A 144,179-nucleotide genomic window follows, 5' to 3' on the forward strand; every position below is an offset into this window, starting at 1 on the left:
CTCCAGAAATGTTTCTAAAATAGAACTTTGGCCTCGGCTCCACCTTTCATTACATTCACCTTGCTTCCCTCCTAGACTCATGCGTGGAGAAAGAAAGAGCAGCCACACAACCGGTAAGAGCCAGGACATCCATCTCCTCAGGCTCAGAATTAGTAGAGGCAAAGATAATTAACAGATAATGTCAATGCAATGAAGTGTTGTCACAGATAATGGTCTCCTGCTGCTGTACAAATGTGAAGTGGAGCTCATTCTTCAGAAACAAATTTCAAAGTTGAGAAAGGGTTTCCTCCCCGTAAAATAATAACCTTTACACAATGCTCTATTGCAGTAATGTATTTCTAGCACATTATACTTCGCTCTAAGAAAATGTTAGAAAAAAAATAATCTTCTTTGAATAGGGATGCTGTAATTGTATCACTTGTTATTTTTACAATAGTCAATGTTATGGTTATTCAACTTGGTCTGAATCTGGCTGGTTTTATTCTTGATGATCACAAAGCCTCCTGTGAAGGCGAAGACAGCTAGTTCTCTATGTGTGTGGGTTCCTTGTAGAAGCTCCCCTTGATAGTACTATTAGAATGTAAGAGCCTGACTGGCAGATTTATGCCCCATTATCAATAAGAATGCCTTGCTATTAATGGCACATTATAAAATTCATTATTACATTTAATCAGATATCATCAATTAGCATTATATTATAATATGCGTATTTAGGAAAAATAACTTAGTTTTTCCTTTTAATAAATGCATCTTTCTAACTTCCTGATAATTGAAAGTAATATCATAGCCCAAGAAAACAAGAACGCAATCAAATGAACACAGAGGATATTTTTTACAGAGATAAAATTATCTAAACTCATTTTAGTGGGATAATTTTGTGCCGGTTATCCATTTACTGTCTCCCAGATGAAACCTCTCCTTAACTCCCTGCCATGCACAGTGCAAGTAAATCCAGAACACACCCTCCTTCACTAGCCGACATGGTAGTACGCATTGCAGTATTCAGTGATGGTGGCCAATGTCGAGACAGAAAGAAAAACAGGCCTTCTTTCCTTGGCTTCCTTGTGCTCCTTTTGGTGAACCTCAGAGTGCAGCAGGCAAGGGCACTTCCCCATGCATAGCTTCTCCCTCGAGGCATGCTTACCATATTTCTGATCTTAGATTTCAGTGTTTCATCACTAAGTATGCTGTTACAGGGCTTCCTTAAGTTCCTTAATACTGTGTGGAAGTTCTTCTCCGTCTTAGGGTTTTTATTGCTGTGACCAAACACCAAGACCAAAAGGCAAGTTGGGGAGGAAAGGGTTTATCTGGCTTACACTTCCACATTGCTGTTCATCACTGAAGAAAGTCAGGACAGGAACTCAAAACAGGGCAGGATCCCAGAGGCAGGAGCTGAGGCAGAGGCCATGGAGGGGTGCTGCTTACTGGCTTGCTTCCCATGACTTGCTCAGCCTGCCTTCTTATAGAACCCGTGACCAGCAGCCCAGGGATGGCACTACCCACCATGGGCTGGGTCCTCCCCCATTGATCACTAAATGAGAAAATGCCTTACAGCTGGATCTCCTGGGGGCATTTCCTTGTCTGAGGCTCCTTCCTCTCTGATGACTCTAGCTTGTGTCAAGTTGACACAAAACCAGCCAGTACAACTGAGCCCCTGTCAACTTGACACACAAGCACTTCACTATCAAGCCACATCCCTTCCTTCTTATTCATCCCCAAGATCTCACATTAAAATCATAAATAATTTTTAAAGTTCCACAGTCTTTACAAAGCCAATCTTTAAAATTTCAGTCTCTTTAAAACATCCAATCTCTTTTAAAAGTTCAAGTCTTTCATCTGTGTGATCCTTTAAAAATCAAAATTAAATACTTTCTTCAAGAGAGAAGAACCAAGGCACCATTACAATCTGAACCAAGCAAAACCAAACTCCAACAGTGTGAATAACTCAGTGTCCAATATATGGGATTTACTCACGATCTTCTGGACTCCTGCAAAGGGGCTGGGTCACTTCTCAGGCTCTGCCCCCTGCAACACACACAGCTTGTCTTCTAGGCTCTGGCTGGCTGGACTCCACTGCTGCCTCTGTTCTTGGTGGTCATCCATGGTACTGGCATCTCCAAATTGCTGGGGTCCTCTGCTGCAACTGGACTGCACTTTCACCGATGGCCTCTTATAGGCTCTCTTTATGGTGTCAAGCCTCAGCTGCTTTGCATGACCCCTTCAGGCCTAGACCTTCAACTGCCACTGAGGCTGCACCTTCACCAATGGCCTTTCCTGGCCTCTCACAGTGCCATGCCTTAGCTGTTCTCCATGACCCCTTCATGCCTTCAAAACCAGTACCACCTGGGTGACTCTTACACATTAACAAGTCTGGCTGCCAGCATGAGGTATAACCTCAAGCCACCTCTGGAAAATAGACTTTCTGTGCTTTCAGGAAACAAATCCCAGAAGATTTCACCTCAGTGAAATCTCCTCTTAATCACCGCTAATTTCTTAGCTCCAGCTGACCAGCATCAAGTATCCCAGCAAAGCAAAGTTTTACTTTAGTAGTTCTGATATCTTGTTAATCACAGCTGATTCTTCAGCCCCAGCTAACCAGAACCACGTAACCTTAATTCAAAATAACAAATGGCCCAATAGTCTTTATACTTCCCTCTGAAACTTTGTAAGCCATGCCTCAATCCTCTGCACTTCTCTCAATGTTCTTATCTTCCAAGTTCCCACAGAACATTCCACTGAGGTCTCAACACTCAGTGACTTTCTGGCCCAAAGTTCCAAAGTCCTTCCAGAATCCTCCCAAACACATGGTCATGTCTGTCACAGCAATACCCCACTATGCTGGTTCCAACTTGTCTTAGTCAGGGTTTCTATTGCTGCAATGAAACACCATGACCAAAAAGCAAGTTGGGGAGGAAAGAGTTTATTTTGTTTACACTTCCACATTGCTGTTCATCACTGAAGGAAGTCAGAACAGAAATTCAAACAGGGCAGGGTCCCAGAGGTAGGAGCTGATACAGAGGCCATGGAGGGGTGCTACTTACTGGCTTGCTTCTCATGACTTGCTCAGCCTACCTTGTTACAGAATCCAGGACCAAAAGCCCAGGGATAGCACCACCCACCATGGGCTGGGCCCTTCCCCATTGATCACTAAATGAGAAACTTTGCCCAACAGCAATATCTCATGGAGGCATTTCATCATCTGAGGCTCCTTCCTCTCTGATGACTCTAGCTTGTGTCAAGTTGACACACAAAACTAGACAGTATATTCTCTTAGTTTACCCTGAATTTTTATTGTGAAAACATGTCAAATTTCATTAAATGACCTATCTAGATGGTTCACACTGATTATGAGAGTTCTTTGCATATGTCTCATTACCGTGATTTTTTTTTTCAAGTTGAAATACCCTGTCATTGCTGAAACAAATCCCCCAGGTCACAATGTGCAATCCTTTCCCTACTAATTAGACTTGGTTTGCTTGAACTATATAGATTATATTTTCATATTTATTCAAAAAGAACTAATTTTGTCTTATTGCGGTGTCTTAGCATAGCTCTACTAATAAGGTAATATTGACCCAAACAATGTAGCGTGACATATTCCTCCACTATACTCTTTGGGAAAGTTTCAAGAGGAGTAGTTTTAATTCTTTAAATGTTTGCTAGGGATGACCTGCAGGCATCAGACCCTGGATTTATTTTGCTGTTGTTGTTTTATTGTATATGTATTGGAGTTTTATCTGCATGTATGTCTTCCACCACATGTGTGACTTGTACATGTGGAGGCCAGAAGAAGGCATCGGATTTCCCGGAACTGAGGTTGCAAGGGACTATAATAAAACCCAGATCCTCTGGAGTAGCAGCCATTATTCTTAGCTATTGAGCCATTGCTCTAGCTCCAGGGCGATCTCTTTGGAAGGTTTCTGATGATGTAAACTTTCATCAGTTTACTTGTAATGAGTCTATTTTGCTTAAGTCAGTTTCAATTCCTTAAGTACTCCTAAGAATCTGTTCACCTCATTCACACCATCTAAATTGCTACCAGTATATTTTTATGGCTCTTAACTTCTGTAAGATCAGTATTAATATAATTCTTTTTCCATCTCAGTTATGTTCACTTTCTTTTTTTTTTTTTTTTTTTGGTTTTTCGAGACAGGGTTTCTCTTGTGTAGCTTTGCACCTTTCCTGGAACTCACTTGGTAGCCCAGGCTGGCCTCGAACTCACAGAGATTCGCCTGCCTCTGCCTCCCGAGTGCTGGGATTAAAGGCGTGCGCCACCACCGCCCGGCCATGTTCACTTTCTTTTGTTTAATACGTCTAGATAAGCATTATCAAATTTCTTGCTATTTTCTAAAATTGATTTTTTACTTTTTTGACTCTATTGTTTTTCTATTTTCTATTTATCACCATTATAATATTTCTGTTTATTTCTGGCTTATTATTTTTATCTAATTCCTTAGAACATGAAGATAGGTTATTTTCGCCGGACAGTGATGGCGCATGCCTTTAATCCAAGCACTCGGGAGGCAGAGCCAGGCGGATCTTTGTGAGTTCGAGGCCAGCCTGGTCTACAGAGTGAGATCCAGGAAAGGCGCAAAGCTACACAGAGAAACCCTGTCTCGAAAAACAAACAAACAAACAAACAAAAAAAGATAGGTTATTTTCCAGGTTAGTTTTAAATGTTGACAGAGTCTCAGCTAGAAGAGAATCTCAATGGGGAATGATCTGGATGGGTTTGCCTATAAGAATATCTGTAAGCAATGGTCTTGATCATTAATTGAGGTATAAAGATTCACCCTGAATATGGGTGCACCATTTCTTGGGATTGGCCTTACACTGTATAATAGTTGCTGCACAAACAAGCAAGCAAGGATCCCTACCTTTATTTCCTCTCTGCCTTGAAGCGTGAATCTGATGCCTTAATTTCCTCCCTTGATTTACTCATAACAATGGACTATAACCTGAAATTATTACCTTAAATAATCTGTTTTCCCTCCTAAATGGTCTGTTAGGATATTTTATTGCAGAAACTGAAACAGTACTAGGACAGTTATTGGTTTGACATCTTTTTTCTCACTTAATCTATTCCTCTCCTACTGACCATAACAAAGATTTTCTTATCGTGTGAGTTTGTTTTTCTACAAATAAATTTTGTTCTTAAACAATTTCATACATATATATAAAACATTCTGATTATTCTCCCCTTACCCTCTCGTGTCTATCCAACCCTTGCCAACCCCTTTTCTTTCTTACAATTTTGTCCCCATATTCATGACTTTATTTTAGTGTCCTACTGAGTTAAACCTGTGAACATTTAAGTGTTTATCAGCCATTTGTGTTTCCTCTTTGAGAATTCTCTATTTAGATATATAATCCATTTTAATTGAGTTGTTTTCTTGATATCCAGTTTTTTGAGTTCTTTGCATATTTTGGAACATTAACCCTATGTCAGATGTGTAGTTGGCAAAAAAAAAATCCCCACTCTGTAGGCTGCTGCTTAGTCCAAATAATGGTGTTTGCTGCCATGCAGAAGCATCTCAGATTCATGAGGTCCAATTTTTAATTATTGATCTTATTGCCTGTGCTAATGGTGTTCATTTAGAAAGTATTTTCCTGTGCCAATGAATTCAAGGCTATTTCTCACTTTCTCTTCTATTAGGTTCAGTGTATCTTGTTTTATGCTGAGGTCTTTGATCCACTTGGACTTGAGTTTTGTTCAGGGTGATAAGTATGGGTTATATGAATTATTCTATGTGAAGTCATCTACTTTGACCAGCACCATTTGTTGAAGATGCTGTCTTTTTGCCAGTGTGTATTTCTGGCTTTTTTTTTAAATCAAAAATCAGGTGTCCATATATGTGTGAATTTATGTCTGGTTCTTCAACTCAATTCTCTGAATAATGTATCTGTTTCTGTGTGAATACCATGCTGCTTGTATTACTATAGCTTTATATCACAACTTGAAATCATGAATGTTAATACCTCCAGCAGTTTTTTATTGATCAGAATTTGGGGGGGACTATTGTGTGTGTGTGTGTGTGTGTGTGTGTGTGTGTGTGTGTGTGTTTCCATATAAAACTGAAAGTTATCCTTTCAAGACCTTTGAAGAATTGTGTTGGAATTTTGATGAGATTGCATTGAATCTGTAGATTGCTTTTGGTAAGATGGCCATTTTTACTGTGTTAATACTACCAGTCTATGAACATGGGAAATCTTTCCATCTTCTGAGGACTCCTTCAATTTCTTTCTCCACTGACTTACATTTTTTATTATACAAGTCTTTCACTCACTTGATAAAAGATACCCCTAGATATTTATATTATTTGAGGCCACTGTGAAATGTTTCCTTTCCCTGATTTCTTTCTTAGAACATTTGTCATTTGTAAATAGGAGGGCTACTATTTCTTGTAAATTAATTTTGTGTCCTACTTTACTGAAGGTGTTTATCAGTTGTAGGAGTTTCCCAGTGGAATTTTTAGGGTCACTCATGTATACTATCATATCATCTGCAAATAAAGATACTTTGATTTCTTCCTTTACAATTTGTATCCCTTTGATCTCCTTTTGTTGTCTATTGCTGTAGCTAATACTGAATAGGTATTATATATGCTATACTGAATAGGTATGGAAAGAGTGAACAACCTTGTCTTGTTCCTGTTTTCAGTGGAATTGCTTTGAGTTTTTTCTCCATTTAAGTTGATGTTGGTTATGGGTTTGCTGTAAAGTGCCTTTATTATGTTGAGTATGATGTCCCTTGTATCTCTAATCTCTCATACTTTTATTATAAAGAGGTGTTGGATTTTGTCAAAGGTCTTTTCTGCATCTAATGAAATGATCATGTTTTTTTTTTCTTTCAGTTTTTTTACATGATGGATTACATTTGCTGACTCTCATATATGGAACCATCTATCTCTTCATCTCTGGGATGAAGCCTACTTGGTCATGGTGGATGATTTTTTTTAATGTGTTCTTTGATTCATAAACTACTCTTAAGGGTAGTCTGCATGCCCAGAGTAGATAATAATGTCTATCCTTGATATTGAAATATGTTTCTTGGATGCAACAGAAGGATGGATCATGTTTCCACAGTCATTCTGTTAGCTTTTTTTAAAAAAAAATCAGGGAGTGGAGACCATTGACATTGAGAGATAACAATGACAAATTATTGTTGATTCTTGTTACTTTGGTGGTGGTGGTGGTGGTGGTGGTGGTGGTGGTAGTGGTAGTGTGTCTGTGTGCTAGTAAGTGTGTGTGTGTGTGTGTGTGTGAGAGAGAGAGAGAGAGAGAGAGAGAGAGAGAGAGAGAGAGAGAGAGATTATGTGTGTGTACTTCCCTTCTTTTGGTTTTGCTAGTATGAGATTATTTCCTATATTTTCATGATCGTAGTTAACCTTTTTAGGTCGGAGTTTTCCTTCTAGTACCTTCTGTAGGATTGGATTTGTAGATATTGTTTAAATTTGGCTTTATCATGAAATATCTTATTTTCTCCATCTATGCTGTGGAAGTTTTTCTGGATATAGTAATCTGGGCTGGCATCTGTGGTCTTTAAGAGTCTGTAATACATCTATCTGTACAGGCCCTACTGACTTTTAGAGTATCCATTGAGAGGTCAGATGTTATTCTACTAGGTCTGCCTTTATACATTACATAGTCTTTTTACCTTGCAGCTTTTAATATTCTTTCTTTGTTTAGTACTTTCAGTGTTTTGATTATTATGTGCCAAGAAGAATTTCTTTCCTGGCACAGATTATTGGTGTCCTGTATGCTTTATGTGCCTTGATAGGCATTTTCTCCCATGATTACTGTTGAAAATATTTTCTGTGCCTTTGACTTAAGTTCCTTTTTCTTTCTCTATTTCTATTATTCTTAAATTTGATCTTTTCATAGAGTCCCATGTTCTTGAAAGTTTTGTGCCAGGAGTTTTTTAGATTTAACATTTTCTTTGACCCAGGTGTCCATTCTATTGTTCTTCAATGTCTGAGACTCTCTCTTCTATCTCTTGCACTATGGTGATGCAGTTTGCCTCTGCAGTTCCTATTCAAATTTCTAAATGGTTCATTTCCAGAATTCCCAGTGTTAGGTTTTCTCTATTGATTTTATTTCCATTGTCAGCTCTTAAATAGTTTTATTAATTTCCTTCCCTGTTTGTTTGTGTTTCATAATTACTTTAAGGGATTCATTCATTTCTTCTTTAAAGACCTCTATCATATTTTAAGGACCTTGTCTTGTGCTATGTTTCAATTCTTTAGTAGGATTGCTGGATAATAAACTTTCCTGGCTGTTATTGTGTTTTTTTCACCAGCCTCTAGGCATCTTGATTTGGGATGATTATAGTAATTCTTGGTGTTGATATTTGGTTTTGTCTTTATTGGGTGGGTGTTTTCTTCCTTGGTTTCTGTTGCCCTCTCTGGTTCTTAGGAGGGTGTTGTGACTCTGTGTTGCCTGGTAGGAAATTCTTCTGGGATCCTAATAGGTGAGGCCAGTGGGAGTTCTGGGTAAAATGGATTTACAGGTATTAGGAGCTGACATTTAGGAATGTGAATGGGCTGGATAGAAAATGAGGGGTTTACTGGAGGGAAGAAAGGATAATTCTACCAGGATCTGCTTAATCTCCTGCAAATGTGAACAGAGAGTGAGGAGAAGCCACAACAAGTAGTCTGCTATAGAGCAAGGGATGAGACTGGGGGACTGATTTTGGTGGAAAGAAGAGAGAGTTAAGCTCTGAATCTCACCTACCCACTTAGCTGGATAGGGTGGCCTGTGAGTTCCTAAGAAATGCCTGATAGTGTTGGGGGATGGGATAAGGTGATGAATGAGGGAAAGATAGTTGGAGGAGAAAGCCTACATGCATTTCTTTATCATTTTTGAGACAGAATCTCACTCTATAGACCAGGGTTGCCTTGAACTCATGGAGATGCTCCAACCTCTACCTCCTGAGTGTTAGGTGTGTGCTACCACTCCCAGATTTAGTGACAGTGCTTTAGTGTAGATTTTCAGAAACCATAACATTCTTCCTCTGGAGACATGAGAATTGTCTCCCTTGTATTTTAGGACCCTTTTCATTAGCAGCAGTTTTCATTAAAACTTCTGATGCACAAAGAAGAGGAATTAGAGGACTTTTCAAAGATGCTCAAATTGTTCTCACAAATAATTTCTCATAGTTATGGAACTGGGGAAGCTCAATAAGAACAAGAAATTGGTCCAAAAGATGGCCAAGAAATATGGTGTCTTTGTTGCTTCTGGTCTCTGATGAAGCAAATCCCATAAATTCTGGGCCTAGGCCTGAACAGAGCTGGTAACTTCCCTTTCCTGGATTCATACAATGAAAACACAGTGGCCAAAGTCAAAAGCATAAAGTCCATAATCAAGTTCTTTTGATTTGTGATTGGTTATGTGAAGATGGCAGGTGATTAGCTAGTCTACAACATCCATTTCAGTTTCTTGGTGTTATGGCTCAAGAACTGGAAGAATCAAAAGGCTTTATATATCACCAGAACTATGGTCAAGCCACAGCACCCACGTCAGGATACATCTTAATAAATCCTAGTCCCACCAACAACAAGCAAATAAGAACAGAGAACATTGAACTCAGAGATAGAATTGCCCAGTTCTGGGTACACATAAATAACCTAAAGCCTTGGTGTGTGTTCTGTGAAAAATCTCTCGGGGAGCCTTAGGGCTGAGAAACTAACCTCCAAATTCAAGCCCTTATCAAAATAAATGACTTACAACACAAGTTAGAGTCTCAGACTCAAGAGTCTTGGCAATTAAAGTGAGGGCACTTATTGGGAAAGATTCAATAGTGTAACTTGGGATGGAGGACCCTGGTGAGGCTCAGGATATTGAACTCTCAGATTACCATGGGTTTATTTTGACTGAGGAACTAATCTCCCTAACATTAGTGATGGATGCATTCATATTTTCCCCTTCTGCAGTATTGCCCTCTCCAACCTTACCTTGGGGAAATTAATCTTGCATTGCTATTGAAATCAGCAATGACTTGCCTGAAGGAGATATCCAGGAAGACGGTGCTGAAGCTCCTCATGACCTCTGCATCTGCACCTCTAGACATAGAACCATATTCAAGGCTCAACATGCTACTTAGAGAGGAAGAACTTGGTGCTACCCTAAAGAACTTCTTGAGTTTTCTAATTCATACCAGTGTAAGTCTGGAAGTAATGTGTGGGAGTAGATTTTTAACAGTGTGGGATAGTGGTAAAAGGAACCTAAAAGTTCATCAGACATATTTTATCAGTATGAATATAATAAGGAGGTTAGATAAATATATATTTCATTATCTTCTGTATACACCTAACAAAATCAAATCACTACTCTACTATGATAGCTTAATAGAAATCTATGCCCAGAATTATAGGGTTATGTGGGAGTTAAATGAGCTTAAATTTGACTTAGGTAAGCTGAGTTTTGCCAGCTTGTGAAAACCCTTATCCCTTATCTTGGAAAAGCAAACACTTGCCAGAAATTGCCTGAAGGAGAGCTTGTCAGAGCTACTAAGACAAAGGTCCAGATGCAGATCCTATTTCTGTTTGCTAAGAAAAGAATCCTTTTACCTTCCAAAGTTTACATGCTTTTATTGTCATTTACAAATTGCTTTATTTAGGGTTACTACTGTTGTGAAGAGACACCATGATTAAGGCAACTTATAACAGAAAGCATTTAAGTTGGGGCTTGCTTACAATTTCAAAGGGTTAGTCCACATTATCATGGTAGGGGAGCATGGCAGCAGGCAGGCAGGGATGGTGCTGTAGCAGTAGATGAGATCCTACATGCTATAGGCAGGAGGCAGAGAGAGAGAGAGAGAGAGAGAGAGAGAGAGAGAGAGAGAGAGAGAGAGAGAGAGAGAGACTAGTCCTAGTGGGGCTTTTGAAACCTCAAAACCCAACACCATTACATCATCCTCCAATAAGACCATACCTCCCAATACTTTCTAAACAGTTCCACCAACTCAGAACCAAACATTCAAGTATATGAGCCTATAGGGGCCATTCTCATTCAAACCACCATGTTACATATTCACAGAAACATAATACAACAGCCCACCATGATATTTCCACAAGGTTATAACATCTCAACACCAGAAATGAAAGACAATCAAAGCTAAAATGCCAGAAAATGATTTCAGAGTATTAATTTTTAATATACTCAATGATCAGATAAAGGACTTAAATATCAGGTGAATTGAAACAAAGAAATAAATTCAGAAACTCGAAAAGAAAATTGCCAAAGTGAAATCAAGTGTTCAGTAACCTTGACAAAAATTTTAAAATATGGAAGAAAGGTCTAACAAGGAAATTATGCTATGAAAATAATAAAATAAAAATTCTGGAAATGAAATAATTAATAAAATAGCCAAAACCCAACAAGAAACCTAAATCACTTGGGTTTCTTAATCCCAGTTCTTCAGAAGTGAATGCAGGAGGATTAAGAGTTTGAAGTCATTTCTGACTACATATAGAATTCAAAACAAGCCTAAACTGCATGAGATCCAAAACAACAACAAATCTTAGCCAACAATCTAATCCCAGATGAGCAGATTCCAGGGCAAAAACACATGGAATGTAAAAAAACCAAAACATTGTGTTCTCTCCAAAAGTTAAAACCCATACTAATGACCCAAATGAGAATGACTTAGAAAAAAATTCCAGATGAAAAATTCTAAAAGAATGATTATAAATATGGTAAACCAACTAAAAAAGAACTCAAATATTTTCAAAGAGTACATAAACAGACACCGGAATAAAATAAGGATGTCAATTGATGACATGAAAGTAGAATTTAGCCAGGTGGTGGTGACATAGGCCTTGAATCCCAGCACTCAGGAGGCAGAGGCAGGCAGATCAAGGCCAGCCTGGTCTACAGAGTGAGTTCCAGGACATCCAGAGCTACATAGGGAACAGAAGAAGAAGAAGAAGAAGAAGAAGAGGAGGAGGAGGAGGAGGAGGAGGAGGAGGAGGAGGAGGAGGAAGAGGAGGAGGAGGAAGAGGAAGAGCAACAGCAATAGCAACAGGAACAGGAAGAGAAGAAAAGAAAGAAAGGAAGGAAGGAAGGAAGGAAGAAAAAGAAAGAAAGAAAGAGAGAGAGAGAAAAAGAGAGAAAGAATAATAGAATTTGATAAGGGAGATAAATACTGTAGAAGAAAAAGAAAGAAAGAAAAGCAGAATTTAGTAAGGGAGAGAAATACAGTAAAAACCCAAATCAAAATAATAATGAAAATAAAAAACACAGTAGGACAAATAAAAAGTTCAGTGAAAAGCCTGACCAATTAGAATGGATCATGTGGAAGGTAGAATATCAAGGATTTAAAGATTAAAATGGAGAAATAGAAACATTTAATTAAGGTCACTGATAATTTTTTAATGTAGAAACTGAATATGTAAAAATTGCTGGGATTCCATGAAAGGAAAAACCTACACATTATAGGCATATAGGAAGGAGAAGAATTTCATGTAAAAGGTACAGAAAATGTTTTTAATTACATTATAGAAGAAAATTCCCCAAATCTAAGGAAAGAAAAACCAATCAGGATGCAAGAGGCACAAAGAACACCAAACCAGTCAACAATAGAAATGAAAGTTCATTCATCAAATTACAGTTAAAACACTGAATGTATAGAACAAAGAAAAGACATTGAAAGATACAAAAGAGAAGAGTCAACTCACATACAAAGAAGGACCATAAAAATAATTGCTGACATTTCAGTCCAAACCATGAAAACAAGATGTACTTGGTCTATTGACTTTCAAATTTCCAAAGATCCAAATTGCCAACTCAGTCTAATAGATCCAGCATAATTTTCTGTAATAACTGATGGTTGTGATGATTTTGAACAAGAGTGAGCCCCATAGGGGCTCTGAATGTTTGGTTCCCAGTTAGTGGAACTGTTTGGAAAGGATTAGGAGGTGTGGCCTTGTTGGAGGAGATAGGTTGTTGAATATTATTTTGAGGTGTGTTACTTTTGTTTATGTTACATTTGCTTAACTCTGTGAAGCTGTGTTAGTGTGCCTTTTTATTAAAAGCTAAACAGCCAATAGTGAAACAGGAGAAAGGATAGGCAGGGCTGGCAGGCAGAGATAGGATAAATAGAAGGAAAAATCTGGAGGAAGAAAGATCAAGGAACGAGAGAGGAAGGAAGAAGTAGCCAGAGAAGGAGAAGGACTCTAGGGGCCAGCCACACAGCCACACAGCAAGCCACAGAGTAAGAGTAAGATTTACAGAAGTAAGAGAATGAGAAAAGCCCAGAGGCAAAAGATAGATGGGATAATTTAAAGTTAAGGAAAGCTGGCAAGAAATAAGACAAGCTAAGGCCGAGCAGTCATTATTAAGAATAAGCCTCTGTGTGTGATTTATTTGGGAGCTGGGTGGCAGCCTCCCCCCCCCAAAAGGAGAAAAAGCAAACAGAGATGTGTCACTGGGGATGGGTTTTGAGGTTTTAAAATCCTAGGCAAGCCTAGTCAGTCATGTTCCCCACCCTCCCTGCTTGCTTCTTACAGATTAGGATATAAAGCTCTCAGCTACTGCTCCAGTGCCATGCCTGTCTGCTCCCCACCATGATGATCATGGACAAACCCTCTAAAACTGTAAGCAAGCTCCAATTAAATCTTTTTTAAATAAAAGTTGCCTTGACCATGCTACCTCTTCACAGCAATAGAACACTGACTAAGATAATGGTGAGAGAAACATAGACTAAAGGAATTCATGACCGCCCTACAGAGGATGCTAGAAGGAATACTTCAGTCTAAGGAGAAAGATAAATATACTCAAAGGACTCTAGGAATTAAAAATAAGCAATGTCCTGTGACTCTCTAATCAAAAGAAGACTAAGAAAATTCCAAATAATACAAAAATCAAGAAAATGACAGGAAGTAATGTACATCTTCCAATAACAACTCTAAATATCAGTGACTTAAATTCACCCATCAAAGGACACAGACCAACAGATTGGATCAGAAAACAAAACCCTTTGCTCTGATGCCTCCAAGAAACACAAGAAAATCTTACTGCCAAAGATAAATACTATCTTAGGGTGAAAGGATGGAAAAAAAAATTTTCCAAGCAAATAAACCAGGAAACAAGTGAGTATTGTTATTCTAATACCTGACAAAATAGACTTCAAAACTTTTTTATTCCAATGAGATAAACAGATTTACTTCATGTTGATCAAGAGTTCAATACATCAAGAGAAAATTACAATTCTAAATATATATGTACTGAATATAAGCTCATCAAAATTTGTAAAGCAAACAATACAATATTTAAAGTCACAGATTAACACCAAAACAATACAGTGGGTGAGTTCCTTACCCCACTCTCACCATCAGACAAAACAACTCTTTAAAATGAATAAAGAAACACTGGAATTAAATAACATCATAAATTGTGGGGTGTTTACCCACCAACCCCACAGCTCCCCAGAGTTTTCTTGAGTGTGAGCAGCAGGAAATATTAGATAGAAGGATTTAAATTGCAGAGATAAACAGATAGAAAATAAAGGATAGCCTCGAGAACCTATTCCAATGGGCCCTGACTGTCTCTGCCCCAGGGTTTTTATAGAGATGCTAAGGGGGTGGAGCAAAAGACCTCCTCCCCCAGCACAGCCAAGTGCAGACCATTTCAGACACCTGCACTCAGGCCCATGGCCCTAATCATCCTCTATGTGGATCTGCTGGGTAAAGCCATGAGGAACCCAAAAACGGGCTCCCACAATAAATCAAATGGACTTAATGGAAATCTATAGAACATTCCATCTAAATACCAAAGCATACATATTTTCTTCAGCATCATATAGACCTTTCTCTAAAGTATATCAAATATCAGGACACAAAGCAGGTCCTAACAAATATAGGAAAATTGAAACCGTATCCTGTATTCTATTTTAAAACAATGGAATAAAACTATAAATCAATAGGAGGAGAAACTACTGATGGAGATTAAATAACACACTACTGAGTGATGACTTGGGTCATTGCAGAAATCAATAAATTTAAAAATTCATAAAAATTAAGTGAAAACAAGATATCCAAATCTACAGGATACAATGAAGACAGATCTAAGATGGAAGCTTGTAAATTTAAGTGTTTACATTTTTAAAAATCAGAGAAATAGAAAAAAAAGACCAAAAAAAAAATCTGATGATACATCTAACTGCATTGGTAGAGCAAAAAACAAACCAATCCCAAAAACAGTAGATGGAGAGAAATCCTGAAGAAAATCAGGGAAGAAATTAGTGATAGAAAGGGGGGGAAAATAGAACCAATGAAACAGAGTTGTTTCTTTGAAAAGATAAAACTGACAAGCCCTTAGCCAAATTAGCCAGAATAAAGAGAGAAAAGGCTCAAGTTAATACAACTAGAAAGGGAAAAGGGGACGTTAGGACAGATACTGGGGAAATTCAGAGGCTCACAAGGATAGTCTTTAAAATGGGGTCAAGGGTACTAATAGGTTTTCTGTATCCTGATAATAGGTTTCTCTGCTGACACAGTAAGCCAGATCAAGCTGAATTGAAAAAGCAAAAGAACAGGTTTCTTTGGGCAAAGCAACTCCTGGGTGATCTTCCATCCCCAGGGATAGAGGTGGGTGAAGAGGAAATCATATGGCCTATCTAAGGCAGGGTGCTTAATACCCTGTGTGTGGGGGGCGGCGGGGAGTAATGATGCGTTGCCACAAGCTGGGTTTGTGCCCAATTATGTTACACTTTTAGGTGGGGTCTTGGGCTGCTGGCAACTTCTGGGGAGGAGCCATCAAGAATGAGGAATTGGGCTTTTTGGTGATCACCCTTGAAGATTCTCTGAGAGGGCGGGTTTGGAGAGAGAGAAAAAAAATGGGGGCTATCCCAGGAGTGATCTGGAAGTCCCAGCCAAACAGGCACCACAAGAAAACCCACAGAACCAAGCAACCTAGGGGGCTCGTAGAGACTGCACCAACAACTAGGAGCCTGTGTGGTGTTAGAGTCCTGGAGAAGTCCCACAAAAAGACCACCATCCATGTATGCAACCAACAAGAGTGTTTATCATCTTGAAAATGAAGGTACCAGCATGCTGGGGCCACACATCCAAAATAAAGGCAAAATGGTGACCCGGAGAGAAGCTCATAGGCTCCTTTTAAACACAGCTAAGGGGAGTTTCAGGGTCAACTACATAAATGGTTTATGTGAGCAGCAGTTACATTAGTATATTTTTAATTGGCTGAGGTTTAGTCTTCATCATTTTTTGGACACATCTGCACAAGCTTGGACGTGACTCAGAAGGTGGGTGCTGGGTTTGTCCTTGAGACTGTGAGGGTGACCTAGGCCCTCTGTGTTTGTTCTCTCCCTCCACCCTGAATGTAAGGGCCTCGTAGATAAACAGCCCTTTGTTGGAAAAGACACTGGTTTGTCCTTCTCAGATAACTGGAACTTAAATTCAGTTGTGAATGTGGAAGAGTTTAACCCCTTCATGTGGTACTGACCTGGGCCTTCTACATATGTTATAGATGTGTAGCTTGGTCTTCTTGTGGGACTCTTGACAGTGGGAGTCTGACTGTGTTGCCTGCTTTGGGGATCTTATCATCCTGCCAGATTGCCTCGACCAGCCTTAATAGAAGAGGAGGGGCCTAGTCTTAGTGCAGCTTGATATACAGTGGCTGGCTGGTGTCCATGGGAGGAAGCCTGCTCTTTTCTAGGGAGAAATAGAGGGAGAGGAGGGGGTGTGAGGGGGGGCAGGAGGAGAGGAGGAAGGAAAAATTTTGGTCGGGATGTAAAAACAAAGTAATAAATTTTAAAAAACTAAATTAAAAAATTTATATTCCACTTAATTGGAAAGTCTAAAAGAAATGTATGAATTTATAGATGCATATGACCCACCAAAATTAAACAAGACATAAAGTCAGTAATTTATACAGGTTTATAACAGCCAATGTGATAGAAGCACTAATTAAAACTTTTCTAACTAAAAAAATAAAAATAAAAATAAAAAAATAATAAAAACCAATAACCCAGGGCTCAACTGATTCAGGGCATAATTCTACAAGACCTTCAAAGAACTAACACCTCAAATAATTCCATAGTACAGAAAAGAAAGGAACACTTCCAAGCTCTTTTAACAGTGCCATTATTATTCTAATACCCAAACCAGGAAAAGATGAAACAAAAAAATAAAAAAATCATAGGCCAGTCTCCCTGATGGAATATTCTAAATAAAATTCTTGCATTTTATCATTCTTAAGAACACATAAAAAAATCATCCTCATCTAGCTGGCTTCATTCCAATCAGTAAACATAATTCTTCACACTCAAGGACAAAATCACATCGACATTCAATTAATGGAGAAAACAATAGATTCACAATAAGGCAGATTCAGATGGAACAAGATTTTAAATGCTTTACAGTATATGTAAAAATGTACGTAGGCTTGGAAGAGAGAGAAAAGGAATATATACAGTTATATAAAAAATAGTTTTTAAAAATAAAGTATTTAAAGAGACAGTAAAGGTAGTATAAAAATAAGCCACATAAAGATGGATATTACACAGAGAATCTGGATTGTGTTGTCTTTGGGATTCTTAACTGCAGAAAAATATTTGATTTTAAAAGCTGTTGAATTAAACCATGAATTAAAATATGTATATTTTAAAGATACCTTGACTTCAAAATTTGGATCTAAGGATATGTTGCTTTGGAAAGAAGGCTTTGCTTTTGTTTCCACAGAAAGCCAGAGGCTATGGATTTGTTCAAGATTAAGATACATCAAGTTTGACCAGCCAAGACCCGCTGAAAGGTCTCCAATGACACCGTGGCCCAGATAATCCAATGTCCAGAATGGTTTCAAGGCAACTGGCTCACATGATACACCCTCACGGACTACTCCATAATCCTAAAATTTTCTTTGTGTCCCCATAAGATACAGCGCCCCGCTCCAGCAGGAATTAGTAAGAGAAGCTATGCCAAAATAAACCAAGCTGGCTTTGGAGATGGAATTGGCTCACTCCTTCTCTAAACCCAAGCAAATTACTAAAAGAAAAGGTTAAGAGATTCTTGTGTCCCATATCAGAAGAGCCCTCTGGTGTGGGACAGAGAAAAACCAATATTTTTATTTAAAACAGGTTGATTATAAATGCAATCTCTTTCTAAAGAAGAAAAGGGGATAGTTTAATTTTGATAGGATGAAAAAGATTAATGAACCTACTTTTAAAGAGTAACAACTTGTTTAAAATGTTTCACATTGCTATGGATTTTAGTTTATTGATACAAGTTTAAACTTAATTTTGTTATACTGTATATATATATTTCTATTCTCGTTTGAGGTATTATGTTTATGTAACTCATTTAGATTGTAATGGATAATTAAGAAATACAGATTAATAAGTAGTCTTCTATAATAGTCAAATTTGTAGCATGTTAGTTAAGTTTTCTAGGTATACATAGATATATTTCAGATAGATAAGTAATCTTCAAACACTTCAAAGACCTACAGAATATGGCATTTAAAATATTTTTTAAAATTTAAACTTTCTGAACAGTGAGACATGTCTGCTCCTGGCAGCAATGATTTACTTGAAAGGAGGTTGGGCATCGAAGACACTCCATATGGAGTTTATCTTCACCTTGGCAAAAATAGCCATTTGGGCAAGAAACTGTTCTTGCCTGGACTGCTTGATCGACTGGACATGCAGGACCCATAGGAAGGTGACCACGGAACTTTGCTTGGTGAAATGGTCCTTTAGGTTCCTGCTTCACAGAGGAAACTGTCAGACATTCTACAGGACACAGAGAGAAGTGACTAAGAGACTCTAGGCCTGTGGACTGAAGACAGATGCTCTAACTTTACAGAAAAACATTAGGTGACTGTCCAGGCTGTCAGCTGTTTCTGTCCACTCTCGCAAGACTCTCAAAAGTTGCTTGCATTCTTCTCCCATTTCTCAGGTAATATTATATCCTTCTGAGGCCTTTGATGTAGTTAAAGACTAGATAGTTATAATTTTCCTTAGTTATGATAAAAGATGAGTTAGATATGAAATCTTAGACTCACAAATATAGGATAGATAGGATATCTTCTTTAATTTTGCCAAATACTAATAGACTAGATATTATAGACTAGATATTGTAACTGTAATTCTTGCTTGATAATTGTTTTGTTATATGTAATTTTACTATGTGAAAGTTAAAACCTTCCTTTTTTAAAAAAAAAAAAAGGAAATGGGAAGTGTGGATATTGCTCTGTATAAATAAAATACTGATTGGCTGGTAGCCAGGCAGGAAGTATAGGTGGGGCAAGCGTGGAAGAGAATTCTGGGAACAGGAAGGCTGAGTCAGGAGACACTGCCAGCTGCCGCCATGAGTACCAACATGTAAGATACTGGTAAGCCATGAGCCATGTGGCAAGGTATAGATTTATAGAAATGGGTTAATTTAAGAATAAGAACTAGATAGCTAGAAGCCTGAGCCATTAGGTCAAACAGTTTAAATAAAGTAAGAGTCTGTGTGTTTATTTTATAAGTGGGCTGCGGGACTGCCGGGGCTTGGCGGGAGCTGAAGAGAAGCCCTCCAGCTACAAATCCACTCAATTGATGGAGAAAAAGGCCTTTGACAAAATCAAACAACCTCTCATAATAAAAAAACATGTAGAAACATAATAAAGCAATTGTTGGCAAACTGAAAGCCACCAACCATTATAATGATAAATGGAGATAAATTTGAAGCAACTGAAATCAGGAACAAGATAAAGGTGTCCACTATGGCCACTCCTATTCAATATAAAACTTGGAGTTCTGGCTCGAGAAATCAGAAAAGACAAGGAAATAAAAGGGACACAAATAGGGAAGGAAGGGCAAAAGGGTGACAGTGGAGTTCTAGGCACAAATGAGACATCTACTACTCCCAAAATAAATAAATCTCTCTCTCTTTCTCTCACCCTCTCTCTCTCTCATGCGCGCGCGCGCACGCACGCATGCACGCTGCACACATGCACCAAAAATAATGGTAAGAGCTAGAGGTCAGAGACAACTAATCAAAACATGTCTTCTAGATGTGACTAAACTGCTATCTATACTCATGAACTCACAGTAGCTGTGGTTGCCTAAACAAGACCTGCAAGAGATCCAGCTAGTTAACATTCTAACAATGGAGAAAGGGTTTGTTATCCTTTTCCTTCAGCTGAGAAGCTAGTGACAGTTAATAGTTTCTGGGAGAGAAAGAGACATTTTAAGGGAAAGGCCCTTGATAAATCAACCAAGCTCTATTGTATGGCTTCAAACATCAGAAGTATATGGTCAGCACAAATAGGACTTGGTGGGTTATTTTCTTAAAAATGTTCAAAAGAGAACATGAAATTGAGAGTGGGTAGTGAGGGAAGGGTGTATCTGGGAGGAGCTACAGGGAGGAGTAGGGTGTGAATATGGTCAGAACACACTGTATGACATCCTCAAAGAACAAAAGGATATATTAAACAAAGTAATAAGAAAGTTAGGATTCTGAGTTGGGTGTAGCACAAAGAAAAGGAAAATATTAAGACAAAATTAAACACTTGACTCTGATCTTCGTTCAGGCTGAGATTTCTTCTAATCATCCTCTTAGTGTCCATCTGGGTGCTGAGATCAAGTAATAGCCGAAAATCTAGTCTTGACAATGATTTCTACATATCCCTTATCTTATGACTCTTTCTCCTTGAGGATTGGAAGAGGGCTTGAAAATGGGAAAAGAAGGAAATGGGAGAGGCTTGAGCAAAGAGAGGGTGGGGAATCAGTATTCAATGTTCAAAATTACCACTAGGGTTTCTCTCAGAATCTTCATTTCCAAACCAGTTTCTCTTATACGTCGTACAAAAGCCACTGAAAGGTAGTGACAGAGGTCACTGAAAGGAATGGTTTTGTAGTGTGCTATTGTTGCTGTTGTTGTTGTTGTTTGTGTTGTTGTTGCTGTTGCTGCTGTTGTTGTTGCTGTTGTTTGACGGGATCTCATTCTGTAGACCTGGCTGGCTTGCGATTCACAGATATGAGTGCCACCATGTTAGGCATAAGCAGCATTTTTTTTTAAGCAGCATTTTTAAACTAATGGTGTTGAGTAATGTGCTTGTAGCAAACAGTGCTCAATGGCTGTCACTCTAAACAGTTCACTACTTCAGGATTTCCTTCATTACGTGTGTCGATCAGGACATGAGGTCATGTCTGTACTGCTGCATTTACTTTTTAAGCTGAATAATTGGCAAGAAATAATAGTAATAAAGACTACTACAAATCTAAGTTCTTGTCATCTTACTCATTTGTTTGTTTCTCCACAAAGCATTTTGCTCACCAGTGCTTTCAAAAGCACAATGCACTGCACACTGTTCTGCCTTCAAGGGGTGGGGATGGAGTGGGGGACCTTGAATGTAGTGTGTTCACCAAACTCCTACTACTCTGTATACTCACAACAGGTAATAATGTTTTGACTCATTTGTTAATGATTTGTGGAAAGGGCCAAACAACTAAGAGAAAAGACAGAACCTTAGGGCATTCATTTTAGACGGAAAAAAAATAGCTTCAAACAAATGAATAGCCATTTGAATCAGCTGTTCCCAATCTGTGCTTCAAGACCCCTTGAGGATGGAGTGACCCTTTCACAGGAGTTTGCCTGAGACCAGGGGAAAACACAGATATTTACATTAGGATTCATAACAGTAGCAAAATGACAGTTACAAAGTAGCAAAGATCTTACGGTTGGGGAGGGGTCACCAAAACACGAGGAACTACATTAAGTCTCAGCATTAGGAAGGATGAGAACCACTGAGAAGTTTACCCAGGTTACAAAAACACCAATGAGAGTAGAAGTGGGCTCAGGATATGGTAAACAAGTTGCTTTCAGAATGTGTTTGCTTAATACTGAAGCAGAGATCCAACAGAAGAGGGTTATTAGAGGGATCTGCATCACTCTGCTCAAGCAAGTGGAGTCTGGAAGTGGTATAAAAGATGAATTACTCATTTGTTGGTTCCTCCACATAGCATTTTGCTCACCAGTGCTTTCAAAAGCACAATGCACTGCACACTGTTCTGTACATAAATGGAGGGCAAGGGCGATTAGGAAAGGCTCTACTAGCCATTAAATTATTTTTTATTTTTATCTGGAAACCACCACTCATTATGCAATAAAGAAAAAAAATCACATGAAGCCTGCAGATTTGGGTGTCTCTTAGTCTGGTAAAAATAGTCTCAGACCACCCAATTTTCCTATGAATCAGGTAAAAATGATTCAACTAATGAATACTTGCTCACAGCACAGCCGTGCCTTGTAGTTACTGTGAGCTTTACCATATTGTCCATCCAACAGACACGAACCATGGATTGACTAATAGTTTAAAACAAAATTATACATTTTGCCAGAATGGACAAACAAACTTGTTCAGGATTTTCATTTTCAGAAATTATGTCTCTCCTACCTAATAATAGATAATCAAATCCTCAGGTTACAATATGGGAATAAACCATGAGAAAATGGTTTTATTTCCTTCTATCTCCTTTTATTGAAATGGATTTCTTATTCATATAATATATTTTGATTATGGTTTTACCTCTCGCAGCTCCTCCCAGATCCCCCCACCTCCTCTCCCAGACAAATCTACTCCCTTTCTTTTTCTCTCTTGTCAGAAAATGAACAGGCATCTAAAAACTAATAATAATATAAAGATAAAGAAGGGGGCTATGACAAGCAGAAGAAAAAAAAAGCCAGTGAAAAACACACATAGATGCAAAGACACACATAAATCCCACAAAACACAAAACCATAAGCCGTAATATATACACAAAGAACTGTAAGGTTAAAACAAAAAACCCTGAGACAGCTTCCCTTCTGGACCAGAGGTGAGTATCCAGGCCCAACCCGGACCCCATCCCTGGGCACCAGCCACTCCAGGAAGACCTGCCCAACTTGGCCACAGGTTCTGGCCACCGGGCAGGTCCCCTTCTAGCCCCACCGGGAGGGATCCCCTTTTCCAAACCCCCCCTCAGCCCCCGCAATCTCCACGCCCTGCCCCCACGCCCATCTGCCCGAGACCCCAGCCACTTCCTGAGAATTAGAGACCGGACCCCAGCTCCCATCCTGCCCCTGACTTCCCTTCGGGACCAGAGAGGGCTCCCATCTTGCCCTGGACTTCCCTCCTGGACAAGAGTTCACATCCTGACCTGGACTTCCCTTCTGGACAAGAGTGCACATCCTACCCCAGACTTCCTGTCTGGACAAAAACTCCCATCCTGCCCCAGACTTCCGGTCCAGATAAGAGCTTCCATCCTGCCCCGGAGTTCCCATTTGGACAAGAGAACTCCCATCTGGACAAGAGAGACTTCCTGAATCTGTCAGCTCTTTCTGAACCAAGTACACTGATAAGACCAAGAAGGAACCACAAGGAGATGGGCAGACGTCAAGGCAGAAGTACATACAACAAAATGAAGAGCAATACAGCATCACCAGAACCTAGCCCGCCTCCAACATCTAGACCTGAACATCAAAAATTGGAAGAAGAAGAAAATAGCCTTATGAGTAACATCATGAAGAAGGTAGAGGCTTGTGTACAGGAAAAGACAAAAAAATGGGAAGAATGCTGTAAACAACTAGAGGAAAGGGCAAACAAATTAGAAGAAAACAATAAAGTCCTGGAAGAAAACAATAAAGTACTGAAAGAAAATCATGAAAAAGCAATGAAACAAATAAAGGAAACAGTCCAAGACCTGAAAAGGGAAATTGAAAAAATAAAGAAGACACAAACAGAGGGAATGCTGGAAATAGAAAATCTGAGTAAAAGATTGGGAACTTCAGATGCAAGTATAACCAACACAATGCAAGAGATGGAAGAGAGGATGTCTGGCATTGAAGATACAGTAGAAGAAATAGTTTCATCAGTCGAAGGAAACACTAAAGCCAACAAAGTCATGAACCAAAATGTCCAAGAAATTTGGGACACCATGAAAAGATCAAACCTATGAATTATAGGGATAGAAGAAGGTGAAGAATACCGACTCAAAGGCACAGAAAATATATTCAACAAAATCATAGAAGAAAACTTTCCCAACTTAAAGAAGGAAATGCCTATGAAGATACAAGAAGCCTATAGAACACCAAACAGACTAGACCCCCCAAAAGAGTCCCCTCGACACATAATTAAACAACTAAATGTACAGAATAAAGAAAGAATATTAAGAGCAGCAAAGGAAAAAGGCCAAGTGACCTATAAAGGTAAACCCATCAGAATAACACTCAATTTCTCAATGGAGACTTTGAAAGCCAGAAGGACATAGACAGATGTAATGCAGACACTAAGAGACCATGGATGTCAGCCCAAACTAATATACCCAGCAAAACTTTCAATTTTCATAGACAGAAGGAACAAGACATTCCAAGACAAAGCCAGATTTAAACAATACCTATCCATAAACCCAGCCCTACATAAAGCACTAGAAGGAAAATTCCAACTGAAGGAAGTCAGATACACACTCGAAAACACAGGCAATAGATAAAGCCACAGCAGTAAACCCCAAAGAAGAGAAGTACACACACACTACCACCAAAAATAACAGGGATGAACAATCACTGGTCATTAATATCCCTTAATATCAAAGGACTTAATTCACCTATAAAAAGACATAGGCTTGCTGGGCGGTGGTGGCGCATGCCTTTAATCCCAGCACTCGGTAGGCAGAGCCAGGCGGATCTCTGTGAGTTTGAGGCCAGCCTGGACTACCAAGTGAGCTCCAGGAAAGGCGCAAAGCTACGCAGAGAAACCCTGTCTCGGAAAAAAAAAAAAAAAAAAGACATAGGCTTATAGAATGGATAAAAAAGCAGGACCCATATTTCTGCTGCATACAAGAAACACATCTCAAATTCAAAGACAGACACTACCTAAGAATAAAAGGCTGGAAAAAGACTTTCCAATCAAATGGTCTTAAGAAACGAGGAGGTGTAGCCATCCTGATATCCAACAAAATAGACTTCAAACTAAAATCAATCAAAAGAGATCAAGAAGGGCATTACATACTCATCACAGGAAAGATCCACCAAGATGAAGTTTCAATTCTGAATATTTATGCCCCAAACACAAGGGCACCCACATATGTAAAAGAAACATTACTAAAGCTTAAACCACATATAAAACACCACACATTAATAGTGGGAGATCTCAACACCCCACTTTCACCACTGGACAGATCTCCCAAATCGAAACTTAACAGAGAAATAAAGGACTTAACTGATGTCATGACCCAATTGGACCTAATAGATATCTACAGAACATTCCATCCTAACAAGAAAGAATATACCTTCTTCTCAGCACCCCATGGAACTTTCTCTAAAATCGACCACATACTTGGCCACAAAGCAAATCTCAACAGATACAAAACAATTGGAATAACCTCCTGTGTTCTATCAGACCACCATGGTTTAAAGTTAGATTTCAACAGCAACAAAAACTACAGAAAACCTACAATCTCATGGAAACTGAATAATGCTCAACTGAATCACCAATGGGTTAAGGAAGAAATAAAGAAAGAAATTAAAGACTTCCTAGAGATCAACGAAAATGAAGACACCACATACCCAAACTTATGGGACACTATGAAAGCAGTGCTAAGAGGGAAATTCATAGCACTAAATGCCCACATAAAGAAGTTGGAGAAATCCCACACTAGTGAATTAACAGCACACCTGAAAGCTCTAGAACAAGAAGAAGCAAAGTCTCCCAGGAAGAATAGATGCCAGGAAATTATCAAAGTGAGAGGCGAAATTAATAAATTAGAAACTAAGAGAATAATACAAAAAATTAATGAAACAAAGAGTTGGTTCTTTGAGAAAATCAACAAGATAGACAAGCCCTTATCCAAACTAACCAAAAGACAGAGAGAGAGAATCCAAATCAACAAAATCAGAAATGAAAAGGAGACATAACAATAGACATTGAGGAAATCCAGAGAATTATAAGGTCATATTTCAAAAACCTCTACTCCACAAAACTGGAAAACCTAAAAAGAAATGGACATTTTTCTGGATAGGGACCGCATACCTAAGTTAAATCATGACCAGATAAACTATTTAAATAGTCCAATAACCCCTAAGGAAATAGAAACAGTCATTAAAAGTCTCCCAACCAAAAAAAGCCCAGGACCAGATGGTTTCAGCGCAGAATTCTACCAGATCTTCAAAGAAGAGTTAATACCAATACTCTCTAAATTGTTCCACATAATAGAAACAGAAGGAACATTACCAAACTCCTTCTATGAGGCTACAATTACCCTGATTCCTAAACCAAATAAGGATGCAACAAAGAAAGAGAACTACGGACCGATCTCCCTCATAAACATTGATGCAAGAATACTCAATAAAATACTGGCAAACAGACTCCAAGAACACATCAGAACAATTATCCACCATGATCAAGTAGGCTTCATCTCAGGGATGCAATGGTGGTTCAACATACGAAAGTCCATCAATGTAATACACCATATAAACAAACTCAAAGATAAAAACACATGATCATCTCACTAGATGCAGAAAAGGCATTTGACAAAATCCACACCCCTTCATGATAAAAGTCTTGGAGCGATCAGGAATACAGGGAACATACCTAAACATAATAAAGGCAATTTACAGCAAGCAAACAGTCAACATCAAATTAAATGGAGAAAAACTCAAAGCAATTCCACTAAAATCAGGAATGAGGCAAGGATGTCCACTCTCCCCATACTTATTCAATATAGTACTTGAAGTTCTAGCCAGAGCAATAAGACAACATAAGGAGATTAAGGGGATACAAATTGGAAAGGAAGAAGTCAAGCTCTCCCTATTTGCAGATCACATGATAGTATACTTGAGTGACCCCAAAGATTCCACCTAGGAACTGATAAAGCTTATAAACAGCTTCAGCAACATAGCAGGATACAAGATCAACTCAAAAAAATCAGTAGCCCTCCTATATACAATGGACAAAGAAGCTGAGAAGGCAATTAGAGATACATCACCCTTTACAATAGCCACAAATGACATAAAATACCTTGGGGTAACACTAACCAAGCAAGTGAAGAACCTAAATGACAAGAACTTTAAGTCCCTGAAAAAAAGAAATTGAAGATGTCAGAAAATGGAAAGATCTCCCATGCTCATGGATAGGCAGGGTTAATATAGTAAAAATGGCAATCTTACCAAAAGCAATCTACAGATTCAATGCAATCCCCATCAAAATACCAACACAATTCTTCACAGACCTGGAAAGAATAATACTCAACTTCATATGGAAAAACAAAAAACCCAGGATAGCCAAAAGAATCCTGTACAATAAAACAACCTCTGGAGGCATCACAATCCCTGACTTCAAGCTCTACTATAGAGCTACAGTAATAAAAAACAGCTTGGTATTGGCATAAAAACTGACATGTGGACCAATGGAATTGAATTGAAGACCCTGACATTAACCCACACACCTATGAATATATAATTTTTGACAAAGAAGCCAAAACTGTACAGTGGAAAAAAGAAAGCGTCTTCAACAAATGGTGCTGGCATAACTTGATATCAACGTGTAGAAGGCTGCAAATAGATCCATATCTGTCACCGTGCACAAAACTTAAGTCCAAGTGGATCAAGGACCTCAACATAAATCCAGCTACTCTGAACCTGCTAGAAGAGAAAGTAGGAAGTAATCTTGAACGCATTGGCATAGGAGATCACTTTCTAAATATAACACCAGTAGCACAGACACTGAGAGAAACAATCAATCAATGGGACCTCTTGAAACTGAGAAGCTTTTGTAGAGCAAAGGATACGGTCAACAAGGCAAAGCGACAGCCTACAGAATGGGAAAAGATCTTCACCAACCCCACATGTGACAGAGGACTGATATCCAGAATATATAAGGAACTCAAGAAATTAGACATCAAAACGACCAACAGTCGAATTGAGAAATGGGCTTTAGAACTAAACAGAGAATTCTCAACAGAGGAAACTCAAATGGCTGAAAGACATTTAAGGAATTGTTCAACATCCCTAATCATCAGGGAAATGCAAATCAAAACAACTCTGAGATACCACCTTATGCCTGTCAGAATGGCTAAGATCAAAAACACTGAAGACACTTTATGCTGGAGAGGATGTGGAACTAGGGGAACTCTCCTCCACTGCTGGTGGGAATGCAAGCTTGTACAACCACTTTGAAAATCAATATGGTGCTTTCTTAGAAAATTGGGAATCAATCTCCCCCAAGATCCAGCTATACCACTCTTGGGCATATACCCAAGAAATGCTCAATCATACCACAAGAGCACTTGCTCAGCTATGTTCATATCAGCATTGTTTGTAATAGCCAAAATCTGGAAACAACCTAGATGCCCTTCAACTGAAGAATGGATAAATAAATTGTGGCACATATACACAATGGAATACTACTCAGCAGAGAAAAACAATGACATCATGAGGTTTGCAGGCAAATGGATGGATCTAGAAAAAATCATCCTGAGTCAGGTAACCCAGACTCAGAAAGACAAATATGGTATGTACTCACTCATAGGAGGATAATAGATATGGAACAAGGATGACTGGACTGCTACTCACATCACCAGTGAGGCTACCTGGAAAATAGGACCCCAAGAAAGACACAGAGAAATGGATGAGATCTACATGAACAGCCTGGACATGAGTGGGAGCAATGAAGGGCGAGAGTCGAGGGAAAAAGAGTGGGAGATCCTAGCTGGATCAAGAAAAGAGAGGGAGAACAAGGAATAGGAGACCATGGTAAATGAAGACCACATGAGAAAAGAAAGAAACAAAGAGCTAAAGAGGCCCACAGAAATCCACAAAGATACCCCCAAAAAAGACTGCTGGCAATGGCCGAGAGACAGCCCGAACTGACCTACTCTGGTGATGGGATGGCCAAACACCCTAATAGTTGGGCCAGAAACCCCATCCAAGGACTGAGGAGTCTGGATGCAGACATCCACGGCTAGGCCCCGGGTGGAGCGCTGGGAGTCTAATTAGTGAGAAAGAGGAGGGTTTATATGAGTGAGAATTGTTGAAACCAAGGTTGGATAAAGCACAGGGACAAATAACCAAACAAATGGAAACACATGAACTATGAACCAAAGGCTGAGGGGCCCCCAACTGGATCAGGCCCTCTGAATAGGTGAGACAGTCGATTGGCTTGATCTGTTTGGGAGGCATCTAGGCAGTGGTACCAGGTCCTGGGCTCGTTGCATGAGTTAGCTGTTTGAAACCTGGGACTTATGCAGGGACACTTGGCTCAATCTGGGAGGAGGGGACTGGACCTGCCTGGACTGATTCTATCAGGTTGATCCCAGTCCTAGGGGGAGACCTTGATCTGGAGGAGGTGAGAATGAGGGGTGGGCTGGGGGGAAGGGGAGGGGGGCAGGAAGGGAGAGAACAAGGGAATCTGTGGCTATTATGTAGAACTGAATAGTATTGTAAAATAAAAATAAAATAAAATAAAATAATATGATTAATTTGAAAAAAAAAAAAAGAAAGTAAACATCAACTATGTGAGCTAACAGTGCAGATCAGTAGTAGAGCACTTGCCTGGTATATAGAAGGCCCTGTATTCAATCCCCAGCCCTGAGAAAAATAATAAAATAAAATTAAAAAAAAAAAACCCTGAGACAAAGAACCTCCAAAAATTTCATTTTGTGTTGACCATCTACTGCAGGGCATGTGACCCAGCCTTAAGTGTGGTTTGTACACCCAGTGAGACCTTGTTAGAGAAAACTACATTTTCCTTTGCAAGCAGTTACCAATCGGAGAGAGCTTCTGGGTAATGAAGGGGGCAGTGTGTGTGTACTTCTCTTCTCAGCGCTAGGACCCCCAATGTGCCCCAGACCTGTGCAGCCATCTCTGTGCTACCATCCTCTCTGTGAATTCAAATGTGTGTTGGTCCTATTGTGTTCAGAGGTCCTTGTTTCCTTGGTGTCCTTCATCCACTCTGGCTCTTACAATCTTTTTGCCTTCTCTTCTGCAAGTTTCTCTGCACCCTGAGAGGAAGGTGTTGATGGAAACATCCTATTAAAGACTGAATATTTCAAAGTCTCTCACTTTGTGCCCATTGTCTGGCTGTGAATCGTATTTATTCTCATCTACTGCAGGAGGAAGCTTCTCTGGTGGTGGCTGAGCAAGGAGACACTGATAGATGAGTATAGCAGAATGTCATTAGGAACCCTGGTCCTTCTAGTCTTAGGTTCTTGGCCACCCAAGCACCATTGTATATGAGTTCCACCTCTTGGAGTAGGACATACATCCAATCAGATATTGGTTAGTTATTCCCACAACTTTTGTACCACTACCACCCCAGTGTCTCTTGCAGGCAGGTCACAATTGTAGATGGAAGGGTTTGTAGCTGGGTTGGAGTTTACCTTTCTCTGGGAGCATGCAAAGTACCTTCTGATACCATGAACACTAGTTCATAGGGGTGAAGGCACTATGTAGGCCATAGCTCCACTTCTCCATGTTCAATGAGTTGTATGGGTGTTGTCTGTATCAATGGGGCTCTACTCAATGAAGAACCACCAATAAATAACCTTGGCAATAGCTTGGGTTGTTTGGGAGTTTCCATGGCACCCTTTTGGACAACAACTCTATTAGCTGTAACTTATTGCTGGAACTGGAGGCTTCATTTGGTGGTAAGGGATGTCCAGGTGGCGCTCTGTTTCCTCCATTGTTTGGCGATTTCAGTTAGCTGACCTTCATATGTGTGTGTATTTTAGAAGCTTCTACTGCATTAAGTTTCTGTGTGACCCCTTGAGTAGCTCCTAGTTTTAAGTGTTTCTCCCCGTATTCCCTCTTTCCTCCCTCTTCCTTCCTCCTCCCTGTTTGATAGTCTATTATTCCAGTACCGCCTCCCCTGTGGTGGTCTGAATGAGAATGGCCCCTATGCCACCAGGAAGTGGCACTATTGAACAGATTAGAAGATGTGCCTAGTAGGGAGTGTTTGTGAGACCCTGTCGGGTATGCCCACTGGGGTTCCTGGGGTAGAAAGTGTTTCTAGGTATTGGGACCTGACCCAAGAAATGGGAATGGGCTAGGAGCAGTCGGGCTGAGAGGGTTCATTGGAGGGAGGAAAGCTGGGTCTGTTGGCAGGCTCTAAATAGTCCCCTGGAGATAAGAGGCAGAGAGGTAAGTGAGGCCTTAGCAGGTGGCCCGCTTCAGGTCTGGGGGTGAATCTGGGTAATTAGGTTTGGAGCATAGGAAGAAAGTGAAGATTGCCTATCTAATTCCTAGGCTGGTATAGCCAGAGGGGTCCCGGGAGCGCCTCTGGAGTTTGGAGGCTCAGACAAACGGGTGGGGTGAGGGTCTAAGGCTGTGGGAGAAGCTCTGCCTAATCCCCTCAGAAGGAGGCCCAGAGGGAGGTGAGGTAGCCGCGGGTGGTCTTGCTACACAGCTGGGTAAAGACTGGGGAATTGGAAGACGGGAGGAAGAGCGAAGATCTACCCGATTCACTGGCCGGTGTGAAAAATGGTTTTTAAACTAGGTAGTTGCATTTATCATAGACTGTGGCAACTGTTCCCTAATTTTATTTTGTATCTTCAGCTTCGTTTGTCTCTTACACCCATTTGAATTAGAGAAATCCTGACGGGGAGATTCATGATGCCCCAATTAAGGCCTTTTGTTCTAAACAGGCTGAGAAAAGGACTTCGAAGCAATTACTTTACAATTAAGCGCGTGCTTGTAGTAGATTGCACTTAACCTGACTCCCTTCTCTCCTCCTTTTAACACGGAAGTCTTGTCTTTGCACCCTTTAAGCCGGTAGCAGAAGAGAAAGGGGGAATCAAGCCGCGCTTCTCAGTCACCAGTTATGATTTTAATAAATAAAACCCTGACGGGTGGCATGCTTCGTTCTGTTATCTACCTGAGAGGGTTAAATGCAATGAATTAAAAATGTCATGTTCACAGCGCCGGGTAAACCAGCTTTGGAGGAACCAAACTGCTGCTGATTAAGTGCTCTCACCTAGAAAGCTCCCTATCCCTAAATCATCATTGTCCCAAGTCCTTTGAAAACAAATTTTAAACAGGTGTCATTCTGCTTTGCGCGGTGCGTGGACCTGTCCTTTGATTACTCTTTTATTAAAAGGGAAAAAATATTTTCATCAAGTCTAGAATGGGGAAGAGCTTTTTTTTTCTTTTTTCTTTTATTATTTTTCTTTCTTTTTTTCTTTTTAAGAGATGCATAATCTGGGAGAGAGCAGGGAAAGTCGGATTGAAAGGGGGAGATGAGAAGAGGGTAACCGGCTTCAGGTAGGTGTGTGGGACCCGCGGGAGGGCCGGGTCGCCGCTGCCACCGCTGCCCGCGCGAGCCTGCTATTGGCCCAGCCGCCTAGCAGCCGGGAGGTGCCGCTCCGCGCGCCGCCGCCCCTCGCTCCCCGCCGGCTGGGCTCCGCGCGTCTCCGAGCGCTCGGAGGAGAAGCGCAGACCTGGCAGCAGCGTCCGTCGGCGCTCGCCGCCCTCCTGCGCCCTCGCCCGCCCGCCATGGGGCCAACTCGCAACTCCTAGGGCTCAGCCTCGGGCCAAGGGAAATCAAAGAAGCAGCAAACAGAAGCCAAGATGAGTTTCCGCAAGGAGGATGGCGTGAGCAGCCTGTGCCAAAAGGCACTGCACATCATCACTGAGCTGTGCTTCGCGGGCCAGGTGGAGTGGGACAAGTGCTCGGGCATCTTTCCCGCCGACAGGGCCAGCCAGGGAGGAGGTGGCACAGGTAAGGGGATCGACCTGCGCTGCCGGGACAAGGGGTATCTTTGGGGAAACCTTTCTGGCTTGGAAACCCCCCCACTCCCCCACTCCCCCACCCCTCGTCTCGCCCGGGCGCGGCGACTTGCTCGCTTGGTTTGTCGCCAGCACCTGCTGGGTCTCTGCTCCCAGGATCCCAGAAGGCTCTTGCGCTCTCCCACCTGCTGCTCTGGCGCCCCAGGGACTCAGTGCCCTGGCATGTGCTGCAGGTCGCGGCTGGACCACCCAGCCTGGGGGAAGAATCTGCGCTTGGCCTCAAGGAACCTGCTCATAGAGGTCGGGCTGGGTTGGCCCTAAAGACAGAAAGGATCCCTCAGCTGTAACTTTCAGATGCAACCTGTCGAGCTCTCCGAAGCTCCCAAGGCATTTCGTAATGCATATGTCATTTTTCTAGGGCTTCTTGGCAACAGTGATTGAAGGGTAGGGATTATGGATAACTGACGCTCGGGCCACTTGTCAAGGAAACGGAAAAGAGATGCTAAATCTTTTCCACACTACTTCCTGGCGTCCAGAACCGTGGAAGCAAATGGCGAGGGGGGAGGGGAGCGGAGTTGGGGGGGGGGGGCGGGAGATGTGATCAAATGACCCCAGGGTCACTTGGAGTCATTAGGAGATGCCCTGTTTCCTTATGTAGGGTCTTGTCGCATTCACTTTGTTTTCTCCGGTCATTTTGGTCTCTGGGCAAGGATTTCTGGCTTGAGCGGGAGGATAACCAGGGCAACAGGTAAACGCAACCGCAAAGTCAGGCTCAGAAGAGAGGCGCGAAGATAGAAGGAGAACACAGTTCCTTCTCCACCATTCACCCTGATCGCTAGACAAAGGAAGAGAAAGTGTTGTGGGGTGGGAATGGGTTCTGTTTAGCTAGCACTTAGGGTTGTTTACATGGACTGTCTCTGAGGTTTTCAAACGCTCTGCCGATGGCAATAGAAGCAGGGGGGGGGGGCTGTCTGGACCTGTCAGAACGAGGGATTCACGAAGCAGAATGATACATTATTGCTGCTGTCAGTGTGATGGAAGCAGTCTTTTTTTTTCTTTTGAATGTGTAAACACAACCCAATGTCATTTCTGTTGTTTAGTGGGTGTCAGATGCTTAAATGAAACTGAACAGTGGAAGGGGCCGTTTAAGCAGTGTGCATGTGTGTGTGTGTGTGTGTGTGTGTGTGTGTGTGTGTGTGATATGCGTGATGTGCTAAGGGTGTAATAAAAACCGAAGTGCTGAGACTGTAGAGACCTCTGTAAAGAAAGTGAGCACGCTCTTCTGCAATGTCTTTAAGCCACCATTGAGCCAAGGCTCAGAGTGCAGGAAGCGAGAATACTCAATTCCAAGGACATGCGTTTTGGTCACTAACATTTGATGCTGAGGCTGTATCTCCTAGTTCTTATTCTTTCTTGGCCCTTGTGACCACACACCAAGAAGTGGTGTCCCAGCTCTCATTGTCCAGCAATGTAGAAATTGCTTGACGATTGGAAACTGAAACAGGACTCGGTTCTAAACTATCCAAATGTGCAATTGTGTAAATTCAGGATAAAACACGGTATATAAATTGGAGAAAGGGTTCTGAGGTTTTCCTAATCACTACAGTGCATCACTGTAGTCCTAAGTCTGCAAGACATTCACTTGGAAACGAAAATGAAGAAAAATGACTCTAAAACAATTGTGTGAATATTTTTCTCTCTTTAAGGAAAATATGAGAGTGGGATATTCTAATATGTGAACACACAAAATAGCTCTCAGTAGAGAGGAGTAGTCCCCAAATTGCATAGGACATATGAAGATAAGATTCCTCTGCTCTTTCCTTTTGTAAACTGCAAAACAATTAAAAACAAACTGCTCTAATTTTAAAGTGGCATTCTGCTATTAATGGATCACTGAAGCAGAGTCAATGATTATTTGCTAAATGTTTAATTACATCAGTTAGGCACTCATATGCACGTTGTTCTGTAGATTTTCTTACAGTGTGTTCCCTTTGTTAAGGTTCCTGCACGAAAGCACTTCCAATAGTTGATGTTGACTGCATCATAGGTAGGCGAGCATCAATGACTTTTATTGATAAAGTAGCAGTTCACTTTTAAAGGGACCAGTTCATGGTGTTGATTTTACGTTACAGTAACAGTCTTGAGATTTGAAATCGCATTCCTGTTCATTCTTTCATGTAGTAATAGCAAGAGAAAGGATAATGTAATCTCATATAAAAGGCATTACCACAGTAAGGGAGTTAGAATTTGAGTATATCACTAAGACAGAGATGTGGCCCCTGAGGGCCCACAGTCCAGCCAACCAAGCCTAGGTAGCAGCTAATGCTAATTAAATTGCCCTTTTAAAATGCTTTGTAAAAGTCACTATATGAATCAACATTACTAGTACTACAAAGTCCATCGTGTGTAAGTTTTAGAGAATTAGATGTGGAAGAAGTTTAAAAACAACAAAAAACACTGATCGATTGATTGTCTTCCCCAAAATGGATATGTTACCCTACAAATTCACTTAGTGCACAACATGATATAATTAAGAAAGCTTATGGGAAATGTAAAAAAAATAATAGCTTGGTCTTGGGTATTATTTCTAAAATATACTATAATAATATACATAATCATTTTAAAGTGGTTTTAGGCTCATTTCTGGACAGTTTTGATTGCTGCTTAAACGGTTATTGAGTTTAAGAAACTTGTATTGCTTGAAAGTCAGAGCTCCCAATCCACAGCTAATCAAGACCATTGAAGTTCACAGCCACATTCACATCACAGCTGTGGTTGGCTAACCTTAATATAAATATTTTAATGAGCATTTAACCCATCAGTGTTTCAGATTTGGTTTTGTGCAATTTCAATATGGGAATATAGATTCTAAAAAAAAAAAATGGACAAATTATTCCAAGTTCGTTCTGTTCTCTCTCTAGAAATGTATTATTGAGCAGATATTTAACAAAAATTTTCTTTCTAATTGACATTGATGCAATTAATGTGCACATTGAGTCCATAATTCTATGCCTAGAAAAATCTGGGTACATTCTAAAGACTCAATAAATATTTGCTGAGTGAGTAAAGTATCATAAAGTAAGTGTACTGAGTTTATTGAAATTCTAGCTAAGTAGGAATATCTGTATAAAAGAGCTACTCTTTGAGTTATAACGAGGTTGTGTCCCAATTAGAAGCTGATAATAAAAGTCTAAAGTGCACTTAGTAAATGCAGCCTACTGAGCAGAAACTGTGATCATTTTATCTTAACCTATACTAAATAAGCACAAATCATTACTTCAGCCTACAGCCAAACCTCTCAAGAAGGTTAAACCAATATTGCTAAATTCAGAAAAGGCCAGCATTCCAAATTCAAAATAGGGTCTCTACCTTATCTCTTGTACCGTTATAAAATAAAAAAAGTCATGAATTGGAGCCACTTGGTGGCATTTGTCTGTATTTTGAAAGCACAATAAGACTCTCTAGATTTACATTGATAAGATTAATGTGCACTTTAAATCACTAGAATATTATGTCTTTGAAGACAGAGGTTTGTTTACTGTAACATCCCCAGTGCAGGAAACATCCGGGGCGCAAACTAGAGACTTGACTGATAATTTGTTGAATGAACAAAATGGCTTCCTTAATGATCGCGATAGCAAAGGAAAGCATGCGGCTTTGCCTAAGTAGAAAGTACTTGATGCAATAAAAACCCACCATTAAAACTTTTGTTAGTTATTACAGCATTAACCAGGAGTCATTGTTTTGTAGATATGAAAACAGAAGCAAAAAAAAAAAAAGAGTTTACACTTTAATAACACTAGATACTGATAAATGTATTTAAGAGCCTCGGCCTTAAATTCCAGCCTTTTTTTTTTTTTTTTTGGTTTTTAAAGACAGAGTTTCTCTGTGTAGCTTTGTGCCTTTCCTGGAACTCACTCTGTAGCCCAGGCTGGCCTCAAATTCATGGAGATCCGCCTGCCTCTGTCTCCCGAGTGATGGGATTAAAGGTGCACGTCACCACCGCCCAGCTAAATTCCAGCCTTCTTAAATCCTAGTTGTTACAGCAAATACCGGTAAACGTGGAATTTTAACTATTTATGTACTGTTCGCTATAACTATGAGAAGATACCAACAAAATTTTCCCACTTACAATTAACTCAAAGGCAGAATCTTTTTTTATGTTAGATTTCCTACTACCCAAATAGAACATGGGTTATTCATTTGTCATACTTGAACATATGCATTCATGTGCGCCTAAGTATATGCAACTATTTGTTTGCCCATATTCTGGCCTAAATAGAATTGATTCATATTAACAATGAGACCATGTGAAACATTATTATTAATTTTATTGTGTGTATATGGATGTTTTTCCTGCATATAAGTCTGTGAACCATGTGTGGGCAGCACCCACAAAGGCCAGAATGTTAGATCCTCTGGAACTGGCATTATAAATAGTGGTCAGCTGCCATGTGGGTGCTAGAAACCAAAGCTGGATCCTCTGCTGAGCAATCTCCCCAGCCCAAGATAAAACATTATTAAATGTATGTAATTTTGAACTCATGCAATTTCACATATGGCTCTTTTTAAGTGCTCATAGATAAATATATAATGGAGAAAGATGTTAAAACAAAATTAATTCTTTTTCTAATTTGTAATTTTAAAAAATCAGTAAAAATCCTGATTAGTATATTTTCCTGCCAAATTTAGGAACTAACGATCTATATTATTACTAAAATTTATTCTTGTGAAACAATGAAAACTGTATGACAATGCAAAGGAGCTAAATTCCTCTTCTCAAAGATTCTGAAACATAATTAGTTCATGCACCGAAGAGACTGGATTTCCTGATAACGAGTATTTTAATAAAGGTCAGTAAATTATACTTTCTCATTTCTCATTGTACAGTGCCAATTGTACTGACCAAGTTTAGAAATTTAACCCCTGTATGAAGGTATAGTTTTTTTTATTACTACCAATAGATTTTCTTTGCTTTATAGGATATATCATAAGGACCCCCTGAGCTGTGAGAACTGAGAGGAATATGGGTCCAGTAGTTGATCATGAAAAACTGCTTGCACACATTCTATTACTTGGGTGCTTAGTACAAAGTCAGCCCCATAAGTCCATGGGCTCCGCACCAGCAAATCGATAACACTCAGAGACACAACTGCACCTAGGCTGTGCAGGTTCCCTTCCTGGCCGTTACTCTTTGAACCATGTAGCGGCTATCTACATAGACAGCATTCACATGACGTTAGGTACTGCAGGAAATCTAAGGGTGATTCAACGTGCCCTGGAGGATGCATGCTGGTCTGGCAATACTACCCCATTTTATGTAGAGAATGGAGCATCTGGAGAACCCTTTCCTCTCAGTTCTGTGGGGTAGTTAATTCCCACCCTTTCTGAAGCCCTCCTTCTTCTCCTCTGCGAAGCTGTGCTATGATGGTGCTGTAGTCAGAAGGAGTCACCTGGGATAGAAGGGAGAACGGAACCATTTATAAATTATGTTATTGTTGAATAAGAAACATGACTGCCAGTGTTTAACCATCATCCCCTCCTTGGTCTTCCCTTAGTCCTGTTTCAGAACTCAGAATTATAGGAGCAATAAGCTAAATATTCCAATTTTATTGTCATTTCTAGTCTATTGCAGTGGAAGTTGTGAATACATCTGAAAGACAGTTTTAGCCTTGTGCTTTCACTCAGGTGTGTAGGGAGTTCTTACTGTGAGAAATGCTTTATACGGCACCAAAAAAACCTAAGAGAATGTTGTCAAAAAAGTAAGATTCAATGCTTTCTTTTATATTTAATTTATTTAAAAAGTTATATCTTTAACTTTTTGAACTCATAATATAATTGCATCATTTCCCCCTTCCCTCTCTTCCCTCTAAACCAGTGCTTCTCAACCTTCCTAAGGCTGCGACCCTTGAACCCAGTACCTCATGTTGTGATGACTCCCAATCATGAAATTATTTCTATTGCTACTTCATAACTGTAATTTTGCTACTGTTATGAATTATAAAGTACATCTCTGTTTTCTGACGGTCTTAGGCGACCCCTGTGAAAAGGTCATTTAGCTTCAATGGGGTCGCGACCCACAGGTTGAGAACCACTGCTTTAAACACTCTCTTTGTGTTCTTTAAAATTCATGGCCTCTTTTTTCATTTTTTATTACATGCACATATGTATAGGTATATATACACATGTATATTCCTAAACAGAACCTGTTCAGTCTATATGTTACTCGTATGTGTGTTTTTAGGCTAACCATTTGGTATTAGATAATCAATTGGTATGCTATTCCCTGGAGAAGGCTGTTTCTCCCACCCCTGGCATTCTTCAGTTGACTGTAGTTTTTCGTTTGTTTGTTTGTTTGGTTGGTTGGTTGGTTGGTTGGTTAGTTGGTTGGTTGGTTTTTATAGGGATGAGGCCTCCTGGGCTCCACTTTGACATATCCATTGTGTTGACCTTGCTTAGCTTGTGTTTAAGAAGTCATGTTGATAAGATTTTACGGCTGTAACTTCTGACATTCTGAGAAGACACAGTCTCACGCAAACTCCCTAATGTTCTGGCTCTTCTGCTCCATCTTCTGAATTGTTTCCTGAGCCTTAGGTGTGGTAATTCAGTGTTTTCTTATCACATGAAATTTTAATATCATACATGTAGAAAGGTGTCCTTTAAACTCAGATTTTTTTTAAATCACATATCACTTTCCTAGACATGTTAAGAAGAAAAAATCCAAAAGAAATAAGTAGATTGGAGTAATTTTAAAACTTAACTTCTTTATATTTTCCTTTACAGTGTGGGAATTGAACCCAGGGTCCTGTGTAGACTCTTACCACTAAGCTTCAGGCTTCAAAGCTAAAACTGAGTCCAATTCTTATTGTTGGGAATCTCTGCTCCAGCCCCACTCCTCCCATCCAGACCCCACCCCTCAGAAAGCCCGCTAAAGGTCGGATCCTCTCCAAGAGATGCACAGGACTATGCCTACAAGGTATTTAAGACGTGCTCTCCAGACCTGCCAGGTGACTTCTCCTGCTTCCTTTCTCCAGGAGTTGCTTTGCTCAGATTAAACCTGGTTTTATTATTTCGGCCTGATATGATTTATTGCATTGGCAGAGAAACCAAATTTTGGGGTATGGAAACCCTTCACTTATGAGTAGGTTTTTAATTCAGAATCAATATTGTAATTGTTCTTTAGCCATTTTCAGACTGTGTCACGGAGAGAATTGGAGCTTCATTTCTTTCTAAAAAGAATTCAAATTAACATAAAAATCCATTAGTTATTGTTCTATATAGCTTTCTGTACAAAATGTTGAGTGTTAGTAATATTGCCAAATAGATGTTATTCATCACATATATTACCAATTTACACTAAGAACTTAGTGTATAAGGATGATGTACTATATTACCTGAAGTACATTTTTCCACATTGAAATTCTTACATGGATTTGTACGTAGACACTTTTGCTTTGGGGCAGTCATGACTACACCACAGTAGTTTCCTGGCTATTAGAAACTTTAAAAAAGCCATAGCTAGTAATAAATATTGCAGTGTTTCTCAACCTTTCTAATGCTGGGACCCTTTAATACAGTTCTTTACACTGTGGTGACCCACAAACATAAAATTATTTTATTGCCACTTCATAAATTTGCTACTGTTATGAATCATAATGTAAATATCTGATATGCAGGATATTTGATATGTGACCTCCCCAAGGGGTTGTGACCCATAGGTTGAGAATCACTGATATATTGTGACCTCAGCAATGGGAGGTATTTTAAAATACACATTTTATCATCATGAATATGATATATGATATTAATACAAACTTTTTTTCATTTACTGTAACTCAGAGGAAGGGCAAGGGGAAATGAAATTAAAATGGAACTCCTCAGAGGCACTGTGCAAGGGCATGCTGATTGTATTACATGTCTAATGTAGAAATGAAGAACAGTAATTGCTTGCCAGTGGTCAGATCCCCTTTTCCCTCATAGTTATAGAACTCCTTGTGCTTAGTTGAGGTTGTGATGAGAACGTCTGACTAAATTGTGAAGATGGGAAGATCAGAATGTAAGCAACAGTATGATGTTCCAAATATCAAGGCTATATTCTTCAACACCATGATGAGGTCTCCCCTCACCCTCCTTTCCCCTGGATATTTTCATTCAGACACCTGGGATGTGGGCATGGTAGCTTTTCGTGTAAAACTGGGAAAGAAAAACTGACCAGTGGAACAAAAAACTCCTTAACATTGCTGAATCCGCCCTTGGCTGCTTAAGTTTGCAGTCTCTCTCCCTTAATGAGAGAAAAATCTTTCTGTGTAAGCCACTATTAACTTGGTCCTTTGTTACAGAAACCAGAACTGTGGCTTAACTATTACAATGAGAACACCAAATGAATATTATAAATAAATTAACTTCATCAGTAATCCCAAAGTGTCTTTTCATTTAATAAAACACATTGATCTGAGTTTTATTCTCTTCTCCATCACTCTCTGGTATGGTGCCATAAACAAAGGTGTGGTCTGTGATCTAGAGTCTGTGAGTTGCTCATTAACTTTAAAAATCACATTTTGACACATTTTGAAAAACTAAACTGGGTATAATTTTTTTTTTCTTTTTTTTGGATTTTTGAGACAGGGTTTCTCTGCATAGCTTTGCGCCTTTCCTGGAGCTCACTTGGTAGCCCAGGTTGGCCTCGAACTCACAGAGATCCGCCTGGCTCTGCCTCCCGAGTGCTGGGATTAAAGGCGTGCGCCACCACCGCCCGGCATAATTTTTAAAATTAAAAGCTAAAATAAGAAGTCATGAATTTGAGAGGGAGAGGAGACATAGTAGGAGATGGGGAGGGAGGGAGGGACAGGGATGATGTAGATGCATTCATTGCTCATAAATGACGTTCTCACCAAAACGTTAAAAAACTAAAATAATCCAGAAAGGCACATATAGAAATAGTATAAACCAAGCAGAGGCTGTTGAGTTGAGGGCGTGACATTCATTGTATGCTTTTCTAAGTGACTGACACCAGCTGTGTAGGTTGAAGGTAGTCAGATCTGACATATTCACAAGCCATAGTGAATCCCGAACTTTGAAATGTGAAGACCGAATCACTTGGTCTTCATCTAAGATTCCATTCATCTGGAAGTTTCTGAAGACCCATGCCTTCTTAGATGGTCTTTCATCTCTTTTCAGAACTCTGATGCTTTATTTTGCTGTATTAAAACACAATAAAGAGGAAGAGAATGTGTACAGTCACACAGACATACCTATGTGCATAGCGATAGGACAATACTTATGCAAATGTATATACTCAAACCACAGTTTGAATAGTTCTACTCCAATTGTCTGGCAGCCTAACCTAATTTCTGTAAACGTTATTTACCGCCAATCCTATCAAGATATAATGCAATGACAGTTGTATAATGAAATCTTTTAAATTGTCTGGAGACTTGGAAAATTTCAGCTCCGGAGAGCCTACCCCTCAAGCTTGCCCATTGTGGTGGGTAACTTGATTCAAAGGCAAGGTGCTCAGACTGTCACCTGGGCACAGATGCTGGCCATCTTTGCTTAACGGTCTCCCCATCTCCTCCTTACCTCTCTTCTTTAACGATCTTGCCCAAACTCACACCACTGGGGTGAACAACACTGACACAGACCACAAATTCAAATATTCCAATTCTCCAACCACATGTCAGGCTTCTCACTTGGAAACCTCTACCCATTAGCCTGTCTCCTCGCATGAATCCCCTTACTGAGGACAGACCCACCCTTAGGCTGTGTCATTTCATAAATATAAGCACTTATGCCCTTGGGGTTTATCACATTCTTCTAGGGAGCCAAAGAGCAAACAAGCAAAAGCCAGAGACATGAACAGCTCCAGCTGACTCTTGTACCAATGCAATCATGGCTTCCAGGTTTCTGAAGCAAGCAGGTGTATGCACAACCACTCTGTACTTTTCTATATTGTTTTCTCCATCCTTTCTTTATAGACTCTTGCTGTTTTTTTCACTCTCTTGAATTCCCATAGGCTATCCTAAATTGATTGACAATTGACTGGAAAAAACAATAGTTCTAAATAAGAACTTTTTACTTTTCCTGTCCTAAGACTATTATCACACCAGCTTTCAGGACCATCATGTCTTTCTTGAAAAGCAAAGTGGACCATAGCCAGAGGCAAAATCACACAGGTGCTGACAGAAGTCCTAAGAAGTTTGGCTCTATCTGGAGGGACACAGACTGAGAGAGGCAGAGTACCTAAACATCTCAGCTGCAAGAACAAGACTTGTTGCTTTCTGCTATCCTGTTTGTGCTGATAGCGTAGCCTATCATTATCAGAAATGTTCTGGTGGTTTGCAGAAATATTTGATGGCTTCCAAAATGATGTGATATTTTAGAAAGAAAAATAGAAAATATACTCAGGTTTACACAGGGCTCTGAACTAAAATGAATACTTTGAATGGCAAAGTCATCTCTTTGGGACAGTGCTATTATAGGATTTTTCACTCAAACCTCTAGCCATTAGGAAAAAGAGAGATATTTCCAATGACCACTGAAAACTATGTCCATCCCACACAATCCTACGGGTCTACATCTTGGTTCTTGGCCCCAACTTTGTTAGAATAACTTGTTGAAAACTTTTAAATATACAGAATAATATAAGGTAAATGGTACGGAAAACGCATTAAGACCACAGAGTTGGACCTGTTTTCAATGTTACTCCCATAAAAACACAGGTTACACAGTTGGTAAATACTTTCTTCATAGTTCTAAAGCTAAGAAGTCTGATATCAAGGGCCTTTGTGCTGGGCCGGAATTCGTGAGCCTAGCAATTACCCTTCAGTTACTAACCCACTGTTGGAATGACGTCAGCCTGCCACTGAACCAGGGCCCTCATGACTACAGCACCTCTTATGCCCTGCTGCTTTTGTGATAATGCTTCCAAAAGAAGAACTTTAGGAAATATTTTAGAAGCATAGCAGACATGTCATTATCTTTATTCATCTTGTAAAATATAGTTAATAGGCAGAAAGCACATTATCCTCACAGGTTTTTCTCTTTTCCTCAAGTTATGGTGATAATATGTAATACAATAGTAAAAAAAAAAAAAAACTAAAATGTTAAATAAAGCCTTCCTTATCAATAGGCTACAAATAGGAAGCATTCAGTAGTTGCTCTAATAAGCATAAAGAAATTTAAGAGAAATATTAATGCCTATCACAGCATGTTAGAGACATTCTATTTTCATAATTAAGTAGTAGAAAAAAATTGGAAAATTATTCATTTCAAAATGGCTTCCCATTTCAGTCAGGAAAAAACAAAGCTTTGGAAGATTAGTGAAAAATTAAGAGACAATATTTTTCTAAAATTGTAGAAGCTTTTGTAAACCCATATGGTATCTCCTTTACAAGTGTGGAACTCATTTTGGAACTATGAAAATATCTAGTAAAACTAAATATGTATATAATCTATGACCAAGCAATTCTATTTTGAGACCTTTGCTTTAGAAAATCAGTCACAAATATTCATACAAGGAGAAAGATACAAAGATGCTTAATGTAGCTCTGTTACACTCCCAAATTGGACTTAAGCTATAGACCTTAATGAATTATTATAAAATATTACATCAACATGAAATTATAACCCATTTCTTGGGAAAAAGAAAATTAAAGGAAGAATTATACAGTAAACAATTTATATTAAAATATTATATAATTGTAAATATTTAAGATTTTATAAGATATATTTTTGTATGTAAGTGCTAAGCTTAGACACATGTATCCAGTTAGTATCAGTGGTTAATTCCAAAGAATGTGGCATACTGTATCCACAACAGTGTTTAAAGGAATTTGGAATTACTCAGCATTGGTGTACTGGGACTGCCATAAAAATGTACTCCAGAATGAACGTCATAAATAGGAACTTACTTCCCCATCCAGGAAGCTAGAGTTGAGTCAAGGTACTGCAGGATTGAGTTCTTCTGAGACTACTGACCTTGTCCGGTGTGCTGGCTAGATTTATGTCAACTTGACACAAACTATAGTCATCTGAGAGGAGGAAACCTCAACTGAGGAAATACCTCTATAAGATTGGGCTGTGGGTCAGCCTGTAGAGCATTTTCTTAACTAGTGATTGATGGGGGACCCAGCCCATTTTGGGTGGGTGGAACACCCCTGGGCAGGTAGTCCTGGCCTCTATAAGAAAGCAGGCCGAGCAAGCCATGATGAGCAAGCTAGTAAGCTGCACCTCTCCATGGTCTCTGTATCAGAGCCTGCCTCCAGGTTTCTCCTTGCTTGAGTTCCTAGCCTGACTTCCTTTGATGATGAACAGTGATACAGAATAGCTGCATAAACCTTTTCCTGCCCAGCTTGATTTTTAGTCATGGTGTTTTGTTGCAGCAATAGAAACCCTAAGACAGTCAGCAATGACTGTCCCTATGTCTTTTTGTGATCTTCTATCTGTATGCATTTGTGTCCTCAACTCTTCTCCTCTTTAAATGTGTCAATGAAGTAAGACTGGTTCATATTTCTTGATTTTACCATAATTGCTAAAAGTTGTTTTTCTCAAATATAGTCATATTTTGAAGTATTGACTGTGATTACATCAAGAGATAAATTTAGAAAAGGATAAAAGACAGACAGGATCAGTTTGTGATATATTCCTAACAATTTTACTTAAAACAAACAAAGGAAATTGGATTTATATTTGATATTGAGGGCAAACAAATTTGGTAATAGAAAAGTATAAGGTTAATCAAATCTAGAAAAATTGTCCTTTATTGAGAATCTATTTGACATTCAAAATTTTAATAATCCTATAATGCCATATGGCTAATTTGGGTCACTTAAGAAAGATAGAAATGGGGAAGGTTTATTTGTATTTGTTTAGATTTCATGTTTTCTAACAGTTTGAGACTTATAGAAAAACAACATAGTAGAGACTCCTATCATATCCATGTCCAGTTTCTCCTAATACTTATACTTTACATTGAAATGACACATTTGTTATTATTCATATGTTGGTATTGGGAGATTAACTAAAGCCCACACCTTTTTCTTTGAACTTTCCTTCATCTTTGGCTAATGGCCTTTTTCTATTCTAGAACCCTATCCAAGATGATTTACATTTGGTGGTTAAGCCTGCTTAGGCTTCTTGACTGAGACATTTCACAGAACTTTTGTTGATGACTTGATAATCTATAGGAGTATTGTCTGGGTGTTTTTAGAATGTCTGTTTTTTTGGAATTTGCCTAGTGTTTTTTAATCATGATTAGACTTGGTATGAGGCATGATGACTACAGATGTAAAGGACTGCTTACATTATTCCATGTCAAGATTGCATGCTGTGGCCACAGGTCATTACTGTGGACTTCCATCACTTTCGTTGCCAATAGTATTCTTGGAGGGAATGTCACCATGAAGGTGTGCAGTCCACACCAAAGAAGTGAGGAGTTCTGCTTTCTCCTGTATATGTAGACTATATACAAAAATTGCTTAGAATTCTTCTAAAGGGAACTTTGTTGCTTTTCTTCATTTATCTGTTTATTCAGCCTCAACCTATAACTGTATTTCTTTCTACCATTTTACATAATAAAGCATATACTCATACTATAATTATTTTAATGGGAATATTTTTTAACTCCTGAATAACAATATTTTAGCCTATTCAGATTGCTATTGCAAAATAGTATTAATTGAGCAGCATATAAAGAACAGGAATTTGCTTCTCAGAATCTGCAGGCTGGGAAGTTCAAGATTAAGTTACTGGCAGAGTCAGTAGCTCATGAGGGCCTGTCTTTGTTTTCTTTTACCACTGGAGAATACCTAAGAGTGGATAATTTGTGGAGGGAAGAGATTCACTTTGGCTCACCATTCTGGAGGCTGGTAAGTCTACCTCCACCTACTGAGGGCCTCTTCCCACTTTGGCTCATAATAGACATTTAAAGTCGCAAAGCAAGGAGCAGCCTCGCGATTTTAACGATCCACTGTCACACCTGCTAGTCTAGTCCCCAAAGAGGTAAAACTCTGGTATTATAGTAGAGCCATTCCTGAAAACTCCATCCTTGTCACCTGCACACCTCCCACGGGGTCCTGTCTCCCAGCACCTGGCATTGAAGAACTAGAGTTCTAGTCCATGCATTTCGGAGGAAACACGTTGTAGTTGAGCCTTAATCTTGATTCACAGGTGGCAACTACTATCTGTCACCTCCTGTGGTAGCAGGACAAAAGAGCTCCCTTGGACCTATGTTAAAGAGCACTTATAATCCTGTTCACGAAGGCTCTCCCTCCATGACCTAGTCCCCTCCCCGGAAGCTGTATCTTCTATGTGTTAGCACTTTGCATTGTCATGTGTGTAATATCCGAGAGAACAACTTGAGGAAATCAATGCTTTACTTTGTGTTTCAGCTCATCACGATGCGCAAGAGACAGAGAAGAAGAATGTCAAATCTCACCTGACTTTCTCTTTCTTTCCTGTTTGTTCATTTATGTCTCTAGACAACGGGATGATGTCATTCATTCACATTCTAGGTAGTTTATCCCCACCGCCACTTAACCCTGTCTGGAAATGCCCATAAACATACCCAGGGGTGTGCCTTATAATCTCTGAGGTGGTTCCCAATTCAGGCAAGGTAACTGAAGTTAACCATCACATCCTGATGGCATTGTCTTGGGATTTAGGATTTAAACATAAGAGTTTTAGGAGGGCCCAGACATTCAGATGGTAGCCCAGTTCATTTATTAATTCAGGACTTAGAATTATATGTGTACTAGCTTAAAGTGGCATATATACAAAGTTATTAGGAAACATTTACTGAGTTTGAAAGCCTTATTATATTTTCCTGGCATGGTGTTATTCTCACTTACAGTCCAGAAAGGACTCAGTACTTAATGATGTTCTCTGCACAGACAGGGGAAGGAGATCGTTAAGTAGAAGAGGAAGCAATCGTTTCTATTATACACAGCTTCAGAGTTTAACTTTCTGGCTTTGTGGCAGGAGGCAAGGTAGCCACCTTCACTTGCAAAATCTTGAATCCCTTGTGGTGTGCTCGGGTATGATGCACATGTGTTCCCTGAATCCAGCTGATACATTTCCATTCATATCACCATTTGTGCTTCTTATTTATGATGTCTACTGACATTTCTTTCGGTTATTATTTTTTTCCAGATGTTTCAGTCAGTCTGTTGGCAGTTGTCGTAAGCTTCTGTGGCCTAGCCTTGTTGGTTGTCTCTCTTTTCGTCTTCTGGAAGTTGTGCTGGCCTTGCTGGAAGAGCAAGCTTGTGGCTCCCAACGCCAGCACCCTCCCACAGAGCATTTCGAGCGCTCCAACCGAAGTTTTTGAGGCCGAAGAGAAAAAAGAAGTTGAAGAAAATGAAAAGCCAGCTCCCAAAGCTATTGAGCCTGCAATAAAAATCAGCCACACATCCCCTGATATCCCCGCAGAAGTACAGACGGCTTTAAAGGAACATTTAATTAAACATGCTCGTGTGCAAAGACAAACCACTGAGCCCACGTCTTCATCACGGTAAGGAAGGGTCACACTTGTGATCCTGTGGGTGTGGTTTCAGAGGAGCAAACGCATGAGTAGGAGGAGAGAACAGAAAAGAAACAGGAAAAATCAACAAGAATGGGGTTGGGGTGGGGCGGGAGAAGAAAGAAAGGAGAAACAGGAGGGAAGGAAACCTATAAGCATATAAGGTAGTCAAGAGACAAAGGGGAGGAGGCAGAGGAGATACAGAGGAAAAATGAAAGGCAAAGAAGCAGACATGGAGTGGCATCTGGAAAGGACTTGGAGCTATCTCAGTGACATCACAGCACACTAGTTATTTAACTTTTGCCCTTGAGAGGTCCTCAGCCCACAGCTGCCACCTGCAAATTTTCAATTTCATTTTGTTCACTAATAAGTATACAAAAAGCCATTGAAAATGTGTATCACAGAAGCGTGAGTACACACTACACACACACACACACACACACACACACACACACACACAAGGACTATCGAGCCACTCGCAGTAAAAAACAAAGGATAGCTTTTAGTCGGCAGTTCATTAGCACCTAAACTGCAAACATAAAAATGCATTCTTTATCTGAGCCCATGTAGATGGAACTTCATACGAGGCAATTCTTCAGGAGCCTGAATGTCACAGGCATACCATGCAGCACGCATCTCTTTCTGAAATGTGTTTCGGAGAGATGAGTAAGAAATTGTGACCAGTGAGATAAGGAACTTCGGACAAGGAAAGCAGGTAGAACTGTCCCCAAGGCTAGCCTCCTGTGCTGGTTAAAATTTATAATCAAGCCACGGATGCTAGCTACTTGTTTTGAGAACATTTTTAACCAGTGGCATTGATGGTCATTTAAAACTGTGCACGTGTATGAAATGATCCTCTATGCCTCCTTGACTATTATGCTATTATTCTTGAAAACCACAAAGCAGTTTTTAAAAGGAGCAGATCCCCCTGTCCACCAAGGATGTGTTCTGAGACCCCAGTGGATTCCTGAAAGCACCGAGCTCTATAGATGCTGTATTTTCCTGTGTGTACACACCTATAGTAAAGCGATAACAACAGTGGTTAATAGTGAAATAGAATGGCGATAATTAAAACTGTATGAACTCGGCCCCCTTGTCTCAAAGTATTGTATTTTATTATCTATATAATAGCTTTCTTCTTGTCCTGAAATGGAATGATGTTCCCTCCGTGATGCAATAAAGGGTAATGAATGATGCAGGTATTGTGACAGTGTTGGACTTTTACATCACAGTACCTTGAATGTATGCATGGTGGTACATAGATACAGCAGTGTATCTGACCACCAAAATGACATGTTAGTGACTGAGAAGCAGGCTACATGAACGGCATGGATGTGATGGGCAGTAGAGTGAGCCGCATCCCCTGGGAGACAGAGCAAAGTGAACAATAATTCATCTCACCAGTCAGTACAGTATTCACTTTAAAATTTATGAATTGTTTACTTCTGGAATTTTCCATTCAGTATTTCCAGTCCTCAGTTGGCCACTGGTAACCAAGACAACAGTTGACAAAGACCAGAGAACATAAAATAGGATCAGAGGAACCACTGTCCTAACAGTTATAAATAAATGGCAGCATGGTGTTCAGAATTCATCAACTTGAGTTGAGAAGTATGTACCCCACATAAGTTCAGGTGATGAAGACAAGGCAGGTGCTCTATTTTGGGAAACACCATAAAGATGAGATTGTATCTCCAAAATACTATCTTTTGAGTATAAAGAGGCCATCTGATTATCCCTAGTTAAGGGAGAATGAAAGACTATATACTGAAAACACATATGAAGGCTGAGCTTTGGCTATGAAATGGCATCTCGCAATCAACAAAAATAATTTAATCTTAGATTTTTTAGTAACTATATGAAAAAAAGCAGCAATTAAGTCAGAAAACTTCTCTTCACTCAGTCTTAGAAAACATAAAAATAGGTTGTCCACATCTGGTATTTTCTAAGTGAAGAAAGACTGCACAAATCAGTGATTTGGTCTGAATGTTGCTGTTTGACCTGCTTCTTGAAGTGTCCTTGTCTAGATGGGAGGCTGTGAGAGAAGAAACGGAAACCCTTCTCACTGTACCTTCACTCCCCTACAGAAAGTATTAGGAATGGTCTCTATTATTTGTGAATTATCCAAAGCACAGGGAGATTAAATATTTTGCCTGACATAATGAAAGCTTCCAGGACTGGTAATTCAGGCTTATCTAGATGGATGGAACATTTCAATTTTTAAACATAATGTGGGTTTTATACAAAGAAAACTGAGTTACCAAGTCAGCTGAAGACAAGCAGTTTGGAGTTGAAAAGTATCTTCCTGCTTGTTCCACTTAATTAAGGGTCTGAAATTGGGTATGGCTACTGTGAGTGACTGGGGTCAGGATTCCAAATATGCTTGGCATGGGGATGAATGCCTTGTAGAAAATTTCATCCCTCATACTTCTCAAAATTCCTCATCTCCATCGATCCCTTCATCATGTTGTGTGTTCCCTTTATATGTAGAAGAGGAGAGTGCAGGGTTTATTCTGCAGTCGCCTTGGACACGACTTGAAGATTGCTTTTTAATAAATCAAATTGTCTAGCTCAAATGCCAATTTTGCCCGACATGGCAAAATCAAAGCTACATGCATATCCATGCACACGTGTCAAAAATAAACTTAACTTTAATTTTTCATTTCCACATCTTATTAGTTCGGACAAGATGACATCATGTTCTTTCAAGGCTCAGTTATCCATTTCTCTATTGAAATAACAGTCTGACAAGTCTAGAAATTAGCAGCATTGCTGGACACTGGGAAACTTTTCGGTTTCTCATCCCCATTTTCACATCCCTGGACATTTGACCCCTCCAGCTGTCAGACAAACTACTCAGCTTCACTTATGTTCCTTTGTTACCAAAATTCTCATATGCCCCTCCTGATTGGCCCTACATTCACGCAGAACACTTATGTGTTTACTTCTGGATGTAATAAATGTGTTCTGTCCTCAATCCACTCCAAGACTCTGAGGCTCTGTGAAGAAATTGACATCGTGTAATATCAACTTCAACTTGAGTAATTATAAATGTCACCTGTGTGGTGGAGAAGGTGAACTTCAGGGAACAGAGAGGTTGTTTCCAGTGGAGTCAGGAAGAAGTGTCATTAAGCTCAGAGGCAAACAGGAGTCCATAAATTTCCCGTGGGGACTTAACTGTACTGCTGATGGAAACACTTACACGAAGTCATAGGATACAATGTACTGCTTTTAAAAAAAAATGATTGAGTCAGCTGGAATCAGAGTATATGAGGCCTTAAAATCATGGCTGAGATGTTCAAAGGCTGTTCTTTCAAATATATATTCAGTAGACATCACTTGTTTCCAAGAGTTCTGTTTCAGGATTATTAACTGGGCAGCTGCTTATGGGGAAGACTGTTAAGGGATGACGTATCTTTTGAAACTAATGTAGTAAATTCATAAAGGAAAGAAACATGAAGTTTTTTTCAAAACTTGGGTAATAATTTAGTGATCATTTGTCTCATTCGAGTGCTCAGAAACTTGAAACTGCAAAATTTTATAATCTAACTTTACCTAAATTCTGGATGTTTCTGCATGGATAGCTCTGTGCATTTCCCTGATATGTATTAACTTCTATTCTGCTTTTCGTAGTAGAGAATGCACTGCAGAAACTCTGCACAATGTAGTGAATTTGAGAGTCAAAGCATAAATTCCATCACCTTGTCTTGCCCACCCAAATGGTTACATACTAGGAAGGGTGCCTCTTCTAAGTCTTCTGAAAACCTTAGCCTCCCTGTCTATTTTTGCTCATGTTGTTCGATGAGCAAATGATGATCTTTTTATTTACTTTAAAATCTTTACTGAAAATGTATGAGTCTACTTTTCTTCCCAGACATAAGCTGCTATCCCTGACATTTAAAGTGGAAATTATAATCTAGCATAGTGTCTCACTACTAAGCTCATAGAACTAAATGCTAAATTCTCGAACTACAAGGACGTATAACCTACTTTCATACCCTCCTGTCTTCCAGCACTGTGTAGGTCAGTACACGGCAATTGTCAAGGGGTGTTTTTGATTGATAGATCACTGCTTCATTTCAGTTTATTCTGCGAGACATCAGGTGGTGAGGGGACACTGTGCTCAAATTAGAAGGAGGTTAATGGTAATGTGCTCACAGGATGAGTATGAAAACCAATTTTCTGTTCATTCATTAATGGTATAGAGATTAAATGAATAGTCACATAGGTTCATCACTGTTCAAGGATTCTAAGGACCCACTATTGGTGAAATTATTAAGGCCACTCCACGTAGTTAAAAGGATATTTATTCAATGGCATAACCTACAAATTAAGGGATAGGTAGGTCACGGGGTCTGGGGAAGGTGTATCGCAGTCCAGCGGTGTTCTCTGGAGCTCTGCTCAGTCCACCTCCACCATTTAGGGTCCAGGCACAGAGAGAGCGCTGGCCCATCCAGATCTCGGGTCTCCAGGCGCCTCCCCTGGCCCCGCCTCCTAGGCGTGACAGTTGCCAAAGTCTCAATGGGGGTTGGAACTTCCAGATCAAAGCTGGAATAGCTACCCACTACAACCCACCAAAATGATTAGAAAACACGAGAGAGCTAATCAAACATGAACAAAAGCGGGGAACTATGTATAAGATAAATTCTGACTACATGTTCTGATAGAATTAGCTATGACTGATTATAAAACAATTCATGAAATGGCCATGCACAATTTTACAAAGAATAATTCAATGTACCTTGTTACAAGGAAAATGAAAAATTATGTAAAACTGTAAGTACTGTGTAATTTTATTTACTCTAAGGGTTTTTTTTATATAAATTAAATTTCTTTCAAAAGAGAATAAAAAAACTAAAATTACTCATTCCAGGTCATTGCAAGAAATAGAAAATGAGATATAATAATAATAAAAGGGAGCATTTGAAAAATATGTAGCTAGCTACGATATCAAGAACCAAAGTTTGCCCTGAACAATAGGCAAAACAAAGTTCAGTCTCCTTGAGCTGAAAGTTCATGAGTCATGTGGTCATGAAGTCAGTGCCCAAGCTCTCTTGTAAAAGGGGTGTAGTTGGTGAGTGCACCTGCTGCTTTTCTCAAATGGAGTAACTTCTTTTTTTAAAACATTTATTTGTTTATTATGTACACAGAAGAGGGTGCCAGATCTCATTACAGATGGTTGTGAGCCACCATGTGGGTGCTGGGAATTGAACTCAGGACCTCTGGAAGAGCAGTTGGTGCTCTTAACCTCTGAGCCATCTCTCCAGCCCCAAGGGTAACTTCCTGCCTTGAGGCTGTACCAAACACAACAACCAGAAAACAGATTCTTCAGGTTTGAATCTATTTTAGTTTTCTGGCTCTAATAAACAGTAATTTCTATTAAAATTAACGCTAATTTTAGGTTGACTGGTGCTTCTTTATGATGCAGATGAGTCCTAGAATGTTTCATGGTTTTCGTCACAAGGACCCTAGCATAAATCATTTATGTAAATGGCCATTCATATGGCCCCATCATGCTTTTAATTAAAAATATCGGAAGATGAATAGTAACTTTTGATATTATGAACACCACAGTCTAATAAAGTACTGAAGAATGGCAGACAGGAAAAAAAAGAGGTAATTCCAATAGGCCAGGGATGTTGTGCCAGAGGTCAAGGGAGGGGAGGGACAGAAAGGTGGCAGATAGGAGGTCAGCTCAGCTCAGGATTACATCTGTTCTTCAGAACCTAGCTCAGCTCACCCAAGAGCAGGGCTCATGACAGTCAAAAGAGTGTTGCCATAAAGGGAAAGCCTGAACTGGCACACTGAACACAGAAATTTAAGGCCAAAATACATTCGGTCAGAACACTTTTGAAGGTTCTAGAAGTAATATAAAATGAATCTAAGATTTGTTATATTAATCATGTTATTGATAATTTTTAAGATATATTTTTTACCTTGAGTTTTTAATGTAATTACATCATTCACCCCTACCCCCTCCTCCCTCCAAGTCCTCCTATATACCTTTACTTGCTCTCTTTTAAATTCATGGACTCTATTTTCATTCATTGTTGTTATATATGTATTGTCTATATGCATATATATTCCTATAAACACAACCTGCTCAGTCTATGTAAAGTTACATCTTTTCAGGGCTGACTATTTGTTGTACTCTTCCCTGTGAAAGACTATCTCTCTTGCTCTCAACATTCATTAGTTGTCTGTAGTTTTTTGGCATGTCTATTGTTTTCTTGTTCAGCTCATGTTTAGGCAGTCATGTTGGTGAGGCTTTCTTGGTACAGCTTCTGACATTTCTAGGAGACACTGTTCACAGCAAACTCCTTGATCTCAGCATCTTTTTTGCCTCCTCTTCCACAGTGTTCCCTGAGCCTTAGGTACAGGAGTGTTTTATCATTTGGGATTGGGCCCCACATCAATGCATTTTGGTTGGTTGTGGTTTTCTGTAGCTGTCTCCCTCTGTTGCAAAGAGAAGTTCCTTGATGAGGAATGAGAACTGCACCTGTCTGTGGGTATAAGGACAAATATTTATAAATTTTAGTGATTTTTGCTGGCATACTAATACAGTTGTAGGATCTCTAAGATTTATGACTTCACTAGTCCTAAATTAGCTAGGTTTCCGGAACCAGGCATAGTTTCCCACTTGTTGAGTGAGTCTTCAGTCTTGGAGGACTGTTGACTGCCTCCAAGGTGGCACTAATGCACCTTTCAGAGTTATCCTGCTGGTCATTGTTGTGGTTCATAGGTGTCATAGCTGGGTAGGTGTACTAGTTGATTCCCTCCTTTGGAAGCTTACAAGGCAGCTTCTGGTACCATAAAAGCTAGTCCTCAGAGAATAAGTGGGCTTTCAGGTCATATGCATCTCAAGGCTTCTGGGCCTTGTGTCTTAAGTGCATGGATTCTTCAGCAATAAGAACTTCCATCACAAGGGAACAGCCAAAGGCAATAACAGTAGTCTATAAGGTTTGGGGAGTCTTTTGGACTACTCCCTGACTCAAAAGGGGTCTTCTTGTGACTGGTGTTGAGGTTTTGTTTGACAGCCTTCAGTTCTTGGAAGGAGCGTTGTCAGCCAAGATAGGAAAATTTAACTTACAGTATGATGCACCAACTTGCTTATATTGATTGTAAGTACTCTGTTTTTCCCTCTTCCATCTTCTGTGTTTATCTCCTTCCTCCTCCCTAAGTAGAGCTCCACTGATCTCCCCATTTCCCCCTAAGATCACTTGTACCCTGGTAGTTCCCTCTCTCTATTGCTCCTCCACCCTGCCAATGGTCCCTTTTGATTTTCCTGGTTTTTGTAGTTACTCCAGGATATGTACTCACATCTGAGGAACTGGAGCTAGGAACCTGAGAAGAACATGCAATGTTTGTCTTCCTGGGAGGGTTAACTCACTCCATATGATCTTTTCTAGTTCTGTCCATCTACCAGCAAATTTCATGGTTTCATTTTCTGTGTGGCTGAATAGTATTACATAATGTACATGTGCCACATTTTCATTATCCATTTGTCTGCTGAAGGACATTTAGATTGTTTCCATTTCCCAGGTGTTGTGAATAGAGAGAGAATCAACGAACATGGCAAACATCTGTGAAATAGAAAATCTAATCCTTCACATATATGCCAACAAATGGTTAAAGCTGGGTCACATGGCAGATTTATTTTTAGGTTTTTTTTTTTTAAAGAATTCTCCACACTGGGGGGCTGGACAGATGGCTTAGGGGTTAGGAGCACTAGTTGGTCTTCCAGAGAACCGGGGTTCAATTCCCAGCTCCCACACGGCAGCTCACAACTGTCTGTAACTCCAGTCCCAGGAGATCTGACACCTTCACACCAATGCACATGAAATAAAGTTAAATAAATTATTTTTTAAAAAAAAAGAATTCTCCACACTGATTTCCAGAGTGGCTGGACCAGTTTGCAGTCCTCCCAACAGTGAAAGAGGTTGTTTTCATCACCCTCCCCCCACCACTGTATCCCTTTGTCAATTCTTCTGTTGATCTTTATCATTCTGGCTGGGGTAAAGTTAAATCTCAGAGTTGTTTTGATTTTCATTCCCCTGATTGGTAGTGGGGGAAAAAAAAAAACATTTTCTATATATTTCTTAATTGTTCTTTTTTCTTCTTTTGAGAACTTTCCATTCAGGTCCCAGGCCCATTTTCTGAATGAGTCACTTGTTGTATGATTTTTTTTTTTTTTAGTTCTTTGTATATTCTAGATATCCATACTCTACCAAATGTGTAGCTGACAAAGAGATGAAGATTTTTCTCTCGTTGGGTGTACTTCCTCTTCACATGGTTGATTGGGGGATTTTTTTTTTTTTTAGCTGTGCAGAAGCTTTTTAGTTTTATGAGGTCCCACTTGCTAATTTTTGTCCTTATGTCTTGGGCAAATGGGGTCCTATTCATCACATCCTTCCCTACACTGATATCATCTAGCAGTTTCAGTGTCTCAGGCTTGACATTTAAGTCTCTGATCCATTTGCAGCTAGTTTTTGTGCAGGTTGATAGATGTGGGTCTAATTTCATTCTTCTACATGTGAGCATCCAGTTTTCCTAGAACCATTTGTTGAAGATGCATTCTTTTCTTCATCTTATGTTTTTGGGATCTTTGTCAAATATTGAGTGGCTGAGGTTATCTGTACTCATGTTTGGGTCTTCAATTTTTTTACATTGGTCTAATGTGTCCATTTCGATGCTAGTAACATATTGTTTTATTACTATGGCTGTGTAATATATGGCTTATGTCTTTTGATAGGAGAACTGAGACCATTAATATTTAAATTTATTATTGAAGTGTGTGTGTTAGTTGAAGTCATCATACTGTTGATTTTTGATGTTACTGTTTGTGTTCTCAGTGGAACTTCAAGGTTTAGTAATTATGACTTTGTATTTCTTTCCACGGTCTCTATTATGCTCATTCCTCTTTTCAGCCCGAAATGTTGCTTCCTGTACTATCTTTAGGCATGGCTTGTTGTATATAAATAGTTTTCAAACTGTTAATATAATGGAAAGTTTTCCTTTCTCCTTTTACTATGAGAGGTAATTTTGCTGAGTATATTAGTTAAGCTCGGCCATCAAGGTCTTTCAGGTCTTAATGCCCTGCCCAGGCTCTTCCTACATTCAAAGTTTCCATTGAGAAATCCTCTGTTATTCTGATGAGTTTTCCTTTATATGCGACTTGCATTTTTTCTCTTTGTCACTTTCAACACAGGTTTCTTTTGCTCTGTATACTTAGTATTATAACTATGATAGGCCACAAGGATTTTCTTTCTTTCTTTTCTTCTTCTTCTTTTTTTTTTTTTTTTTTTTTTTTGGTTTTTCGAGACAGGGTTTCTCTGTGTAACTTTGTGCCTTTCCTGGAACTCACTCTGTAGCCCAAGTTGGCCTCGAACTCACAGAAATCTGCCTGCCTCTGCCTCCTGAGTGCCAGGATTAAAGACATGTGCCACCACCGCCTGGCCACAAGGATTTTTTTTCCCGGTCTTGTCTACTCAATGTTTTGTGTGCTTCTTCTATCTGTAAGTGTATGTTTTTTCTTAGTTTAGAGAAGATTTCTTCTATGATTTTGTTGATGGTATGTTCTATGTCATTGGCTTCAGTTTCTTCTCTGTCATCTATGCCTATCGTTCAGTGAGTTGGTATTTTTATGGAGTCCTACATTTTCCTTATGTTTATTTCTGTGCTTAAATTTTTTTCATATTCCTTGCTTATTCAGCCTAGATCTTCTACTTTTTCTATGAGTCCTGATAGTCTATCCTTGGCTTGATTCATTCTACCTGTGAGACTTCCTTTCCTTTGAGTTTTGTAGTTCAGTTTAGACCTATGAGTTTTGGTTTGGTTTAACTGTGATTACCCCTAGGTCTTCATTCTTGGAATAAAAAAATATGTGACTTGTTTTTATATGTTACAGGAGCCCACAATTGAGAGATTTCAGGTCTTTTCAAGAGACTGAACTTTTAAAATGTTTGAATTTTTAAAGACTGTGTGACTTCTAATGTTATTTATGCTTGATATTGTAATATTAGTATTAATATCAGATATTAGAGTTGAACAAGAAAAAAATGTTTATCATTGAATAGGGGTGTATTTTTGTGCCAAGTTTCAAAGAGTCAAATGTCACGGGGTTTTTGTTGTTTGTTTGTTTGTTTGTTTTTGTCAACTTGACACAAATTAGAGTTATCAGGGAAGAGGAACCTCAATCCTTCAAATGCCTCCATCCAGATGACCTATAGCAAATCTGTAAGAAATTTTCTTGATTAATGATTGATGTGGGAGGGTCCAGGACTTTTGTGTGATGCAACTCCCAGGAAGGTGGTCCTGGGTTGTATAAGAAAGCAAACTGAACAAGCCATAAGAAGAAAGCCAATAAGCAACATTACTCCATGGCTCTGCTTCCCTTCCCATCTCCAGGTTCCTGCCTTGAATTCCTGCCCTGGATTCTGTCAGTAATAGACTGTTCCTGAGAAGTGTAAGATGAAACAAACCCTTTCCTCTCCATGTTGCTTTTGGTCATGGTGTTTTATCACAGTAGTGGGAACCCTCCCTAAGACAACAACCAATGCCTTGGTCTCCTATCAGATCATCACTTGTTGCTATGTCTTCTTCGCCTTCATAACATTTAAAAATGCTCCTCTCTGACTCTGCATCATTCATTCTCTTTTCTTGATGTTAATTCTTCAGTATCAAAAGAACATGGAAAGGTAGGAAATATTGATTAGAAGTATGCTCAAAGTTGGAGCTGTGGAATAGTTTCCAGTTAATGACAAGACAGAATCTAACTATTTGCTTGATAGCGTTTAAGAAATAAGATATCACTGTAGGGGAGTAGATCATTGAACTTAGAGATCAAACTTTGGGAAGAAGCAAGCATATGGTGACAATTAGAACAGAAGTGTCCAAAGTGATATGGAACCAGGAGACTAAAATAGTGTAGTTTCAAGGGAATGGTTTGATTAGCAATACGGGACTAAGAACAGGTGATTACCATGAAGAAGTGCTCAGCTGACAAGTCAGCGAAGTGGCATTTTATTTCTGAACTTGGGGGACAAGAGCTATGGAGTATTCCAGACCAAGATGCAGTAGAATAAGAAATGTAGAGAAAGCATCAGCAACCACATGAGAAGGCTAGGCTAGGTTTCTAGCAAGCAATAAAGTTTAAAAAAAAAATTCATACACTCAATGGCCTGTGCAGTTAGCCTTTATACATACATACATACATACATACATACATACATACATACATGCATACACACACACACACACACATACACACACACACACACACACACACACACACACACACAGAGTAGTCCTTTCCAATCCAGCACTTCTCCCAGAGTGCTCATACCGGCCTCCAGAAGTTTGAGGGGTAAGAGGTGCAATGGTTCACATTTTCATTCTTTGAAATTTTGCTAATCACTGCCATTCAAAAGGAGAAAAGGGGGAAGAGAGGAAAGCTGTGTGTTGTCAATGGTGCTAGTTCAACACTGTAGCAATGAGTGCTCTTGTTAACCTACTCACTGAACTGACTTGAAATGGGCACCATTCACCCTGCAGTTAGGACAATGCTCCTTGAACGAAAGTGACACTACGGTTTTTATCCCATTAGAAAGGACCCTGTAGGAGTGAGTCCCATCGGTAATTTACAACCATGCACATCACATTCAGAGGTATAAAGAAGAAAATTCCAAGTTTTGAGAGCACAGAGAATTAAATTATTATATTAGAAAGTCTTTGAAATTATGAAATAAGCTGATAATATTCAGTAATTAACATCTTTCAGGTTCTGTTCGTACAAATCAAAATTGTTGGACCAGTGAAAGTGATTTTAATAGGAATATTGTTCTCAAGAAGCTAAGGGTTGCCCCATTAAGTAGTGATTAGCACTCTGACTTGATTTGCAAATTGGATTATAGTGGGCCACTTCAACGCTTCATAACAACAATGGAGCCTATGGGAAAATTTTCCTGCTGTCTCATAAATTCTCTCTGGCCTTACTCTGAATATAATGCAGGCTTCTGACCTTTTATTTGGGGATAAGTTTAGGGTCAATATTCATTACATGGAATATCTAATGAATTATAATGGAATAGGTCTAAGGAGACAGATTGCTTCAGGATTTACAGTCAAGTCTTAGTAAATATTTTCATATATATGTTTATATGTTCAGTTACAGAAACTGGAGTTTTGATTTTTAAATTAACTATAGTTTAATAGATAAGTTTTTAGTCTGACCTGAGATTTATAGTATATTTCTTTGTATAAAAATATTAATTCCTCAGAAAACCAAAAATAATAATAATAATAACCTTTCAATTATGGTCAAATTTCAATTTAGTCATTATTATTATATAATAGCATAAATTGTTACAATATTTATGTTGCTGTTTTAAATATATTTTGAATATATAAACATATTTAATAATATACTTAGAATTTTTTTACGCCATGGAATCATTATGATTTGGCTTATAAATTCAGCATCCATATGCCATTCCAATTTCAGATAGCTATTTAAATAAGTGAAAACAAAACCTCTAAAATTATACCTTAAGATATTTCCAGCAAGTAAGCTTTGAAGTTTAGTGTATATAAGTATGTTATATATAATGTTTAAGTGAAAATGTTATATAAGGTATATATGAATATTTTTTTCAGTATGTTTATGGTTACTTAATACAACACATTATTTAGTGCTGCTAGAGACTGTAGGAGAGGAATTTGCTGTGGCAGCAAAAGGGAGGAAATCATGAATTTGCTTGAGTTTGAAGGTTATTGGGACATCTGTTTTGAAATCTTGGAGCTTTAGAGACATGGGGGTAGAATCTTATATAGCCGGGACATATCTGCAGAACTTTCCAACTCAACTAGGAATTATAATCCAAAACTGTAATTTTTTGATGGCTAGATTGAAGAGAAAAAGACCTGGAATGAAGCCTGCAAGAGGCTCACGGACTGGCCTAGCTCATACTAGACAGAAATCACAAAGGATGTATAAGGGAAATGGATCTCAATTCAAGTTATATGTACATGACACTCACAAGATTAGTATATTTAATATTTGGAAATGTGTAGGGATAATAGTGAGTATGATATATTCAGTTGGAATTTTTAAGACTTATTTTTGCCCCATTAAAATTGTTAATTCTTATTTTGTCCTTAAAGTTTTGAGACCCACTCCAAGTTAAACAAGGGAGATATGTTCACTTGGGTTGCCACAACTCTATAAATTTTAAAAGTAAATATTCATCTAGTTATCTTAAAGATGAGAAATAACTGGCATGTAAGAATATGTTTTTATAGGGTTTTGTTTTAGTAGTGGAGTTGCTAAAACGTGAAATTTAAAATATCCAGATGTGAAGAAGATGACCAAGTGGATAACTTTCTCCAGTCTAGATGGGAGTGATGAATGAAGATATGCATGATGTTTGTGGAATAGAACATTGTTGAGAATGCTGTTTCTTCACAATGGCATTTAATGATGTGTTTATGAGTGAAAAAAGGTGGAAACTCCCTAAAATGTATATCTATGTGTTTCAATTATTTATCAAATTTTAGATTTCTTTTTCTTTGACTATTATCACTCTGGCTTTTCAAAGTAGCTCCTAGCAGCATTTGAGTGTGGGACACTGTTGATATAGTCACAGGTCTAATAATCCTACACGTGGACAATAACATTTTTTTCTGATCCTGGCTGGTGGGGAGGGTGTATAGATAACTACCATCAGAAATGACTAACCAAAATGATTTTGTGTATGTGTGTATGTGTGTGTACAGCCACAATTCCTTCAGGAGACACCTGCCAAGACAAATGAACGTCTCCAGTGTTGACTTTAGCATGGGCACTGAGCCTGTTTTACAAAGAGGAGAAACAAGGACCAGCATTGGGAGGATAAAGCCAGAGCTCTATAAGCAGAAATCAGTTGACTCCGAGGGCAACAGAAAAGACGATGTGAAAACCTGTGGGAAACTTAACTTTACGCTCCAGTATGATTATGAAAACGAACTCCTAGTTGTTAATATTATCAAAGCTTTAGATCTCCCAGCTAAAGATTTTACAGGAACTTCCGATCCTTACGTGAAGATGTATCTTCTTCCAGACAGGAAAAAGAAATTCCAGACGCGTGTCCACAGGAAGACACTAAACCCTCTGTTTGATGAGATATTTCAGTTTCCAGTGGCCTACGATCAGCTAAGCAACCGGAAACTACACTTTAGCATATATGATTTTGACAGATTTTCCAGACACGACATGATTGGGGAAGTGATTCTTGATAACTTATTCGAAGTCTCTGATCTCTCCAGGGAAGCCACAGTATGGAAAGATATCCACTGTGCTACCACGGTAAGCAATAAATCCACCAACTTCTCTTTGACCTCTGCTGTTATTTAAGACCAATCATTCCCCACATTATTGGAGTAAACTCTATAAAGCTGTAGAACTTGAACCCCAAGTTCCTGCCAAGGTGGTATTTGATCCCACAGCAATATAACATGTGAACCTAACACGGCATAGGGAACATTAGCAGGTGTAAAAGCAAAGCAGTTTTTACACATTACTCCAAATTGTAAGACTTTTGTTTCACAAAATACTTACGTGTAACCTGTTCCCAATACCAGTTTCTCCATAATTGATGCTGAATTTCATTATCTAAATTGACTTTGTTTCACAGGCCAAACCTGAGATGTACACTGATGTGTCACATGGTTTGATCTGAAACAACCCATGGCTACAGAAGCTTCCATGGAATGCACATGGTTACAGTACTATGGGATGCTAAAGGATCAAAAGATAATTCCCCATGTTAGAATTATTTTTTACGACATGTATTTTCCAATACAAAATGATATCAACTCTAGTACAGAAAATTTTGAAAGCAGTAAAAACACAATAGAAATAAAGTAATCCACAACGCTACCACTTATGTAAATGTTTGGGGTATTACTTTCCTGTTTCTGCTCTGGATACACTGAAATAATTGTGATTACTCTGAATTTTTATTTTCACACTGATTTTGTTCCATGCTAATTTGTTTCAGTGTATGATCTCTATCATTTTAAAGTTTTAAACTATGTGCTGTGTGTGTGTGTGTGTGTGTGTGCAGTATGTGTGGGTACACTTACCATGGCATGCACTTATTGAGGAGGTCAGAGGACCCATCTGTGGAGTTAGTTGGTCCTTTTCTACCCTTACATGGATTCCCATGGATTAAATTTAGATTCCCAGGCTTGCACTGCAAGGGCCTTTACCTGCTGAACAATATCATTGGCCACATAATATATGATATCTAACTATGTTATCCATTTACTTAACCATTTTCTTGTTACACACTTCAATGAAGCATAAATTTTGTTTAAAAAAGTGAGTTTTTTTCAGTTCACTTTTGTAAGGCCGTGTGTCTGCCCCAGAATTACAGAAGAGGAATTAGAGAATTGCTTTCAGGTTAGATTATTAACTTGTTTTGATTTATTAATTTTAAAGTCAACCATTTTACTTTTTACCATCAGATTGCCTTCATATATTTATTACTTCTTGTAACACAAATTGCTAAATGGTCTTTGAATTAAAAAACCCAGAGCCAGATAGATCTTGGGGTAGATGCTGAAAGATCAGAGAGACAAAGAAACAAGTCACAGCCATGTCTTACCTCACCAACTCCTCAGCCTGAAAAACTCTCCAGCTGAAAGGGATGCTTCTACCAAAAAGCCTTTTAGTTCCTGTCTCCTCACGCCTATATACCTTTCTCCACCCACCATATCACTTCCTGTCTCAACCTCTCTAGTGCTAGGATTAAAGGCATGTGATTCCCAAGTACTGGAATTAGCGGTGTGTGCCACCACTGCCTGGCTCTGTTTCTCTCCTAGACTGAGTCAATCTCATGTAGTCCAGGGTGACTTTGAACTCACAGAGATCCAGACAGATCTCTGCCTCCTGAGTGTTAGGATTAAAGGCGTGTACCACTACTGCCTGGCTTCTATGTTTAATCTAGTGGCTTGTTCTGTCCTCTGATCTTCAGGCAACCTTTATTTGATACACAATATATCACCACATTTCCCCTTTTTTGTCTAAAATAATAATGGGCACCAGATGTAACATGAATTGCTAAATGGTCTTTTAATAAAAAATCCAGAACCGGATATTGGGGTAAATGTTGAAAGATAAGAGAGACAAAGGAACAGGCCACAGCTACCACCTCTTACCTCACCAACTCCTCAACTGAAAAGCCCTCAGCTGATAGGCCTCTAGCCGAATGAGCTTCCTCAGCCAAAAAGCTTTAGTTCCTGTCTCCTCATACCTTATACGCCTTTCTCCACCCACCATGTTACTTACTTCCTACTGTTGGGGTTGAAGGCATGTGACTGTCCCACATACTGGGATGAAAGGTGTGAGATCTCAAGTGCTGGGATTAAAGGTGTGTGTCACCACTGCCTGGCCTCTATGTTTAATCTAGTGGCTTGTTCTGTTCTCTGTTATTAGGCTACACAGTACATCATCACAACTTCTTAACATTCATTTTCTAACTCAGTATTTTCCAAGTATTATGTAGAAGAGTCGACCTTGGCTTGAAAAGTTAAAAGGAGTATCTTGTTCCTAGGGCCAGCCATTTGGAGTACTGAATGCTCCCACTGATCTTCCAGTTGAATATAAATAAATACATTTTATCGTTTATTTATTAATTTTTTTGAGTACTTAAATCTTTTTAAATGGATTTTTCTCATTTCTGGTGCTATATTCTTCATTTTGCTTTCAGTTGTACTCGATCTATCACAAGATCCATTTTTAAATCATATCCAATGATGCCATTTTTTAAATTTTGCTATTAATGAATTTTCTTCTAGACTTTAACTATGAGATGATATACTCACTGATACAATTTTCAAAATGACCACATTCTGGTTTCCTTGGTGGTGAAAGGTTGGTGACTGGGGTGCTGGTCTCATTGCTTAACCGGGAGACCAGTAGACAGCATTACAGGCACAGGCTGTGGGTTAGCAAAATCTCCTTCCTCCCACTAATTTGTATTAGCTGTGAAAATTGGAACTCATCTTGACAGCAGAGAAAATTAAAGTTGAGATAAAGTTCAGTTGGCTGGTTGTTTGCTTTGTATGCAAAGCCTGAAATTTAATTTCCAGCATAACTGAGTGTAGGGGCACGCACCTGTAATCCCAGCTGAGAAATAAAAGCAGAAGGATGAGAAGTCCGAGGGCAACCTTCGCTACAGAGAGAACAGACTGAGACCCTGTCTCACACACCAGGAAAACAAGCAAACACCACCAAACCCCAGAAAATCCAAGTTCATTAGGAGCTTCAGAGGACAGGCCATTTAAAATACAGCTAGTGTTATCAATGTCCAATTGCATTGAAAGACATTGTCCTGGAAACGCTTGCTGCACGGCCTGGTCCTTGTCCATCCTACCATCCCAGAGCCTCTGTGGAGGCTTTCACCGCTGCAATCTACTTTACTTCTCCTCAGATTATTTGCCACCTTCCTTTAAAAATTAGAAACATTGGCATGAATTAGATAGGTTGTTTTTTTTTAATCTTCGTTCTATTATTTAAATCCCCAAGCCCCTAAGATGCTTTAAGATGATAAAGACCTGTGTTTTTATTCTGTGTTGTCCCCTAATTAATTGTGTGACATTTTGAAAGGTCAAGATACTTGTTCAGAATCAGCTGTAAGAACCTTGGGAGACAGCATTTATCTTGCTCACTAGTGTCCCCATGTCTAGCCAAGTGCCAGGTGTTTGGGGGTGTTCTCAATAATTGTGAGCATGGTGATGGATGAACAAATCTTTAAAGACTGATAAGGTATTTGATACGGTTGGAATCAGAGTTTGGGGGTTGTGAGAGAAAAATAAGGAATTCATAATGATAATAATAATAAGCCAAACTTTCAGAGACCTGTGTATGTCCTGATATGAAGTTTGGACTTTGTATTGTAAGATCTCTAGAAGATGCACACCCCATCCCTTTGAGGATTTTAGCAGAACCCAGTGTTACTGGAGTTGTTGAAGGTCAGAGCCCGTAACTGGATGACCCCAGTAAGCCATATTCAGCCAGCTATACTTAGTAAACCAACCAAGCAGACAGGCTATAGTAAAAAAGCAGTAAAGGCAGACTCAAGGTGGTCACACTGGGGAAAGGGATAAAAACATCCAGTGACACCATCACTCCACTCCTCCCCTCCCTTGGCCAAGTCCATCTTCAGGGTTCTGACATGAGGTTAAATTTTAAAATGAAGGAAGAGACAGATGCATCACTATGTAGTCTTGGTTCTGCCCAACATTGACCCAATCTGTCTCCCCTGCCAGGCAATCTTAAAAGTTGTTGTTAACGTGTGGCATCTCCTTTCAGAAGGTGAACTTCCTCTCTCTGGAAGGCACGAGGATTCAACCTTTCCTTTTTCCCAGCGTGAGATTTTTTGGAGACAAACCCCAAGCCCTTGGGTACCTTGTTTCAATAGTCCAGATTGTTAGAATGAGGAGGAACACCTGGTCTCCTTAGAATGTCCTTATTCCTTCCAGACATCCTAACTATACACGCAATCTAAATAACATGTACATCCATTTAACCTTTAAGGTTTTCCTCATTCATTTCCACTTAAATGAACCTAAATGCTGACTGATTTGAGGATTACTGCCTTCCTCATCAGGCACATTTTCTAGCAATTGAAGCAATATCTATGTTTTGTGACCACATTTTCTTCTCTTAAATTTGAGCTATTAATGCCAATTGATCCTTTGCAGGCTTTTCTGACTCTCCATCTGCTATAGCAAACAAGTTTGAGACTGTTGCTCTGAGATTACTGTTTTTATTTTGATGTATTTATATGTACGGATTTTTTTTTATGCCTGCATGTATGTCTGTGCATGCCAGGTATCTGTGGGTGGTCAGAACGGGGTGTGAAATCTTTTGATACTGGCATTGCGGGTGATTGTGAGATACTGGTGGGTGATGGGAATTGAACCCTGATCCTCTGGAAGAGTAACCACTTCTCTAACCTGCTGAGCCATCTCTCCAACCCAGGTTCAGACATTCTTGAACGTGCTTCCGTGGGCCTTGTTTTTAACTAGTGCTTGCAATTATAAACACTGAGCTTGAAAATAAATTATTTCACCTCACTGAACACCTTCATTTTATACCAAGGACAGAGAGAGGCCAAGTAAGGGTAGGTAGATTGCTCAAGATTAAATTCCATGAGGTGTGTTAATAAAAACATAATAAGAATTTTATCGTTCTTTGAATGCAGTACGCCATTCTGATTTTCACTATAAATACGTTTCCTTGAACGTGGACAAAGGACTAGTAATTTGATGAAGGCGCTCACTTGATCTACTTAGTAACAAACACATCTTGCTTTTAGCAGTCTACTACAGAAAACCATTTGTTTTCTTACCCTCAAGGAAATGTGGAAGGCAGGCTACATTTAGGGTGCTAAGGAGAAGTGATGACTGCTGTAACCATAGCAACCAGTGGCTTTTTGAAGTTTTTTTTCAATAAGTCTTCATTAGTCTACTTCCTAATATATCCTTGAATTCAGAGACTTTTTCTCAGCCAACAACCCCCATCCCTGTTTCACTTAATTTCCCTCTTCTCTCTTTTTCCTCCAAACCTAGGTCAAAAAAGATAAAGACGTATTGCAAATAGTATTGCTATTGTTATTGTATCTGTCTACATAAAGTGCTTGCTTGACCTTGTAAGGTAAAAATTATTCCCGTTTTACTTCCAACTAAACTCAAGTTTAAGGAGATCAAGTTTTTTGCTTTGTTTGGGAATTAATACATGGAAGATGTACAATTTTTCTTAATATCTGTGTACATATCCATACGTGTGTGGATGGACGTGCATATGTGTTAGCATGCATGAAAGGCCACAGGTTGAGGCAGGTATCCTCTCCGATCATTCTCCATGGTATTTTTGAGACAGTGTCACTCACTAAAAAGCTAGAGCTCAACAGTTTAAGAAGACTGTCTGGCCAGTGAGCTCTAGAGATGCCCGTGTCTTTATTTCCCTAAAACTGGGATTACAGTGGTGTACTGCCCCACCAAACTTTTGCACAGATGTTTTAGGTGCAGGTCCTTATCCTCGGGTAGCAAGCACACATTGTGATTGGCCAGTCTCAATCATCCTGAAGATTTACAGTTTCATCTCCATCATTTCTGACTCAGGACTTGAATCCTTTCCACTTTGCCAAGCTCCTGCTCTTCCAGCTCACTAACACCTCTGGTTTCTGGCTTCCTTAGAAGCCATCAGCTGCCTATCCTAAGCTTCAATGAATATCATGACATCTCTTTTTCCCATGTATACTACTCATGCTTATTTTTGAATACTTATCACAATACACACACACACACACACACACACACACATTATCATTTTTACTCTTTGTGACGTCTCATCACTTTAATTCATTACACCCGTATAAAATGATGGTGTAGCCAAGACAAAGAAATCAAGTGCACAAATCTGCATCATTGTTGCCTTCCTTCATACTCTTCACTTCCCAACTATGTTCTTAGAGTACTGTCCCAGTAAACACCTAACTAAGTTAGTGTGTGCATGGATTAAATTGGTTAAAGATACTCTTTAGAAGAAAAGTTATGGAATACCAAGTATTAGACTTTCCGGTAAGTTTTCAAATAGTTGTTTTCCCAGAGATACAAGAGTTTGTAAATTTCTAAGAAGGGGAACTCTTACCATAATATTGCAGAGAGTAACACAACATGAGCAAATTTTCAGGCATCCCTCAGAAGTCTGCCTATTTTAAGCACTTCAGAGAACAGTAATTGCAACAGTAGCGCATAATTCTCTACCTAAATAGAATACACAAAATGCACTTCCTTATCTTGATGACACAGGTCATCAGTTAGTATTAATTTTTGTTTACGCTTCTAATAAAATGTTAAGAACATAAACTGCTGTGTATTTAGGGCTATTTCCCCTTCTTCATTACCAGATCCAGAATGACTCTAGATTGTTGTTATTTTTAGAACATTTGCTTCTTTTTATCTACATTGTGTCTTTATAAGTACTTCATTTCTTTACAACTATTTTTATTTCTACTATTAATTGTCTCCTTAGATTTCAAGTGAGTTTTCACCTGTTGTAGATTGACATGGCAGATAAACATTCTTGTTAGAATTTTATCTAAAGTAACAATAAATAAGTATTTTAACAAGAAGTTGTGGCCTTCTCGGGGGAAAAGAACTGTAATGTACGTTTCCTGTATTTACACTGAATGTTTAAAGCCCTTTCAACTTGACTCAGGGTTATTTACTGTACACCACATGGTAGGGCTTAAATGGGGCTTTAAAAGCCACAGCACTATGAGACAGTAATTGGAACTCCTCCTGCTTACAGTGGTGGGCTAAAACAACATAGGAGCGCCGGGGCACGGTGCTCAGTTAGTGCCCAGGACAGCTCAGAACATCACAGCTGCATACACAGGTTTGCCTTAGGTCATCTATGTTGTGGAACTCTGCCTGAGGCCATATGGCTGTTCACCCTCATTAGATTCAACTCTCGTGACTGTAGCCATGATGATCTCCTAGATAACTGATAACTGTGCATTTTATCCATTCATATCTATGCTTCTTGAATGAAAAACACCCTTTCTTGGGAGATTCAACTTGTGTGGCATTGCTATGCATATGCACCACATCATTTTTACTACTGCATTCCTTCATTTGCCCTTAAAATGCCTCAGCATATGGAGTGTAGGCATTTAGGTAGAACTCTGTGACATAAGACATGAGCTTCGCTATGGTGACTCAGAGCCTCTAGAAGCTGCACATTCATTGTGTGTTTTGCTTTCTGAGTACACCACTGGGTGCTTTGACCAATTCAACAGTTTCATGTCTATGTTTACCTGTCAATGACAGTTAGCCAGATTATATTGTTTTTGAAACCATGAGATGAATCACTGAATGATGAAATTCACCAGCCAGTAAGTAGAAAAATTAATAGATTGTGTGATGAAAGAAAAGAACATGATCAGTTAGACATGTGATTGTTTATTCATTAAACTATTTAGATGATTCAGGTTTTATAATTTTTATCATTTATTTTTCAGATATATTTGTATTAGTCATGGTTGCCTAGAGAGACAGCTGGTAGAATGTGTATGTGTGTGTGTATATATATATATGGGGGGATTTTTTTAGTTGGCTTTTTTTTTACTTTTGGGGGGACCTGCCATTGAGCTCCTAAATAAATATATGGAGACTTATTCTTACTTATGAATGCCCAGCCTTAGCTTGGCTTATTTCTAGGCAGTTTTTCTTAACTTAAATTATCCCATCTACCTTTTGCTTCTGGACTTTTACTTTTTTCTATACTATATTTCTTTCTTTACTTCTCACTCTGTGGCTAGTTGTATAGCTGGATGGCTGACCCCTGGAATCCTCTCTCCTTTTTTTACTCCACACTCTTCTTCTCTCAAGCCTAGATTTCTCCTCTTATTTATTCTCTCTGCCTGGCAGCCCCACCTATCCTTCCTCTGCCTACCTATTGGCCATTCTGCTCTTCATTAGACCAATCAGGTGTTTTAGACAAGCAAAGCAACACAGTTTTACAGAGTTAAACAAATACAACATAAAAGAATGCAATACATCTTTGCATCACTAAAAAAATATTCTACAGCATAAACAAATATAGCACATCTTAAACTAATATTCCACAACATGATTTATTAGAGTACTTTACAGGTTATGATCCAACTATTACAACAATGGTTGCCTGGATTGGGTCATTGTAGTTCCTCGTTGATTTTAATCACAAGACATGGTAGCTCCAAGAAACACCTGAGGGTCTCACACACCCCACACATAATCTTTCTTACCTCCATTGTGGAGAAGCAGTGTCCCCTCAGTAATCTGAATCATTCACCCCTCCTAACACTGTTATTCCCTTATTGGCCTATTGGTTTAAAGGCGCCAGAAGCACCAAGTAGTTAGGGAGAAGTCCAAGCTTCTAGTTCAATGTTCGTTGTGTCTCCTGGTAGGAGTGCTCCCTGATATAGGCCAGAATAACTTATGGCTGTGGGAACAAGAAGCAAAAAGTTTTCTAATAGGTCACTAGGGGTGATAGTGAGTGGAACTCTTTCCTTTTCCACCCCTTGATTTCTGTGCCCATGGATCCCAACTATGGAAAAAACCATACCATATATTGGATTGGATGCTGATTTAAAGCATATACCACCTTCTAGATAACCCTGGTCCCTACCCAGGCTTCTGCTACCTAATTGACCCTGTAATTATATCTTCAAAAGGCCACTCTATTGTTATATCAGGTCATCTACTTCGGGATGATGGGGAGCATGATATTACCAGTGGATACTGTGATCATGGTACACTCACTGTCACACATCTTTGACAGTGAAGTCAATTCTTTGATCAGAAGCAATACTGTGTGGAATACCGTGACAGTGGATAAGATATTCTGTAAGTCCACAAATGGTAGTTTTGGCAGAAGCATTACATGCAGGAAAGGCAAATCTATAACCAGAATGAGTATCTACTCCAATGAGGACAAATCATTGTCCTTTCCACAGAAGAAGGGGTCCAGTGTAGTCAACCTGCCACCCAGTCACTGAGCGGTCACCCTGGGGAAGGGTGTCATATTCGAGTCTCAGTGTTGGTCTCTGCTGTTAACCTCTCTGACACTCAGCAGCAGTGGTAGCCATGCCAGCTTGGTGAGTGGCAGTCCATGTGGTCAAGTCCATGCATAACCTCCATTCCTGCCACCATGGTCACTTTGTTCATGGGGCCATTAAGCAATGACAGGGATGGCCAGGGAGATAGGCTGACTGTCCACAGAACTGGCCATCCTTTCTACTTGATTATTGAATTCCTCCTCAGTTGAAGTCACCTTTTGATGAGCATTTACATGAGACACAAGAATCTTCATATTCTTCACTCATTTGAGGAAATCTATCCATATACTTCTTCCCCAGATGTCTTTCTCACCAATTTTCCAATCACAGCCTTTCCAAGTCCCTGACCATTCAGCCAATCCTTTGGCTACAGGTAATCAGTAAGTGAACTATCACACATCTGACCAGTTCTTCCAGACAAAATGTAATACCATGTGTACTGCCTTAAGTTCTGCCCACTGTGAAGATTTTCCTTTGATAGTATCTTTCAGGCTTGTCCCAGAAAGGGGTTATAATGCTGTAGCTGTCCACTTCTGGGTGGCGCCTATATAATGTGCAGAACCATTGGTAAACCATGCCCTAGTCTTGTCTTCCCCAGTCAACTGATCATATGAAATAACCCATGAGACTACAGATGCATGCTTGGAAGCAGACAGCATTGTAACAGGAGTAGAAACCATAGAAAGCATTTGGGCAACTTCTTCTTGTAACTTGGTTGTCTCTTTAGGACCTCCCCAGGCCTGATCACATATATACCACTTCCAATTGCTAATAGATGACTGTTGTGTGTGTCCTACTTTATGGTATGGTAGGTCAGATAGTACCCAGATTATGACTCACAGCTCTTGATGGCCTCATGGCACCTTGATGACCTATTGTCAAACATTCAGTTTCAACTAAAACCCAATAGCGGGACAAGAGCTGTCTCTCAAAGGGAGAATTGTTGCTTGCAGATGACAGTAGAGTCTTGCTCCAAAACCCAAATATCTCCTCTGACTCACCTAGAGGAGCCTGCCAAAGGCTCCAGACAGCATCCCTAGCTGCCACTGCCACCTCAAGTACATTGGGTCTGCTGGATCATGTGGTCCAAGTGGTAAAGCAGCCTGCACAGCAGCCTGGAACTTTCAAAGAGCCTTCTCCTGTTCCAGGCCCCACTCAAAGCTGGCAGCTTTCCCAGTCACTTTGTACATGAGGCAGAGTAACACACTCAAGTGAGGAATGTGCTGTCATCTGGTGCAGCAGCTGTAATTGGAGTCACTACTTGATTCATGATTTGCCTGTCATCTGTCATTCTCCATAATCATCTGTCTTCTGCACTGGCCAGATAGAAGAGTTCAAGGGAGACGAGATGGGAAGTACCACCCCTGCATATTTCAAGTCCTTGATGGTTGCACTAATTTCTGTAATTCCTCCTGGGATGTGGTGTAGCTGGAGAGTTTCTCTCCGGGTCCCTCCAAACCCCCACAGTCCCACAGCCCAGTTATAAAATTATAAAATAATCACTCAGACTCTTATATTACTTATAAACTATCTGTTCTTATATCTTTAATTAACTCATTTCCATAAATCCATACCTTGCCACGTGGCTCGTGGCTTACCGGTGTCTTACATCATGCTTCTCCTCACGGTGGCTGGCCACGTTTCTCTCTCTCACTCTGCTTTCCTGTTTTCCCAGTTCTCCTCTCTGTTAGTCCTGCCTATACTTCCTGCCTGGCTACTGGCCAATCAGTGTTTTATTTATCAATCAATCATAGCAACATATATTTACAGTATACTGGACATCCCACAGCAATGTGGTGTTGTCTATGATTCATTATTTTCCCTGGCAACTCCAAAAACTTCCATTTGGCCTTTTCATCCATAATAGCCCTAACTCCACAGGTCAGGGAATCGATGTGGGAATTCTGCCAACTTCTAAGTGTATCTTTCCCAATTACACATTCTGGAACTGGAGAAATAACTGCAATATGATTTCAGGGACTCACTGGACCTACTGTGAGTTGGACATCAGCCAAAACCCCATTAATCACCTGACCTCCATAGGCCCCTACTTTAACTGGAGGGCTTCAATGCATCTTTGAGTCTCCTGGAATCAGTCTCAATTGTGAACCAGCATCCAACAGACTCCAGAATGTCTGAATGGATGGAAAGACTTCTATTTCAACAATGGCTGTCTCTCAATGGAAAGGCCAAGAATCCAGTAGTTGTTCAGTCCATGAGGATAGGTGTCCCAGGTGGTCTTCAGAATCCTGAAGAAGGCTCTCATATTGATGAAGAAATGAATTTGCCAGAGAGAGTGAAGGCAAGCAGGCAAAGAGCAAGAGCTTCCATCTTCCATGCCCTTTATACAGGCTGCCACCAGAGGTGTGGCCCAGATTTAAGGCGGGTTTTCCTACCTAAAAGATACAAATTTATGGTGGGTCTTCCCACTTCAAGTAATTCAATTAAGAAAAATCCCTCACAGGTGTATCCAGTTGCTTGAATTTTAGTTAATTCCAGATGAGTCAAGTTAATAACCAAGAATAGCTATCAAAGTACTTATTCTTTGACAATTTCTTACATATATACACTGTATCTTGAGCATACCTTCAGCCAACTAACCTCTTCTACTCCTGAACATTTCCCCATCCATTCCCCCTTCCCTTTCCAACTACTACAGTCCTCTCTATCTCCCATCTCTTTTCATTTTTTTCCTTTTATACAAGATATATTTTTCTCACATAATATATCCTAATTACAAAAATCTTAAAGATTTTTTTACCACCTCTTCCAAGATGTTCCACAGGCTTTAGAACAAGTAATAAGATGCAGATGTTCCATTTAGGACTGGCACTTTACACTCAATTATTCTCTGTATTTTGACCAGTTGTGGGTCTTTGTAGTAACCTCTGTCAACTACAATAAGAAGTTTCTCTCATGAGAGGCAAGAACTTCACTAATCTATGGTATAAGGTGACAATATAAACACGACTAACAAAGATAATAAGTCCATGCCAAGAGTGTTCAGTGAGAATGCATGGAGTTGACAGCAGGATTCTGAGGTCCCTACCTGGAGGGAAGCAAGAAGGCAGCACAAGACACATGATCCTCTGGCAGGTCATGAGGTTGGGGAGAATTCTTAGTGTGGGTCCTGGTCTCTTACCTGGAGAGGGGCTGCACTTGGGTTCTGGGGATGAGTGAAGTTGGTAGCACAATTCTAGGGTCCCTGCCTAAAGATGGAGCTAAGAGCATGTGCCTCTAGAAAGCACTCTTGTGTTCGTGTAACAAAATAGTAGTAGTAGGTTCTCCCCTTGGGACTATGGCTTCCCCAGCCAGGTATTATAGTACCAAAGAGGAATTCCTTCTTTTGGAGCAGGCTTTAAATTTAATTTTAAAAATTGTGTTGATTATCCCCATGACTTAATGCCACTATGTCACCTAAGGGGTGCCAGGGTTCACAGCTGGCTAAGACTGTTCATGATTTTTCTCCCTGAACAGCCTTCCCAGGACCTTCCTGCCATACCATCCTGAATGCTCCTGATCATGTCAGTTAATTTTTAATATTCATTTCATTTTAATTACTCCTTACCTCATTACCCCACATCCTCATCTTCCCAGCCCTCTCCCTGTTTGAATCTTTCTGCATCCAATTTACCGTCTCCTCTCCTTCATTTTATCTATGTGCTATTTTAACTATGTGCTACCACTGACTTCCTTTAAGACAAGACACCTCTAGAACTGTCATCTCCATTCTAGTGTCCTGGCTTTGAGAGGAACTCCAAGTTAAACACCCACAATTGAAGAGTCAAGTCTAGGATCTGAATAGAAGAGAGAACATGAGCATTTTTGTTTCTGAAAGCAGTTCACCTCATTCAGTATAATTTTTTGTTTTGCTTTTTCTTTAAAGGTGAATAAAATTCCACTGTGTATATTCGTCACATTTCCATTCTCTATTAATCTGGACATGAGCTGATTCCATTTCCTGTCTATTGTGAATAGAGTAGCAATAAACATTGATATGCTAAAGTAAATATCTCTGTATTAAGATATAGAGTCATAGCCAGGCGGTGATGGCACACGCCTTTAATCCCAGCACTCAGGAGGCAAAGACAGGTGGATCTCTGTGAGTTCGAGGCCAACCTTGGCTATAGAGTAAGTTTTCCTCCAGGAAAGGCGCAAAGCTGCACAGAGAAACCCTGTCCCAAAAAACAAAAATAAAAACAAAAACAAAAAAAAGATATAGAGTCACTGGGTATATGCCAAGGACTAGTGCAGCTGAGCCATGTGGTAGATTCACTTACAGTCTTTGGGGAAACCTCCAGATTGCTTTCCAAAGTGACTGTAGCAGTTTGCATTCCCACTAACAGTGTATAAAGTTCTCTTTTGCCCATATCCATGCCAACATTTGTTATCATTAGTACCCTTGAATCAGATATAATCTTAGACTAGTTTTAGTCTGCATTTCCCCTGATATCTAAGAAAGTTGACTACATTTTTAGTGTTTCCTAACCATTTGTGATTCTTCTGTTGAGAACTTCCTGCTCAGTCCAAAATCCCATTTTTCAGTCCAGTTGTTTTCTTTGCATTTAGTTTTTTGAATTTCTTGTATATTCTAGTTATTAATCCCGTATCAGATATATAACTAGCTAGAAAAGATTTTTTTCTCCCATTCCATTCACTCCCTTAACAGTTCCCTTTGCTGTAGAGAAGGTTTTTGGTTTGATGAGGTTCCATGTGTCCAGCATTGGTCTTACTTCCCATGTTACTGGAATCCTGTTTAGAAAATCATTACCTATATTTATATTGCAATCAAGGTTACAGTGAAATCACTAGCTGGACCCCTCCACGGATGGAAAGGAAAAGTTTATTCAAACTGCCAGGACTATCTCTTGGGATTTAGAGAGAATAGAAAATGATAGGGAGATTCTTGACAGTTATAAGGGGTCATGTTGCAGCAGGAGGTAGACGAGTTAGCTGGAAAAGCCTGAGAACTAGCGTGGGGCTTTGATCTGTTGAAGGCTTTGAGTTAAAAGGGAACTAGATGCCCATTCTGGAGGTAGTTGGCTGTAGGGGACAGATAAGGGAAGTAACGACTTTTCCAGACCAATAGAAACCCACTTGTCAAGGTTTCTGAGAAATGCTGGTTTTAGGCAGCCATCCTCTGTTTACCTGGTGAGAGTCCAGCCTGAACTGAGCCCACACTGTCATTTAGGACATTGCCATGGCACTGCCATTTCTGGGGTTTGGGAGCCCACTTTGGACCTAGCATATCCATTGTAATCCCTATTTTTGCCTTTAACAATTCTGAGGTATCTGGACTTTATGACATCTTTAATTCATGTACAGAATTAAGTCTTGTGCAGGGCAAGATAATATGATTGTAGTTTCATTCTTCTACCTGTTAATGTCCAGATTTCCAGCATCATTCATTGAAGATGCTGTCCTTTAATGTATATTTTTGGATTCTTTGAAAAAAAAATAAACCCAAAAAAAACAAAAAACAAACAAACAAAAAAACAAGTAGTCACAATTATTTGTACAGATATCTGGTTCCTCTATTCGATTTCACTGATCCACGTGTTTTATGTATTTTTGGTTTTTTGGTTGGTGGTTTTTTTTTTTTTTTTTTGCTGCCAGCCGTCATGCTGTTTTTATTCCTGTGGCTCTGTGCATATAACTTGAAATCAGGTACAGTGCTACCTGACATAATACTATTTTTGCAAATGACTGCTTTAGCTATTGTTGGTCTTTTTTTTTTTTTGCATCCATACATGTGTTAAGAGGTGTGTGTGTGTGTGTGTGTGTGTGTGTGTGTGTGTGTGTGTGTCTATGAAGTATGTCCCTGAGATCTTGATTGTGACTTCTTTGAATATATAGATTACTTTTAGTAGAATGGCCATTTTCACTGTTTTGAATCTTCCCATCCATGAGTAAGGAAGGATTTTCCACCTCTTAGTGTCTTCCCCAATTTCCTTCTTCGGTGTCTTAAAGCTTTGTTATGGAAGTTGTTTATAAAACTTTGTTATAGAAAGCTTTTTCATCAGACTTGCTTTGTACCACCAGCCTACAAATAATGACACAGAGACTTATTATTCATTATGAAAGCTTAGGCTTGTTTCCAACCAGCTCTTATAATCTAATTAACCCCTAGTTTTTAATCTATGTTCTGCCATGTGGCTCTTTACCTTTCTTCCATACAGCACATCTGACTTGCTGTGAGTCTGCTGGCAAAATCTGCATACGTAGATTCCTCCTCCCAGCACCTCTGTCTGCCTGGAAGTCCTGCTTATCCTCTCCTGCCTAGCTATTGGCCATTCAGCTTTTTATAAAACTGATCAGCAGGCACTTTAGGCAAAGACATATCTTTACAGTGTACAAAAAGATCATCCTACAACAAGAAGTCTTTCATTTTCTTTGTTAGATTTATTACCAGTTATTTAATTGTTTTAGTGGCTATTTTGAATGGGATTGTTTCACTGATTTCTTTTTCAGTTCACTATCATTAATATGAAGGAAGGCTACTGATTTTTGTGTGTTAATTTTGTGTTCTTCCTTTTCTGAAGCTGTTTTTTAGTTCTCAGAGACTTTTGATAGAATCCTTAGGGTCTCTTATGTATAAGATCATGTTGTCTACAAATGGAAGGACTTGGACTTCTCTTCTTACTTAGATCCCTTTTATTTCCTCCTTCTGTTTTATTGTTCCAGATAAGACTTTAAGCCCTATTAAGTTCCTATTAAGTAGGAACGAAGAAGATATGCATCCTTGTCTTATTTCTGATCTTAGTGGGAATGCTTTGAAGTTTTCTCCACATAGCATGATGTTGGCTACAGGTTTTTGATACACAACATTTATTATGTGAAAGCTAATGTGCCATTCACTGCCAAGGTGTGAAAACGAATAAGACAGCATCCTCTATCATATGCTGATCTATGTTGAATTCCTTATGCTTTATTTAAATTATCTTACTCAGTGTTTACAATCTTTGTGGCTGTTGATCAATTGGCATCAAAATATTCCTCTAGTAGAAAATGTGTGTGTGCATGTGTGTGTATAGATAGTCTTTATGTATCTATATAAAATATAGCAACTATGTATAAGATATATCTGTCTTTCTGACAGTAGCTTAATTTGCTTGATATGATTATCTTCAGTTGTCTCTACTTTCCTACACATCACATAACTTTGTTCTTCTTTATGGCTAAAAAAAAAAAAATTCCATTGTGCATATTTCCTACATTTCCTTTATACATTCTTCTGTTGTTAGATGCCTAGGTTAGTTCTGTATGCTAGCTATTGTGAACATTGATGTGCAGTGTCTCTGTGATATGTTGCCTTTGAGTTTCAGCTAAATACCCAGGAGTGGTACATCTGGATCACTGGTAGATCTATATTTAATTTTATGAGAAACCACCATACTGATTGCCACAGTGACTAGCCTAGTTTACATCCCCACCAGCATTATGTAATGCTTCTCATTTCTCTATGTCCTTGACAACCTTGGCTGTTATTTGGTTTCATACTGACTGCAATTCTGACTGGGGAGAGATAGAGAATCAAGGGTGTGTGTGTGTGTGTGTGTGTGTGTGTGTGTGTGTGTGTGTGTGTGTGTGTGTGTTCATTCACATGTGTTAATGCAGATACCCATGTGCGATGGTACATGTGTGGAGATCAGAGGATAATCTTGGGTGTTGGTCCTTGCCTTCCACCTTGAGACAGTGTCTCGTTTGTGCCTGTGTATAGAACAGCTAGCCTGTATGTTTTCAGGTGTCATATTCTGACTCCACCTCTTGGCATTGTCAGAACACTGAGATGGCAAATGCATACCATTATGCCCAGCTTTCCATGCTTCTATGGATCTGAACTCAAAATCGTATGCTTTTCTGGAAAGTACTTTCTCCACTGAGCTATCTTCTTAGCCCTTAATTTGCATTTCTCTGATGGCTTGTGAAGTTGAGCATCTTTTTATATGTATACTGACCATTTGTCTTTTGAGAGCTTCCTGCTTGTTTTACTCACATAACTACTGATTGGGTTCTTTGCTTTATTATTTAGTTTTTGCGTTCATTGTATATTATAGATATTAATCCTCCATCTGATATGCAAGCAGCATAGATTTCTCCCACTCTCACATGCTGTCTCTTCACTTGAGTGTTTCCTCTGCTGTGCTGAAGGTTTTTAATGTGATAAGGTCTCATTTGTCTACTTTCAGTCTTATTTCCCAAGTGACTGGATTTCTATTCAGAAAATTCTCCAGTGCCAATATCTTGAAATGTTTTCCCCACTGTTTTCTCTAACAGTTTCAGAGTTTACAGTCTTTGATCTGTTTGAATTTGATCAAATACAGGATAAGAAAAAGGGATTTCATTTCATTCTTCTAGATGTACATATCCAGTTTCTTCTCAGAACCATTAGTTAAAGAGGCTTCTCTTCCACTGTGTATTGTTGCCATAATGTGGCTGTTGCTGTGGGGTCTTATCCAGGTCCTTTATTCTACTCACTGATCTCTGTGCTTGTTTGGTCAAGATAGTTTACAGCATAACTTAAAGTTAGTATTGTTTTGCTCCTGAATTATTCTTTTTGCTCCAGATTGTTTTCACTCTATGGGATCTTTTGTGTTTCTACAAACCTGTAGCCACCATTATACTAAACAGAGAAAAATCTCCAAGCATTTCCACTAAAATCAGAAACAAGACAAGGCTGTCCACTTTCTCTGCTATTCAATATTGTGCTTGAAAGTCTTGGGTCTTAGTGAGCAGTAAGACAAGAGAAAGAGATAAGTGGAAAAGAAGAATGTCAAGTATTCCTGTTTGCAGATGCTGGGATTCTGTACATAAGAGACCCTGAAAGACCCTTAGAAAGCTAAACACTTTCAGGAGAGCGGCAGGATGCAAACTAACAGACAAAAGTCAGTGGCCTTCCAATATACCAGTGAGCAACATGCTGAGAAAAAGATCAAGGAAACACTCCCATTTAAAAGGGGGGAAAGAATATGCACAACCAGGGAAGGAAAGATCTTTGCAATTAACCTTTAACACATCAAAGAAAGAAAAAGACACAAGAAGGTGGGAAGCCCTCCAAAGCTCATGGACTAGAAGAAGAAATTCCACAAAGGCTGCCATACTACCAAATGCTGAATGTGATGCCAATCAAATTTCTGACTACATTCTTCAGAGAAATAGGGATTTTAAAAATATTTTATACTTCTGATTTATTTTGTGTGGGGGCATGGGTAGGTGTATGCCAGCGTGCACTGTGGCAGTCAGATGTCAGCCCACAACCTGAAGGAGTCTGGAGTCAGTTCTCGATCTCTAGCATGTGGCATGTGTTTGAAAGACTAAACTCGAGTCATCATGCTTAGAGGCATTTTTTCAGCCCCAAGAAACAAGGAACTTTTAAGAACCTACTTCTGTGATCCTCAGTACTGGGTTAGGAATTTATTTTCTACAAATTAAATCAGCTTCAAATTTTTTCTTTAGGAATGATTTCATCGAACCCTTTACTCCACCCTTAGATCAAAATCCTTAATTCTCATTGTGCACATCAGTTTTCACTTGTTCACCATCCATGCGGTGACAGCATACAAATCTACGTCAGAATGCTAGGAACCTTTCTAATGTACAAGTGAAATTTAATACAAGTCAGTTTGTATCCGGAGTGATTAAGTCATTTATTAATTCCTTTAAAGAGTATGATACTAAATGGTTAAGGTTATAGTGCTATGGTAGAGTGGTTGCCTAGCATGCTTGAATCCTGGGTTCAATCTCCAGGACTACAATGTTCTTTTAAGTACCAGCAGTCATCAATGCACCATGCCTTTCTAGGATATTGAAAACAAGATAGGAGCCCTGCTATCTTGGACATTACATATGAGCAACAGAGAAAGAAACCCAAGGGGGATTTTAGAAGATGATTCCAGATGATGCTGTGGTTGTTATGGAAATCTGTGAAGAAGCTGGGAGGGGCATGGACAGAAGACAAGGCAGCTGCTGCCTTAGGATGTCTCCCTGAAGAGTATCTAAGCAGCCACCTCCCAGAGAAGTCAACCAGCTGAGAGCTGAGGATATAGTTCATTGGTTTAAGTGCTTGCATTGGTTTTAGTGTGAAGACCTAAGTTCAGATCCCTAGAATGTACATAAACAGCAGGTGGTTGTAGTGGTTCACCAGTAAATCCCAGCCTTGGGAGGCAGTGACCAGATTCCCAGGGAAAGCTAGCTTGCAAAACTAGCTATATCATGCTGGTGAGTTCTGGGTTTGATTGAGAGAACCTGCCTTAAAGACTAGGGTAGAATATCAATAAAGAATGATTCCTAACATCAATCTCTGGCCTCTACATGCATGAACACACAAGTGCACATGCGATAAGTATGCACAGAGAGGGGGGGACAGAGACGAAGAGAGGTGCAGAAACATACACACATACAGAGAGACACAGACACAGACAGACAGACAGACACAACACAGGAATGAAAGAAAAAGAAGTCAAGTAACTGAACATGAGGGAGGGTTAAGTTCCACCAAGCAGTGCCTTCAAAAGCAGAGGCAGGCATCACATGATTTGTGGGAAAGAGGCTATAGTGCTTATAACAGGACTGGGTTAGTACATTGGAGATGAAGTAGAGAGGTAGGATTCAAGCAATGTGGGTTTGAGTATAGGGCTTTTCAGTGTGTTGTCTAAATGAAGATACATGGGAGTGAAGCTCTTCATGGTCACACTAAGAGCTGTGAATCAAGAACTTTACAGGCACATTGGAGCTTATAGTCATTCTCTGTCTATCTGTCTGTCTGTCTGTCTCTGTCTCTTTGTGTGTGTGTGTGTGTGTGTGTGTGTGTGTGTGTGTGTGTAAAATTTGCTTTTCATTTCATAAATGATCACTTTGATATGTGAAGTTTAATTAATGGAGAAATGAGTTTTAGAAGCCATTCAATCCTGGTGGGAGATAGTTGCTTGAACAGTCACAGTAGATCCCAAACGAGTCAGTAATAGATGACATATTTTGTCAGTACTGTAGAGAAGTCCTGCTCTGGCTTGATTGGATGCAGAGGTAAGAGAAAATGAAGACTCATTTCCTAGCAGGTGCCTACTATGTCTGGCTTCCGCCTCTGAGTAAGTCATGCTGTCATTTGTTCGTTGTGACAAACTTGAGACTAAGGTGGGCAGTGGGTGGAATCAGCAGTCTGGTTCTCTCTGCTAAGTTCCAGATGGTAAGTGAGCAATAGTAAGTGGGATATACTCTTTTTACTAATTCCATTCATAAAAACCTTGTTACAATGTATCTGAATCCTCAATGAAATTATTTCAAACTTTATAAGATTCTAATAATGTGAATTTTTTTCACTTATCTTCCATTTCATTTTGCTTTCACTGTTTGTTGTTTGAAATTGCTAACATTACCAATTGCCAATCTAGGAAAGCATAGACCTGGGCGAAATCATGTTTTCCCTTTGCTATTTGCCAACCGCTGGGCGTATGACTTTGACGGTGATCAAATGCAGAAATCTGAAGGCCATGGACATTACTGGGTCATCGGGTAAGTACACAGCACAGTCAATGGCACATCCCTACTAATTTTGCATATCTAAAACCATATGGCTTTTAATTATTTCTCTGCTATGGGATAAAATAAAAGCAGAAAGAAAGATTACAAATCAAAATGTTACAAATCACCTTTTTAAGGTAACATTAAAATTGTGAAATCTTTTGAAAACTATCAATAGATTGACTTTGAACTTTGGTTTTGCCTTTCTTTCTTTCTTTCTCCCTTTCTTTCCTGACCTAGTCTATCTAAATGCCTAATTTACTTTGTTCTCCCAGCTAGTCTGCTTGTAAGGGAAGTCCTTGGACTTTCAGCTGTGAATGAAGTCCATACAAAGATATGTGTAAACTGAATCGATTTCCTTTACTTGTCTGCAGAGAAACAGAAAAAATATAAGCTTGCCATTTGCGTTTGCATTCTTGACTCCTTTCCAGTAAAAATTTGGAACATCTAAAGAAACTAACAAAAACAGTATGTCAAGAAACTCTTGAGGGAAATTTCTACTGTGGGAAATTTGATGAAGGAGTGAAACAGCCTTCCTTCTCCCTTCCTTTTACGGTTTTGCACATAAACTTATGTTGCAGTATTTGCCTGAAGAATGTTGAGGCAACGCAAACCAGCAGGCGGCAAAGGAAGGGACCAATTATTGGGAAGGGTTTTTATACATATTCCACTGACATCTTAACTTGGGGACTACATCATGAGCTACCTATTCCCTTTTAAAAGTTTGCAAGTGATAGAATGAAGAAAAAGGTAGAAGAACAATTAAATTTATTTTGGTGAAAAACTTTGGATCAGTAATATATTGTTGAACCTCGACAAGGCACCCAACAAGCCATTGTTTATTCTGTTCTTTTATGGTACATTTTAAGCCAAGCAGAGCAGTGTTAGAGTTGTTGTAAAATTTGAAGGTTATGTGAAGCTTTTCCTCATAAGAGTCTGTGTTTGAGAGTATTGGCTCCTTCTACCTCACAGCAGGCACAGGCATCAACCAAGAAGCCATTGATCTTGTGAGAAGCAAAGAATATCATCAGAGATTTGATGGGGGAAGCAGAGGGCAACAAGATTTTATTTCCTTATTAAGATGCTGTGGCTCACTCAAAGAATGCCTTCCTTAGTATAGTCTTCTAAGTGTTAAAAAAAAAAAAAAGTATTTCTGAGCAGGTTAGATATTAGCATTACCTTCTTACATGTATGTACACAATTCCCATAAGAAAATACCTTTTGTTCCTTGAAGTATACAGATACATTTTTCTAGAGTTTAAAATGTACATACTTGCCCAACAAATTAAAATCTGATTCTAAGGTAGTAAAAGTTATGACTATAGGAAGAGACAAAATAAGATCAAGAATCTGTTGTCCCAAAGTAAGTGATTTAATGTTAAAACTATTAGTGCTGAAGGGCTCACACACACTTTCTTATTTAGTAAAAATGAAATACAGTGTTTTGTGCATAGCCTGGATGCTTTAATTTTAGTAAAATTACCTCCCTTCTCATAGACCCTTATGTCAAAGTGTCTTTGATGTGTGAGGGCCGAAGACTTAAAAAACGAAAAACAACTACAAAGAAAAACACTCTCAACCCTGTGTACAATGAAGCCATCATTTTCGACATCCCTCCAGAGAATGTGGACCAGGTCAGCCTGTGCATTGCGGTCATGGATTATGACAGGTGGGTAGAGGCTGCTTGCTCCATGCAGATCTTCAGGTTGTCATAGCCGGGTCACATCTGCTTTCCAGGTTACTCACTGTTACAGCAGATCTAACTTAAACAAGAGGGCCATGATTCATGAGAATCTATAGTTATAGTTTTGTTTTGGTTTCATCTCCAAAGCAGTCTAACTTAACATTCACCTGCAGCTGAAGAAAGGGTGAATCTGGAAGTAGTATGAAGTTCATGACATGCAAAAGAACTATTCAGAAGTCTTTCTTCAGAATGACCAATACTGCAGTCCAGAGCTGACTTCACAGAGGAGCTACCACACAAGGAAAGGGGTGCTCACCCCAGCTCTAGAGTGCACTGGCTTGAAGGGCCAGCAAGTCTCTGGGATTCACTTTCTCCACTGGGAAACTGTCAACATGCTGTGGGACGCAGGTGATGATGGAATTGGAAGTCATAACCGTCTGCTCAATGGTCTTCTACATTGCTCTGTTGGTAACTCTACCACTTGTGTAGAATGTGAGTATAGAATGACTAAGAGAACACTCACTGAACTATGAGGAGTGGTAGTAATGTACCATTCAGTGTCTCAAAGTCAGCCCCTAGAAATAAAAATAAACAAATTAATGATTTTCTGATCTATTTGAGTTTATACTAAAGGAAAAACACCTGTGATGGTTTTCCCGTGGTAGAAAAAAACCTTGAATTATCCCACACTTCAGATCTTTAAAATGTTGTAAATGTTATCATGAACGGCCCTGTTTTGCTTTAGCACCTACCCCTATTGACTCCTCAAAGCAGTGAGTTTGGGTAGGTACAGCTAAGCATGTCATTGACCAGATGTTAAGGCAATAGATCTTAATGCCACCTAAATCAGGAAGATAGAAATCATTTCTCCAAATATCTTTGTTGGGAAACTTCATGGAAGAAGACCAGAAAAACATACTGGAGCATCCTAAAATCACTCCCAAAGCCTCGTCAGAGAGGCCTATCCAAGTGACTCTGTAGAAAGCCTTTCAGATTCTTTCACCTTACATTGTTTCAAGAACCAGCTTTTGAAGGAAGTTGTAATGGCAGAGACATGTAACCTGAACATTCAGGAGGCAGAGGCAGGAGGCTCATCTCAGCTGCATAGTGAGTCCGAGGGCAGCCTGGGCTGCATAAGACCTGGTCTCAAAAAGATTAGAAAGAAAAAAGCCCTGCTTGTCAGGTGCTGTTTTGACTCTCCTGATGGGATCCAGCTTCTGCCCTTAACTCCTAGGAACTCTTCTGAGCATCTAATTTGTTTGTTAATGAAATGAGATGCTAGTAATGTTATCCAGAGCCAGAGTAGTGGACTTGGGATTAATTACGCCATTAAACTCAAAATTCTTGAAAAACTATCTTTACATAGAAGATTCTCAAACGTATTAGTTACCCCCAGTCCCAGTGGATACATCAACAGAACACTTCCACACCCAAGGCTCAGGAAGAAATGCAGAAGAGCAGGTGGAAAGATCATAAGGGCCAGAGGCCAGGCAGTTTGCTGGGAGACTGTCTCCTAGCAATGTCAGAAGCCACACCCATGAAATATCACCAACATGGCTGCCTAAATGTGAGCCGAACACAGACCACACCAGCTGACCTGCCAAAGAGGATAGAGAAGAGCCTACTAGGCCCTAACCCTACACCAAGAACTATAGGCAACTGAGGAAAGTGGAGAGCAGGAGAGGTGGTCTTCTCCAGGGAAGAGCACACCAATAAGTTGTCCAATGCCAAACGGTCAGCCCTGGAAACACACATGCAAGTAACATTATACAGACTGAAGAGCTTATATTTAGGAATACATATACATATATGCATACAATAGCAATTAATGAAAGAAGAGGCCATGAGTGTGAAGGAGAATGGAGAGCACTCTATGAGACTGTCTGGAGGGAGAAAAGGAGATTATGGTGTAATTGTATTTTAATATCAAAAAAATTAAAGTAAAAATAAATATTAGCTATCATTTTTACTGGATGCAGTAAAAATGGGGCATACATAGAAAACAGTAACCTCAAACAGTATGCTTTGTTATGCAATGATAAATCATAGTGGTGAGACTAAACACAACCCTGCCCCACTTAATTATATTGCCAGCAATAGCATACTTACCCATATAATTTAGAGTCAGTAAAATAGAGACTATTATGCAAGAAAGTGAGCACTGTCCTCTCGGCATACAGTCTAACCACCATTACAGAAAAGAGTGGGACTGTCTTTACAGTGTGGGGGTTTAGTAGGCCTCACTCCCATAGAGCAGCATCATCCAAGTGAGGGGTCTGCTGGTTCCCCATGCACACACTTTCATTGTCAACATTGCAGAGAACTGAATAGCTTTGTGAGTTTTTAATATAAATTTATTTTGTGCGTTGATGTTATTTAGTTGTCTGTGAGCCTTTTTGTCTGTGTGTGTGTGTGTGTGTGTGTGTGTGTGTGTGTGTGTGTGTGTGTGTGTGTTGAGACAAGATACCATGTACCCCAGGCTGGCCTCAAAACTTTCTCTGTAGGTAATGATGAACTTGAACTTCTGATCTTCCTGTCTCCACCTCTCAGCCATGCCCCACACCTGGCCTAGTTAATTTTTATTTAGGAATTTTCATTTAATCAAAACTGGTATATAACAATCCCTTCTCTGTAGGGAACATGTTCCATCATGTTCCATAGATAATGGAAACCAACAGTAGTGAGTCCCAGATAGTCTGTTCTTCCTACATGTACAGCTCTTCCTACATGTACAGATCTTTATAAAGCCTACTTTATAAATTGTGCACTGGAAGAGATTACCAATAACAAATAATAAAATAGGACCATTATAGCAATATACTCTATAAAACATTATTTAATATTGATGTGTTATTTGTTTCTAGAACTTTCCATTTGCTATTTTCAGACAGTGATTGGCCATGGATCACTGAAAGTATATAAAGTGAAATATGGGTCTGGAGACTGCCATAGCGTGTGGAATTTATTGCTCTTGATGTGTTAAAAATTGTACTGAAATGTGGAACATTCTACTTACCTTTGAATTATGACGATGAAAGTTTGATATTCCACCAATCCTAGGGTGGGACACAATGAGGTCATAGGTGTGTGTCGAACTGGACTAGACGCCGAGGGTCTTGGGCGAGACCACTGGAACGAAATGTTGGCATACCACCGGAAACCAATCACACACTGGCACCCTTTGCTGGAGGTAAGGATGTGGATATTGCCTCTTCCCTCAGTTACACTGATGTTACTTAAATATATTTTATCTGCTAACTTTCATTTGACATTTCACTTATTCACCTTTCAAAAAAATGCTTTCACTTTTGTTTCAGAGTCTCTCACATCGTCTATTCAAAGTTCTGTCTGCCTCGGGGATTTAAAAAATGGTTAGATGTCTAGGGTTTCTTCTTCAGTAAGCCTGTGAAAGAAGTGTGTCGTTTCCTTCCATAGCCTTAGGCTTACGTCGGTGACCAGGGGCCATTGTCTTAAGTTCATTACTCAGTGGGAACTGAGCTCTGGTACTGCTTCTCTGTGAAAAAAAAGCCATTTTACCTAGAGCCCCTTTCCATTTTTAAATCCTTCATAAAGCACTGCTGTCTGATACATCTGTAGAAAGGACACATATGTCCTATCCAGCTCTGGTCAGAAAGATTACGCAGAAATTTAAAAAATCAAGGCACCAACTTAGCTGCGTTCAAGGCCTGGCCATGCTGTGTGGCTTTTATTATAAAGCTTTGGTGAGTGACCTGACCTTCTCTGAGTTTCGGCTGTGCCTGTTCAATAGGAGTAACTTAGAGTGATGATGATGAGCAGAGCGTTGCACAGATTGACTCAAGATGAGGTCTTAACGGCTGTGTCCACACCTGAGTTATGTTAGGAAGGATGAGTAACCATTTTTGCTTAGAACTTTTAGCCAAAGTTAGTCTACTGGACATATTAAGTGTTGCTTGGCAGGATGCCTTTCTTTACAACAAAGACAGTTGCTGGAACCTCTTCAAGAGCCACAACATAAACTGAGACATAATGTGTTCACAGGAGGATGAAGGACTTTGTGAATTTCCATAAAATGAATACTTATAATAGCCACAAAATAAGTAAATAATAACAGCCTTTCTGAGAGGTAAGTTGCGGTTTGGTACACTAAGCTTTGGTTTTAAAATAGGAGAGAGACTGAGCACTGTAACTGACTGAATGTATCAGTAGGACCGGGTTTCAGTCTCAGCTTAGTTACAAGAACGAGACCATGACTGAGCGATTCAAGACATTTTGTGGAAACTGAGTGAACATGTCATGCTCAGGCCATGGAAGTAAACTGCCATCACAGATCCCATTTATATATAAATGTCCAAACACTCTACTTGACTTCATAATTTAATGTAAATCATAAGACACAGACACACACATATATAGACAATACAGATACAGACACAGACATACACAGACACACATACAGCAGACATGCACACACATACACAGACATACACATATAAAGACCCAAAGACACACACATACACAGACATACACATATAAAGACCCACAGACACACACACATACACAGACATGCACATATAAAGACACACAGACACACAGACCTACATATTTACAGAGCATATATACACAGACATATAAACGCACAGACATACATACATTCACATGTTACTTTAGTTTCTTTTCTATTGCTGTGAAGAGACACCATGACCAAGGCAACTTATAAAAGAAAGCACTTAGTTGGGTCTTATGTACAGGTTCAGAGGATTAGTCCACGCTTATCAGTGTGGGAAGCATGGAGACAAGCAGACAGGCAGGCAAGGTGCTGGAGCGGAAGCTGAAAGCTTACTTCTGATCCATGAGCACAGCAGAGAGAGACTGGAGTAACCTGGTGTGGGCTTTTGAAGCCTCAAAGTTGTGGCACATCTCCTCCAACAAGGAAGCACCTCCTAATCCTTCCTAAACAGTCCACCTACTTGGAAACAAGCATTCAAATATACGAGCCTATGGGGCCCATTTTCATTCAAACCACCACACACATATACACATATACAGACACAAACACACATGCACACAGACACACACATACATAGACACATAAACACACACAAGATGCATGCACACACAAGAGAGACATACACACACATATATAGGCACAGACAAGCACCACCTACAAACAGACATGTGCACACAGACATGGGTATACACTGACACATACACAGACACACACTCATGCATACAATACACAGACACATAAACACATACACACAGGCATAGATCTACAGAAACATATAGACACTCACACACGCATATATACACATAAATGAAAACACATTCACATATACGCACAAAAATCCATATATGCACATATGTACACAATCACACAGGGTATTCCCCTGAAATCTTTCAGAAGCAGAGACAACTGTATTTGCTGGATAGCTCAACACCTACTAAAGTACATTTTATTTGGTCTCAGTGGTATGTATTGTCTAAAACACACTTTAGCGCTTATTATATAATTGTGCTCTTTTTTTTCCCCTGGGTCTCATTTTTTAGCTTGAAAATGGAGCCTAAGCTCCAGAATATAGAAAGGGAAAGAAAGCTTTGCTACATGGGGAGCCACACTGAGTGGAGATGTGGACTCGGGTACTTGTCTCTCTGATATCTGATCTTGGAGAAGCTGAGTGCCCTTCCATGCCAATGAGGTGGTCCAAGGAGAAAGGGGGGCATATGAGCAAGATTTAAACAATTCTAAAGAAAAGCATATAGTCTGAAGTATATTAACTATATATATATACACATATTATATATATATATATATATATATATATATATATAAACATGGAACTGTTTGTCTGTTGAAGAACCATAGGCATTGTTTGTATCAAGAACAAGAATAAAAGAACCCTTTTCAGTCTCCTTTCAGGCCATAATATGGCATTAGATCACACGTAGTTTTCTAATAACTGGATCAGGGACAACTGGTATTAAAGGATGAATGTACTTTCCTCTGCAAATATCTTTTTCTCATCCCCTTTGTCTCTATTCAGTGGACAAACAGATTATATGGACCACAGACATATGCACAGCCTGAATTTAGCATTATAGGAAAAATTAAAAGTGAAATTATATTTTTCTTGTTAGAGAAAGAATAAATGAGAAAGTAATAGTTATTCAAGAACTGAATAAGTTGGTCGGCAGAGATGAAGGCCTCATTTAGAAAAATCTACTTACTTCAAATTCATTAATTAAACTCCATTAAACTCTCAAGATACAGATACGTAAGGATCATGAGAATCACTCTTATCACTTGGGGTTCCCACCTCATAAACTGGCCTTTTCCGTTTATGAATTTCCCAGATGAAAATCCCTTCCTGTCAAAGCAAAGGGAAGACAGCCTTGAATTAGTTACAATTTGCTGCTGTAATAAGACACCAAGACCAAAAGTGACCTCTGGAAGAAAGAGCTTCTTTTGGGCTTATGGTTCCGAGGGATATCCACATCATCAAGAAGAACAGTGGCAGGAGGCCAGAGGAGGAAGCAGAGAGAGCACATTTTTATCCACATACAGGAAACAGAACAAACTTGAAGAGAGGCACTGAGGCTGTAAACCCTCAAAGCCCGCCCAACAAGGCTATCGCTTCCAAAGGTTCCATAAGCCTCCCAAACAGTCCTCAAATATATGACCCGATGGGACTGATTTCTCATGCAAACTGTCCTAAGTATCTTATGTCTACAACTTCCTGTTGTTCTTACCCTGCACTATGGTAAGTCATATTATAGGGGGAAAAAAAACTAAACATCTCCCATAAAGTGTGGGACCCTTCTAAAGACATAAAAGTTGCCATGGGACATTATTCTGTGTACCTTTTATGTTCCAAGCACTGTGTTTTACAGGAAATATTTGTGTTTTCTCTCACTGCCTTGGGAGATGAGTTTGGAAGAGTGTGGAGGTTATATAAACCTTCTCTTCAGAAATTTGCAAATTGTGCTTGAATATCCACTAATCACAGAGAGACATGATTGTCATTATATGCTTTTTCTTCATTGGATCAGATATTCTGAAATTCTTCTCTTTCAGTTACCTGGCCGGGCAACCAGCTTTGATAGTCAAGGATCCTGTTCATCTCCAAGGCCACCATCCACACCATAAAGCCTCCAGATAAGACCATATCACAGAAAGACCTAGAATCATGTGCTCATCGAATCAGACACACACACACAAACACAGAACATTTGACTTCTTCATTTAAAATATACCCATGATAAGGAATAACTTGATGTATAATTTCTTTTTGTTTTACCTCTTGGTTTATTTTTGTTTTTAACTTTGGGCATATCAATACATTTTACCTGAGTAATAATAGTCCTTAGTTACATAAGGTGTCCTATATTTCATGTCATCTATGAGCACAGTGTTTTAATATGTTTTAATTCCTTGCTTAAGCAAAGAAATAAGTATTTGACAAGAGAATCTACATGTGTGTAAAATTAAGTATAGTTTATTCCTATGTTGTATGAAATAGTAAAATGTGTCATTTCCAGCTGTACACACAGTTCTATGTAAACTTTAGTGAACATATTTAAATTAATTCCATAGGTTCAACTCCTTCAAATTCTTGTCTGATAATAGTTTTTCCTTCATAATCAGCATTTTTGTCATTGAGGTTCATTCCTCAAGCTTCTTTTTTGGGACACTCAGCTAAGCTACAAAATGAAAAGTCATTTTGAATATAAATGTACAAAGTGACGTTGAGTAGCTGGTAAACAAGGCTACCAGTTTACAATGTCTTACTGTCCACATTAGTTCAGGCACCTGCTGTAATGCTTAGTTGGTAGTTTTAAAACTTCTAGTAGTCTTCACCTCAAGTGCAGCATTGGTATCCCTAAGTAGCTACAGTCATAACTTTGTTTTTCAAGGTTCTCCAGTACTGTGGTGTGTCTGTTCCGTGACTTGGAGCTATCATGTGGCTCCTATGGTTTTGATGGATCACATTTCACAGAAACCAAAGGTCTAGCCAAGCTCTCTGTGCCATTGTCCTTAGACAGGCAGGTGATGACTCCTCCACCCTCTCAGGAGCTCATTACCAGAGCTGGAGAGTCTCCAGGAAAGCTGGACTTGTTGCTCACCAAATTACAGATGCATGTTGTAAACAGTACAACTTTCACACATAATAAAAACAAATACATTCCAAGGGACGAAACATCTAGTCCTTTAATAAAAGGCATTGACCTTCAAAGAGATTAATGGTAAAAACTATGCAAATGCTTTTTTTTTACAAGAGAGAACTTTCTTTGAAATCACATCAGCTTTTTATTGTCTCATTTTAAGACCCCATTGGAAGGAATCTATGTGGAATTTATCTAACCTTACTTTTGAGGTGTACGTATTTAAAGTTTATTCCACAATAAGATTTTTTAAAGGGAAGAAAATTTATATTTGGAATTTTAAAACAAGTTCATTGGGATGAGAAAGTTTTTGACAAGTAATGAATTTTTATATTTGTAAAAATCACTTACTTCAAATATTAGGAAATATATTTTAAAAGTCTTGAAATTTCTCTCATAAAAAAGATTCAGTTACTGTTAACCAGTATAAGCATGTCTCACATTAAGATTTTCAGTGTAAACTCAGTTCTGCCTAAAATGCCTATGTCAAGCTAATGAAAATATACTACTAAACTTTTTCTCATTAAAAATAAATCTGTCTGAAAACACTTGACTATCCCGTCAAGCCAAAAAACCAACAACAAACCCTACTCATTACAGAGAGAGTCAAGAAGACAACTAATCTGAATGTCTTTGTTATACTGTAAAATGCAAGCTGCTAAGTGGAAAGAAAAAACTTATAATCTTAGTGTGGTAACATTTAGGGAAATATTTTATCAGTAGATATAGCTGTGACATTTCTTAAGTCAGGAGAGTATGCATTTTCACTCAAAACGAGATCTTAGAGACTTACTCCTTTTAAAATTACAGCTTATTTCCTAAAGAGAACAGGCTAAACCTTCTGAGGAACAAAAGGGAGCTGTCAGATAACCAGAATATTTTAAATAGGAGGCGAGTAGATGAAAATTAGATTGGAAAAAAATTTAAAAGCCAAAATTACACAAGATTAAAGTCATTTATTTCTCATGAGAATTACGTCAAAGCATTTGCTAAACCTATGAAAGAGATTAAAGAGGGAAAATTCACAACTTTCAGCTAATATGTGAGAGTTTTCTCTCAGAGTAATAAACAAATTCATTAGAACAGTTCATTCCTTATGCACCTTACGTATCATCCTCCCCCCCTCCCCATTTTACCCATCTACACACAGAAACTTCTCTCTGCTTGTGAGGTACTGTTAGTTTCTCAGTATTTAAAATATGGTTCAGTGTTCCAGATGCCCTCCACTAAACTTGTGGGATGGCATGTACTAATGCAGGTCAATGCAGCATGAAGCTGTAATTTAGGTATACAATAAACTCCTGATTTCAGGGACACATTCAGGGACTTAGCAATATATGCATCTAGGAAATAAGGTTCAGTGTTGCTTTGTGGGCATAACAGCACAGTTGCTAAGTACACTGGATATGAAAGACACCAGGATGTGTCTAGTGCACAATCATTTAACAAAACCAGCAGTTGATTCATTTGGGGTTTTGATATGTTCCTCATGGGTGTCCTCCATTTGATTTAGTCCAAAGCTCTGGGCATGATCACTGGCTTCCTGATGCACTTTTCTCAAGAGTTTTTTTTTTTTTTTTTTTTTCATCAGGCTACCCTGTGTTGCTGGTACTTCCTATGTAAAACTCACCATATCCATACACACTCAGTTCAGGAACAAATGTTAGGACAAATGCCTGGGAAGTAGTGGGAGGAAGCAGAGCCCATCATGTACCTTCATGTGGTTTTGTGGTGTGTGCACAACGCTAGTTACTGCAGGGAGCTTACAAACGATCGATACTGACTCAGGGTTTATATTAGAGCAGATGTATTTGAACTATTTGGTTGTGATATTTAATTGATATTTACAACTGCACTTGGTCTCCTGTAGTGTTTATTCTTTTCAAAGTTTCCAGGCTCAATAAAAAAAAAACCTCTCCATCTCTTGAAGCTTTCCTTTAATGGCTACTTCGGAAGTAAAAAAAGTCAAAATTCCATTCCACGCCAACTCTACTATCTATAAAACAAAAAATAATTTACCCCAGAATGAGATGTCCGAGCAGCCAGGGATTATTACAATAAAGGAACATAAAATCATAGCATTGAACACAAATCAATTTCTTTCTACCTCTTCAAAAAGACTACTTGATATTACTCTTGAGCAGAATTTGTCTGATTTCTGTCATAACGGCTGTGATATTACCAACCAGTTTAATTGCAAACAGTTACAGAACTGGGTTGGCATGGCCTTGAGAAGCCATTCGGCCTTTTTGTTAAACATAAAGAAAGTGACACCTTGTGTCACAACTCGGTCTTGTAACAATTGCAGTTTTTCTGAGCCGGCCTAGTTGGTTTCAGTGCTTGTGGTTTTTAGACTAAAAGTGTTCTGCTATCAACAAGTAGATTTTTAAAAACCTGAAAATAAAATAACTTAAAGAAACCATATAGTTAATGGAAAAGATATTAAAACAGAGCAAATAAAGATGTTGAGATATCAAAAAAAAAGGGAACTCTTTGTATTTTAAGTCTTAGTGGCAATAAATTCTCAAATAATGTTCTAAAGTCCATGACTCAGCATTCAATCATTACTCAGAGACATGACTCAGGATACGATTTATCTGAACCTGCTGTAAGGACCTAATATTTAGGAGAAAATGAATTTAATATTTTACACAGGAAAAAAATTAATCAAATAAAATGCTATTTACAAAACTTTATCTTCTAGGTATTCTATTAGCCAAGAAGATCAGTATTTATCAAATAATCTGTCCATTAAGATTAAGGTAATTACTTATCATCTACCATTAACAAATCAAAAAGATATGCATTTGAACAGTGGCATTGCGTATTTGATCAAAATGCAGTTAAATTATTATTTTCCTTTCATTGTGTCTATCATGTAACTAAAAGAAGTTTGATTTGGTAGCATGATAGTACTGTGCTAAAGAGATAGAGAAAACCATTCAGTTAAGGACCAAGGTAAGCCTTAATGATTTACTTAATGAAAATATTTGAATACTAAAAAATAGTGACTGAAAAAATAGGTAAAAAATGTTTAAGAGAAATGATAGTATTTTGTATGTCTGAGATGAATAAATACACTCCTCCAAGGGGGAACTATTTATATAAATCCTATTTTTATCTCTATGGTGACAAGAAATATGAGTTGCTCTTGATATATTTATATGGAAATGTTTTAATCTCAAGCCAACAATAATTTTTTATGCAGACCATGAGACCCTTTCCAAACAGTGAAACTATGTCTGATTTCATCACAGAGGGTAAGAATAACCCATTGTCTTCTGACATTCTGTTGAATCACATCTACTGTGCACAGAATGCCCTACTTCTTGAACATGAGATTGAGTTTTAATTATTCAATATCATGAGGATTGTGTTTCCTGAAAATAATTTACTGACTATTATATTGATGTAATTTACCGATATAAGTCAAAACTCACTAAGAATAAGTTTTGAGGTTGCAAAGTTAATGCATGAAATGGTTAGGTTCACTGAGGCTTTCCATATTGCTTCTTGTGTGCTTCATCTGAACATTAAGGTAGGGAATTCTATCTTTCCATGATTTGCTGAAAATTTTGCACACTGCAAATAGCTGTCACCTCCCCCCCCAATTATATAAAACAACAAAATAATCATTCTCTATAAATACTTATGTAAATTATCTCATAGGTTTCATTAAGATTTGATGTTTTTCTTGTAAAGTCCTTTAAGCTTTGCATTTAAAGAATGTAATAGTAACAATGGGAACAGCTCACTGTGTAAAGGAGAAGCAGGTGAAATCCAATATGTAAAATATTTGCACTTCTAGCTCATTCCTAAAACAAAGAGTACAACGTGCAAGTTGTCAACATTAGCTGCTATTAACCCAACAGAGCAATGACTGGGTTCACATTCAAATATGGAGGAACCACAGAACACTGTGAATTCAGAACTAAGATAAGTCAAACTAGAAAAGAACTGGCTCCCATCATAAGCATGGTGTTTCCTCTAATTCCCTTACTAGTCCATGTGTACTGATAGGAACTGCTGATGTTCTTCTTCCCACAGAGCCTCAGGCAATTTGAATCTGTCATAGCTCATCTATTTTGAATACCTTTAAGTCATTGTTCTTAATGTAACTTTTCAAGTGAAGTTTGTGATTTAATACTTCGCCATTGTTTAAGACAGTATCTTTGACTTCTACATTATAGAAGAGAAATTGAAGTCTTGAAATTTGCGTCTCTGACTTTTGTACATGGTGACCAGTCATTTGCGAACCTTGACATCTTATAATCATATTACTTAGAGCAGATGTTTCTGTAAACCCTCTGAAAGATGTTACACATTGTATTTTGGTATTTTTACTGTGTCCTCTTTAGAGTGTATGAACATATTTGTCAGGATCAGATGAATTATGTAACAAAGAAACCTCAAAGCTGTTATGAAGGATAGCTCATAATTACTTTTGTAAAAGAAATGGAAAAGCACTTGAAATATAATTTTACTGTTTCATATGTATTTTAAAAAAGAAATAAAGTGATTATAAATAACTTTATCTGTTACTAACGAAATCCCTTTGCCAGATTTATTTTTTTTTTCTTTTTTTTCGAGACAGGGTTTCTCTGTGTAGCTTTGCGCCTTTCCCGGGACTCACTTGGTAGCCCAGGCTGTCCTCGAACTCACAGAGATCCGCCTGCCTCTGCCTCCCGAGTGCTGGGATTAAAGGCGTGCGCCACCACCGCCCGGCTTGCCAGATTTAATTTTTGCAAGATAAATATGAAGCTTTTCTTGAATGTGAATTGAGCACAGTTTCCGGCTGCCTTTACTACTCAGTGAAGGGGACAGATAAGCGCAGCCCAGTTCTGCGCCATCGTAAGTGCCTCTTAACAAAGCGCATTTTACTGAGAGACAAATATAACAGGTTGACTGAATGGTTTCCGGGGTTGGAATGTAGCTCAGTCATAGAACATTGGTCTAGAAAGCTTGAAGTGGGCTCCAACATCAGTAACACAACAAAGAAAACTCTGACCTGGGATGAAAGCCTTCTGCTATGAATGTCCAGAGACACAGAAAAATGGCTTCTGTGGTTAGCTCAGAAGAATGGGCAGCTGTAGAAATGTGGTAGGACTAGAAAGACATGCTTGATGATGAAACAACAGGAAACAAAATAAAAAAAAAATCTGGACAGAAACCCCAAATGGCATGGATAAGTTTCCCTGGCTGTCACTGCAGCCGAAAATATTTTAAAATATGCTTTTCTTGAAATTAAAAATAATCATCCAATTCTAAAATGACCATAAATTTTAGTAACAGAAATCAATTGCCATCATTAATGTGTTTAATGAGTCTGACTAATAAGGAGAAAGGCTTTGATGTTTGATGCAACATGAATTCCTAGATGGTCTTTTAATAAAAAAAAAAAAAAGGTACCAGATATTGGTGTAAATGCTGAAAGATGAGACAAAGGATGAGCCACCTCTTACCTCTAGGACTCCCCAGCCTAAAAAACTTTAGTTCCTGTCTCCTCATGTCTTATACACCTTTCTCCCCCCACCATATTATTTATTCCTATTGCTGGAACTGGAGGTGTATGATGTCCCACATACTGGGATTAAAGGTGTGTGTCACCACTGCCTGGCTCTGTTTCCCTCCTAGACTGAATCAATCACATGTAGCCCAGGGTGATTTTGAACTCATAGAGATCCAGACGGATCTCTGCCTCCCAAGTGCTAGGATTAAAGATGTGTACCACCACTGCCTGGCTTCTGTATTTAATCTAGTGGCTTGGTCTGTCCTCTGATCTTCAGGCAAGCTTTATTTGATGTGCAATAGATCACCACACTTTGGTGTACTCAGTTGGTTTTCTGTGGAAGTATCTTTTTAAAATAAATTTCCACATATACACAAATAAAATGTTTACCTTACACAAAAGGGCCACCAGATTGTGCAGCTCCAGCAAGTGTCACTCACGATGCACATGGTCTGTCTGAATGGTGCCACCAGGAAACACAAAGGCAAATACCATTGCTTAGTAAATAGTAAGGTAAGACACAAGTGAAACCGTAGAACTTCCTTAACTAGAGGCTAGTGCTGAAAGTTCGAATCAACAAGAATTTAAATCCAGGTTATTTTCATTGGTGATAGTGCCTGAAACAAACAGAACATAAGTCATGAATCAAGTTTGATGACATACCTTACTCCTACTCTGTATAAAACTTTAAATATGATATGATGACCATTTTAAAAAGTGAGAGAAAGTTGTGTTGATACACAGTAGTTAATGGCAGAGAACCACATCGCTCTAAACATTGAACTATATTCAAGTCTGAGCTTTTATCCTACACAAGTCACGAACTATGGGAGTACATACTTCAAAATACTTTCACATAAACTTTCCTTAATCTCTAAAACAGTTCCTCACTTTCATTTAACAAAGAAGGTAATCACAATCGAGAAGTGAAATGAAAACCCAAGGTCACGTAGTTGGAGTTGGGTTTCAAATCTAGGTCTTTCACCATCAGGTACACATACATGTTACAACCTTGTGCTATGCCGGGGGGGGGGGGGGGGGGGGGGGGACGGGACGGGGGGGGGGGTTCATTAAACAGACAATGAAATGCAAGAAGATGGTTTCCTCTTGCATAAATCATCAGACTCTCACTTGCAAATGAAAATCAACTGTGCCTGGCTGACCTAGCGGTTGGTTAGTTGGTTAATGTGTACCACTGTGTAACCAGCACCACCCCCACCGGTAATGGCTAAAACCCACAGCTGCCATAAATGGTTTTGAAAGTCAGAAGATCAATGTCTGTGTGCATCAAATGGCAAAGAACTAGACAACCCTGATCTGACCAACAAATGAGAGAGAGAGAGAGGAGGGAGCGAGGGGGAAGGGAGGGAGGAAGGAAGGAAAGAAAGAAAGAGAAAGATTGGTTTAAAAACTGCAGTGTGCTGAATGAAATCAAATCCAGGTACCCAGTTAGCCACTGTTTCATTTAAATTTTCTTATTTCGGTCTTTGCAACCCCTTTTCTATATTTTCTATATAAGCCTTAATAAGTATTGTTTGAACTTCTGAATTTCCATAGGAAGGTTCTGTGATGTACAGTTCTGCCTCTTTAAATGTGTTTATGGATGCCCTATAAGCTTAATTACAACCTTTAAAATGAATCTTAAATGAGCTAAGTGGTAGCAGAACAGATGGAACTCTGTGAAAAGTAAAACAATTTGAATTTTGACCCTACTCTGACAGACACAAAAAATGAATTTCATGTATTTACTCTCTGCCCTGCTCCTCCAGTCCCACCAATGATTCCAAGCTGATCCTATAGTAGATTCCCTCTTGCAGGGGCTTTGGAAGACCAGCTTGGCCCCCTACCCTACTCCTTCTCACGGCCTCTCTTTTCTCCTAACCTCCTGCCACTTTCTCAAAAACTCAATTCTTATTTGTTTACCTAGATTTTCCATTTTGGAACACAACTGGATCTCCCTGGGAAGGAGAAATAGAATAGATTCTTGTGGGTGGACTGGGGGAAGGTGGAGATGGGAACAGGAGGGATCAGATGGGAAGGTGGGGGTATGTGGAGAATTGACTAGAATTTGAGGGGCAATGTGGAACTAGTGCAGTGGGAACCCCATGGATCTATGATGGTGACCCTAACAAAGATAATAGGGGATATGGAGCCTGAACTGGCCATCTTCTGTAACCAGGCACCAACTTCTGTAACTGGGACACCAACTCAGCCACAAAACCTTCACCCTGCAATTTGTCCTGCCTGCAGGAGGTACTGGGGTAATGGTGGCATAGAACTTGTCAGAGTGACCAACCAATGATTGGTCCAACTTGAGACCTATGCCATGAGAGGGAGCCCATGTCTCACACTACCTGGATGACCAGGACCCAGAGGCTGGATAGTCCAGAGACCTTAGATAGAACCAAACACAACTGGCAAAAGAAAAAAAAAAGAAATGAAATGACTCCTAATGATATTCTGCTATACTCATAGATTGGTGCCTGACCCAGTTGTCATCAGAGAGGTACCACCTAGCAACTGATGATAGCAGATGCAGAGCCCCACAGCCAAAGACTAGGCAGAGCCAGGGGAACCCTGCAGAAGAGGGGAAGGAATAGGGGCCAGAGGTGATAAGGATACTATGAGAACATGACCTACTTAACCAACTAACCAGCGCTCAGAGGGGCTCACAGAGACTGAACTGATAATCAGGGAGCCAGTATGGGTCAGCACTAGGTCCTCTGCATATATGTTATAGTTGTGTAGCTTGGTCTTCTTGTGGGACTCCTAACAATGGGAGTAGGTGGTGTCTCTGACTCTTTTGCCTACTCTTGGGACTCTTTTCTTTCTACTGGATCTCCTCATCCAGCCTTGATAGGAGGGTTAGGTGCTTAGTCCTATTGTAACTTGTTTTGCTGGGTTTGGTTGATATCCCTGGGAGGCCCGCTTTTTTCTGAGGGGAAATGGAGGAGGAGTGGATCTGATGGGGAGGGGGTAGGTGGTGGGGGTGACTGGGAGAAGTGGAGGGAGAGGAAACTGCAGTCAGAATGTAGTATATGAAAGATGAATAAAAAAAAGCCTCACATCTTGCAGGACAGTCTCTTCTAAAAAAAAAAAATTTGGGGGGTTGGTTTTTTCGAGACAGGGTTTCTCTGTGTAGCTTTGCGCCTTTCCTGGAGCTCACTTGGTAGCCCAGGCTGGCCTTGAACTCACAGAGATCCGCCTGGCTCTGCCTCCCAAGTGCTGGGATTAAAGGTGTGCGCCACCAACGCCCAGCATAGAATAGGTAGTACCTTATATGACAATGATGTAGGAAAGGAATAAAATTTTTTTAATTAAAAAGGAGGAAGAGGGGACAATAGGGGCTGGGCCTATGAGGAGCTGGGAGGAGGAATGGGTGTGAATATGATCAAAATATATTGTATAAAATTCTCAAGGAATTAATAAAATATAGTATTAAAACAACATTCAATTCTCAGGTTTCTACAGACTTTCCTATTTAAACAGGAAGTTATCCTTAACAGGTTGTAATAGTCAGTGATATCCTTCATGCTCACACTCCTTTCTCCCTCTCTGACCTTTCCCAGATTGTAGAATGATTTGATGGTGGTACTGGGGCAACACACCAAGGCGTTGCAGCACACTTCACACCCCTATAATCTGTCTTCCCAGAACATTGATGTTATTTGCTCCTCTACCATGCTAGAATGAAAAACCCACATCTAGGCACTAGCTTTTACAGACTCTCCATATCCAGGATGTCTACTACATACCTCTGGAAAGAAGGCAGCCTCTTCTATCAACCCTAAGTAGGATCATCTTGACTACTCCCTGATCTGGTGCTTGTGCCCCACTTTTGTGCCTTGCCTTTCTGATCCAGGGTGTCTCTCAAGACAGGATCAGATCCCAGAAATTACCCAGAAGCTTTCACAAAATGCCTTACAGATTATTTCCTTAAAAAATCTAATCTAGAACCTGCTTCTAAGGCAAGAAGACTGTGTTTGTGTGCCCACTTAACCTCCTAGTCCTCCCTAAACATTAGTGGGGTCAGGGGGAGACCTCTAAGAACTAGAGAATGTTAGACTGGTGTCTTAGGGTTTCTACTGCTGCAAAAAAACACAATAACCACAAAGCAAGTTGGAGAGGAAAGGGTTTATTAGGCTTACACTTCAGCATTGCTGTTCATCACAGAAGGAAGAACAGAAATACAAACAGGGCAGGATCCTGGAGGCAGAAGCTGATGCAGAGGCCATGGAGGGGTGCTGCTTACTGGCTTGCTTCCCATGACTACCTCCTTGTAGAACCCAGAACCAGAAGCCCAGGGATGCCACTACCCACCATGGGCTGAGCTCTCCTTCATTGGTCACTAAATGAGAAAATGCTTTGCAGCTGGATCCCAAGGAGGCATTTCCTCAGCTGAGGCTCCTTCCTCTCTGATGACTCTAGCTTGTGTCAAGTTGACACATAAAACCAGCCAGTACAATTGGTTCTGATGGAGGTGGAATGGAAATAAAAGCAGACAGTCATCTACGGAAACAGCATTGTCCTTTAATCAGAATGACTGAAAAGCCTATGGAAGGAAGATGATGCACATGTGGCGTGGTGGTGTTGGGGTTTTATAGGATGGAAAAGGAGGAAATGTGGGGCTAGATGAGTCCATCTGCAGGTCAGTTCCACTGCAGTGGGAAAGTGGCTGATCCCAGCTGATTTACTATGTGACTCCCCTGATTAGAAGTTTTCACAAATGTTGTCTGTCAAGTCAGCTTTCCTGTCCAGAGCTTCTCAGTCCACCTAAGGTTTTTAGGTCATCAATCCTTCATTCTAGACCCTGAAGACAAATAAAAAGAAGAAGGATGTTGTGTTATCTAAAAAAAAAAAAAAAAAAAAGCTGTGTGATTGTCAAGTCCCATGGTATCAGGAAAGACTAGGGCCAATCAGACCACAAAGAACTAATTCCTTTGAAGCAAGCTTTGAAGGGAGGCTGCTTTACCTGAATGGAGAAGGTGACAGTCATAGGTCTCCTGTAGCTCAAACTGGCCAACATTAGCTGAAAATGACTCTGCACTGTAGAGAGCTGCATGCAGCCGCGCGCGCCTCAAAGATGGCTCTGGCTTCCGCCTTCCACCCTCCCAACAGTGAGTGCTCTCTGTGATAAACAACTCCTTATTTGGCTAAGGCTGAGGATTTGGCTTGCTTCCACGCACCTGGACCTATCCCCAGTACCCACGTAGCAGATTGGGGTTGGCTGCCCAGAAGCTATTTAGGTTGTGGGTTGGCTTTCCCCAGGGTCAGAAGTCAGAAGATTGTTTCAAGTTTCCTGAATAAACTGCTTGGAGAAGAGCCTGGTGTTGCGTCTTCCTTGCTGGTCGAGGTGGACGCGACACTGCACCTCTGGTCTCTCTGGAATCTTGAGAATACAAAGAATGTGGGCACAGATTTCCAAGAAAACCTAGGGAAGAGAAGTCTGTGCCCAGCTCCGGGACCTGAGAGCCAATGCTCTCCAGGAGAACCCCACTTGGTGGCAAGTCTTGGGTGAATTCCGACTTTCAGAATGCTGCTTGCTTTCTCCATGCGTGTGAACTACAGGACTTAAGCTTAACTGTACATCTTTTACATTTGTTTCATATTTTAAAAACACTTACTTTAAAAAAAAAAAAAAAAAAGACGAGAAACTAAACAGCAAAAATTGAAAAGAGATCAGTCTAAATACTAAATAATTAGTCACTGCATCAATGTCACATGAAGGAATTAAAACAAAGCAAATTCCTCTCAGATTAGGTTGGCCAAGAGTGAGCCCAAATTTGAATCCTCTACGTCTTGGCCAGTGTCTTTCCTCTCTCTGTAGTGTGTGGTTACTGTCCTGTCTCTGCTTCTTGTCTGCTGTGTGTGTGTCTGTCTGCCCTTGTGCCTCATCTGAATCTGTGCAGAAACCATGAGAAAAAAGTTTTTTTGTTTTTTTTTGTTTTGTTTTGTTTTTTGTTGTTGTTGTTTTGGTTTTTCAAGATAAGGTTTCTCTGTTAGGCTTTGGAGCCTGTCCTAGAACTCACTTTGTAGACCAAGCTGGCCTCAAACTCACAGAGATCCACCTGCCTCTGCCTCCCAAGTGCTAGGATTAAAGGCCTGCGCCACCACCAGCCAGCTAAGATAAGGAATTCTTTACAGAAATATTAACAGAGTTTTACAACCAAAGAACTTACTTATTGACACCAGTTGACCCAGAACCTTGTGTTGGACCATTTCCACTATCATCATGGTATTTCTTCAAGTTATTCTAATTCTACCACTTTTATTATATTGTGACCTAATAATAACAGTTACTTTGTGGACGATAATCTAGTCCATATAATTCAAAATAATTTAGATTATCTTAAGGACCAACGATTGTCCAGATAAATTAGTTCCTTATAATTTTAAGAGCATTTTATTTCTCCAATGTGCTGGGACTAGACACTTCATTTTTCTCGGAGTCCAGAGGGTCTGGAGTTCTTTCTCAAGCACAAACCCTGTTGCAGATGTGGCCCCGATGGTGCTACATTTCAGGAATGAAATACAGCCTAGAAGGAATGTCCTCCAGTGTAAAGCCAGGCCACAAGGGCAGGGAGTGCAAAAGGAAAAATTCAGATAAGGTGGTCAAAGATACTGTTTAATCAAGCTCTGCTGGCCACGCTGCTTCTGGTGTCTAGCTAAACAAAACATAAGTGACAGTGGGAAAAATAAGAGTTGTTCATTCTGGAAGCGAGCCAGAGCCTTTTGTCTTTGTCTACTATTACCCTCCTTTCCAGGAGGTCCCTGTGGTGCCCATGGCTGCACCAGCCATGGAAAGTGGCCCTAACATGGGGCTTGAAGGATGTTCATCTACTCAAAATGCAAAACCGTTTAGGTTTAGACAAAGAGTATGTAAGCTTGGGAAACGCACTGATTCATGACCTATTAGTACCCAAGAACATGAGGAATTCTGAAAACCCTTTGGAAACATTATGTCTCTTTGCTTAATTATATGTTGAAGTTAAGAGAAGTTAAAATTAATGAGGGTGACTTAGATCAAAGTTCAGTCACTAGTACAGAGCATAATACCTGGTTTCTAGAAAAGGGAGTTTGAGATCCTGAGATTGGCAGAAAATTTAAAAAAAAATGTAAAACAGAAACATGAGCAAGGTGAATTAAGGCCTGTGAAATCCTTTAGCATTTGGCATGCTGTTACAGTTGCTTTGGAGACCCTGAGAAGCAAATCTAAGTTGCCTGCCAGGAACCAGATAGTAAACAGATTGCTGTCACCTTATTTGTTCTGTTGGCTTATGAAAAGATAAATTCTGGTGAGGCCTCTAAGTGTTTCAAATGTAAAAATGAGACCTTGCCTTTTCCTAGAGCTAACGGGCTTCCTACTGTGATAAGTAAGCTCATAAACAGATTTGGGGGGAAAAAAGAACACTCAAAATTACCATGCTGTTATTACAGACTTAAAAATTGCTTTTTACTATTCCTTTGTGCTCTATTGGTGATTTTTAAAAAGACTTACTTTTTCAAGGACTAATTTCAATGATCAAACACCTATGTCTCATGATATTAAGGGAAAAGAAACAGTAACTAAAAAGGTTAAATGGATATGAAATATTAAAGATTTTTTAATGAGAAAGGATTTATATATGGACGTTTAAATGAGTGGTTCTCAACCTGTGGGTCAAGACCCCTTTGGGGATCACATATCAGATATCCTCCATGTCAGATATTTACATTATGATTCATAGCAATCACAAAATTACAGCTATGAAGTAGCAACAAAATAATGTTATGGTTGGGGTCACCACAATGTGAGGAGCTGTATTAAAGCATCACAACATTAAAAAGGTTGAGAACCACTGGTTTAAATGGATGTATTGTATGTCCATGTTTATATATATATATATATATATATATATATATATATATATATATATATATGGACATACATACATATACACATATATAGTTTGGGAAGTTGTAATAGAGGTTAAAATGACTGGATGTTTCCAGAATGGAAAGGAAAAGAAGGTTTATAGAAGTTTTGAGGGTGTTAGTTAAATGATTCAAGGTATATAAAAGTTAAGACTTAAAGATGATAGATATAATATTAAAACTTCAATGTTTAGCATATTAATGTTAAATCTCTACTTAAATTGATGAAGTTCTTATAACTTACTAGCCTACTCTTGGTAACAGTTAATAAGAACTGGCTAGTAATGCTTTACAAAAGTAATTAAAATCATAATAGATAAAGGCTCAAAAATTTAAATCTCCCTTGTTCGAATTAGGTTGACAACTTTCCAAGCCTTATTTTTGCTGCCACTTATACCTATGAGTCTGATTGAGCTGTTTACAGAAACTCATTGAACTGCTGTTTTTGTTGTGAGGATCTCAAAACAGGTTAAAATAGACAGCATCCTGTGGATACCAATAAAACTTGTATTTCTTTTTACAAACTTTGGGAAATTCATGTCTCTCACGGCATTTTTTATAACCCCCAAAGACAAATCATAATTGAACAAGCTCATTTATTACTAAAAAAATTAAATATATAAACGAAAAAGGGGGTGATGATGATTAACTACTCAGGAACAACATGCCAAAGCAACTGTCTTAGTTAGGATTTCTTTTGCTGTGAAGAGACACCATGACCACTTCTCTTACAAAGAAAATATTTAATTGGGGTGGCTTACAGTTTCAGAGGTTCAGTCCATTATCATCATGGTGTGATGTGGCAGCATGTAGGCAGGCATAGTGCTGAAGACGGAGCTGCTACATGTTGATATGAAGGCAACAGGAAGGAGATTGACTCTCTGGGTGTGACTTGAGCATATAGAGACCTCAAAGCCCACCTCCACAATGACACACTTCCTCCAACGAGACCACATCTACTCCAACAAAGTCACCTCTTAATAGTGCCACTCCCTTTGGGAGCCATTTTCTTTCAAGCCACCACAGCAACTTATACTTTAAATTTTTAAAAATGTTTCCTCTCAGTTTTATCCTGACATCTACAGAAAAGCATCCCAAGAAACAAAAAGTTTTATTGAAACTCATGGTTTTGTATAAGCTCCCTCAAGGACCCAGCTAAGGTCTGGGGCCCATTTCCTTCATAACTTGGAGCTTAGACCTCATGTCTGCACTTTCCTATAGGCTTCCTCTGGATTCCAAGAGAACCGGCAATGCCAAACAGTGAACTGACACCAGAAGACAAAAACCTGGTAACAAAAGAGGGACCCTTTCCTGAATTCCAACTGCACATAGACTGTCACATCATTTCTAATTCTTATGCCAATTACCAAACTTCTTTTCATTTCAGAGTCCCTGGGATCTTATTTCATGGACTTCTTGCAGTATTCAATGCATTAATACCTTCAACTCTACTTTTATGATATTAAAACAACCCTCCCTTATAATAAATCTAAATATCCAAGAAAATTGGTTAAGAACCATCTCACTGGAGTATGGTCTCAACACAACTGTTGACCTTGGACAATTGTATTTGTTTAAACAGTCTCGTTAGTCAACAGTTTGCCAATAGTTTGCAGGTGAATTACAAGCACCTTACAAAGTCTCAATTTGGTTTAATATTTCACATGATCAAGATAATAAAATCCTAATAAATTAGGTATTTATTGCTTTTTAATAGTCCATTTCTGTATCCAAAGAATCCAGAGAAGATTTTTTTACCCAAGAAAAAGCTGATTATATTATCAATGCTACAAAATCAGAATGAGGAAGGTGCTGTGGTCCAAATGATCTGCAGTTCTTTCTTTCTCAAGCACAAACCTTGACCTAAATGTGACCCATGACTGTCACATCATTTCTAATTCTTATGCCAATTACCAAACTTCTTTTCATTTCAGAGTCCCTGGGATCTTATTTCATGGACTTCTTGCAGTATTCAATGCATTAATACCTTCAACTCTACTTTTATGATATTAAAACAACCCTCCCTTATAATAAATCTAAATATCCAAGAAAATTGGTTAAGAGCCATCTCACTGGTGTATGGTCTCAACACAACTGTTGACCTTGGACAATTGTATTTGTTTAAACAGTCTCATTAGTCAACAGTTTGCCAATAGTTTGCAGGTGAATTACAAGACCTGTCATCTAAGGCAAAACAGAACCAAAGGGGCATGGAAGTATGGAATAAAGAACTCAGATGGTAGGGGGGTGTCAAAGATTCTGTTTGATCAAGCTCTCCTTCCCATGCAATCCCTAGTATCTAGATAAATAATATAATCAGCAGTGGGAGAAATAAAAATTGTTCATTCTTGAAATGAACCCAGAGTCTTGTGTCTCTGTCTACTATTATCCTCCTTTCCAGATATGTAGTTTGAATGTAATATAATCTCATAGGTAGTGCCTCTATTAGGACGTGTGGCTTTGTTGGAGTTGGTATGGCCTTGTTGAAGGAAGTGTGTCACTGTGGGGGCAGGCTTTGAGGTTTCCTATGCTCAGGATACCACCCAGTGAATCAGTCAACTTCCTGTTGCCTACAAGATGTAGGACTCTCAGCTACAGCTACAGCTAACAGCATCATGTCTGCCTGCATGCCGCCATGCTCCCCGCCATGATGATAATGGACTGAACCTCTGAAATTGTAAGCAAGCCACCCCAATTATATGTTTTGCTTATAAGAGTTGCTGTGGTCATGGTGTCTCTTCACAGCAATAGGAAAGCTAAGTAATACACCAGGTTTCTGTGATGAACATGGCTGCCCTGGCTGTGGCACATTTTAATTACAATTTAAATGCAACTATAGTAATAGCAGTATTATAGTCACAACTTTGCCACAAAATTGGAATTCTATCATTAATTGAATTGACTTTAGATGTATTTGATAGTCATATCTTTTCTGATAAGTTCAAATCTGTGTCTAGTTTGCCTATAGCAAAAGGTACAACTTACAAAAATATAAAACATATTCATCATATACATATTTTTTCATTTAGCTGTAGACCAGTAACCAGAGCTTGACAATCATTCTTTCCTTACACTGTCAGTGCTCCTAGGATTGACCCATTTTTCACTCCCAACATATAGAAATACTATATGAAGTACTATATAAAATGCTATATGAAATACTAACTTCTAGAAGGCCCATTACAATAGGGGTTTAACACAATAAATTATGACACATTGCATTAAAAATAATTCCTTATTGTATATGTACCAAACATTCTTTACTTATTTATTCTCAACTGACTCTTAGATTGTTTCCATGCCTTGGCTTGTATGGCTAATACTGAAATGAACATGGGGAGGGCAGATATTTTAGGAGCTCAGGATATAACCTTCTTTGCGTATATACCCAGAAGACAGATTACTGAGTCATATGGCAATTCTATTTTTTAATTTCTTAAGAAACTCTGTTCTCTTTTCTATAGAAGCTTCACCAGCCTACATCCCACCAACAGTGTACCAGAGTTCCCAACACTTATCTTTTTGATCACAGCTGTCATAATGGGAATGAGTTGATGCAGCAGATGAGAATTATGATGTAAGATACAGGAAATGGGGAGGTGTAGACCTCAGAGTATAAAGTAGCAGGTATGCAGAATGAGCAGATCTGGAACTCCAGTGCACAGTATAACACTATAGATAAAACTGTAGGTAAAGAGAGAGTCTTGATAAGTAGTTTAGAACTATGTGAGATGAGAAATTATTCATTTTCTTTATTGTAAGAACCATTTTACTACCTACATGCATTATATACTATCACGTTTTAATACATTCCCTCTCTGGTATTATGTTTTTTCCTGGTTTCACTATCATCACTAACACAATATACAAACATCTTAACATCGATCATCTTTCTCTTTCTCACTGCTATTATGTCCTCATTGGAGAAGCAAACAAAGTGGCAACTACAAAAGAGGGCCACAAGGGAAGTATTCAAAGTGTGCAGTAAGAAAACATACAGATTTCTGTGAAATATGAGGTCTAGAGATGAATGTTAAGTGGGAGTGGAGGTGGGGTGGGGGAAGGGTTATTTCCACAGGACAGTAGGTGGCAAAGCTGAGAATTGGAGCCCAGTTCGAAGGTCACTGGCCCCACTCTGGACAAATCAAGCTTCCTCAGGGAGAGCAGTAGAAACTTCAAGGGAAATAATAACACTGTGCCTGCAGGAAAAGACGTCAAGTCTAGAGAATCCAGGGGTCAGAAGGACTACCAGGAGAAGACTTACAACTTCCCCTGCATCCTAGTCTAGAAGCATATGAAATATAGGAGGTACAGAGATCAATTGCTCCCACTGACCCCTCCTGCTGTAAGAGCCAGAGGCATCTGGGAGCTATATCATACAGTTCAGGCAGCTGGGCCAGAAACAAACCCCTATAGTGTTCATTTTATCTCTCAGAGTGTACAACTTACTCTCCACTCTTGCATACATGTCTCTTGTTTTTTTGTTTGTTTGTTTGTTTGTTTGTTTTTGCAGTTAGGTCTTGGAATAATTGTTTCTCTGACCAGTCTACATAAGGCATCAGTTTTCTTTAATTTTTGAGTTTTATAATATATTTACAACATCCCTTCCTTTCTTCCCTTTCCTCCCTCCAATTACTTCCATATACTCCTTTCAAATTCATGGCTTCTTTTCTCATCACATGCTATTACATCCATAAATGTATATGTGTATGCGTACATATACCTAAATATAACCTGTTCAGTACATATAATGTTACTCGTATGCATGATTTTTAGGGCTGACCATTTGGTATTGGATAAACAATTGGTGTACTCTTCCCTAGGGCAGACTATTTCTCTCGCTGTCGATATTCCTCAGTTGCCTGTAGTCCTTGGTGTAGTGCTGAGGCCTCCTGGGCTTTTCTCTTTCCACTTTGGCATGTCCAATAACATCATCCTTGTTCAGTTCACATTTGGGCAGTCATGTTGGATAGACTTGATGTGTGTGGGATCTGACATTACTAGGATGCATGATCTCACAGCAAACTCTTACCCTTATACTCTCTTCTTTTTGCTTCTTAATTTATACTCTTCCATAGATCGAATAAGATAGACCACATGTTAGGAAACAAAGAAAGTCTCAACAAATTTAGGACAATAGAAATCGCATCCTGCATTCTGTCTGATCACAATGGATCAAAGCTGGATATCAACACACACACAAAAAAAAAAGACATGAAGCAATAAGCTCACAGACAGTAAACAGTACTGCTAGCCAAAAATAAAAATTTTTAAATTCCTAGAATCGAATGAAAATGAAAACATAACATACCAAAATAAAAGCAGGCGTTACCAAAAAGTTTATAGCACTATGTGTCTACATTTTTTGAAAAAAAAAAATGAGAGACCTCAAATTAATAACTTAATTGTGCTCACGAAGGCCTTAGAAAAATAAGAACAATCAACTCCCAATAATATAGATGGGAAGAGAAAATTCAAACCCTGGGCTGAAATGAATGAAATAGAGATGGAAGGAAGAGAGAGTGTGAAGTTGAGTGGGTAGGGAAGTGGGGAGGACCTGAGAGAAGTTCAAGGAAGGGAAAACGTGATCAAAATCTTTGTATGGGAAAAAAGTCTTTGAAGAAAAAAATAATGGATGAAGTAGTTGGTACTTTGAAAAGATTAGCATGCTTGACAAACTCTAGCCAAACTAATCAAAAGAAAGAAACAATCCAAAATTCAAATCAGAGATGAAAAGGGAGACTTACAATAGATAGGGAAGAAATTCAGAGAATCATAAGGACATACTTTTAAAATCTGTATCCCACCAAACTGCAAAATCTAAAAGGAATTGATGAATTTCTTAACATAGACAACCTACTAAAGTTAAATCATGAAGTAAATAATTTAAATAGACCTAGTGAGATAGAAGTAGTAATTAAAAATCTTCCAATAAAACCTGACCAAGACAGGTGATAATTCAATGCAGAATTCTCTCAGACACCCAAAGAAAAGCTAATATCAACATGGCTCAAACTGGTCTGTGAAAGAGAAAAAGGAAGAGACCTTCACAAATTATTTTTAGGAAGTCAATATGGCTCTGATACTAAAAAAAGATAATGAACCAAAACAAAACAAAAAAACCTACAGGACATTATCTCTCATGATCATAGACAAAAAAGTTCTAAATAAAATATTTGCAAACTGCATTCAAGAACTCATCAAAAAGATTTTCTGAAGTGATCAAGTCAGCTTCATCCCAGAGATGAAGGATTATTCAACACACATAAATTTCACATATAGACTAAAGGACAGAAATCGCATGATTTTTCTCAGTAGATACATAAAAGCCTTTTATTAAAACCTAACGTCCATTCATGACAAAAAGTCCCAGAGAGACTAAAGATACAGGAGATATGTCTTAATACAATAAAAGTAAAGTACAGGAAGCCCACAGCCAACATCATCTTAAATGGAGAAAAACTCAAAACATTTCCACTAAAATTAGAAACAAGACAAAGCTGTCCACTCTTCTCATTAGTGTTCAACACAGGACTTAAAGTCATAGCCAGAGCAATAAGACAAAGGAAATGAAGCAGACACTGTGGTGATATATTGTGCACCCCAATAAAGCTTGCCTAGGGATCAGAGGACAAAGCCAAAGCCAGCCACTATATTAAACATAGAGGTCAGGCAGTGGTAGCACACTTTTAATCCTAGCATTCAGGAAGCAGAGATCAGTGAGTTCAAGGCCACTCTGGGAACAGAGCCAGGCATAGTGGCACATGCCTTTAATCCCAGCACTAGGAAGGAAGGAAGATGGCAGGGCACAGAAAGGTATATAAGGCATGGGTAAACAGGAAGTCTCTCTCTTGAGGATGAGGATTTTGTAGAGGTAAGCTAGTGGCTGGCTGTTCTGTTTCTCTGATCTTTCAGTTTTCACACCAATATCTGGCTCTGGTTTTTTTTTATTATTATTATTAAAAGACCTTTTAAGATTCGTGTTACAGGAATCAGACAGGAAAGGAAGCAACAAAGCATCTTTGTTTGTGGGTAATATGATTCTTTATATGAAGGAGCCTGAAAAACTCAACCAGAAAAATACTACACCTAATAAATACATTCATCAACATCGCAGGATACAAAGTTAACCCTCAAAACCAATAGCCTTCATATATACAAGTGAGAACCCATTGAGAAAGAATACACTCAGTCACTTAAAAAAAATAAATCTTGGAATATAGCTAACCAAAGAAGTGAAATGAAACTTTAAAACACTGAAAAAAAAAGAGAAATTATCATAACATGGAAAAACCTACCATGCTCACAGATGGGCAGGTTTAATGTAAAGATAGCCATCCTACCAAAAGCAATCTACATTTTCAATGCATGCTACATCAAAATCCCAATGCAATTATTCTCAGAAATTGAAAAATATCAATGCTAAATTTTATATGTGATTACCAAATATGTAGGATGGACAAAATCATACTAAACAACATCAACAGCAAAATCACTGGAGGCCTCATCATTCCAGATTTCAAGTTATACTACAGAGCTATAGTAAGGAAACCAGCAGGGTACTGGAATTTTTTTAAAGGCTCATTAAATTGAGGACTCACTTATAAACCTACAATTCTGGTATCTCCTCCCCTTGGCACTGAGCAGAATTCTTTGATGACACTGTTGATTGACCATTTGGTGGTTGGTTCAGAAACACAATGTTCAAGAGCAAATAATACAGTGTGGAAGGAAATATTCCATGAGTTGTTCCTTTAAAAGAAAAAGGTCGGCGGAGGTGCATCTGTGTGAATGGGAACAATTTCCTTAAGCCTCCATGATCCACAGGCTCATAGACTATCTCTTCCTCAACTTGGAGGCTAACATGGGTCTTTCTTGTATTTTTTTAACCTCAATGGAGTTCACTAAGCTTTTCAACCTAGTCCAGGAACAAGTGGAAGTGGGGCGATACTCTGGCCCGATGTGCCCATTGCTCAGGCAGGCCTTGTATTGTCTCTCCTTCAGTCATGCCCGGCTGCTAAGAAATCACTGCATTGAGCAACGGTACTGATTCATTACGTTTACAAACCTTACATGCATTTAACTTTGTAAATCTGTATTCTATATACCCATCTATACACCTGTCTAGTCACAGATACATTGAGCATTAAATGTGCTAAAAAAAAATCACTTTACAATAATTACTTGCAGAGAAGTTGTTGAAAAGACTTTAACAAAGATCAATTCTTAAATGAACCCTGGCTTTGTTAAGACAATTTCCAAAGTAGCCAAAGTGTGAAACACAAAAAGCAGAAAACATAAAACAGTATGTTTAACAAAACCTAAAATCTTCTCAGATCTTAAGAAAGTCATAAAATGTCACTATAGCAGACGTTCTATAAGAATGTCTGACAGCTGTGGACACAGAAATTTGCTTCTGGTTTTACATTGGTGCCTTTAAACTGGAACTTTCTAAAAAGATGAACTCACTTTATGTTTTTGTCATTGAGATGAGAAATTAATTTCTCTTATATTCATATCAACTTTGATCTAAGTATATATTAAAGACAGACTCAGTTCTCAAAACTAAAACGATCCAAGGAGCTGAGAGTCCTACATTGTGATCCAAAGGCAGCAAAAGTGAACTGGCTTGAGCTTCTGAGACCTCAAAGCCTACTCCCAGAGTGACACACTTCCTCCAACAAAGCCACACCTACTCCAACAAGGCCACGCCTCCTAATAGTGCCATTCTCTATGGAAGAAGTATTCAAACACCTAAGTCTATGGGGGCATTCCTATTCAAACCATCATATGTGCTGACAGGATTGAGTCTGAAAGTTGGATATGGTGCGGGCAAAATAAAGTCAGTTGTATACAGGGGACTAGGTTGGCATGAGGGTTTTGTGTCCTTGTCCAAATCTAAGATTGGGGACAGCATGGATGGGGTTGATCACAACAGGTTAGGGCCAGTGGATGTGGGACCCAGGATAGAACTAGGGATTGGGGATAGTATGTGGAAGGAAAGATCAGGGAGACTCACCTGGATGGGACCTGGTGGAAGATACACAGGACCTGACAGGACACGGAGGTTAGATGTGGCAGAAGAGGAATGAAATCGAGTGGTAGGAGCATGAGTAGTATTGATTTCTTTTATTTTATGAATGTGAGTGTTTAGTTGCATGCTTGTCTTTGTAACAAATGTGCTTGGTGCAGGCAGATGTCAGAAGAGGTTGTTGGATCACCTGGAACTAGAGCTAAAGACAGTTGGGACCCTGGACCTCTGTAAAAACAAGTGTTCTTAACGACTGAGCCATCTCTCCAGCCCTATGAATATTTTTAAACTACACAGGTAAACTCAACAGATCCAGATCCTACCAAATTGAAGCTTAGTCTGCAAGTAGAAAATATGTATCAATCTTGAATGTGGCAGCATTTTAATATACTGTGTAACAGGAAGGCCTAACCTGGTCTAGGAGAGATCTCAGCCAGTAGAATGTGTGTCTTAGCTGAGAGTGCAGAACAAGAAGGTCTAAGACAATGTCCAACTATAACCGTGTCATGGTGTGAATGTGACTTGTCTCCCCAAATTAGCCCATTCACTGAATACTTGTTCACCATCTGGCATCACCCTTGAGAAGTGATAGTTTGACAGGGCATCCATTTCTTCAAGAGACTAATCTTCAAGAGACTAATATGTTTGTCAGGAGGTGGGGGCCACCTGATGGTGGGAGGTGGGCGGCTGAGTGTGTGCCTTTGTCCATGACTGACATATATCTGCTTCCTCGTTGCCGTGAGCTAAGTAGTTTTCCTCTACCATGCTCTTCTACTAAACTGTTCCTACCTTTTCACTGGCCTTTAAACAACAGAGCCAGCTGGTCATGAACAGAGACTTCTGAAACCGTGAACTAAAATGCATAGCTCGTAAATTCCCTCAAGTGTCTTGTCACAGTGATGATAAGTAACTAATACAAGCAGTACCCAGCAGTGAACACTGACTGGGCAGAGTTCCTGGGAACTTCAAAATTGCTGGTTGTGAGTAGAACATAAAAACTGGCAGTGTGAGGAGCAACAAAAGATGAGTAAGGGAGCTAGGTGATCACCACACAACACAAAGAACAAACTATGATGAACTTGGACTGCCTTCTTTTTGTGTGTATGGCCATGCATACATGTGTAGACATCAGAAGAGGATGGACATAAGTACACATGTGTATGCAGGTGTGTGTGTGCCTGTGAGCGCATATGTAGAGGCCAGAACAGGAAGAGGAGTGTCTTCTCTTATCATTCTTCCTTATTCTCTTGAAACAGAGTCTCTCACTGAACCACAATTTTGTTGTTTGGGCTAGACTGATTGGACAGCAAGCTTATGGGATCTACCCATTTTTCATCTCCTAATGCTGAAGTAATTAACATGCACAGCTATGCCTGGCTTTTTAATTAATTAATTAATTATATTAATTTGGGTGATAGACACTTGAACTTGGGTTCTCACACTTGTTATAGCAAAGGCTCTTACCCACTGAGTTATCTTCCAAGTCCAACACTCAGACTTTCTAATAGGAAAATGAGTTGTCCATAGACAGAACTTGGTTACAATTCTAAATACTTGGCAAATTATAGACATGACTTAATGAGAAGAAGGAGGGTACAAAAGAAGAACACTATTGATTTAGGAAGAAGATTCAGAAGAGCTTTCCCCACATACTGAATCTAAGTAACTGAGAATCTAAATAGCTGTGCCAGTCAGAAAGATATCAAGCTCAAATCATGAGTAGTTCAGAATAAAGAGATTAGGTTATTGGGTCTTGAAAGGAAGGTTTGGAAATAGTTATAGGAACAGTACATGACCTAAGGTTGATACTGAAGAGCCAAATCATAAAAATAATAGTTATGCTAATCAGTTATATATGACAACATGAAATACACATTTCAATAAATGTATGGCCTGGGGCTTTAAGGACAAAAGGGACAAGTCACATTCATGAATAGGGAGTATCTTGGATGAAGAAAAGAAACCCTTCCAAAGTAGTTGGCCTGGGAATTAGCAACCTGAAGATGGCCATGATCTGACCTAGAGATGAGTGTCATGTGACTAGATGAGCAATCCCTGATACCTTTGAGATGTCGCGGGAAATTGGGCCAAACATTTAGAAACATCTGAGGCTGTTTAAGGCTTCTGACCATCTGTCTAGAATACAAATGTCACAGTGGAAATGTTTAGGAAAACAAGAAGAATGAAAGACTTAATCAGAGAAAAGGTACCCCAAAGTGTGGTTCAATTATAAACCCAAGATTTATTGATCAGGTCTAAGCAGAACAAGGAAACAGTAGATTCTGCTTTACATCTGGCAGGAGGTGAACCCCAGCTCCAGGGCTGCTGCAGACTGGTAAAGATGTCTGATGTATAAGGATGAGAGTGAGGCAAGTTTCCAGATCTCTGGATGACAGCAACAGGATGCTCCCAAGGAGTTATCTTCTTATTCAATTGCATTACCCAACATGCATAATTATGCTGAATTTCTTTGACAATGTTAACGGCTTTCTGAAAATGGAAGACTAATAGCTCTTAGTCAGGGCTGGGAGCATGAGTCAGTTCATCCCTAAAGTGTCACTCCCGTCTTTTGTGGGCCAATCTTCAAAGCAAGCTCTCCAATATAAACTATGTGTTTTTATTTTCCTCTGCTCAATGGCATTTAACTTCTGGGGGCGGGGGGAATAGTGTATATTCCTACCAAATATGGAGACTTCAGATGAGATAGCCATCCTTCAATTAATCGACTCTCTTCTTTTGTTTCTGACAAAAGTCAATTTATGCCACCCATTTGGGCTCAGTGAATCATTGCTGCACTCTTTTAAGATTTACCTATATCAGGAAAGCAAGGACTTTTGCAGGATTGACAGTGTTCAACGTCGCTTTACATAACAGCATTTGTTCGCCTCAGATAAGAAAAGTTTCATAATGTCAGACAGCAAAAACACTGAGTTATGGAGATTATCAGAAGAAAGTGATCATCCAAGCTTCTCAAGAGAAGTAGCACTAAGTGAACTTTGTCCCAGGGCTCAGTAGGTCCACTAATGCAAAGACTCTATCTCATTTGAATAATAAAAGCAGTGTAAGGAAGGAAGGGGTTATTTCATCTCACAATTTATGGTATAGTTCATCATGGTGGGGAAGTCAAGGCAGAAGGGGGTTGAAGCGCTTGGTCAAACTGCGTCTACAATCAGAAGAAAAGAATTCATCTAGTGCACAACTTCTTTGTGGTGGTATTGTGTTCCCCAAAATATTGTGTATCCTAATAAACTTATCTGGGGTTAGAAAACAGAAAAGCCACTAGATACTTAGGATAGGCAGTGGTAGCACACTTAATCCTAGCATTCCAGAAATCCATTTGTTCAAGAATACAGCCAAGCATGGTGACTTTAATCCCAAAAAGCGAGCCTTTAATCCCAGGGAGTGATGGTAGAAAGCAGAAAGGTATACAAGGTGTGAGGACCAGAAACTAGAAGCATTTGGCTGGTTAAGCATTTTGGCTGGTTAAGCTTTTAGGTTTTGAGCAGCACAGTTCAGCTGAGACCCGTTCTGGATGAGGACTCAGAGGCCTCCAGTCTGAGAAAACAAGACCAGCTGAGGATCCGGCGAGGTGAGGTAGCTGTGACTTGTTCTGGTTCTCTGATCTTCCAGTTCACCCCAATACCTGGCTCAGATTTGATTTTATTAATAATAACTTTTAAGATTCATGTTACACTTCACCTTCCACAGTGCAGGATCCTCCTGCTGAGGGAATGGTCCCACCCACAGTGGGCAGGTCTTTCCACTTCAATGAGTATAATCAAGATAATGCCCAGAAGAAATGCTCAGAGGCCCATCCCTCAGTTGATTCTAGCTTCTGTGAAGTTCATCCAGGACTCCTGATGCTTCCCTGACCCAAAGGGAAGTCAACCAAGTTGCACACAAACCTCCCAAAATACCCAATGCACAAAACATTCATGGTCCCAGAAATTCTTAAATTAATCACTTTTCTTGAAGACTTCAGCAAGCATATTAAAAGGAGAAAAAGAAGTTAAATGAGACAAATTTAGAACTAAGGTAAAAACAAAGAGGTACAATATGTAGGACAAGATCCTGAGAGGCATAAAAGTAGAGGCTAAAAATGTGATGGCAAACAGGAGTCATGTAGAAGGAACAGCCTCAATCTCTTAGTGACCTGTGCAGAAGAGGAGAGGAAAGGAATGGAGAGTATAACTCAAAGATCACTGGAATATTACCTGAAAAAAAATGGAAAAGCAGGCCCAAAAAAGTACAATAAGAGGTATTGGTGGGAGGGAATAGCAAACCTGAGAACCTAAATACATCAGGTAATAACTTATTCAGAATTACTAAATTAAAATATGGTTCTGTTAGAAGTTGAGAGTTAAATGTACCGGCTATTATGGTTGATGTACTAAAGGGGAAAAGTTGGACTAATTTCATGGTCTGCTCTTGCAGCTAACACATTTGAGAAAAAAAATAGGATAAATATGAAGGCTTAAGCATCTATAAATTTTAACTTTCAGGAGAGATATTGAAGGCATTACAGCTTAGTGAGAAAATACATTCTTTTTTTTTTTTTTTTTTTTTGTTTTTCGAGACAGGGTTTCTCTGCGTAGCTTTGCGCCTTTCCTGGAACTCACTTGGTAGCCCAGGCTGGCCTCGAACTCACAAAGATCCGCCTGGCTCTGCCTCCTGAGTGCTGGGATTAAAGGCGTGCGCCACCACCGCCCGGCACAAGAAAATACATTCTTAATAGACAATCCTCAGGTAAACAGTAGTAACCACATGACTGAAGATACTCCCATGCCCTAGAACCATAAATGACAGTGAAAGGCCATAGTACATTACAGGAACTTTTGGTGTCACAAAATACAATTAAAAGTGATGGTGCATTTCACTTGACCTCAACTTGTTCAAAGTAGAACATTTTTCTGACCTTTAAGCATAATAATTTACTCAACATATTTTATAATTGTTTGACAGGAAGGATCAATAAGCTCAGTAAGAATCAACAAGTCCAGTTGCTTGATAATAGTCATTCTACAAACACTTCAGTCACACCTGCCTGTACAATGTTGCACCTCCCAGTAGAAAAACTAGTGTGTCTAGTAGCTATGAAACACACAAAAAGGATCTGGTAAATGTAATATACACAAAAAGGGGGTGTAGCTAGAGTTTTCCTGCCTGGCCCACAGTCAGGACAAATCTTTCTCACCCGCCAGTCCCACAGTTGCTCAGACCCAACCAAGTAAACACAGAGACTTATATTGCATACAAACTGTATGTCCATGGCAGGCTTCTTGCTAACTGTTCTTATATCTTAAATTAATCCATTTCCATAAATCTATACCTTGCCACGTGGCTCGTGGCTTACTGGCATCTTCACATGCTGCTTATCCTGGCGGAAGCTGACAGTGACTCCTTCTGCCTTCCTGTTCTTTCTTTTCTCCTCTCTGTTAGTCCCGCCTATACTTCCTTCCTAGCCACGGGCCAATCAGTGTTTTATTTACTAACCAATCAGAGCAACACATTTGCCATACAGAACATCCCACAGCAAGGGGGTGATTGTTCTTTCACCTAAAAGAGATCCAGCTTTATCCCCTTATTGTAGTTCACATGAACATTGAAATTGTTTTGCACATTACAGAACAAACTTTCCAAATTCCCCCAAAGCCTCAATTTAAATAGCAACTATTCACATCCATAGTTTCTGTTACCTGAAAAACTTAAGAGCCCTACCTTTCTTCATGCATGCCTTCCTTCCTTGGTGTTAGACCAAAGCTTTTTTGACACTTTCTCTAAATACCATTTGGACATTTGTTGTATCAATGATCAGCATTCAGCCTCTCATAGTTTCTGTTCTCTAGTCCTGACATTAAGGGTCTTACAGGCACAAATGAAATAGTGTAATAAGCTCAAGGCCCACTTATTTGTTAGAAATGGGCAGCACAAATTATTGTAGGTAGGAGATAGAAATGAAAAGGTATGACATCGATAACTGTTTTTCTTCATTTCTACAATATGGTTATATATAAAATGATTCTTAAGAAGAGAAGGAGGAAGAAACGGGATAGTGAGATAGAGTGTCATACTCATAACATTCCTAAGAATAGTATTCATATTCCTAAGAATAATGTAAGAATTTCATGGTTCATTGGTATTTGTAGGCTCAGCTTTTGATCCTTAGCAACACAAAACTTGTTTTCTCTTGGTGTGGTCACCATGGATGTCCTATTACTCTACTGCATGGTGAACTGTGTGTTTGCATCAAAAAATTTTTTTTGAGATAATCAATATCAGAGTAGAGTGAACTATATAGGTTATTTTTTCCAAGATGAAGTTGATTTTATCCACAAAATTCATTCACAGAGTTTCTCTCAAAAAGTTCCTCAGGAAGACACCTGGGTTCCTGCTATTTAAAGAGATTGCTTCGTACTGTTATTTAAGTTCTGAGCCTTGGGAAACTGCATATATTTAGACCTGTTACTATAGCCCTCCATTATTTGAGTCTCGAGTAACTGGCTGCAGAGGATGATCTATGCTGGGTGTTTCCTGACCATCAGGAAACTGGCACATGTTTGGATGAGAGAGACTGAATGTAATGCAGTTTAGCTCTTTTCCAACTTTGTATCTATTACTTTTCTTAAAGGAGGAAGGTTAGCATGGGCTTATGGTTTCAAAGGATTATTGTCCATCATTCTGGGGAAGGTAGAGAGTGGCTCATGTGCCAGGAGCAGCTGGTGGAAGAGACTTCATATTGCCTGGACTGGAATAAGACAATGGCAATCATCATCTTCAAAGACATACACTCAACAACCTGCTTCCACCAACTAGTCTCAACCCCCTCTGAACAAACAAACCAATCATCAGTCTTAGAATAAAATTAAGATAGGTTTTCCTAGCACCTAGACATTGGCTGGTAGAGTCACTTAAAAGAAAAACTTCTGAAAACAACTTTTTTTAAAATAGTCCTCTGTCTGCTTTTTCAACCTATCATGTACAGAAGGTTGTCCTCACTGGCATAACAATGCCACTCTTGCTGTCCTTCCAGCCTTGTCTCCTGCTGTAGACAGTTGCTCCAAACCCCAGTTAAGTAAGTAAACACCTCTTCTGAAAATTCAACAAGTGCAGTTATTCTTGCTGGAACTCCTTAGCTTTTACATGCTTTTGGTTTTGCTTGCAAAATCTTTGTGTACAAATGATTTGTGGCATTTTAAACACCTATGCTCTTTGTGGATTCTTGGCTCATTATTAGAAAGCCCTCAAGGGAGAGAGCAATAGATATTCCTAATAAATAGTCATGCATTTTTATCTTAAACTTTGTACCTATACTCAACAAAATGCTTTGTAGACGTCCTTTGACAACAGGTTACATTTCGTGTTACTGCTCTGTCATCATGTTCTTAGAATGCACCTGTGAAGTGAAGATCTCACTCTCTGGTGGCAAACATGATCCAATAGTGACAAGCACTGCCAAGCACCCATGCATTCTGCTGCACTGTGCTGAGCCAGTTAAACACCAAATGAAGTGTGATGCAATGCCTAAAATTTTCCATTCCTTCTGGCTTACTTCACATGCATCTGCAGAACAATTCATTTGATGAAATAAGTGCCATTCAAGCGTAAAATATTTTGAAAATAAAATTACTCGGAATTACCCAAATTGAATCCACAGTTTTTCAGCATTTATTATATACCAAAATTGTGCTGTGTGCTCTCAAGAACACATTATTTTTTTTTCTTCCAGGAACTTAGAATCTAGTGTAGAGGAGAAATATAAGGCATGCAAGATAAACTCAGAGAATTGTACAATAAGGTAGAATGAAGGCGTTCTGGGAAAGCACACTGGTATCCTAACCCAAGAGTTTACAAAATGTCTTGACAAAAGTCTACTGGAGCTAGCTCAAAGCAGAATGACTTATGAGAGTCCACTACGAGTCCCAGGTTCATTTGTTTCAAGTATACACATTTGCTAAGCTTTTGTTGTTGATCAGCATCTATGCAAAAGGCTAGAATATTCATTAGCTATTTAAATGCAAAGTAACATTAATTATGAGGAAAAATGAAATATCAGGTAGATATAGAGATAAACTAGTACAGATGCAACAAACATTCATAATTCTGGTCACCTAGCCTGGTTTGTAGAACTTCTGTTTTCCAAGGAAGGTATCCAGGATCCACAGGCATCAAGCCATTACCATGAACACTGTTGGATACTTCAACCCATCAACCTAAAAAAATGAGACTCATACACTAATGAGGATAGCCAAACACAAATTTAGTCAGCACGAAAGTATTTCCAGTCTTAAAATTTTAATTATTCTACATTTTGTTTTATACATTGACAGCCATATTTACAGATGCACAGATTTTGGATCAAGGTTTGTTTAAGTCTGTGGCAGATATTGTCAGACCAACAATCTATATAGGCTCTCTTCAAATTTCCTCTTCCCAAAACCTAGCCCACCATTTTAAATTCAACTTTATGCAAGTTCTCAGCACATGGATAGAATGCAACCATATTCTCTGCTACAACATCACATAAATGACCATTAGCCCTGCTTCTGATACAATCCTTTCCCCTCTCTGAAACCTCAGAACCTAGGCTTCTACCTACCACATTTCACATTTCTCTCAGCAATTTTTGTTTTGTTTTGTTTTTTCAAGACAGGGTTTCTCTGTGTGGTTTTGGTACCTGCCCTGGATCTTACTCTGTAGACCAGGCTGGCCTCAAACTCACAAAGATCTGCCTTGGTTCTGCCTCCTGAGTACTGGTATTAAAGATGTATGCCACCACTGCCTGGCTTCTCTCAGCATTTTTATCTTCTAATTTCTCACTAGAATGGCCCATTAAGTTCTGCTTCCAATATTTAACACTATTTCCATATTAAAATTTCAACCTCACCCACAAAATAGTCCGGAACATAAAGACACATAGGTAGGTTTGGCATATCAATATTCCATGCCTGGTACCAATTTCTGTATTACTTTCCTGTTGCTATGTTAAAAATAGCATGAATAAAAGCACCTTAGAGAGGAAAATTGTTTGTTTTAGCTTTTAGTTCCAAAGAGATAGAGGCCATCATCACGGAAAAATATGTAACAGGTAAGAAAAGTATGATGTTGAGGCAGAGAGCTGGCAGCTCACACTCAATCCACACTCAGGAAGCAGAGAAAATGAGCAGGGGGTGGAGGAAGGTGCTAATCATCAAATCCCACTTCCAGGGATGTACTTTCCTTAGCAAGGCTCCATCTCCCAAACATTCATAATCTTTCAACACAATGCCACAAACTATGGAACATGTGATCAGATACATGCACCTAGAGGAGCCCATTTCTTTTTTTTTTAACTCAATCCCCAGGGGAGTCTTTGCCCTGGAGGAGATGGGAATGGGGGGTGGTCTGGGGAGAAGGCAGGGGGTCTGGCGGGAGGTGGGGGAGGACAAGGGAATCCGTGGCTGATATGTAAAATTAAATTAAATTACAAAATTTAAAAAATACAACATAAAAAAGGAGCCCATTTCTTATTCAAACTACCACAGACTACTGGGTCCCTTTATGTCTTCCTCTACAAGAGGTTGATACATTTAAATTAATCCCATCTGCCTGCTTTTCACCACTACTCATTTCTTGAATTGGTGTATCCGCAGAGTTGCCTAGACTAGCCTGTTGGAACCGCCAGTGGCATGAGATCTGTCCTAAAACTTGTTACAAATATTCCGGTGGGATCGAGGGAATGGCCTTTTGAACATCATCTACTTAGAGCACGTTGATCCTGGATGGGGAGAAAAGACTGAGTGATCAAACAGGGACGGTGGGACAAGCATTCACTGTGTTCTACAACTGTGCAATAAGGCGAAGGAATGAGTGTTTGGAGTCTACAGTTCCTGAAGTCTGACCCCGGGGAAATCGTCCTGTTAATGTACTAAAGACCTTGCCCTTCCTTTTCCCTGTCAGTGTAAACAAACGTTCTTAGAAAAAACTTCACCTTACACTAAACCTGCAAAGCTGATTGGCTGATTTGAAAGCAATATTTCTTGAAAGATTAGAATGTTTCAAGCCCAGGGCATAATTTCAATTTATCTTGGGATATCTTTAACCCCTTACCCATTTCTTGCCCACCTCTGTGTCTGAACAATTTTGTGACCATGAAGGAGAACTGGAAAGAAGCTGTGGGTGTAACTGAGTTGCTATGGTAAGATCAGAATGTTGCAGGTCCAGAGCTTAATTACCTTATCTCAGCCTAGCCTTAGCTCCCTAAATGGTCATTTCTTAACCATCTCAGTGTCAAAACTAACATCCTGCTACTAGTGATTAAAATGTTTTGGAATGTGTTAACTTAGCAGACCACTAGCTTCCACCAACTCAAAAGCTAAGACTGTCATCACACAGCACCTAATGCCTATAGGAGAGCTTCCTCTGTGTGTGTGTGTGTGTGTGTGTGTGTGTGTGTGTGTGTGTGTGTGTGCAACTGCCCTTCTGATGTACCCAGTGATGCATTTTTAAGTTGTTTAGTTATGGTTGTCTTTATTATGTTGCTATAAAACTTTATGAAACTTCTTTCACATGGGAACATAGAAACTGGGGAAATATAGCTCTGTGTTTCCTAGAACATGATCACTCAAATTTGGCTCCAGAATAAACTTGTAAGAGCTGTGTTTTTTGTGTTGACATAACTAACAAGTGAAATCTTTTGGAATGTATTAACATACTGTGGCAGGGCAAGACAGTGCAGAGGTTCCCTCATCTTGTATTTTTTTTATTACTAATTTTTCATCTCTTCCTTTGTTCTCCTTCTGTCCTTCCCCCAAGTTATCCCATTTCCTTGAGTTTTCTTCCTCCCTCCCAGTTTACCCGGGAGATCTTATCTCTTTCCCCTTCATAGGGCAGTCCATGCATGTCCCTCCTAGTGTCTTCCTTGCTAACTAGCTTCTCTGGGGCTGTGGATTGTAGTCTGGTTATCCTTTGCTTTACATCTAATACACCACTTTTGAATGAGTGCATTCTGTGTTTGTCTTTCTGGGTCTGGGTTACCTCATTCAGGATGTTTTTTTGTTTTTTTTTTTTTTCTAGTTCCATCCATATGACTGCAAATTTCTTTTTCAGCCTGGGAGAAGGGGACTGGGCCTGCCTGGACTGAATCTACCAGGCTGAGCTGAATCCCCAGGGGAGTCCTTGCCCTGGAAGAGATGGGAATGGGGAGTGGGCTGGGAGGAGGGTGGGAGATGGGAGGAAGGAGGACAGGGGAATCTGTGGCTGATATGTAAAATTAAATCAGATTATCAAATTTTAAAAAAGATATTAATTAAAAAAAGAAATTTGCAGCCATCTTGTATTCTTGCTGAGGCTGTTTCAGGTTTAACTAGAATTTGATTTCCTTAATGGAGAATCTCATGGGAAACTACCCAATTCTACTCTGAGGTCAAGATACCCTAGACAATTTATCTTGACTTCTGTTAAATTGCTTGCTTGTGCAAATCACCCCCTCCAGCTAACTGCTTATCTGGGCTTCTGTTAAATTGCTTGCTTACACGGGGCGGTGGTGGCGCATGCCTTTAATCCCAGCACTCCGGAGGCAGAGGCAGGTGGATCTCTGTGAGTTCGAGGCCAGCCTGGTCTCCAAAGCAAGTTCCAGGAAAGGCACAAAGCTACAAGAGAAACCCTGTCTCAAAAAAAAAAAAAATTGCTTGCTTACACAAAACCCTCCAACTGCTGCAAGCTGCTGAGTAGATGCCAGGACATAGATTCTGCCTTTAAAAACCCTGTGCTCTGGACACTCAGTGCTACACTGGGGCCCCAAAAAACCTAAGTATAGTCCCAGCCATCTGGAAAAAAGACTTTCAGTTGGTTAAAAACTGTGTCTGAGTAGTCATCTCTCGTGGGCTCCCCATAATAATACCATGAGCTTCCATCAAGCAAAAGGCTAAAAATGTGATTGGATGGGATCTGAACCCTATAGCAGAGACTTCTTCCTATGACTTCCACTTAACTGATAGTCCTACCAATGCATTTGAAAGGTAAGTTTATTTGTAACTATGTTGGTTCTGTGACTATAAAAACTCCATCAGACTGTTACCACATCGGCATTTAGGGTGACCCGGTCTTTGATCATGCATACTTGATTCCAGAAAAAATAAAAAACTGTCTTATTTTCTTTGAAGGGAGAGTTGCATTGCCCTGTCAACACCAGTTTGAGGCTCTTTTGAGATATTTGACCTCTTTTGGAATCATCTGAATTTCTGCCTTTAGGGTTCTTTTGAATTCCTTGTGAGTCTGCTGTTCTCTTAGGGAAACTTATACTTCGTAACTTTGTGTCAACATCTAGCAGTGTAACAACCCCTTTAGATGAGGAAATATTCTAAAAAGAGACATATATCTTTTCCTTTTCTATCAGACTACTGAAACAATGGTTCCCAGAGAACCAACTTCCCTTTGGAATCACATGCTGGGGGGTTGGGAGGGCATTGGAGAGTGACTATTGGATACCTGCCAGAGTAAAAACTAAAATTAACATATTTCTATATAAACTAAAATTTACATATTCTCCCTCTCTCTCTCCCCCCATGTCTGTGTGTGTGTGTGTGTGTGTGTGTGTGTGTGTGTGTGTGTAAAATTATAACAATACTGTAGAAAAGTATAGAGAAACCAGGAATCTTCTCTCCCTGATTTCATTAAACTATAAATTATCCCCATTTTCCTTATCAATTTCTTTTAAGATGTGATAGGTCTATGAATCTAAGTGATTTATGTAATAACAGGGAAGAGATAAAAGATACACAGAGAAACAAAGATATTAGTGTGGTGGTAATCTAATTGTACTGAATTATTATTTTGATTGTATGTTAATAAATAAAGTTGTCTGGGGGTCAGAGCTATTAGAGCCATAGCAAGAGTGTGGCGGTGGTGGCACACGCCTTTAATCCCATAAGATCTCTGTGTTCAGGGTCAGAGCTATTAGAGCCATAGCAAGAGTGTGGCGGTGGTGGCACACGCCTTTAATCCCATAAGATCTCTGTGTGTTCAGGGATACAGTCAGCATTGGAGACATATACCTTTAAGACCTAGGGGGCTGTACATTCAGACAGTGACGAGGCAGTCATGTGTTTGGGTTTACAACCAATGAGAAGGCAGAACAACATACTTTAAAAAAACTAACCGACAGGAAGTAGGGCTCTTTTCGCGAAGCTGGGACAGCAGAAGGAAGGGTGAGATTTAGCTCTGAGCTCTGACCTCTTGGCTTTCTCTTTTACATTGTTTCTGTGTTTCTTATTTAATAAGACGGTTGGTTACATCAACATATTAGGGTTATCAGTTTTACTTGATGTAACCTTGGGAAGTACTCAGTCGGTCATAATGATGATCCCTACAGAGACTTTCAGCTGACAAGAGTTTCCTAAATGTATGGTGATTTTTGTAATATACTCTGAATTAGTGTATTTATATATATAATTTTATATTAAATCAAGATGAGAAAAACTTTTATTTACTTTCATAATTCCTGAGAATAATTTACTAGCAAATCTGGAACTACTTCATTTCTTCACTTTTAAAAAAATACATTGCATGTTGAATTTGCTATTCACAACATGACACATTTTAAATGCATCTACATGCTGTGTGTGTGTGTGTGTGTGTGTGTGTAATAATTTTTCATTTATAAAATACAAGTCTATTGCCCCTATCACTCCCTCTCTTTTTCTGCTGCAGCCTTTTTTCAAAAATAAGTTATTCAAGTTCCTTATCTTAACCATGCCGAGATGAAATGCAGGAGTTGGAATTAATTAGAATTGAGAACTGAATAATCAGTCATTTTACAGGAAAGCTGCTTTCACCTTTTAAAGGCCCACATAATGCCTCCAAAAGACTAGCCACAGAGATAGGAAATCTGATCTGTTTCATCGCATCATGATTTGCATTAATGCACAAAAGGCATGAGTTTGCTTTCAATTCTCTTCTGTGGTGTATTTGAAACTATTAACAAGTCAGTTCTTATAAACTGTCAAAGTCAAGTCTAGCCTGTTTTTACTGCTGGAACAATGGGTTTTGCCCTAGAACCCCAGCTACAAAGCTCCATGAAGACTACAGATTTCCATTGTTAGGGTAACTCCTATTTTTTTACTTCTTTATCGCCTTTGGTTTGCCAATAAGGTACACTGAAGAATTATAATTGGCTGGTTCCTCCTGACACTCATATTAGTTTATCTCAGATTTTTTTAAATCCCTAGATCAACAGAAGACAGATATTTCTCTTGTTAATCATCTGTAAGCTCTTGACATTTATTTGCACCTTCTTTATGACATATCAATCACCTTCTTTATGACATATCAATCACCTTCTTTATGACATTTCAATCAGCCACTTCAGCCTTCCCTACTTTAAACAGTCCCACGTCCTAATCTTAGAGACTTAGGCTGAGGGTTGATTTGTTGTTTTGTTTTGTTTGTTTGTTTGTTTGTTTTTAATTCCTTAACATATGAAAGGCAATCTTCTATACACATGTAACTTTACATTTCAATTTTACATCACAATGAAACCTTTTCTGACAGCTCAAGCAAAAATTAGGAATCCAGAAGTAACACTGAATTTGATTGCCTGCGGAATTGTTAGTGTTTCTCTATTCAGGTGACAATCAAAAGAACTGGAATCTTTAAAAATCTGAATCTTCACATGTAAAGCAATGAAAAAACTACTCCTTGTCTTGGGGACCTTTACATTTTTATATCCTGGATCATGTCTGGCTTTTCATGGCCAAGTCTCTTTAGTCACCATTTAAAAAAAAAAAATCTCCTTACATAGACAACTTTTTTAAAAATTTCTTTACATAGACGCTTTAAAGGGAAATTTCCCTAAACTAGGTTTGTCTGATATCTAATTATGCTTATGTTAATGTGTTTAATAGAAATATCATGGATACCATATTAGCCAGGTGATCAACATATAATTACAAATAGACTAGTGTAATAGAACAGATTGAAAATTACACAGAGAAAATTAAAGCTCATTTATAAGGAAGGATTCACACCTCTCCGGGAAGGAATAGCCTACCACTTGGGGCTTTAATATGTAATATGAATGGAGCCCTGCCAATACAATGTGTTTTATTATTAGTTGATAAAACAATGTTTCCCTGAGTAATATCCTTAGTGTTAACAATCTCTTCTCCTCCTCCTCCCTCTCTCCTCTCTCCTCTCTCTCTCTCTCTCTCTCTCTCTCTCTCTCTCTGTATTGACCTTTTATTCCCCTCTTCTCCTATCTCTCTCCCATTTCCTTCTATTGCCCTTCATTGCAACCATTTATTTCCTACTATCTCCTTCTCTTGAAACCTTCTTTTCCCTGCCTACATAATCCCTTTCTACTCTCCTGGATTGTGTCCTTATTTAAGGTTATCTATACAAATCAAAATATTTTAATCTATCAAATGTAGACTGTGAATACATTTCTTGTTACAGCAGTTTTATATAAAGAAAAATATATAGTAGAAATGTGCTTCCTATAATATTGCTTTCCCAGCCCCAACTTAATTTCCAACAAATATTCTATCAAATAGTTTCATGAGTACTTGTCCCCCTCCTGCCACAGTTTACTTTCTATTGTTTGTGATAAAACATCATGACCAAAAGCAACCTGAAAAGGAAAAGGACTATTTGGCTTTGGTGTTCTGATCACAGTCCATCATAAAGGGAAGTCAGGATAGGAACTCAACACAAGAACCTAGAGGCAGGAACTGATACAGAGACCATGCAGGGATGGGTGCTGCTTACTGGCTTGCTCCCCAACCTGCTTTCTTATACACTCTAACTTATAGTACCGCCATAGTGTGCAGAGCCCTTCCACATCAATCATTAATCAAGCAAATGCCCCATGGGCTTGCCTCAAGCTGATCTGATTGGGGTGTTTTCTCAGTTGAGGTCCTCTCTTCCCAGATGGCCCTAGCTTATGCTGAGTTGACAAAACAAAGTGACCAGCACAACCTGGGTAGGAATGTGTTTCTCAAAATTTGGGAGGTTTTTATATATAATTTTATAGAAAGTGTTTTTTATGCCATGTGGATGCTGAGAATAGAACCAGAGTCCTATAGAAGAGCAGTCAGGCATATTTCTTAACTGCAAAGCCATCTTTCCAATCCTGAGCACTCTACCTGTTACCACCATTGTTAGAGTCAGAGATTAGGCCTTGGCAGCCCTAAAACTCTAGGCTTGGCCATTTGTCCTCTGTTAGCCAATGGAAGTTGACAAATAATGATGAAAAGCAGAGAGCTGGACAGACAGACAGACAGACAAAGATGGACTTAAGTGTCACATTATAGAGAAGGGAGAAAAAGAGGTTTAATGGCCACTGCTCACCCGTGTAAGTCTTTAGGTTCCTGACACGAAGTTTAGGTTTAAATAGAAGGGAAGACACATAACTAAGCAGTCATGCTCAAGAGGGTCCCACCCATCATCATTGTCTCAACATCAGTTTCTCCTGCAAGACAATCTAGCAAGTTGCAAGAACGATGAGAAATTTCGTTGAGAGAAATTAGCTTCCTCTCCATATGACAAAATGTCCCAATGTGTTCTTCCTCCCAGCGTGAGACTCCTGGAGCAGTTCCAATTTCCTGAGATCCTTTGTTTCAGCCGTCCTCCAGCCCAAGGGGGCGGGACCTAAATGTCTCTGTAGAATATCTTCCTTCCCATGGGGACAACTATAGACTTCCTAGCGATACCAAGCTGCTTTGCGAAGATAGTACAAATAAATCTCTACAATTTCAAATCACTGATGTGAAAACCAGATGTTACTGATAAAAAAGTGTGTGGTGCCTTTAAAATAGTTCTCAAGTACAAATAGACCTAGCATGCCTTCCTGTGATGATGATAACCCTAAATAAAACAGCCCATCATCTACTTCCCAATTACTATTCCAATAAAATAGAGAAACTAAAGTTTTAATGCTACTTGTAAGATAATAGATCCTGATCTATAGTTTTCCAGAAGACAACATATCCTTCAACTGCTGTATTTCAGTAATTTATTGTTATTTTCTTTGTGTTTAGCTTGAAATTACTTGGTTTATGAAATCAAAATGCCTAAAGTAATTTTAATGCCAAAATTAATTTCATTAAAGCTAACCACTATGGAAACAATTCAATTTTTAATCTTCTCATGAAAATTAACTCAAATTGCAGAAGCTAATCTGTCCCGGCCAGCGGGATCTTCAGCGGAGACCCTAGAAGGAGGAATGGTGAATGAAGGGACAAGAGACACAAAGAATTGACAGCAAGACAGTATTCTGATCAAGCTTCAAAATTTTATTTTTCTCAGGTGGGTTTTATAGTAAACAGACCAGGAAACTTTCTTTGGGAAAAGATCAGGGGACTGTTGAGTTGCTAAGCAACCCAACCAAGCAACCTAACCACAAAACATTGTTACTAGTGGTCACTGTAGCAGAAAGATAAGGAAATGTTGTTATTTTCTAATAACTCAGGACTTGTCCAGGCATGTCAAAAGTTTCTGGTTAGGGGCTCAATACTGGACAACAGAAACTTAACTCAGGCAGAAAATATGCGTGGCTCTTGAAATTGTCCTCGGCACTAATCTGCAAATTGGAAGGAGCCGAAGCAGACTGAGCAAGCCATGATGAGCAAGCCAGTGAATAGAACTGCTGCACACCTTTGCATCAGCTCCTTCTCCAGGTTCCTGCTCTGTTTTGGTGCCTGTCCTGACTTCCTTCAATGATGAACAGTGATTTATTTATTTGGTATAAACCCTTTCCTCCCCCTCTTGCTTTTGTTATAGTGTTTCATCACAGCAATGATAACCCTAACTAGGATAGACATTGTTAATGCTTTCTTTGGTACATATTTGGAACTGTTTGCTCTTTGATAATCTGCATTCTTTGACCACATTTATTCTCTTTATGTAACTCAGGCCATTCTCTTTGATCATCAGCATTCCACTAAAGTGCACACAGAAGTTCCCTTGAAGTTAATGTACATGATCTGCATGATGCCATCTTCATGTTCTGTGCAAATGACAGGTACCACTGCTGGAACTCTTCATCCATTCCTGTTGGGTAGCCTGTACATCAGCACTAGATCATCAGTGGGTGGTGCTGCTTTGAGCATGTTTCAAACACAAATTTCCTCTTTCAAAATACCCATGAGTTCAGTTTAACCATGTTCTCATTTTAAACTTTCTACATTTCCTGATTCTAGTTTCTTGGCTTTTTTTATTTAACCAAAACTCAGAAGTATCATTATTGGCAATGCCAGAGTGCATTGGGTGGGAGTAGGGAGGCACAAGTTGTGCCTTGGGACCTAAGGCCTAGAGATTGGGCTGACCATTTAAAGGGAAGCCAAAAGCTCAAAATTTCATGTGAAATGTTTCTTTTTAAATACTAGTAACTTTGTGTCATAACCAGTGACATAAAAAAAAATCTAGGCCTTGCTGTTGATTTGTATCTGGTCTTGCCATTATCTCTTGGGGCTTATCTAGCACTCGACTTCTCAGTGGAGACTCTGAAAGCCAGAAGGTCCTGGACAGACATTATGCAGAAAGAAATTGAAGAAGATATCAAAAAATGGAAAGAAGATATCAGAAAATGGAAAGATCTCCCATGCTCATGGATAAGTAAAACAAACATAATAAAAATGGCAATCTTACTAAAAACAATCTACAGATTCAATGCGATCCCCATCAAAATCCCAACACAATTCTTCATGAACCTAGAAAGAACAATACTCAACTTTATATGGAAAAACAAAAAAACCTAGAACAGCTAAAACAATTCTGTACAATAAAGCAATTTCTGGAGGCATCACCATCCCTGACTTCAAGTTGTACTATAGAGCTATAGTAAAAAACAGCTTGGTATTGGCATAAAACCCAACATGTGAACCAATGAAATAGAATTGAAGACCCTGACATTAATCCACACACCTATGAACAATTGATTTTTGACAAAGAGAAGCCAAAACTGTACAATGGGGGGAGGGGGGAAGCATCTTCAACAAATGGTGCTGGCATAACTGGATGTCAACATGTAGAAGACTGCAAATAGATTTCTATCCATCACCATGCACAAAACTCAAGTCCAAGTGGATCAAAGACCTAAACATAAATCCAGTTACACTGAACCTGAACCTGATAGAAGAGAAAGTAGGAAGTAGCTTAGAACGCATTGGCACAGGAGACCACTTCCTAAATATAACACTAGTAGCACAGACACTGAGAGCAACAATCAATAAATAGGACCTCCTGAAACTGAGAAGCTTCTGTAAGGCAAAGGACATGGTAAATAAGACAAAACGATAGCCTACAGAATGGGAAAAGATCTTAACCAACCCCACATCTGACAGAGGGCTGATCTCCAAAATATATAAAGAACTCAAGAAACTAGACAGCAAAATACCAAACAATCCATTTAAAAAATGAGCTACACATCTAAACAGAATTCTCAACAGAAGAATCTCAAATGGCTGAAAGACATTTAAGGAACTGCTCAACATCCTTAGTCATCAGGAAAATATGAATCAAAATTACTCTGAAATATCATCTTACACCTGTAAGAATGGCTAAGATCAAAAACACTGAAGACAGCTTATGTTGGAGAGGATGTAGAGCAAGAGGAACACTCCTCCACTGTTGGTAGGAGCCCAAACTGGTACAGCCACTTTGGAAATCAGTATGGTGACTTCTCAGAAAATTGGGAATCAATCTACTCCAAGACCCAATGATACTTTTCTTGGGCATATACCCAAGGCATGCTCAATAATACCACAAAGACACTTGCTCAAATATGTTCATAGCAGCATTATTCATAATAGCCAGAACCTGGAAACAACCTAGATGCCCCTCAACCAAAGAATGAATAAAGAAAATGTGGTATATATACACAATGGAGGATTACTCAGCTATAAAAAAGCAATGACATCATAAAATTCACAGACAAATGGATATAATTAGAAAATATCATCCTAAGTGAGGTAACCCAGACACAGAAAGACAAACATGGTATGTACTCACTCATAAGTAGATACCAGATGTAAAGCAAAAGATAATCAGACTACAACCCACAGCTCCAGAGAAGCTAGTTAACAAGGAGGACTCCAAGAGGGACATATGGATTGCCCTGGGAAGGGGAAATAAATGATATCTCTGGAGTAAACTGGGAGTAAGGGGGGCAATAGAGAGGAGGGGATGGGGGATGAGGAAACAGGATGGTCAAGCTGGGGGAGGGGTGGAATGAGAGAGCAACGAAAGAGGTGTTTTGATAGAGGGAGACCTTATAGGGTTAGGGAGAAAACTGGTGTTAAGAAAATTTCCAGGGATCCACAAGGGTGACCCCAGGTTAGACTACTAGCAATAGTGAAGAGGGTGCCTGAATTGGCCTACCCCGGTAATCAGATTGGTGAATACCATAACCATCGTCATAGAGCCTTCATCCAATAGCCGATGGAAGCAGATGCAGAGATCCATAGCCAGGCACCAGGCTGAGCTCTGGGAGCCCAGTTGAAGAGAGAGAAGAGGGATTATATTAGCAAGGGGGGCAGGGTCAAGATCATGGTGGGGAAATCTACAGAGACAACTGAACCAAGCTCGTAGGAATTCACGAACTTTAGACTGACAGCTATGGAAACTGCATGGGACCAGACTAGGCCCTCTGCATACAGGAGACAGTTGTGTTGCTTGGTCTGTTTGAGGGGCCCCTGGCAGTGGGGTCAGGATCTATCCCTGGTACGTGAGCTGGCTTTTTGGAGCCCATTACCTGTGGTGGGATGCCTTGCAAAGTCTTGATACAGGGGGGAGGGGCTTGGTCCTGCCTCAACTGAATGTACCAAGCTTTGCTGACTCCCATGGGAGGTCTTACCCTTTCGGAGGAGGGCATGGGGGTTAGAGGGCAGGCAGGGGGGAACAGGAAGAGGAATGAGAAGGGGATATGTAGTTGGTATGTAAAAATAATAAAAAAATTATTAAACAACAAAAAAAGACATTCTGGGGTCTGGGGTCTCAGGGCCTTGCCTATCTGAGATTCACCCATCAGGGAGTTGCCTCCTGATGGGCTGACACCTTGAACTTCAATTGCCACCTACTGCTCCTCTGACTTGGCCACTGGCCACCAGTAATCTTTACTTCATGAAGATGTCACCTGATATATAAATATAAAACTAATATCTAAAGAATAAGAACACTGCTTAGATGCTATACCTTCCATAAGGATTTTTAGAAGCCAGTTTCTTCTGAGATAGACAGGTCTAGGGGCATAATGACCCAGATAGCAGTATCTTCCAGAGTTTTGTGCTGAATGTAGAAGAACTGAAGTTTTAGTACATAAAGAAGTGGAAAATCAGCTGCGACAGGATCTTCACCAGGTCTGCCATGTCAGAACCAAAGTAAAATCTGTCCCATTGAGTTAAGCCAAAGGGGAAGATTATCAGACACAATACACAATCTAATTTAAACAAGAAACTGTGAGGAAGTTACCTATCTGCCTTGCCAATTCATTGCATCTGAAAATGTGTCTAAAAATTAAAGGTATGGAAACAAACGGTGGTGATGGCACACACGTTAAAACTTAAATGACTTTGTTTGGCCTAATATACTTTTAGGATGATTGCAAACAGAATATCTGTCTAATGTTCTTTATGTGGAATAAGTTTGGGCCAGGGGATTTACCTAAATTGAGAGAGTTACTAACCTAGCATACATCAAGTCCTGGGTTTGATCACCAGCAAAGCATAGATTGGGTATGGTGGCACATGCCTGTAATCCCATCATGCAAATTCTAGCACTCAGATACCAGGAGGACCATAAATTCAAAATCATTCTTGGCTATATAGTGAGTTGAGACCAGCCTTGGATACATTAGACCTTACTTATTAAAAAAAAAAAAATCAACTCACAAAAACAAATAAAGGAAAAGACAGTCAAATCCCTAACAATCCCAGTTTGAGGAGTAAGTTTAATAAAAAACTGGCTTCTTTTAAGAGAAGGTACATTAAAACACTGTGACTGTATTTACTAATGTTAGCCTATACCACCTGGGGAAGGGTATTTTTATGTATATAAAGGGATGACACATCCCTTGGTTATGGAGAATTTTTTTCTCCCAACTGCTGTGGGATAATGCTATTGTACACTGGTTTAATTAAACACTGATTGGTCAGTAGCCAGGCAGGAAGTATAGGTGGAGTAGGCAGACTACAAGAATGCTGGGGAGAGGAAGGGGGTGGAATGAGGAGTCGCCAGCAAGACACAGAGAAAGCAAGATGACAAGGCAGCACTGAGAAAAATTACCAAGCCACGTGGCTAAATATAGATAAGAATTATGGGTTAATTTAAGTGTAAGAGCTAGTCAATAATAAGCCTGAGCTAATGGCTGAGAAGTTATAAATAATATAAGCCTCTGTGTGTTTACTTGGGTCCAAGCAGGTGCAGAACTGTGGGTGAGAGAGATTTGTCTGGACCGCATGGGGCCCAGCAGGACCTGAGTAAACTTTCAACTGCACCCAACGATGTAAATTCCATGCCAGCTGAAGTCTGTCTTCACAACTGGGTTCCCTTCACTCTGAAGACATTTAACTGCAGTACTGGAACTTACCTACAGCACATCTCTAAATGTTCAGACTTGTCTCCTTTCTCCCTTCCAAAAATCTCCAAATTGAATGCTGTAGTCAAATATAGACTTTCCTTTTTCTGAGGTGGACTGAATTTTAGACTGTAGATCAGTTGCCTACTTCCTCCTTTCCAGTTCTCTGATGTTGTAAAATCAAGGAACTGAAACTTGGTCAAAATACAACAGAACAGAACAGCCTTCTAAGTGAATTTTATTTTACTAATAGGAACACAAGATTTGGAAAGTAGCTGCCTACAACTCAATATACTTCAGAGCATTATCTTAATTTCTACTGGTCTCCATAAGAAATGGTACAAATGCAAATAACAGTGAGTGCTAAACTTATTATCTCATTTATTTATCTGAGAAATAAACATGGAATATTGTTTGTGTGTCAGATACTAGAGACAAAGTGATGAATAAGGAAATACTATAAAATTACAGGATTAAAAACTATTGCAAGAAAGTAAAAACATCCAGGCATGTTGCCACACGCCTTTAATGTTAGCACTTTGGAGGAAGAGGTTGGTGGATCTCAGTGAGTTCAATGAGACAATGTTTCATAGGGAAACTGTAAGAGAGAGGGGGGGTGAGTGGGTGGGTGGATGGATGGATAGATGGATGGATGGATGGATGGATGGATGGATGGATGGATGGATGGAGAGCGAGATTACCAAGAAGAATTCATGCTCCATCAGGAAGGAATCCATTTCTTTGGAGGGATTTGACGTATAATATCAACAAAGCCCTGTCAGATCTTTCTGTCATTGCCAGTCGCTATCCTCACTTGAAAAACTAATCCCTCTTTCCTAGTGTTTAATTCCATGAAGACACATGCAGCAATACTCACCTCTTCCTTTGCTTATTATTACTTTTCACTCCAAAAATTATATGTTATTAGAGACATAGACAATTGGGCCTGAGGAATTTCAAAGGAGAAAAGAATGAGTTGATCTCTGTCATTCAGAGAATTTACAGAGCAAAAAACTTCTCCAAGTAGGAGAATCTTCCATCCATGGTCCCATTGAAAACTCTGAGACTATTTCCCCTTTCAAAATCTGGGAGCATTTTCCTGAAGGCATAAATTCTCCCTCATTTCCTCATTCCTGGACTTGAATAAGACTATCTCCCCCAAGAAACTCAAAGAGATTCCACTAAAATCAGGGCCAAGACAAAGCTGTCCACTCTCTCCATATCTATTCAATATCATATGTGAAGTTTTAGCTAGAGCAATAAGACAACTTAAGAAGATCAAGGGGATACAAATTGGAAAGGAATAAGCTAAAATATCGCTATTTGCAAATGATAGGGTAGGATACATAAGTGACCTCAAAAATTCTACCTGGGAACTCTTACAGCTGATAAACACCTGCAGCAAAGTGGCTGGATACAAGATTAACTCAAAAAAAAAAATCAGTAGCTCTGCTATATACAAATGATAAAGAGGTTGAGAGAGAAGACAGGGAAGCAACGCCATTCACAATAGCCACAAATAATATAAAATATCTTGGAGTAACTCTAATCAAGCAAGAGAAAGACCTGTATGGCAAGAACTTCAAGTCTTTGAAGAAAGAAGTTTAAGAAGATATCAGAAGATGGAAAGATCTCCCTTGCTCATGGATCAGTAGGATTAATGTAGTAAAGATGGCCATTTTACCAAAAGCAATTTACAGATTCAATGCAATCCCCATCAAAATTACAACACAATTCTCTACAGACCCTGAAAGAACAGTACTCAACTTCTTATGGAAAAAAAAAAGATAGCTAAAACAATCTGCACAATAAAAGAATTTCTGGAGGTATCATTATCCCTGGTTTCAAGCTACAGAACAATAGTAATAAAAAATAAACACATTAATCAATGGAATCGAATTGAAAACCCAGAAGTAAATCCACATACCTATGGACACTTGATTTTTGATCCCCCCAAAAAAATGCCAAAATTATACAATGGAAAAAAGAAAGCATCTTCAACAAATGGTGCTGGCATACCTGGATGTCGGCATGTAAAAGAATGCAAATAGATTCCTGTCTATCACCCTGCACAAAACTCAAGTTCAAATGGATCAAATACCTCAAAATAAAGCCAGATACACTTAACTAGAGAAGAAAATGGGGATTAGCCTTGAATTCATTGGCACAGAAGACAACTTCCTGAATAGAACACCAATCTCACAGGCACTGAGATTGACAATAAATAGAACTTCAAATTGAAAATCTTCTGAAAGTCAAAGGATGCTGTCAAAAGGACAAAACAGCAGCCGACAGAATGGGAAAAGATCTTCACCAAACCCACATCTGACAGAGGGCTAATATCCAAGCTATATAAAGAACTCAAGAAACTAGACACCAAAAAACCAAATAAATCAATTCTTAAAATGGGGTACAGATCTAAACAGAGTTCTCAACAGAGGAATTTCAAATGGCCAAGAATCACTTTTAAAATGTTCAACACTCTTAGCCATCTGGGAAATTCAAATCAAAACAACACTGAGATTTCATCTAATGCCTGTCAGAATGGCTAAGATCAAAAGCACAACTCATGTTGAAGAGGATATAGAATGAAGGGGACACTCCTCCATTGCTGATGGGAGTGCAAACTTGAACAGTCACTTTGGAAGTCGATATAATGCTTTCTAAGAAAACTGGGAATCAATCTATGTGAAGACCCACTATAACACTCCTAGGCATATAAACAAAGAATGTTCCACCATACCACAAGGACGTTTCCACAACTATCTTCATAGCAGCTTTATTTGTAATAGCCAGAAACTGGAAACAACCTAAATGCCCCTCAACCAAAGAATGGATAAAGAAAATGTGGTACATTTACACAATGGAGGATTACTCATCTGTTAAAAACAATGACATCAGGAAATTTGCTGGCAAATGGATAGAACCAGAAAAGATCATCCTGAGTGGGATAACCCAAACCCAGAAAGACAAACATGGTATGTACTCACTCATAAGTGAATATTAGCCATAAAGTAAAGGAGAACCATGCTACAACCCACCGACCCAGAGAAACTAAGTAACAAGGAAGGTTCAGGAGAAGATGTATGATTCTCACTGTGAAGATAAAAATAGAATGGACATTGCTGGAAGGGGACATGGAGATAGGAATAGGAGGGGAGAGAGTACTGGGAGAGACCACTGGAATCTGGAGACATCTCTGGGATGAGCTAGAAACCTAGAGCAATGGAAATCCCCAGGAATCTCTGAAAGTGACCCTAGCTAAGATTCCTAGCAGTAAGGGATGCAGAACTTGAACCAAGTCATCTCCTTTAACCAGGAAAGAATTCCAGTGGAGGGATTGGGACACCAACCCAGCCACAAAAGCTTCCACCTACAATTTGTCCTGCCTACAAGATGTACTGGGGTGAAAATGGCACCGAAATTGTGGTAGTGACCAGCTAATGACTAGTCCAGCTAGAGACCCATACTCAGATAGGGAGTTCATCCCTGAGGGACAGGACCCAGAAACCAGATACCCCAGAGACCAAACATGAATGACAAAAAAAAAAAAAGTCAATGAAATGATTCCTAATGATATTCTGCTATACTCACAGACTGATGCCTAGCTCAACTGCCATCAGAGAGGCTTCATCCAGCAACTGATAGAAACAAATACAGAGACCCATAGCCCAACATTAGGCAAATCTTGGGGAATCATTCAGAAGAAAGGGAGGAAGGATTGTAGGACCCAGTGGGATCTAGGACACCACAGGAGAACCCACAGAGCCAACTAACCTATGCTCATAGGAGTTCATGGAGACAGAACAGAAAACTAGGCAGCCTGCATGGACTGACCTAGGCCCTCTGCATATATGTCACAGTTGTGTAACTTGGTTTTCCTGTGAGATACCTAACAGGAGCTGTCAGTCTGTTACCTACTTTGGAGACCCATTCCTCCTACTGGATTGCCTCATCCAGCCTTAAAAGAAGAGGAGGTGCTCAGTCTCACTATAACTTGATATACCATGACTGACTGATGTCCATGGGAGGCCTGCCTGTTATCTGAAGAGAAACAGTGGAGGAGGAGTGGGTAGGGTGTGAGGTGGGGAGGAACTGGGAAGAGGGAAGGGAGGGGAAACTGACTGGGATGTAAAAACAATAAATAAACAAACAACAAAGTGATTTGTTTGTGTATTGAGTTGACAAGGGGTAGAGTGCCCTGGCCAGCAGGGCTTCAGTGCGTTCTCGACCACCCTAAGGACGGAATGATAGGGACAGGAGACACAAAGGAAATACACCAAGTCAAGATTCTGATCAAGGTGCAACTTTATTTTTCTCCAGGAGGGTTTATATAGTTCCTGCAGGGTAGGGGGAGCAGGAAGCTGTTATCTGCATAGGGTGGGGCAGGCTAACAGGATGTTTATGTAGGATGTTTACAGGGTGAAAGGGTCAAGGGATCTGACTCAATGTCCTGTTGCTAGGCAACATGACTGTAAGATGATCTAGTTCCCTGTCTTATTGGGGCGGGGGTCTGTATTTTTCCACTAACTAGAGATTCTGTCCTTGTGCCTGACAGTAGAGTTGCGATGTTTAGTTTTGATTATCAACTTGGCAGTGTAGAATCTCCTAAAATGGCCTCTGCATATGTTTTTGAGAAATTATCTTAACTGGATTAACTGATGTAGGAAGACCTTATCACTGTGACACCACCACTCTCTGGGCCTGGGGTCCCGAACTGGATGAAAAGGAGAGAGCTGACGGGCACTAGCGTGCTCGCTTCTCTCTTGGCTGTGCATGCAGCATGACAAATGACTCCTCCGCCCTGACTGTCCCACAATGAAGGCCTGTAACTGTCAGCTATCATCACCGGCTTCTCCTGTGAGCTGCTTTGGGTTGTTTCATGGCTCTAGAAACCACACTAACGTAGCCATCCAATTTTTTTCCTCTTGGAATTTAGAAAAAAAAAAAAAAAAAAAAAAAAAAAAAAAACCTGTATTTCCAGACAAACTCATATTTGAATTTTTAATATCTCTAAAAACATCATTTATCCTGTGTTGGTTTGGGGGAAAAGTAAAGGACATAAAAATACATATATGTGGCTTTGCCTTGGTGACTCTCTCTCTATAGATTCTAGTACAAGTATTTGTTTTCCAAAATAATATCTCACCATGCCTATTATTCTGTGAAAGCCACTTATCCTTTCAGATATCCAAACACTGCAAACCATTAAAAACTATTTTGAAGTAAAAAGTTGATTGTTCTAAATCGTTAATCTTGTTATATATGTATGAATAGGCAGATGGAAGACTGGATATGTAGATGATTCAGCAAATAACTGGACAGATAAGTGATAATTTTACATCTCTGAAAAATGTTATGTATTAGTGTTGCATTATGCTTTTCAACATGTTTTTAATGAAAATATTATTAGTACTTAGAATAGAATAGAACCAAGAATATGTTAATATTAAATGAGTCATTCAACCCAGAAGGATATACATATTTATACCTTTTAGTGTAGTTGGACAAATCTCTCCCACACACCTGTTCCCAAATATCCAGTTAGAGGCTTAATATTAATTACAAACTGTTTGGTCTATGGCTCAGGCTTATTGCTAGCTAGCTCTGACATCTAAAATTAACCCATTTCTATTCATCTATATTTTGCCACTTGACCATGGCATTACTGACCTGCTGGCATCTTATTCTTTGGGCATCTGTGTAGTGGGTAGCTGAGCCATGTCCTGAAGCACCACCTATGACAGATTATACCTGCTTATGACCTTGAGGTGCCAGCCCCTGGAGCATGGCTACCAGGGAGTCTTAAGACTTGGCATGCACATTCACCCTCTCTTCTTGGCTACCTTGTGGTTCTGGATCCTGAGATCATGGACCAAGCTGTTTAGCATGGGACATAGCCGAGCTTTCCTGGACCCTACAATAAATCTCTCATGGTTGTGAGTTTACCCTTAAATAAATTCCTTTGATCA

General features: G+C 39.3%; 1 protein-coding gene across 1 annotated transcript; it reads left to right on the plus strand.

The window, feature by feature from the left end:
* Positions 1-32,367: 32,367 nt before the first annotated feature.
* Positions 32,368-97,693, plus strand: Syt10 (synaptotagmin 10). The gene is made up of 7 exons (XM_028869230.2): positions 32,368-32,691; positions 47,847-48,204; positions 61,987-62,554; positions 83,252-83,372; positions 84,879-85,050; positions 88,126-88,255; positions 92,120-97,693. The coding sequence occupies exons 1-7, from the start codon at positions 32,541-32,543 to the stop codon at positions 92,189-92,191; spliced, it is 1,572 nt and encodes a 523-aa protein (XP_028725063.1). The 5' UTR covers positions 32,368-32,540; the 3' UTR covers positions 92,192-97,693.
* The last annotated feature ends 46,486 nt before the right edge of the window (positions 97,694-144,179 follow it).

The sequence above is a fragment of the Peromyscus leucopus genome, chromosome 20 (assembly GCF_004664715.2).
Source record: "Peromyscus leucopus breed LL Stock chromosome 20, UCI_PerLeu_2.1, whole genome shotgun sequence".
In the NCBI taxonomy this organism is placed as follows: domain Eukaryota; kingdom Metazoa; phylum Chordata; class Mammalia; order Rodentia; family Cricetidae; genus Peromyscus; species Peromyscus leucopus.

Bases quoted from the DNA above. Each gene is read 5' to 3' on its own strand.
- Syt10 (XM_028869230.2), top strand. From the start codon at position 32,541: ATGAGTTTCCGCAAGGAGGATGGCGTGAGCAGCCTGTGCCAAAAGGCA. The intron at 32,692-47,846 runs GTAAGGGGATCG...ATTTTTTTCCAG, and splicing joins CCAGGGAGGAGGTGGCACAG to ATGTTTCAGTCAGTCTGTTG. The intron at 88,256-92,119 runs GTAAGGATGTGG...CTTCTCTTTCAG, and splicing joins ACTGGCACCCTTTGCTGGAG to TTACCTGGCCGGGCAACCAG.